General features: G+C 47.8%; 9 protein-coding genes and 1 long non-coding RNA gene across 15 annotated transcripts in view; 6 read left to right on the top strand and 4 right to left on the bottom strand.

Annotated features, from left to right (window-relative positions):
- Positions 1-59,946: 59,946 nt before the first annotated feature.
- On the bottom strand, positions 59,947-62,595 carry LOC120688379 (SNW/SKI-interacting protein A-like). Its single transcript, XM_039970682.1, has 2 exons — positions 60,562-62,595; positions 59,947-60,468 (listed from the first exon to the last, which is right to left on the bottom strand). Exon 1 carries the CDS (start codon positions 62,378-62,380, stop codon positions 60,563-60,565), a length of 1,818 nt encoding a protein of 605 aa, XP_039826616.1. The 5' UTR covers positions 62,381-62,595; the 3' UTR covers positions 59,947-60,468; position 60,562.
- A 3,312-nt stretch (positions 62,596-65,907) lies between these two features.
- Positions 65,908-68,374, bottom strand: LOC120692261 (acyl carrier protein 2, mitochondrial-like). Of its 2 annotated transcripts, none has more exons than XM_039975522.1 (2): positions 67,981-68,371; positions 65,908-66,430 (listed from the first exon to the last, which is right to left on the bottom strand). In XM_039975522.1, the coding sequence occupies exons 1-2, from the start codon at positions 68,200-68,202 to the stop codon at positions 66,254-66,256; spliced, it is 399 nt and encodes a 132-aa protein (XP_039831456.1). In that variant the 5' UTR covers positions 68,203-68,371; the 3' UTR covers positions 65,908-66,253. The 2 variants fall into 2 exon arrangements, with proteins under 2 accessions (XP_039831456.1, XP_039831457.1); XM_039975523.1 differs by having other exon boundaries at positions 66,364-66,542; positions 67,981-68,374.
- Positions 68,375-71,821: 3,447 nt separating this feature from the next.
- On the top strand, positions 71,822-73,406 carry LOC120693508. Of its 3 annotated transcripts, none has more exons than XM_039976965.1 (3): positions 71,822-72,382; positions 72,480-72,903; positions 72,987-73,406. In XM_039976965.1, exons 2-3 carry the CDS (start codon positions 72,688-72,690, stop codon positions 73,332-73,334), a joined length of 564 nt encoding a protein of 187 aa, XP_039832899.1. In that variant the 5' UTR covers positions 71,822-72,382; positions 72,480-72,687; the 3' UTR covers positions 73,335-73,406. The 3 variants fall into 3 exon arrangements, with proteins under 3 accessions (XP_039832899.1, XP_039832896.1, XP_039832898.1); XM_039976964.1 differs by having other exon boundaries at positions 71,848-72,005; positions 72,084-72,903; XM_039976962.1 differs by having other exon boundaries at positions 71,822-72,903.
- A 284-nt stretch (positions 73,407-73,690) lies between these two features.
- Positions 73,691-74,475, bottom strand: LOC120693338 (translation initiation factor IF-2-like). Its single transcript, XM_039976758.1, has 2 exons — positions 73,978-74,475; positions 73,691-73,896 (listed from the first exon to the last, which is right to left on the bottom strand). The coding sequence occupies exons 1-2, from the start codon at positions 74,461-74,463 to the stop codon at positions 73,699-73,701; spliced, it is 684 nt and encodes a 227-aa protein (XP_039832692.1). The 5' UTR covers positions 74,464-74,475; the 3' UTR covers positions 73,691-73,698.
- A 2-nt stretch (positions 74,476-74,477) lies between these two features.
- LOC120689246 lies at positions 74,478-76,490 on the bottom strand. Its single transcript, XM_039971558.1, has 3 exons — positions 75,066-76,490; positions 74,620-74,988; positions 74,478-74,522 (listed from the first exon to the last, which is right to left on the bottom strand). The coding sequence occupies exons 1-3, from the start codon at positions 76,488-76,490 to the stop codon at positions 74,478-74,480; spliced, it is 1,839 nt and encodes a 612-aa protein (XP_039827492.1).
- Positions 76,491-77,410: 920 nt separating this feature from the next.
- On the top strand, positions 77,411-80,027 carry LOC120693337. 2 transcript variants are annotated; one of them, XR_005682966.1, is made up of 4 exons: positions 77,411-77,506; positions 77,921-77,970; positions 78,816-79,399; positions 79,735-80,027. It is a non-coding gene; the product is annotated as an uncharacterized LOC120693337 (long non-coding RNA). The 2 variants fall into 2 exon arrangements; XR_005682965.1 differs by lacking the exons at positions 77,411-77,506; positions 77,921-77,970 and having other exon boundaries at positions 78,694-79,399.
- A 154-nt stretch (positions 80,028-80,181) lies between these two features.
- Positions 80,182-81,593, top strand: LOC120692027 (protein EARLY RESPONSIVE TO DEHYDRATION 15-like). Its single transcript, XM_039975237.1, has 3 exons — positions 80,182-80,345; positions 80,636-80,962; positions 81,051-81,593. Exons 2-3 carry the CDS (start codon positions 80,659-80,661, stop codon positions 81,203-81,205), a joined length of 459 nt encoding a protein of 152 aa, XP_039831171.1. The 5' UTR covers positions 80,182-80,345; positions 80,636-80,658; the 3' UTR covers positions 81,206-81,593.
- Positions 81,594-85,837: 4,244 nt separating this feature from the next.
- LOC120691557 (ribosomal RNA-processing protein 17-like) lies at positions 85,838-88,980 on the top strand. Its single transcript, XM_039974650.1, has 4 exons — positions 85,838-86,169; positions 86,249-86,354; positions 87,052-87,169; positions 88,391-88,980. The coding sequence occupies exons 1-4, from the start codon at positions 85,988-85,990 to the stop codon at positions 88,660-88,662; spliced, it is 678 nt and encodes a 225-aa protein (XP_039830584.1). The 5' UTR covers positions 85,838-85,987; the 3' UTR covers positions 88,663-88,980.
- Positions 88,981-89,855: 875 nt separating this feature from the next.
- LOC120691556 (protein ABERRANT POLLEN TRANSMISSION 1) lies at positions 89,856-109,033 on the top strand. 2 transcript variants are annotated; one of them, XM_039974648.1, is made up of 22 exons: positions 89,856-90,317; positions 90,458-90,575; positions 90,661-90,957; positions 91,704-91,966; positions 92,062-92,272; positions 92,900-93,073; positions 93,185-93,262; positions 94,077-94,322; positions 95,362-97,458; positions 97,723-99,511; positions 99,701-99,804; positions 100,420-100,776; positions 100,884-101,002; positions 102,792-103,050; positions 103,264-103,488; positions 103,651-103,790; positions 105,763-105,835; positions 106,093-106,194; positions 106,274-106,642; positions 107,385-107,552; positions 107,801-108,188; positions 108,493-109,033. In XM_039974648.1, the coding sequence occupies exons 1-22, from the start codon at positions 90,169-90,171 to the stop codon at positions 108,585-108,587; spliced, it is 7,821 nt and encodes a 2,606-aa protein (XP_039830582.1). In that variant the 5' UTR covers positions 89,856-90,168; the 3' UTR covers positions 108,588-109,033. The 2 variants fall into 2 exon arrangements, with proteins under 2 accessions (XP_039830582.1, XP_039830583.1); XM_039974649.1 differs by lacking the exons at positions 89,856-90,317; positions 90,458-90,575; positions 90,661-90,957; positions 91,704-91,966 and having other exon boundaries at positions 92,134-92,272; positions 92,905-93,073.
- A 28,604-nt stretch (positions 109,034-137,637) lies between these two features.
- LOC120691161 (U4/U6 small nuclear ribonucleoprotein PRP4-like protein) overlaps positions 137,638-141,031 on the top strand; it is a 3,481-nt gene continuing 87 nt past the window's right edge. Inside the window, exons 1-5 of the mRNA XM_039974161.1 lie at positions 137,638-138,467; positions 139,197-139,650; positions 139,797-139,994; positions 140,081-140,162; positions 140,806-141,031. The exon at positions 140,806-141,031 is cut by the window's right edge and continues 87 nt beyond it. Of these exons, the coding sequence (XP_039830095.1) occupies positions 137,722-138,467; positions 139,197-139,650; positions 139,797-139,994; positions 140,081-140,162; positions 140,806-140,900 (1,575 nt within the window). The 5' untranslated portion in view covers positions 137,638-137,721 and the 3' untranslated portion in view covers positions 140,901-141,031. The remainder of the gene's footprint in view (positions 138,468-139,196; positions 139,651-139,796; positions 139,995-140,080; positions 140,163-140,805) is intronic.

The following is a 141,031-nucleotide window of genomic DNA, read 5'->3' as shown; positions in this document are numbered from 1 at the left end:
GCACTATTAAGAGGGGTTAAGGTCAAGTAACTTGAGCATGGACATGGTCATTTGAAAATGGATGCACACTATGGTCACTCAGGTTTCTAGAAGTTCAAATAAGTGGTTTTCAACTTATATCTCAAGAATATTTGGATTTCATTCAAGACTCAAATCAGAAAAGACAAAATCAGAAAAAGTCTTTAACACTGGTTTAACCGACGCTTCCAATTTTCTATACGTCGGTTAAACGAAGTCAGCAGAGTCTGGACAAGTCAATACATCGGTTAAACCGATGTGTTTGAATTTAACATCGGTGCATTAGTCCAGAGTTGGTTTTTCCAGGGGATTTCAAGCTCTATACACCGGTTAAACTGACGCTATTTGAAATGGGACGTCGGTGCAATTGACCAGTGAGATGGTTTTTCCAAGGATTTCAGAAGTTGTACTCACCGGTTAAACCGACGATAGGTTTGAGTTAACGTCGGTGCAGTTGTCCAGAGACTTAGTTTTTCAGTTGATCAGTAGACAACTACACTCTCCGGTTAAACCGATGATACGTCGGTTAATCTGCCCAAGTTGTAACGGCTAGTTTTCAGAAGGGGCAGTTTACATTCATCGGTTAAACCGACGCTAGCTATTGGAGGATCGTCGGATTAACCGGCGCTACGCAGTTTTCTGGCAGCTTTTCTCCAACGGCTCTATTCGTGTGAGCTGCCTATATATACCCCTCCAATGGGTCATTTTGCTACTCTTGACACCAGGCAACATCCAAACACTCATACTATAGTCAAGAGCCACCTTGAGCTTCATCTTCCACATACTTGTTCATTCAATCAATCAAGAAGCAAGATTAAGGACTTGAGTAGAGAGAAGCTTGTGTGCATCCATTCTTGGTGATCGGTTCTTGCTCAAGTGAAGGCCTTAGCTTGTTACTCTTGGTGATTGGCATCACCTAGGCAATCTTGGTGATCGAGGTGTTTCTCGCGGAGCTTGCCAAGGATTGTGGGAGCCCAGAGAAGAAGATTGGGAGCGCCCTCGTCTCGGTGACTTGGGAGGTGACAAGACTCTTTGTGAGTGTCACAACGTGGATTAGGGGTGTGTGCCAACACATCGATACCACGGAAAAAATCTGGTCGTCTCTTGTCCACTCTCTTTATTCAAGCATTTTCTTTCATGCAATTTATTCATGTGCTTGACTTAGAGATCATAACTTAGCTCTACCTTGCTAGGCTTTACTTCTCGTTATATCTCTATTAGCTTGTGTAGGTAGTTTAGTTATCTGGTTGGTGAATTGATGCCTTACTAGCATTGCATAGGTTAAGGTTGCTTAATTGTGTTTTAGAAATTGAAAAAGGCCCAATTCACCCCCCCCCCCCTCTTGGTCCATCGATCCTTTCAAGCATAAGCAACGAACTCAACAATATGCCTGTGGACCTCAGATTTATGCCGAAGAGGAGAAGCCCAACAGTAATGTGTGAAATCATCAACCATCACAAGATAGTACTTAAAACCCGAGATGCTAAGCACAGGTGATGTCCAGACATTGCAATGAACGAGTTCAAAGGGAGCAGAGGTGCTAGAGGATGAACTAGTAAAAGGCAGGCGCGATGTTTGCCGAGCTGGCAAGCATGACAAAGACCATGTGCTGCATTATTACATGAAATAGCTGAAATTTTATTAAGTTCACTAATGGCGGCTGGAGCAGGATGACCAACACGTAAGTGCCACAACGAGGACGAAGCAGAGGTGACGTGACAGGTGGCTGCGGAGGATATGGCGTGGGCGGGTGGAATAGTGTAGAGATCCCCGCCACTATTGCAGCGAAGAATCACGGTCTTGGTCTTCAGATCCTTAATAGAGAAGCCAAAAGCGTCAAACTCAATGGAATAGTTATTATCGCGAGTAAGCTGACGAACAGATAACAAGTTACGAACAAGATGCGAAGCGATAAGAACATTATTGAGTTGAAAAGGATAATCAGCTATAGAAATACTGGAAGTGCCACGACAAGAAATTAGTATGGAATTTACATTGCCGACTGTGATGAAGGACGGTGAATGGGAAAGACAGGATATGAGTATACCATCGTTGGAGGACATATGAGATGTCTGAAAGCGATCAGACCATGCTCTAGCCTAAGAGGGGAAGTGGGTCAATTAGGCAACTTAAAACCTAGACCTTTGGCTCCAACTAAATTGCATAATATTAAACTAAAACATGCTATCTATATGTGCAACTAAGGTTGTTCTAGTGTGAAACCCATATCCCAAAAGAGTTTAGCAATCTATAGCCTTTCCTATCAAGAGACTACTCGATAAAAGTAAAGGTAAACAAGAATTGCTAGTATGAAATGCGGAAGCTTAAAGAGCGGGATAGGAGGAAGCAAACTTTTGATGCGGGTGTTTATCCCATGGTTCGGTTAGCCACAAAGGCACACCTACATCTACGTTGTTGAAGTACTCACTAAGAGTATTGCTTCTCGGTAATCAAGTCTCTTCCGCGGACTCAACCACGGTCACCTTGATCCCGATTTCCACTAAGGAGCTTCTTCACAAAGGATGGGGGTTTCCACGTCCCCCACACAAGGATGTCGTCGCTGCTCCACACCAAGTCGGAGGGTTGATGACGTGCCGGCGAGCCACCAAGCTCCAAGGTGCCGACGCACCGAAATCTTCTTTTGGTTCACTCAAGAACCAGAGCACAAAGCCTTGCTTGTTCACTCTCTAAGAGCTCACCTAGCACTAACACTCTCAAATGTGTACTCAGGACTAAAGATATGATCAATAAGCACTTGGATGGCTTGGAGATGTTCTTGGGTGTGTTTGAGGCTTGTAGTAACTCCAGCAGCCTTGAAATGCCCGGGGGATGGCATATATATATAGCCCACAAAGTCAATAGAGCCGTTAACAGCTGTTGGCCACTTTTCTGCGAGGGCACCGGATAGACCGGTGGTGGGGTACCTGTGTATCCGGTCACTCACAGCTCTGCGCTATCCGTTGGCCATCTGACAGCTGACGTGGCTGTCACCGGTTAGACCGGTCCCATGCACCGGTGCTTCACCAGTTCATGCGGTCATGAAGAAATCTTCAGCTTCTATCTTGAAATTAAACCGGTGCCTTGCCTGATGCACCACCGGTTCAACCGGTGCTGAAGAAACTTCTTCACGCCCACTTGACATGCTCTCTGAGTGATAGCATGGTGGTTGCACCGAGGCTCCCACTTAACATCACCGGTGCATCCGGTGATACTTGCTTTTCTCCACATGGCTTGGGCATTGCACGGCCCATTACACCAGTGGTATGGCACCGGTGTATCCGCTGCCAACCGGTTAGACCGGTGCAGTGTCACCGGTGCATCCGGTGCCACTGTTTCTGCAGAACTCGTCCAATTCAGCGTTTCTTTGAGTTTTTTCTTTGTGTTTTGCTTTGCTTGGCCTTTTTGCTTCATCCCTAAGATCTATTAATATTCACTTGACAAACTCCTTAGTCCCATTGATTGCGTTGGTATTCAATCACCAAAATCACAAAACAATGGCCTAATGGGGCCATGTTCCTTACAATGTTGCTCCAATGTCGAGGACCCAAGGGTTGTTGCCCTGTACTGCCATCTGGTTGAGGGCGGCGATGAGACCCACCTGGTCCCATGCGCCCATCATGGAGGGGCCTGGCGCAGGGTAGCCGGCGGGCGCTGGCGTAGGAGTCGACACCTGCGACGGCGCGAACGCGGTGTGGGCCTGAGGGACGGGTGCCATGGGAGGGCGCCACTACTGCTGTGGGCCCCAGGCCCACGAGTTGAAGCAGACCCATGGGTCGATGGGCTGGGTCCGCCGCGTGCTCCTCCTTGGGAACCCTGGGCCGTCTGCTGATGCTGCTGCTTGCGGCCGCCGCCGCCGCCGCCGCCATTGCCGCAGCCGCTTTTGCCCTTTCCCTTGCCTCTGCCGCCGCTGCGGGGCTGCAAAGCAGGCGAGGACGTCGAGCGGCAGGACGTAGAGGAGCAGGCTGCCGTCGTGGAGGCGGTAAGGGTGGTGTTGGAGGCGACCTTGTTGTCGTTGGCGAGGCGAAGTTCCTTCAGGCGCAGCATGTTCACTGCCTCGGTGAAGGTCGGCAGTGGTCTCGTGTTGGCACTGATGCCAGCGGTGTTGGCGAGGCGGGGGTTGATGCCGTTCAGCAGGTTGAGCACTAGCTGGCGATCCAGGATGGAATGGCCGACATCACGAAGAGCGTCGGCAGCCTGCTTCAGCTGCGAGGCGTAAGCCTCGATGGGAAGGTCACCCTGAGACAAGGAGGCGAACTCTTGGTTCAGGATGACGGCGCGCGGCTCCTGGTTCACCTGGAACAGATCACAGATGGCCGTGTAGAGGGCACGGGCGGTCTGATCTGGCGCCATGGCGAGGTCAAGAACCCCATCGGAGACGGAGCCGTACATACAGCTGCGCACACAAGCGTCCGGTTGATTCCATGTGGGATTAGTCGGACGGGATGCGATGGTGCCGTCGATGTGTCCTAGAAGGTCGAACTTGCCGCACATGGCGGTGAAAAGGCGTTCCGCTTGTTGTAGTTTGGCAGCCGGAGGTCGAGCTCGATGGGGACGTGGGTCTTGACGTTGACAGAGCGTATGGGTTGATGAAGATCGGGAAGACGGAGTCGGAGGAGCCGGGCGTCGTGACGATGCCGGAGCTAGGGCTGGACGCCGACGAGGTGGACGAATCCGTCGACATGGCGCCGGATCAGATTGATCGGCGCTGGGGGCGGGGCGGCCAGGGGAGTGGCGCGGCCTAGGGGCAGCACGGCCAGGGGACGGCGCGACCTAGGGCGGTGCAGCCAGGGAGGCGGTGCGACCGGGTGGGGTGGTGGACGTGCGGGCCGGGTGGCGGCACACGGGAATTAGGACAGCGGGGGGTTAGGAGTCAGGGAATTAGGGCCCGAACTCTTGATACCATGTAGAGAGATAGCGAGAGGGGGAAACACCACACACATTGTGGAGGTGACCTTTCATATATATATATATATATATATATATATATATATATATATATATATATATATATATATATATATATATATATATATATATATATATATATATATATATATATATATCTCGGCTTGTGTACAAGTAAGAATCAAGTAGACTTAGAGTACAAGGTAAGTTATCTATACATATCTCTAATACAAGCTTCCCGTGGACAGTCCAAGTCTTCAGTGGAATCTTTTCGGGTTTTCCTTTCGACAATCCAAGCGAAGAAGGAAGTCTGGAAGTCGACCACTTGTAAGGAGTTGCGCCCCCCTCATTTTTATTGAAATTTAACAAAAATTTCGTGTTTTCTCTTTGCTCATTATCCACTTGATCTTGACAGGTTGAATCCCAGAAGTTGGAGATGGACGCATGGTTAGATTTGGCGCCGATATACACAAAGCTCGAGAAATGGCATGACTCAAACATCTGTCTTGACAAAGCCATATCTTCCCAAGTGTTGGCACAACAGAGGTAACTACTATTTCTGAAAGTGTTGTTTTTGGAAGAATCAGTAGGAGCACTGCCTTGTCATATAAGAAGTAGCAGCATGCAAGTCTTACAACAATGTGATTACATAAATAACTATCATAGTGGTATGTTTCCATGAGTGACTTCACGTATAGCTTCGACTTATACTGAGGCAGATGAGAGAAATGTTAACTCTCCAACAAGATATTTTGATCACTTACAACGCCAACTCTCTCTGGAGTTATTCCGGAAATAGGCTTTACATTTAGAGTATCAATGGATCTAGTAATTCACAATTGTAGTTTTCCTGAACTGGATGTACTGTTGACTTGAGCAGAGCATAAGGGTATATATTATATTGGTCTATGTGCTATCTATTTGCACATAGTAATGTACATATGGCCAGTAGGCAACTGGAAAGTGACAATGTGTATAGATCACAACCTTTACTCTTGCTTTGAGAAATTAGGCATCCTATTTTCACATTCCTTACTCGAAAACAAAAAAACACGGCCGGGGGGGGGGGGGGGGGGGGGGGGGGGGGGGGGGGGGGGTATGACGGCCTCACCGTTTTTCATTAAGAGAAAGCCTTGTGACAACCGGCCGCAAAAAAAAACCCCGAACCCTGGCTTTTGCCAGGGGGGACTTCATTGTGTGGCACACCGGGTTCGAGCCCTGGTGGGTAGCGACCACGGCGGTGCGTGTAACAGCCCATGGGCTAGATGGGCCGGGCCAAATTCATGAGCTACTGCAGCAGTTACTGTAGCGCCACGGAATACTGTTCACCAGTGGTTTAGTTCCATACCGGAAGTGGAAGGGAGGCCAGACCAATTTAAATACCAGTTCTCGGGGAGTTGAATAACTCCGGCTACAGCCTTTTGCGTGAAACGAGGACGAAAGCGCAAGAGAGTTATTTAACAGGTGTGGTCTACTCAACGTGCAGAGTAAATATGACTGGGCAGAAAACCCGAAGCCCGAGTCTGAAAAACCCGAACCCTAATTCGGGTTCCAGCCCACGGTACCTGAAATTAGTTCGGGTAATTCGGGTATTGGGCCACGGTACCCGAAATACCCGAAAATAGCCCAGCCCAACTATATTTGTTCATTGTTGCAAGCTCACCAGGCCACCAGTCCACGCTTGTAGCTTGCAGCCCAGCCCACCAAGCCGGTAACCCTAGCGCCCCCACCGGAGGGCCCCCCCTCCCCCCAGCGCCCACCGCCCAGAGCCTGCAACTGCAGTCCCGTGGCGGCGCATCTAGATGGGACGCCAGAGCCAGCACCCACTGGCCACCGCAGCGCGCGTGTGGGACGGTCCGAATTTTTGGGTACCTGTATTGTCGGGTTCTTCTTTTTTTTAGCAAATTTCAGGTAGTAATTTTGAAAACCCGAAATTTTTAAAACCCGAATTACCCGACTCGAAATTTTCGGTTTACCCGAATGCCCGGGCCTAAAAGTAGATTTTAGTCGTTCTACCGGGCTGAGTTGTTAAAGTGCGCCTACCAACTGAGCTAACACCCAGTCCGCGTCCAGAGAAAAAAAGAAACCCATAAATTCTCAAAGTGTTGCAGGCAGAAAAACGCAATTGTGATGCTCTAGGAATTTTTTTTGAACGAAACTAGAAATTAAACCGCACAATTTGGATGTCCCGTGTAAACAAATCCCCGCAGATTACAGGTTATTTAAGATATTATGTATATTATAGCAGAAAACACGTACACGACGCGGTTGGGGTTGGAGTCGGTGGGCAGCGGGGTGGGGATCATGTAGAAGGCGACGGACACGTCGGGCCTGTCAATGTTGATCCTGTCCGCCGCGTTCTCAGCATCTCGAACCCCACCAGCGGCCACGTCGTCTTCAGCTCGTCGTAGTTATTCATCGATCCCGCCGGCGCCGCCCTGCCCATGATTATATGTCTTGCTTCTTCCTTCTCTAGCTGCTTAATTATGTGGACGTGCACAGTGGCTGCAAGAGCTAGTAGCTAGCTTAGCATGAATCCCTGACGATCGATCGATCTGATGATCATCCGTCCTATTTATACTGCAGGATCAGTGGCAACTAATTAACTAAGCTGCTAGCAGCTAGTGTACTCGACTCGTTCAAAGATGATCGAGATGCTGAGCATCATCGTACGTGTGACAAACGTGAGCAGCATGCATTGCTGCATCGCGTACACCGCCGGCGCTTGGTCGCATGCATGCATTCATAGCAGGACACGATGTTCTTGGCCTTGCTTGAAGACGACCACGCATGTTCTTTTTTTTTCGAAAGAAAATTTTATTTATTTTCAGCTAGGTGCCGAACGAAGACCACTTGCTTTGTTGTTAGTACTTAGTTATTAGTATAATATAATTAGGGAGGGAGAGTTCTGGGGATTGGACGCCGAGTGGCTACGTACTCACTAGCCGGCAGGCCGGCGTTGTGTTGGATGTAATTAACTAGACGTTGAACCATGCCAAACATTTACATTGGATTTATGGATCGATTATATATATATATATATATATATATATATATATATATATATATATATATATATATATATATATATATATATAGCTCCAGCAGGTGATAAAAAGTATGCTATCACTGGACCTAGTCAGCAATGCAAGGTACTAGCTAGTAGCTAGCAAACGAGAATCATATCAATGCATGATTGCTGCTTGTTGGTGGAGAGTGTCTCCGGAACGGACAAACACAACAACAGTAATGGGCAACACGGAAGTCAAGTAATAAAGTGTTCTTTCTTCATTCCCCCAGATCCCCTTCAATGAACATTACACATGGTATTTATAGGTGGCGTTACAACTTCAATGTACAATTACTCTATTGCACCCCTACAACGGTAATATTCCCGGAATATTCCTAGATACGAGCGTAATTTGCCCGTTACAACTTGAGTGCGCCACAGCTCAGCAGCGGGACCCACGCCGACCCCGGCATCTTCGCCGCATCTGACGAAGCTCCCGGACCCGCTGCTAAGTACTCTGCGGACTCGTGTCACCAAGTCTTCGCTCCTCTCCGTCTTCTTGCTCGTGGAATAGCGAAGACGGAACACCTCCGTGATAGCTCCTGGTGTCAGCTTTAGTCTTCCGGGTGCACCGTCTTCGCTTCCTGACCCGAAGACACGCGAAGATGTGTCACCTTCTACTGGTAGACCTTCGGCTCGCCCTTGACTCGATGTCTTCGCGTTCCTCCGGTGATCTGACCGAAGGTGGTGACCCCAACAGTAGCCCCTCGGAGCCTCGTCCCGATCTTGTTAGGGGCGTGGCTTCGACCTTGTGGACGCCGTCGGCGTCCCGAAGCGCCACCCTTCGGGCTGGGCGCCGCGTTGGTGGTCGTCGAAGCGCAGTCCGTGTTCACCTATATAGAAGTTGTGCCCCCGTCGAAGAAGCCAAATTTTTCGCTTTTGTAAACGTTAGTCCGCGTGCAAGATGGTAAATTCGAAATTTGGCGGGAGAAATTGAGTTGGCGCGAAGATATGAAAAGACCGTAAAACCCTCGAATCGTCGTGATACTAAACACGCCGCGCTGGGCATTAGCGTCTTTTCGTCTCGCGGGCGGTGAATTTTCGCGCTTGCCTTTTGCCTATAAGTAGTGGCCCTGTTATTCTTCATTTTACTTTTCACCGCCCCTGCTCCCCTGCCTCTTCACTTCTCGATTCGCGAAAGTCCTCAGAGGTCGAGAGTGGAGTTCTCAGAACACTCCGAGTCTTCGGAAATGGCGCCGAAAAGGAATCAACCGGGAGATCCGACAACCACAGTCCTCGGTCTGTCCAAGATGACTTCCTCCCTCCTCGATGACCTGGCACGTTGGGGCTTCGTCTCTGCTGACGATGTCCGTGCTCCACCGCCCGGTGAGATTTCTACACATCCCCGCGACGATGAGGTGGTGGTCTTCCGTGATTTGTTTACAGCAGGCCTTCGGATGCCCTTGGATCCTGTGGTTGTGGATATTTTTCATTTGTTCAGAGTGTACTTGCATCAGATGACACCAACTTCGGTGGTTCGGCTGAATCTGTATATGTGGCTGGCGAAGACCTGCTGCCTAACTCCGAGCGCTGAAGGCTTCGCTCGTGCCTTCCGAGTGCACTACCAGCCGAAAAAAATTTCAGTGGAATCAACCGGAGGTGCGGAGATATCAGCTGTTCCTCAGTACGGGTGTTATACCTTCGCATTTCAAAAAAATCTTCCCAGCCCGGTCCCGGCGAGCAAGAACAAATGGGCCAACGACTGGTCCTCGTACTGGTTCTACCATAAGGTTACTTTGGACTCTGTCACGGGGACCCATCCTCTCGCCGTCGACCATATCTCTAATCTTGGTGACGTTCCAAAGGCCTCCTCCAATGTCCGCACCGAAGATGAGGCTCTTCTCGCCCTTCTTCGGAAACTGTCGAAGACCTTTAGCACCCGCGACCTCGTCGAAGAGTTTGTCGCATGTGGCTGTTTTCCAGTCAAGGCCGGCTGGAGCGTCTCGTCCTGGTTAGCCGAAGACCGCTGGATCGAGGGTATTCCGGTACCTGACTTCGTGACCGTTTTCAACCTTCGGAGCGATCGTGAGTTTTCGAACCTAATCTTGTTAAGGAGGTGCGATGCTTCGTGTTTTTGCTTACATCTGTTGCTACCACGGTGATGCAGGGGTGGACCCTGCTGTCATCGAGACCCGGGCCGACGAGTTGATCGGGTCGGTGTCGAAAGACGAGTACAAAGCCCTCGCCGGCCATGTTGGTGGGGCCCGACGGAACCGGGTGTTCCACGCGTTGGGTGTCTCGGCTCCCCCTCGATCGGCAGAGTTGAAGCTTGCCGAAGGTCATGGCGGCCTGGAGAAGGCAAAGGCTCTTGAGAAAGCAAAGCGGAAAAAAACTTCTTCGTCCGCGAAGCCGAGGAAGAGAAGCCGTCTGCTCGATACCATTCTGCAGCAATCTCCTCTGCGGAGCAAGGGGGAATCCGAAGATGGCGGAAGCGCGGACAGCAATCGTCCTCCTCCGGAAGCGGCGCCTCTTGACATCCCTCAGGTGGCGGTGCCCCTGAGGGCAGTCCGTCCCGCCCTGGATCTCGAGTTCAGCACTGCCCAGGAGAGCGAAGATGAGGGGCACGTCGAGGAGGTCAACATTGTGGCCGACTCCCCCCGCCGCTTGTCCCCCCCTCACGCAGGCCCTACTACCGGCGATGGAGCCGAAGTGTCTTCTGGAAGAAAGGGTGAAGCCACATCCTCGTCCCGGAATACCGCATCCCCCTCCGAAGCGAAGCAGAGCGGCAGCGAAGCTTCATCGAGCTCGTCGGACGGCAGTAGTTTTTTCGTCCGCGATGCTGATCCCGAAGCTACTGCTGTGGAACTCGGTGCGAAGAACAACGCTGTGCTTCTTGGCGGGAAAATTGTGAAATCTCTTCGTTTTGAGAGCCGGGACCGCGAACGTGAGCTTCTAGCCGCGGCGGGCGACTCCTTCTGCTTTCCCCTCTTGGAGAAGGACTTGATGGGGAGCGGGGTAAACAACATCCTGGAAAGTGCCCAAGATTTATCGCTGAAGGCCTTCGTGGCTGCGCGGTGTGCTGCTCGGCAACTGGCGGCCGAAAACAGTTCAAAGACTGCGGTTGCCGACTTGGGGGCGAAGGTGGCGTCTCTTGAGAAAGAAAAAAAAAACAGAGCTGGAGACGCGCCTCACCAGATCCGCCGAGGAGAAAAACACCCTCACTACGGAACTCCTCGCGTCCGCTGAACAAGCGGTGAGAGCCGAGGACGCCGCCAAGGCTACGAAGTTGCTCGCGGAAGACGCCGCGAAGCGCCGAGATACAATGCAACAGCGGCTTCGCGCCTTCAAGGAGGCAATAAAGACTGGGTCGGAAAAGCTGCAGGAGAAACTGCCTGACCTCCTCGCCCGTTATGGGCTTGTGGCTCCGGATATGTTCCCGGAGGGCGCCGACTCCATTGGCCTGGGCTCCTTCTTCCAGTGGCTTCGAGCATGCGTCACCATGCTGGATGCTGGGGCACACTTTCATGAAGACATCAGCGCCATGGTCGTAGTCCGTACGCTCAGCGCCGCCGTGTACAGCCTCTTCCCTTCTGAAGCTGGACAGGCTTGCGTTGTGACGAAGGCTCAACTTCGTTCCCTTCGCGACCCCTCCTTCCGCTGGCCAGGCGAGGATACTGTCAACCCGGACGCGCTCCCTGCTTTGGCGAAGAACATCGCTGTCAGCTTCATGGAGCGTATTTTCAAAGGTGAAGGTTGTGTCCTTGTTCAGCGCGAGGTCGAGCGGATGAAGAGCCAGGTGACTTTCATTTATCTATTACTAAGTTGATTCCTTGACGGTGAACTTGCTAACTTCTGAACTCCAATCTTACAGCTACAGTCCAAAGCTGACGCTATTGCGGAGCCCATTCTCCAAGAGGCTGTGCTCGCGGAAGAGAGACCTGGCGGCGAGGGTGCGAACGGCGACAACGGGCGCGGCGGTGCTGATGCAGCCCCAGAGCTTGAAGACCCGACGAGGGCGTCCTCTTCCCGTCCTCCGATTGGCGAGGTGCGAGGGTCGCAGTAGGCTGTTGTATAGGGTGTCAGTTGTAATAGTTATTTTTGTACTCTAACACCTTCGGTGCCTGCGCAGGACCCTGCGTTGGCCCCTGCGCAGGCAGGCCGAAGACGTTGCTCCTCACCGACTGAATCGGGGGAACTTTTATGTTGCTGGTGCGTCTTGGACGAAGTTTCATATTCGTTATCCTACGATTTCATTCGAAGCATTCTAGGCGAATAGAGCGCGTGTGTATGATCGCCGGAACAAACAGGCGAAGCGTTTTTTTGCCGATTTCCAGCGGGATCCGGCGAAACACGCGAGGATCCTTGCTAACCGCAGGCTTCGTCGTGAAATAAAACGGATTCTTGATACCGATAGGCCTTATAGTTCTCCGGCAGGTCTGCGCGAGCCGAAGCCGGAGCCAGTGGACGACGAGCCCCTGGCGCCTCACGAATTTATGTATCGAAGCAAAGGCATCTTCGCCGAGAGCTCTAGTTGATGTGCGTTGCCCTCGGTTCCAGGGGGCGACTTTGAAAAGTTTCTTCGGCGAACGGCCGAAGAGATAATAGATGCGGCGGTCCGAGACGTGATATCCGAGGTGGACCGCCTAGTCTTCGAAGAAGAGCCCTCGGATGTGTGCGTGTGATTCATTTCTTCGTGCTTTCACACTAATTGTAATTTCGTTTTGTACCAATATGTACTTTGTAATTTACTTTGTCTCCTCGGGCGACGTGTATCTTCACTGTGTAACATGTAATTTTTCGTTTATTTCAACACTTCGGGTGGAGTGTATCTTCGCGGTGTAATGTGTACTTTGTAATTTATCATATTGTCAGGCATTTCAACCTTCGATTGTGCACACGTGTGTTTTGCGAAGCGCCACCGCCCCCCCCCCTTGCACGGGAGAGGTTACATGCTTTTTTGGCTGTTCATCTTCACTGGCGTCGTGCGTCTTGTTTTGCGAAGCGCCACCCCCCCTTCGCTCAACTGGCGGGGAAGATGAACTCTGACTTCTTATTGAATGTTGCATGCCTGCGGGGACTAATGCCGTCGCTTCGGTGATAGGGCTTTCCACCCGTCGCTCTGGCGGCGGGATTTTCGTTAGGGAACCTTCGGTTTTTTAGCCGGAGAGGTTCGCGCCTAGCTTCGGTTTCTGCGCGACAGGTTTTTCCACTCGTCGCTCCGGCAACGGGATTTTTGTTAGGGGACCTTCGGCTCTTTAGCCAGAGAGGTTCGCGCCTAGCCTTCGGCTTTCGCGTGACAGGACTTTCCACCCGTCGCTTTGGCGAGGGGATTTTTGTTAGGGGACCTTAGGCTCTTTAGCCGGAGAGGTTCGCGCCTAGCCTTCGGCTTTCGCGCGACAGGACTTTCCACCCGTCGCTTCGGCGACGGGATTTTTGTTAGGGGACCTTAGGCTCTTTAGCCGGAGAGGTTCACGCCTAGCCTTCGGCTTTCGCGCGACAGGACTTTCCACCCGTCGCTCCTGCGACGGGATTTTTTGTTTTCTGGGAAGTGGAGCTAAGGGGAGCGAAGACCTCGATTGGGTTTTGCTCCTCGTGCTCACTTCTTTCAAGCGTTAACGGCTTGTTTTCCGCGCCAATGACTCCCCTCTTCGCGTTGACGAAAAGGGATAGATGCTTTGGCGCCTTTGTAACGCGCTCGTTTGTTGGGGGCCTTGTTTATATTTCACAAGGGGTTACATAGGGTCCCGCCTCGTTAAAAACCTCACACCTCCGGCGCCCGAGTGGACAATCGAAAGCTTCCCCCATGAGGAAAAGAGTACGGGCCCTTTGGTACATTGTGCTAATTTACAGGAGAAAAAAGGAGAAAATTTTATTCTACGAGCCCCTTCGGTTATTTCCCTCAGGTGGCTTTTACACAACTTCCCTGCGCGACTTCCCTACACGTAGTATCTTTGTAGCATGTCCTTGTTCCATGAATATGGGTCTTCGGTGCCTTCTATCGTGCGGAGTCTGCAGGCCTCCGGTCTTGCCATCGATGCGACGATAAACGGGCCTTCCCACTTGCTGTACATCTTCCCTTTCTGCTTGGCCTTTGGTATTCTTCGAAGCACCAAGTCACCCTCTCTGATATTCCTGGGCTTCACCTTCTTGTTCCTCCATCTTCGCGTTTCGTCTTGGTATTTACCCAAGTTGATTGCTGCTTGTATCTTACCAGCTTCGATTGTGTCAACTGAGGGCTTGATGTCTTCTTCGATGTTTTCTGCCCCTTCGGATGTTCTCCAGGATTTGAGCTTTATTTCCTCAGGTGTTACGGCTTCTTCGCCGTATAGGAGCTTGAACGGTGTGAACTTTGTGGTCCTAGACTCTGTCATGTTATGAGACCACACGACCCTCGGCAGTTCGTCCACCCATTTTCCCTTTGGCAGCTCAGTGATGTTTTTCTTGATACCTGCGAAGATGATGCCGTTGGCCCTTTCCACCGCGCCGTTGGACTGCGGGTGGTAAACCAATGCGAAACATAAGTTTGTGCCAAGTTGTGTGGCGAATTGTCTGAAAGTTGCGCTGTCGAACTGTTTGCCATTGTCCACTGTGACCTCCTTCGGGACGCCGAAGCGACAGACGATGTTCTGCCGGAAGAATTTTTGCAGGGCTCCTGCTGTGATGTCCCTTAGTGCTTTGGCTTCGACCCATTTGGAGAAGTATTCCACCGCCACAGCGGTGTACTTGTAGTTTCCTGGAGCCGTGGGCAACGGTCCTACTATGTCAATTCCCCATCGCGCGAGGGGCCACACTGGGGGGTAGTAGCTGCACCTCGTCGGGTGGGAATTTGCTGTAGGGGGCATGCTTTTGACAATTCGGGCACGTGCGGACCACCTCGTGAGCATCTGCCACGGCCGATGGCCAATAGAAACCTTCACGGAAAGCTTTGCCGACCAGGGCCCTCGTCGCGATGTGCGAGGAACACATCCCTGCATGTATCTCTTCAAGCAGCTGTTTTCCCTCTTCGCGTGAGATGCACCTTAAGAGTGGTGCGCAGACTCCCCCTCGATATAACTCTTCACCTATGATTCTGTAGTTTCTCGCTCGAAGTGCCATTCTTTTTTCTTCCTTCTCGTCCTCCGGGACAAAGTGTCCGCGAAGATAGGCCATTATAGCGGCCCTCCAATCTTCGCTGGTTATGGCATTGATGAATTTAGCTGGTTCTTCGACACAGTTTACGGAGGCCTGCTTTAATGTTTCGAAAAAAACATCTGGCGGTAATGGATCAAACTGTGCTGCTGCTTTCGCCAGTTGATCAGCTTGCTTATTTTTTGTTCTGGAGAAACTACGGATGCTGAACCCCAGGAAGTGTTTCTCCATGCTTCGCACTGCTGCCAAGTATTTTGCCAGCTCTGGCTTGAGAGTCCTGTTGGATTTGTTTATTTGACCTGTGATCAACTCTGAATCGGACCTGATAGTCAGTCTTCGTGCGCCCAGTGCCCTTGCTTTGCGAAGACCCAGGAGAAGTCCTTCGTATTCTGCTACATTGTTTGTGCATCCGGTGAAGTCATGCCTGACTGCATACTTCAGTTGTGTACCCGAAGGTGCTGTGAGAACTGCCAAGGCCCCTGCTCCATCTCTCTGGTAAGCCCCATCACACTCCAGTTGCCATACTGCTTCTATCTTCGGCTGCTCTTGCAAAGGTGCGACTGGTGTCCAGTCTGCGATAAAGTCTGCCAAGACCTGTGACTTGATTGCTGATCTGGAGACGAAGTCAATGGTGTGCTCGGCTAGTTGCGTAGCCCATTTGCCTATCCTGCCGGAGGCTTCTCTGTTCTCAAACATGTCCTGAAGTGGGAAAGATGTTGGAACCTTGATTTTGTGGCTCTGGAAGTAGTAACGCAGCTTGCGTGATGCCATGACCACTGCATATGCCATCTTCTCCATTTATGAGTATAGCAACTTTGACCCGTTTAGGGCTTCGGAGACGAAGTATATGGGCGACTGGGTTAGTGCCCCTTCGACCGTACGCTCTTCAACAAGGGCGGCACTGACGGCTGCGCCTGATGTGGAGATGTATAACAACAACTCCGCCTTCTCTAAGGGCTGGACATGACAGCCAACTTCTCGATATACTGTTTGAGGTCTTCGAAGGCCTTCGCCTGTTCTTCGCCCCATTCGAAGTTGCCTGATCCTTTCAGTGCCTTGAAAAATGGTAGGCACTTCTCAGCTGATTTTGATATGAATCGATTTAGCGAAGCCAACCTGCCCGTCGACTTTTGTACCCCTTTTCTGGTGGTCGGTGGCTTCATCCGCCTGATTGCTTCTATCTTCTCCGGATTTGCCTCTATTCCCCTTTCCGTTATCATGCATCCCAATAATTTTCCTCTTCGGACTCCGAAGACGCACTTCTCCGGGTTCAGTTTCAAGCCATGGCGGCGAAGGTTCGCGAATGTTTCGCAAAGATCTTGGATGTGGTCTTCCCTCCTCTTGCTTCGGACAACGACATCATCGACATACGCGGAGATGTTCCTCCCCAGTTGATCTCCCAGTACCTTCTTGATCATTCTATTGAAAGTGCATCCTGCGTTGCGGAGGCCCTCCGGCATTCTTACGTAGCAATATGTCCCGAAGGGGGTAGTGAAGCTGGTCTTCTCTTCGTCCGCCTTGTTCATGAATATCTGGTGATAACCTGAGAAACAGTCCAACATGCTGAGCATCTCTGAACAAGCTGCTGCATCGACCAAGGTGTCAATTCGCGGCAGTGGGTATTCGTCCTTCAGGCACGCCTTGTTCAAGATTGTGAAGTCAATGCACATTCGCCACTTCCCGTTCTTCTTTGGTACCATTACAACATTTGCTAGCCATTCTGGGTACTGGACTTCGCGAATGACGCCCGCGTCCAGCAACTTTTGTACCTCGGCTTGAGCCGCTTTCTGCCTCTCTTCGGACATTGATCTTTGGCCCTGCTTCACGGGTTTCGCCTTCGGACTCACCCTGAGCTCGTGCTCGATGACTTCTCGACTGACCCCTCGCAGATCCGAAGAGGACCAAGCAAACACATCTTGATTGTTGCGGAGAAACTGTATAAGCCTGGCCTCTTCGGCCTCTTCAAGCCCTTTTCCGATGATCACCATTCGATCAGGCACATCCTCGCACAGGGGCACCTTCTTCGTATGTTCCTCTGCGGATATACCCCCTAACTTCTCAGGCTCTTCGCAGTTTTCACCATCATTGACCTCATTTGGTGCTTCAATGACATGGACGTTCTTGTTTGAGGTTGATGCGTTGTCCTCGCACCTTCTTGCTTCTTCTTGGTTTCCGAAGACTGTGATAATTCCTCCGGCCATGGGTAGCTTCATGCATAGGTACGACTGATGGATTACTGCTGCGAATTTGACCAAGGTGTTGCGACTGAAGATTGCGTTGTAGGGATAGTTGATGTCGACCACGTCGAAGGTGATTGCTTCAGTTCTCTGTCCTGCACCTTCGTCAAATGTTACGTTGAGCTCTATCTTTCCAAGAGCTTCGATTCTCTTGCCTCCGAACCCAATGAGTGGATACTGTGACTTCTTCAGCGCTGCTTCGGTGAACCCCATTTTGACGAAACACTGCCAGACGAGGATATCTGCAGAACTCCCGTTGTCCATCAAGATTCTCCCTACATCATTCCCCGCAAAGTGCACTGAATTTTGGCCAATGTTCGCCCTTATGACGAGGGGGTCATTATGTGGGTAGTGCTGCAGTCGAAGGTCTGCCTGCGTGAAAGTTATTGGGACATGCGACCACGTTGTCCGGAAGCATCGGCCTTCGCTGATGTGGGAGACTGTTCTGAAATATTCTTTCCGCTGCTTCTTTGTCTCATGGACTGGTTCGTTGGATCCTCCGGAGATGGCCTTGATGATGTTGACCCTGCTGCCCGAAGGTGTGTCGATTGCTCGCTCGGGGATCTGCCCCGGCTCTAGTTTTGGCGGTGGAGGTAAATTTTTTGTGTCGCAAGAAAGCGGTGTCGAGCTTCTGGACCATGATTGATTGTACTGTGGTGGTGGTGGTAGCATTGGAAATGATTGTTGCGGAGATGGTGCATATGGCAGTGGGTTATAATTGAACACCGGGTACGACACCGGCCAATTTGGTGTAGGAGCCCAAGTATTTGCCGTTGTCGAAGACTGAGGCGGTATCTGCGAGGTATGATTGACTGGTTTTGCTGGCTGGGAATTCTGCCGATCAAACTCCTCTTTCCTTTCAATTGCGAAAGGGCACTCGTTTGTCCAGTGGCCTTTGTCCTTGCCGTGGAAGAAACAGAACGGAATTTTCTCCCTTCAACCACCGCTGTCCCTTCGTCCTTTGCTTTGTCGGTCTTCGCGATGGTGACGATCATCGCGGTTGGATCTTTCTTCGTGTCGGTCCCTTTCGCCTTTACCCTTGTGACGGTGTCTGTCCTCTCGGGGTCCCTCTTCGGATACATTGTTCACTGTTCTTTTCTGCCTCGGCTCATCGGCGTGCCATGGTTTCGAATGGGACCTCTCGCTGCTTCGCGATTTCTTCTGCTCGTTCTTTTCCTCGAGCCTTCTCCTCTTCGCCCGGTCAGATATGCAATATTCTTGCATTATCTCGAATAGCTTCGTGACTGTCTTTGGCTTATGCCGGGATATGTATTCCCCGCATGGTCCCAGATTGATCCCCTTCACCACCGAATCGATGATGCTCTGGTCGGCAACATTGGGTGCTCTTGTGCGAAGCTTCATGACACTCTGGAGATATTGTTGCAAGGTCATGCTTCCTTGCCTTAGGTCGTGGAAGTCGCAAGATGTGACTTCGTCGGGCCTTACGGCGCGGAAGCTTGAACATAACTCAATGCGGAGCTGCTTCCAAGACAAAATGGTTCCCGGGGGGGATGTTTGCATACCAGCGCTGCGCCAAGCCCTTCAATGCGAGGACGAGCGCCTTTGCCTTGCATGCGTTGCCTCCTCCTGATGCTTCGATGGTGGCTTCGTACTTGAGGAGGAACTCTTCGGGGTCTGACTCCCCATCGAACTGAGGCAATATTGCTGGGTTAAGACGGTGAGGCCACTGTACTTCCTCCAGCTCTTCGGACAATGGCGATATCCTGTGATGGCTTCTTCGGTAACACTCTTCGCCGTCCGACCTAGAATGGTCAGAGATCTCTTCGACCGGCATGAACTCCTGGCGGGACCTTGGTGGTTCTTGCTGTCGCGGGTTGGCGACGACTGCCTCCCTCTGGGGTGGTCTTGGTGGAGCCTGCAATTGCTCCAGCTGCAGCCTCTGGGCACGGAGCTACTCCTGCATCGCCTTGCAGCGAAGCTCCTCCTCCTTCAGCTTGTTGTACTGCTCTTGACGCTCTGCTTCGGTGAGCATGGTCTGCTTCCCCTTCGCCCTTGTCATCACTTGTGGCTCCGACGGTCCGGATTCCAATGCCTGCTGCTGAACCCTTCGTGCCTCTTCGATGCGAGCGTCGATGCGACGCATCGCAGCGATGTCTTCGGCTGTGACGCCGATGTCCAGAAGGTTGATTTCAAGCTGGCCATCTGCGAGGGCTTCGACGGAGACGCCGTCGCTGCTAGCTCCGTTCGCCTGTGTTCCTGCTGCTTCGCCCGGCGAGGGCGTTGTCATCGTCGTTTCCTCCGAAGTGGCTCCGGTGGTCCCTCTCTTCTTCGTTGCCACCATGTGGTGTATCGAACCGACGGGTGGGCGCCAAACTGTTGGTGGAGAGTGTCTCCGGAACGGACGAACACAACAACAGTAATGGGCAACACGGAAGTCAAGTAATAAAGTGTTCTTTCTTCATTCCCCCAGATCCCCTTCAATGAACATTACACATGGTATTTATAGGTGGTGTTACAACTTCAATGTACAATTACTCTATTGCATCCCTACAACGGTAATATTCCCGGAATATTCCTAGATACGAGCGTAATTTGCCCGTTACAACTTGAGTGCGCCACAGCTCAGCAGCGGGACCCACGCCGACCCCGGCATCTTTGCCGCATCTGACGAAGCTCCCGGACCCGCTGCTAAGTACTCTGCGGGACTCGTGTCACCAAGTCTTCGCTCCTCTCCGTCTTCTTGCTCGTGGAACAGCGAAGACGGAACACCTCCGCGATAGCTCCTGGCGTCAGCTTTAGTCTTCCGGGTGCACCGTCTTCGCTTCCTGACCCGAAGACACGCGAAGATGTGTCACCTTCTGCTGGTAGACCTTCGGCTCGCCCTTGACTCGATGTCTTCGCGTTCCTCCGGCGATCTGACCGAAGGTGGTGACCCCAACACTGCTGGCCGGTGGTTAATTAAGACAGATCATGGCGGCACAACCAATAAACGATCAACAATAGTTGAGTTTTTCTTTTATAAATACTGGCAAAGTTTTTTTTATTTATAGAGTGTGTGTCATCGTTGAGAGAGAGAGGGGGGGCGCGTACAAGTACAACCAATAAACGATCAACGTCCAGCGCCAGCTAGGAATAGGATGCAGATGGATGGAAGGCGTCGCCTAAAATAAATATTACTACCTCCATTTTAAAATATAACAATTTTTTGACTTTTTAAAGTCAAACATTTTCATCTTTGATGAATAATATTTCAAAAAATAATTACTTTTAAATAGAAAAAAAATATATTTTACTATAGTTCGTTTCATTACGAATAAACTAATATTATTTTTATGTTGACAATCTTTATATTTTTTTTACCATCTATGGTCAAAGATGAAAAGAATTGACTTTGAAAAGTCAATAAGTTGTTATATTTTGGGACGGAGGGTACTAATCTATTTACAAAATAATTACTACTACTATTAATTAGGGATGCTTCCTAAATAGGAGTAATCAGGAAAACTTGGTTGATGGCTGCGATCCCTCTGGGAGGAATTCCGCTCTAGCTAGCAGCTAGCGGATCGGACGCCCCCCTCTCCGTCCAGCTGCTGCTGCGGAGCGCAGGCCCATCAAGTACGAGTCGGATGATATGGGCTGGTGTTGTTGTCCAGTGCAATGGCCGAATTTGCGCTGACGCAAGCAGCTTCTAAGCGGACGGCCTGCAGGCGACCTTATGGGCCGAAACTCGAGGCCCATTATTGATTAGTGATCGGCTCAGGGATTGGAAATGATGCTCTGATCGTATATTCATTTTCAATAGGCCAACGAGCATGATCAACAAATATGAACGTAGGAACGAACGGGAATTCAAATTAATTTGAAAAATATAAATATCAGATTTTAAATAAAATATAGCCTCAATCCATAAACATTTATAAATGTTCCAAAATATTCAAAAAAAAGTTCTATACCATTCCAGAATGTTGCAAACACTATCCAAAAAAATGTTGTAGTCTTCGAAAAGTTCAGAACCCGTTTCAAAATATTTGAAACATTTATAAAAGTTGTAAAATATTAAAAAGAGTTGTGAACCATTTCAGATTGTTTGAAACATATTTCAAAATGTTTCAAACATTTTAGAATGTCTCGAACTGTTCAAAAAAGTTCTAAATCCATTTCAAAATGTTTGAAACATTCATGCTTGAAATGATAATTAGAAAGCCCCCAAAGAAAAACTAATAATCTGAAGAAAAGAAATGGCGGCATCGTGCTTTAGACTCTGTCTGTTATTATACATAGAAGAGAGAGAAATTTGGAGACCTCTGACCTCCAATACTTACTTGGCCTGTCTGTTATGGATGGCGACACTGAAGTAGTCAGCTGCCATGCCAAGCGAAGAGCAAGTGAGAAGGCTTTGGGAAGTCAAGGATTGCGACACTACTCATCAGAGCACGTAGGACGAAGCATTACTCTAATATACTATACATAGTAGCTGAAGCCAATCATTGGTCAGTAATTCTGTCAAAATAAAGCTCATCTAGATAAACAACCATATCAGCGCACTAATCAAGGTTGCAGTCAAGATTTAGGAGGGATCCATGCATTTGGTACTATTGTTTAGCACGTCACTACGCACTAGAGAGAAAACATGCATCATCAGGGTTTTTTTTTTAAGATCACCGGGAGGGGAGAGAATCCCCCACCTGAATTTCATTCATTGGCCGTATAATGGCCCCATCAGATGGGTTAAAAAAGTTTAACATTTTGGTTTTGTGGTTACATTGCGATTCAAATATGGTACACCAGGACGCGCCATAAGGTTGACATTGGATTAAAGGGGCAGGATACTCGATCGGCACGGCGGAGGCAAAAGGCAGCCAGCTCGGTAGCTTGTGCCGTGCCGACCCCGATACCGGACCCCGATACCCCAGCGAGGAACAGGGGAAGCGCCACCAGCCCACCATTATCGTCGCCAACTCGCCATCACGAGAAGTACACGACGCAATCATCAACACCTCAGCTACCGCTGTGATCGAGCAAAAGGAGTTGGGTAATTTTGCTATTGGACACTGTTTAGTGTTGATCTTTCCTGATGGACACTATTTAAATTACTCTTTGCTCTTGGATTTTGATAGTCTGCTATAGCAACTATTACCAAAAAATATAAAAGTAGTTATTAGTAATGGAGAGAATGTATCTCGGATGTGAGATATGAGTAATCTGTTGAAAATGCTCTGATATCATTCGCTTAAAATATCTCGGTCCCATGAACATATTGACCCAACTCACTTTGAATAATTCGCATAATAACTAGAAAAATCTTGTTTTCCCTCTATATTTTAAATATATATTTCTGCCCCAATTAAGTTAGAAGAGAAGGAATGTGCAGTATTTTAATGTCAAACCAGTAACATTTAGGTAAGAGTAAATTTCATCGGCGGTTTTTAAATTTGTCTCAGGTTCTCATCCTGATCCCAATACTCTAAAAATGCATATAATAGTTCTTAAACCTGTCCCACACTCTCATTCTGTTCATTAAATTTGTCCCAAGTTCTCATCTTGGTCCTCATACTCTCAAAACACACATAATGGTCTATAAACTTGTCACACATTCTTATCCCAGTCCTTAAACTTATCCTACAGTCTCATCCATATCTATATGCTTCTAAAAGGCTCTATTAATTTAAAAAACTTTTTTATATTATTTCAAATTTGTTTGGATTCAAATCAAGTTCGATTCTCACTCAAAATGGATCCAAAATTTACGGATAAATTATCACAAATTGAATGTGAAATATCAAAATCTCTAAATAACCTATATGTGAATTGTTTTCTGTGATTTTCTTAGGATTTTTTAGAGCAAAGGATAGATGATTTCAATATCATTTTAATCTCTAAAATAAAACCAATTATTAAATAAATATATTAAAATAACAACTATATAAATCATCAAATATTAGTTGATTGCCTCATGAATTCTTTTATCAATTTTGAGTGAGATTAAAAATTGATTTGAAATTCTAAAATTTTGAAATAAAAGTTTTTTCTAAATATTTTGGAAGTACATGGGCTTGTTTGAGAGCGTGGGATAAGTTTACAGACCATTATATGCATTTTGAGAGTATGAAGACCGGGATGAGAACTCGAGATGAGTTTAAGGACTGGGATGAAAGCGTGGGATAAGTTTAAGGACAATTATATGCATTTTAAAAGTACCGAGACCGGGATGATTACTCAGGACAAGTTTAAGGACCGCTGGTAAATTTTTTTTAATTATTGTCCTCATCATATCAGATAAAATTGGGATACCAACACATGGAAACTTGAGGTGGAACCAATATGAACAATAGTGCAGCAGCAGAAATTGGGAATTTAAGAAAAGAGTGAAGCATTTTCCATTGAAATTAAGGAAAAAGCAAGTCCTGATGCACTGCAGTTCATGCACATAGCAACATCTTGATAGCCACTGATCAGAAACTGGGAAGTTATAAGGAAAGAGCAAAGATATTTTCCACTGAAATGATATTCTTGCTATATCTAGTAATTCCCTATCACAGCTCACAGCACACAGGATTATCATACACAGTTACAGCAGAATGAACGCATTTGAGGTTTGATTCCAATAATCGTGTTGAAAGTCAGAGTAAATGCAAAAATGGTTTCTGTACACGTCATGTGATACGATTAGAAAATTTTGTCTCTGGAGTCATGATCTTAAGATACATAAGCTCACACAATTCATGTGTCCTCTGTATATTTACTTCTAGAAACAGTGAAACCACTCATCTCTGTGCAAATTATTTATCCCTTAATTACCAGTAAATTATGAGAAATTAATTATTAAGAGTTTCAAGTGATTATGATGCAAATCATGATTTGAACTTTAGTAAGAAATCCTTCTCAAAATAAATGCCATCAGGTTTAAATGTTTTATACCTAATCTACAGCGTACTACTAACTCTTGAAAGTTACTATATACATGAACTGCAATACATCAAAACTCTCTGCAATCACAGAAAGCAATCCACACTTGTCCTCTATTCCATTCATTAACCAAATATTTGGTCTCTCAGTTTATTTGATTTTTTTGAACATAAATTTATTTGTACTATTGCAATGGAATAAGCAGCTCTGTGTCCTTAATTATAAAATGGAAGTCTAGAGGATCTTCAAGTAAATGGCATACAAAAAACAACTCAGACCAGCCTTATAAATCACCGACTCCCATTTCATTATGAACACAAGGAGCATACAACCACTGTTAGTAACTTCCTATTGCCTCTCTAACCTTCACTCCTATAATCTCATTCCCCTCACATGTAACACGCATTATTCCGACAGTAACAAGCTGGAACTCTTCAGTTGGGAAATCATTCCGACTTCCGAGGAGTTTTGATGATAGTAATGTTGGGGACACCACCTTCGGTCCGGTCGCCGAAGGTGCGCGAAGACAGGGCAGCAAGAACATTGAAGCCAACGGGAGTGAACACAGAAGATTCCCGCCTTCGCTTTTTCTTCGGGTCGGAAGACGAAGACTCGCGAGGACCGGTCGACGGGAGCGTCACGGCGAGGAGTAAATAACGGGCCACGTAGCCTTCGCTTGTCTTCGGGTCGGAAGCCAAAGACCCGCGACGACCGGACGATGCGAGCATCAGCGAGGAGTAAGCGACAGGCCGCGTAGTCTTCGTGGAGAAGGCCGAAGAGGATTGTCTGCAGTTGTAGACCCGTCTGAGCTGTAGCGCACTGAGATTGTATTAGGGAAATTACGTGTACGTCCAGGAATATTCCAGGAATATGGCCGTTGTAAAAGTGTAGAAGAGTAAATGTACGTGGGAGGTGTAATGCCACCTATAAATACCCCCTGTAATGTTCATTGATGGGACATTGAATAGAGAGAGAGAGAATATTTACTACTTGAATCGTGTGCTTGTCCCTTACTGTTGTAGTGTCCGTCCGTTCTGGAGACACTCTCCACCAACAGTTTGGCGCCCACCCGTCGGTTCGATACACCACATGGCGGCAACGAAGAAGAAGGGAACCAATGGAACCACTTCGGAGGACACGATGACGACGGCCACGGCAACACCTTCGCAGGGCGAAGCAGCGGCAACACAGGCGAACGGTACCAGCAGCGACGACGTCTCCATCGATGCCCTCGCAGACGGCCAGCTTGAAGTCAACCTTCTGGACATCGGCGTCTCAGCCGAAGACATTGCGGTGATGCGCCGCATCGACACCCGCATCGAAGAGGCACGAAGAGCTCAGCAGCAGGCCTTGGAAGCAGAGCCTTCGGAGAGACAAATGATAACAAGAGTGAAGGGGAAGGAGACCATGCTCACAGAAGCAGAGCGTCAAGAGCAGTACAACAAGCTGAGGGAGGAGGAGCTTCGCTGCAAGGCGCTGCAGGAGAAGTCCCGTGCACAGCGGCTGCAGCTCGAGAAATTGCAGGCACCACCACCACCTCCACCACCACCACAGAAGGAGATGATTGTGGTCAACCCACGGCAGCATGAACCACCAAGGCTCCGCCCAAAGTTTGTGCCGGTCGAAGAGATCTCTGACCATTCTGAGTCAGATGGCGAAGAGCACTACCGTAGAAGGCATCAAAGGATATCACCATTGTCCGAAGAGCTGGAGGAGGTGCAGTAGCCTCATCGCATCAACCCAGCAATATTGCCGCAGTTCGATGGGGAGTCAGATCCCGAAGAGTTCCTCCTCAAATACGAAGCCACATAGAAGCATCAGGAGGAGGTACCGAGTGTAAAGCGAAGGCGCTCGTCCTCGCATTGAAGGGCTTGGCGTAGCGGTGGTACGCAAACATTCCACCAGGAACCATTTTGTCTTAGAAGCAACTTCGCTTCGAGTTATGTGCAAGTTTCCGCGCCGTGAGGCCCGATGAAGTCACATCCTATGATTTTCACAATCTCAGGCAAGGAAGCATGACATTGCAAGAATATCTTCAGAGTGTCATGAAGCTTCGCGCAAGAGCACTAAATTTCTCCGACCAAAGCATCATCAATTCGGTGGTAAAGGGGATCAACCTAGGACCATGCGGAGAATACATATCCCGGCGCAAGCCGAAGACAGTAACGAAGCTGTTCGAGATAATGCAAGAATATTGCATATCCGACCGTGCGAAGAGAAGAAGACTCAAGGAGAAGAGCGAGCAGAAGAAGTCACGAAGCAGCGAGAGGTCCCACTCAAAACCGTGGCACGCAGATGAGCCGAAGCACAAAAGAACGGTGAACAATGTCTCCGAAGAAGAACCCCGAGAGCCCAGACACCATCACCGGACGAAAGGCGAGAGGGACCGCCATGAGGAAAGGCCCAACCGCGATGATCGTCACCATCGCGAGGAACGACACAACAAAAGCCGAAGAGACAGCGGCGGTCGAAGGGAGAAAATTCCGTTCTATTTTTTACATGGCAAAGACAAAGGCCATTGGACAAATGAATGCCCCTTCGCCATTGAAAGAAAAGAAGAGTTTGATCGGCAGAATTCCCAGCCAGCCAGTCAATCATACCTCGCAATTGCCACCACAGTCTTCGGCGACGGCAACCACTTGGGCTCCTACGCCAAATTGGCCGGTGTCATACCCGGTCTTCAACTACAATCCGCTACCATATGCGCCACCTTCGCAACAATCAGTACCGATGCTACCACCTCCGCAGTATAGTCAAACATGGTCGAGGAGCTCCATGCCACAGTCTTACGACCCGACAAGTTTACCCCCACCTCCGAAGCTCGAGCCGGGGCAGATACCAGAGCGAGCAAGCGACGCGCCCTCCGGCAGTTGGGTTAACATCATCAACGCCATCTCCGGAGGACAAACGAACTAGTGTTGGAGACGAAGAGGCAAAGCAAAGAATACTTCAGAACTGTCTCTCATGTGAGTGAAGGCAGATGCTTCCGAACAACTTGGTCGCATGTCCCAATATCTTTCACGCAGGCAGACCTTCGGCTGCAACACTACCCACATAATGACCCCCTCATCATAAGGGCAAACATCGGCAAGAATTCAGTGCACTTTGCAGGAAATGATGTAGGGAGAATCTTGGTTGACAATAGGAGCTCTACAGATATCCTCGTGTGGCAGTGCTTCGTCAAAATGGGTTTCACAGAAACAGCGTTGAAGAAGTCGCACTATCCGCTCATTGGCTTCGGAGGCAAGAGAATCGAAGCTCTGGGAAAGATAGAGCTCAATGTCATGTTCAGCGAAGGTGCAGCACAGAGAACCGAAGCGATAACCTTCGTTGTGGTCGACATAAACTACACCTACAACGCCATCTTCGGCCGCAACACCTTGGTCAAATTCGCAGTAGTAATCCATCAGTCGTATCTATGCATGAAGCTGCCTACGACCGGAGGAATTGTCACAGTCTTCGGCAACCAGGAAGAAGCAAGAAGATGCGTAGACAATGCATCAACCGCAAACAAGAATGTCCATGTCATTGAAACACCAGATGAGGACAATGAGGCTGCAAACAACGAAGAGCCAGAGAAATCAGGGGGAGTATTCCCGACGGAGCACACGAAGAAGGTTCCATTGTGCGAAGATGTGCCCGACCGAATGGTGATCATCGGAAAAGGGCTTGAAGAGTCCGAGGAGGCCAGACTTATACAGTTTCTCCGCAACAATAAAGATGTGTTTGCTTGGCCCTCCTCGGATCTACGAGGGGTCAGTCGAGAGGTCATCAAGCATGAGCTCAGGGTGAACCCGAAGGCGAAACCAGTAAAGCAGGACCAAAGGACAATGTCCAAAGAAAGGCAGAAGGCGGCTCAGGCCGAAGTACAAAAATTGCTGGATGCGGGCGTTATCCGTGAAGTCCAGTACCCGGAGTGGCTAGCAAATGTTGTCATGGTACCGAAGAAGAACGGGAAGTGGCGAATGTGCATTGACTTCACAATCTTAAACAAGGCGTGCCCGAAGGACGAATACCCACTACCACGAATTGACACCCTGGTCGATGCAGCAGCTTGCTCGGAGATGCTCAGTATGTTGGATTGTTTCTCAGGTTACCACCAGATATTCATGAACAAGGCAGACGAAGAGAAAACCAGTTTTACCACCCCCTTCGGGACATATTGCTACGTGAGAATGCCAGAGGGCCTCCGCAATGCCGGATGCACTTTTAACAGAATGATCAAGAAAGTACTAGGAGATCAACTGGGAAGGAACATCTCCGCATATGTCGACGACGTTATTGTCCAAAGCAAGAAAAAGGTGGATCATATCCAGGAACTTCGCGAAACATTCGCGAACCTTCGCCGTCATGCTCTGAAGCTGAACTCGGAGAAATGCGTCTTCGGGGTCCGAAGAGGCAAATTATTGGGATGCATGATCACCGAAAGAGGAATTGAGGAAAATCCGGAGAAGATAGAAGCAATCAGGCGGATGAAGCCGCCAACTACAAGAAAGGGGGTGCAAAAGTTAACAGGCAGGTTGGCTTCGCTTAACCGATTCATATCAAAGTCTGCGGAGAAGTGCCTTCCATTTTTAAGGCGCTGAAAGGCTCAGTCAACATGGAATGGGGCGAAGAGCAAGCGAAAGCTTTTGAAGACCTAAAGCAATATATTGAAAAATTGGCAGTCATGTCCAGTCCGTCAGAGAAAGCGGAGTTGCTATTGTACATCTCCACATCAGGCGCAGCCGTAAGTGCTGCTCTCGTCGAAGAGCGCACGATCGAAGGCACATTGACACAGGTGCCTATATACTTCTTTTCCGAAGCCCTAAACGGGTCAAAATTGTTGTATTCAGAAATGGAGAAGATGGCATATGCGGTGGTCATAGCGGCACGGAAGCTTCGCTACTACTTCCAGAGCCACAAGATCAAGGTCCCAACCTCCTTTCCACATCGGGACATGTTTGAAAACCGAGAAGCCTCTGGCAGAATAGGAAAATGGGCTATGCAGTTAGCCGAACACACCATTGACTTTGTCTCCAGGTCAGCAATCAAGTCGCAGGTCTTGCAGATTTCATCGCCGACTGGACCCCAACCACACCTTCGCAAGAACAGCCGAAGATAGAAACAATATGGCAGCTCGAGTGTGATGGGGCTTACCAGAGAGATGGAGCAGGAGCTTCAGCAGTATTGATAGCACCTTCGGGTCCACAGCTAAAGTACGCAATCAGACTTGACTTCAAGGGATGCACCAACAACGTCGCAGAGTACGAGGGCCTTCTCTTGGGTCTTCGCAAAGCAAGAGCGCTGGGCGCGCGAAGATTGTCAATCAGGTCAGATTCAGAGTTGATCTCAGGCCAAATCAACAAGTCCAATAGAGCTCTCAAGCCGGAGTTGGCGAAGTACTTGGCAGCAGTGCGAAGCATGGAGAAATACTTCCTCGGGTTTAGTATCTGCAGTTTCTCTAGAACGAAGAACAAGCAGGTCGATCAGCTGGCAAAGGCAGCAGCACAGTTCGATCCTTTACCGCCAGATGTATTCTTCGAAACTTTAAAACAGGCCTCCGTCAATTGTGCCGAAGAACCCGCCAAATTCATCAACGCCATAACCAGCGAAGACTGGAGGGCTGCAATCATGGCATACCTTCGCGGACACTTTGTCCCGGAGGACGAAAAGGAAGAAAAAAGAATGGCACTTCGAGCCAGGAACTACAGAATCATAGGCGAAGAGTTATACCGAGGTGGAGTCCGCGCACCGCTCGTAAAGTGCATTTCACGCAAAGAGGGAAAACAGCTGCTTGAAGAGATACATGCAGGGATATGTTCTTCGCACATAGCAACGAGGGCCCTAGTAGGCAAAGCTTTCCGTGAAGGATTTTATTGGCCCTCAGCTATGGCGGACGCTCACGATGTGGTTCGCACATGCCCAAACTACCAAAAGCATGCCCCATACAGCAAATTCCCACCCGACGAGGTGCAGCTACTGCCTCCGGTATGGCCCCTCGCACGATGGAGCATTAATATTGTTGGACCACTGCCTACAACTCTGGGAAACTACAAGTACGCCACTGTGGCGGTAGAGTACTTCTCCAAATGGGTCGAGGCCAAAGCACTCAGGGACATCACAGTTGGAGCCCTACAGAAATTCTTTTGGCAGAACATTGTCTGCCGCTTCGGGGTCCCGAAGGAGGTTACAGTGGACAACGGCAAGCAGTTTGACTGCGCAACTTTCAGGGAGTTCACCACTCAACTTGGCACCAACTTATGCTTTGCGTCGGTCTACCACCCGCAGTCCAACGGCGCGGTTGAAAGGGCCAACAACATCACCTTCGCAGGCATCAAGAAAAATATCACCGAGCTGCCGAAGGGGAAATGGGCGGATGAGCTGCCGAGGGTCATATGGTCTCATAACACAACCGAGTCCAGGACCACGAAGTTCACCCTCTTCAAGCTACTGTATGGCGAAGAAGCCGTAACACCCGAGGAAATCAAACTTAAATCCTGGAGAACAGCCGAAGGGGCAGAAAACGTCGAAGAAGACATCAAGCCCTCAATCGACACAATCGAAGCTGGCAAGATTCAAGCAGCAATCAACTTGGGAAAATATCAAGAAGAAACACGAAGGTGGAAGAATAAAAAAGTGAAGCTCAGAGACATCAAAGAGGGGGACTTGGTGCTTCGAAGAACACCGAAGGCCAAGCAAAAAGGCAAGATGCACAGCAAGTGGGAAGGCCCATTTATCGTCACATCTATGGCAAGGCCGGAGGCCTGCAGGATCCGCACGCTAGAAGGCACTGAAGACCCTTATTCGTGGAACAAGGATATGCTACAGAAGTACTACGTGTAGAAAATGTGTAAAAGCCACCGGAGGGAAATAACCAAAGGGGCTTGTAGAGCAAATTTTTTTTCTTTTTTCCATTTTTCTTTTTTTCATTTGGGTAAATCTGCACAATGTACCGAAGGTTCCGTACTCTTTTCCTCACGGGGGAAGCTATTGCGTGTCCACCCGGGCGCCGAAGGTGTGAGGTTTTTAACGAGGAGGAACCCTATGTAACCCCTTGTGAAATATAAACAAGGCCCCCACAAAAAGAGTCTCGAAGGGAATGGCACATTGCAAAGGCGCCGAAGCTTCTATCCCTCTTTGTCAAAGCGAAGAGGAGAGTCATCGGCGCGAAGTGCAAGCCATAACGCTTGAGAGAAGTAAGCACGAGGCGCAATCCCGCTTAGGGGCTTCGCTCCTCTCAACTTCACTTCCACAGAAATCAACAAAAATCCCATCGCATGAAAGCGAAGGGTGGAAAGTCCTATCGCGTGAAAGCCGAAGGCAAGGCGTGACCTCTCCGGCTAAAGAGCCGAAGGTCCCCTAACAAAGTCCTTACGTGCGAAAGCCTAAGGCGGAAAGTCCTGTCGCGTAAAAGCCGAAGGCTAGGAGCGGACCTCTCCAGCTAAAGAGCTGAAGGTCCCCTAACAAAGTCCTTACGTGCGAAAGCCTAAGGCGGAAAGTCCTGTCGCGCGAAAGCCGAAGGCTAGGCACGAACCTCTCTGGCTAAAGAGCCGAAGGTCTCCTAACAAAGTCCTTACGTGCGAAAGCCAAAGGCAGAAAGTCCTGTCGCGCGACAGCCGAAGGCATGGCGCGACCTCCCCGGCAAAAGAGCCGAAGAACCCTGTGAAAGTCCTTATGAGCAAAGCCGAAGGCAAGGCATGCATAATTAAAACAAAAGGCCGAAGGGGCTAAAACCCGCTTCACAGTCATCATCTGTAACACCCGGTTTATAAAAGGACATAAACCGAGCAATCATATACGTGCCAGGATCAAGTCACACGTATATACAACAGAATGAACAGTATATCACAGCACATATCACGTAAAAAGACATAATAAAACGAGTACGAATGTTATTTATTATAATAATGATAAAATGTCTGATACAGAGTATGCGGAAGCGTAAAAACATATACGAGAAGCTCTCGGAAGCAGGGCGCCACAGGGACGTCGACTGGGAGACGAACGCCTAGAAGTCCTCATAGTCCTGGTAGCGCTGAGCGAACTCCCTCGCGTCGGCAGGAACTGAGCAGCAGTAGAGTATCCCCAAGAGGAAAAAGAGTAGAGTAGGCAAGAGTGAGTACACAACTTGTACTCAACAAGTATAACACAAACTATGAGGCTCTAAGGTTGGCTGACTCAACTGCATTAGCTTTTAAGTCTTGGCAAAATTTTATTAAAGCTATTTACTACAAGTTGATGAATTACCATAAACCCAGTTACATAGTAATTAATCAAAACTAATCATGTTACTACTGAGAACCAAACCGAACCAAGCCAAGGTAACCCCGAGAGGCACCCCCCTCGTCGGAAGGGGATAACCCCACTAATCAAAAGGAGGATCTGGGCCGCTCATGACCGTGAGCACGGCTAGTATACCAGTTTTACACTCTGCAGAGGTTGCACATCTGTACCCACAAGTCGTGAGCTACGCTAGTTGTTCATCACACTTCCTTAGGTGAGATGACTAGCAAACTCACTACGAGGCCGTTACAAAGGACACGTTGGTAAGGCGTAACCGCTAAGGATTCAGGCGACGCAACGATGGTACCCACCTCGAGGGGTACACAGATCAAGCCTCGTAGCCTGGGCACCATTGAAGCTCGACTCCCCTCTTGCCCCGTCGGTAAGTTACTCCCGAACCAAAATGACCTAATTAGTAAGCCAAGACCGTCCCATTCCAGTCTTGTGGTAGCGCTGTTGTCCTAGGTTGTCGCTCTATGAACCGGTCCTTATGGAGAGTAGCCAACCAGGCAGTAAGCACCGTATTGGCCCCCTAAACCATGTTTCTAACAAAACCAATTTTAACGAGATGTGAGCCCCTCAAACAGGCCACTCTCAGAATTAAGTTGTATATACCATTAATCAAATTAATTAAAAAGGACCAAGTGTGTTATAGCGCGGCACCTAGCACAACTAACCAAAATGCAACCCAAGGAATATATATAAAGGATATAAAGTGGCTAGGAAATCCTTATAGGCATACAATATTAAAATGCAGTATGAAAATGTATTTAAAGTGATAGGTGGTGTTCATGTTATACTTGCCTTCCTCGTACAGCTCCAACTGCTGCTCAAACTGGTCGGAAGATGGCTGCTCCGGGTACTGGTACTGGGGCTCCTCTGGTAGCTCAACATCTACTCACGATCGCAATGCCAAAACAAGTCCAGCACATACACATACATGCAAATAAAGGCAAACACTAAGAAACAGTACAACAATACATAAAAACAGCAAACAAAACTAAGCTAGAACTAATCTACGTGTCACAACGATCACGTGGACATAAAGAACACCTAAAACGGAGCTAGAACGCGAAAACTAGAGCAAAAACAAGGTCCAGGGGCTTTTCTGTAAGAAAAACTAAATTTCTGGGGGTTTTCTGCAAAAACCGAGGGCCTAAACATAATTAAACTATAGATCCAGGGTCTAACTCACAAAACACCAAGGCTGGACGGCGGGCACTATTTTTGGAAAGACCAGGGGCCTAAACATTAAAAACAGGACCTAGCTGTGAATACTTTTGAATAAAGCTGGACCGCGGGTTGATATCAAGTAAACTAGGGGGTTCTTTAGCAAAAAGACTATTGCGAAGGGGTATCTTCTAATCTGGGCCGTCGGATCGCGATCTGGCGGATCAGATCGGATCGGCCCACGTTCTAATCTGGGCCGCTGTCTCAGGATCGGGCGGCCATGGGCGAAGGGGCGTGCGGGCGGCGGCGCGGCTCGCCGGAGTAGAGCTCCGCGGCGGCGAGCTCACCGGTGTAGATGGTTCGGGTGCTACAGGGGTCTATTCGGTGTGCGGTTTGGCCATGGAGTATCGCCGTGGCGTGCGTAATGCACTCGAGGCCACAGGGAGGCGGATCGGGGCTCGGACGGGGCTCGCCACGGCAAGGGGGCGGACCTGCGCGGCGGCGCCCGCCGGCGTGCGAGGTCTGGGCAAAAGAGTGCGCCATGGGCGAGGCTAACTAGTGCAAAAAGGACAGGAAGACGTTGCTGGTGCTCACTGAGGTTCTGAAGCTAGCAGGAAGGTTGTGCAGCGGCGTCGGGTCGTTGACCGGCGGCAGCGCTCGACGGAGCTCGGGGTCCGGGCGTTGCAGGGCGTCTCCCGGCTCCTGGACTCCACGGATCAGTTCGTAAAGGTCCTGCGAGGGAGCCACGGGGGTCAGCAGGCACGGAGCAGAACCAGAGGCGTGGAATTGCGGCGGCGGACCGGCTCACCTCCGGCGGCGTCCGGCGCAAATCCGATGGCTTCACGGGCCGGGGTCGCGGGTGCAGGCCTGGGGAAGCTTGCTGGTGCCGAGGCAGAGGTACGGCGGGGTTTGGCCGGGGCTAGGATGCGGCGTGGCCATGGCGGTGCACGGCACTCTGCGCGGCGGAGCTGTGCGGGCGTGGCGGCTAGGGTTCACGTGGCGGAGTTAGCGATGCGAGGGCGCAGAGAGGGTGCGGTTGCGTTTAAAGGATGGAGCCGAGGATCTCGGGGAGGCGTGCCGTGCAAACGCGGGGATTGCGGCGGCAAGCTCGGGCGTGGATGGCGCAAGGAATCCGGATCGCGCGTAACAACTCTGCACGATCTCGGGGCTGGTGTTGGCGCTTCAAGGAGGGCGAAAGCGCCGGCGAATCTGGACGGTGGGCCTGCAGTAGCGGGGTGGTCCACGGCGCAGAGAGGAAGGAAGCTCGGGCGCGGCTGGAGGTTGAATAAAGGCAAGGCTGGTGTGTGGGGCCGGTTCATCAGCATCGGAGAGGAAAAGGAAGGCTCGGAGCGGCGCTGTCTGTGGAGGAAAGACGCTGACAGCTGGGCCGCGGGCACTGAGCGACACTGGCGTGCGGGCCCGGTGCTGTCAGCGAGATGCAGGGGCGCGCTAGCGGGCTAAGCGGAGAGTGGGAGCGGTCGTGTGCGCGGGCCGAAGTGGGAGGAGGAGGGGCGCACGCAGTGAAGCGGGCCGAGCGGTGAGTTGGGCCGAAGGCTGCGCGAGCGGGCTGCGAGCGCGCGGACTGGGCCGCGGGAAAGCTGGGCTGCGGGTTTGTGCTGAGGTTTTGTGTTTTTTTTTCCTATTTTCTTTCTCCTTTTCTATTCTAATTCAAACCACTCAAACTAAATCTACTCGAATTCAAATTTGAATTTGAATTCAAAAGCCTAGCACTCAAACAAAAAGAGCAATGCACCGGCATGAATGCAACAACAAATTTGTCCTAAAATAAATTTTAATTACTTGTGGAACAAAAATTAGATTAAATGCAATACTAAGCACAATAAACCTTAGAAATTTAAATAAAGCTAATTAAATTTATTATTAAAGCTGAAAATTAAATTAGGGTGTTACATCATCCCAGCCAGTCGAGCGAAGGGGGGGTGGCGGTTCCCAAAACAGATACACGCACGACGCCGGTGACGATGAACGAACCAAAAGATGTTTGTAACCTCGCCCGCGCAAATGGGGGGTGGCGCTTCGCAGCATACATTTGCGCACAGTCGAAGGATAAACGCCAAAAAATTACATAATTTATTACACACAAAGTATAGGTTTATTACACCGTGAAGATACACTTTGCGCGAAGGCATGAAGAAATAAATTACATAGTTACATACGAGGCCTCTTCCTCGAAGACTAGGCGGTCCACCTCAGATATGATCTCCCGGACCGCCACATCTATTATTTCTTCGGCTGTCCATTGAAAAAACGCTTTGAAGTCGTCCCTTGAAACCGAGGGCAACACAAATTAACTAGAGCTCTCGTCGAAGATGCCTTTGCGTTGGTACATAAATTCATGAGGCGACAGGGGCTCTTCGTCTACCGGCTCCGGCTTCGGCTCACGGAGACCGGCGGGAGCACTATACGGCCTATCAGTATCGAGAATCCATTTTATTTCACGACGAAGCGCGCGGTCAGCAAGGATCTTCGCATGTTTCGCTGGATCACGCTGAAACTCGGCAAAAAAACGCTTCGTATCGGTGTTCCGGAGCTCGTAAACGCGCACCCTATCCGCCCAAACTTCGTCAAACAAAACGGAAGGGTAACGAGCATGAAACTTTGCCCAAGACGCACCAGAGACATAAAAATTCCTTCGTTGCAGAATGCGAGGAAGCACGCCTTCGGTCACCTGCGCAGGGGCCAACGCAGGGTCCTGCGCAGACACCGAAGGTGTTAGTCTCCTAAAATGATAATTACAATACAAAAGTAGACAATCACACGACCACTGCCCTCACACCTTGCCGACTGCAGGGTGGGAGGAGCCCCCATGGTTCGGTCTTCGGGCGCTAGGGCTCCACATCCGACATTTCCTCCCTCGCAGCCCGCTCCTTCGCCGTCATCCTCGCCGGAGGGCGGCGTAGCGGCTCCGCCAGCGCAGTCGCCACCACCTTCAACAGTAGCAGGTGGCGCTTCAGCAAGGATGGGCTCCGCAACAGCTTCGGCTTTGGCTTGGAGCTAAAAAGCACGAAATATCAAAGATGTTAAGATACATTTCAGGGCGAAGAAAAGGAGCATCAAAAAGAAGACAAGAAAACCACCTGAGCCTTCATCCGTTCAACCTCGCGCCGAACGATCGCACGGCCTTCGCCCTTGAAGAAATGGTCCATAAAATTTTTAGCAATGTTCTTCGCCAGAGTGGGCAGCGCCTCCGGGTGAACAACATCTTCTCCGGGCCAGGGAAAACCCTCGTCGCGGAGGCAACGAAGCTGGGCCTTCGTCACAGTGCTGGTGCCGGCAGCTTCGGAAGGGAACAAGCTGTACACCGCAGCACTGAGTGTGCGAACGGCGACAACAACGCTTATATCCTCGTTGAAATGAGCCCCTGCGTCCAGCATAGCAATACATGCGCGGAGCCACTTGAAGAAGTCGTCCACCCCGACAGTGTCCTCCGAAGAGACGTCAGGACCATCAAGCCCGTATTTCTTCAGGAAATCTGGAAGCTCTTTCTAAAGCTTGGTCGCCCCAGCCCTCACCGACTCCTTGAACGAGTGAAAATGTTTGTGTATAAGAGCCCGCCATTTTTCGGCGTCTTCGGCAAGCAACTTAGTAGCCTTCGCCGAATCCTCCGCCTTCACCGCTCGATCAGCTGTCGCCAGCAGCTCCATGGTGAGGGTCGCCTTTTCTTCGCAAGATTTGTCGATGCGTCATTGTAGGGCCTCTTTTTCTTTCTCCAGAGCGGCCACCTTCGCCTCCAGATCTGCGACGGCAGCCTTTGAGCTCTCTTCGGTCGCCAACTGCCGAGCGGCACAGCACGCAGCCACGAAGGCCTTTAGTGACAAATCCTGCGCACTCTCCAGCATGTTTGTCAGCCCACTCGCCATCAATTCTTTTTCCATTAGTGGGAAACAAAATGAGCCACCCGCCTCTGACAGCAGTTCACGCTCACGGTCCCGGCTCTCAAAACGAAGGGACTTGACGATGTTGCCGCCAAGACGCACAGCCGTGGGCTTCGCTCCAAGCTCCACGGCAACAGCTTCGGGGTCAGCGTTGCGGATGAAGAAGCTACTGCTGTCCGATGTGCTGCTCGATTCTTTGCCACCACTCCCCTTCGTCCCAGAGCTGGACGTCGTGTTCTGCTTCTCGGCATCTTTGCCGGAGGCCGAGGCTTCGCGCGGTACAGGCGAGCGACGGGGGGAGTCGACGACAATGTTCACCTCCTCGTCGCCTACTTTGTCATCGTTCTCCACAGCGGTGCTGAACTCAAGGTCCAGGCTTGGGGGACCGCCTTCAGGGGTGTCGCCTCCTTAGGAGCAGCGAAGGGTGGCTCCTCGACAGTGGGGCGGTTGCTGCTTTCGCTTCCGCCGTCTTCAGAGTCCCCTTTGCTTTGCAGGGGAGACTGGTGCAAGATGGCATCAATGAGCCAGCCCCGTTTCTTCGGCGCTGCGGACGAAGACGCTCATTTCCGTATTGCTTTTTCCAGAGCCTTCGCTTTTTCCGAGCCATGTGCAGGGGCGGCGCCCTGGCCCTCAGCGAGTTTCACCTCAGCCAGTCGTTGAGGGGCGGAGAGGCCCAAAGCGTGGAGCACCCGGTTCTGTCGAACTCCACTGAGGTGTCTCACCAAAGCTTTGTACTCGTCCTTCGAGACCGGTCTGACTATTTTGTCGGCCCGGCTCTCAATCACAACAGGGTCAACTCCTGCAAGGTCGAAGAAGCATAAGATATAAGCAACAAAGAGGGGAGGTAGGTTCTGCAGAGAAGGAAGCGAGGAACGAAAACTCACGATCGGCCCGAAGGTTGAAGGAGGACGCAAAATCAGGTAGGGGAATACCCTCTATCCATTGATCTTCGGTTAACCAACTGGAGATCGTCCAGCCATCCCTGACTGGGAAGCAGCTGCATGCGACGAACTACTCGATGAGATCCCAGATGCCGAAGGTTTTCGACAGCTTCCTGAGCAGTGCAAACAGCGCCTCATCTTCGGCTCGGGCGTGGGAAGCTACTTTCGGCACATCGCCAAGAGCGGCGATGTGGTCGATGACGAGGGGATGGGTCTTCGTCTCTAGATCCAATGCCACTTTGTGATAGAACCAGTGGGACGACCAGTCATTGGCCCACTTGTTCTTGCTTGCAGTGACTGGACTTGGCAGGTTCTTGTGGAAGGCGACGGTATAGCAGCCATACTGAGGAATGGCCGATATCTCCGCGCCTCCCATCGTCTATACGGAAATCTTCTTCGGTTGGTAGTGTACCCTGAAGGCACGAGCGAAGCCTTAGGCGCTTGGAGAAAGGCGGCAGGTCTTCGCCAGCCACATGTACAGGTTGAGCCGCACGATCGAAGTGGGAGTCATTTGATGCAAAAAATACCTTGAACAGCCGAAAGATGTCAACCACCACGGGGTCGAGTGGCATCCGAAGGCCGGCAGTGAATAGATCACAGAAGACAACCACTTCGTCAGTGCGGGGATGAGCGACAGTTTTGCCCGTCGGAGGTGAACGAACGTCGTTCGTGGAGACGAAGCCATGACGAGCCAGGTCGTCGAGCAGGGATGGCGTTATCTTCGACAGGCCGAGTACAGTGGTCGTAGGCCCTTTTTACTGATCCTTCTTCGGAGCCATATCTGAAGATGCGGCTTGTTCTGAGGTCACCACTCTTGAAGTGTTGCGCGAAAGGTGCAAGAGGAGGAGGCCCTGAGCCCCTGGACGCTAAGAGGCGTAGCATCGGCTTAGGCCGACCGCCCTCGAACGGCGTGCTGCAAGGCAACCAAGGAAGCGGGGCCAAGGCCCTGAGAGCGGGACAGCGCGACGAAAGCGCCGGCTGCCAAGCAGCAGGCGCCATCGTTGCCCTGGCCCCCTCAGCGCGCGGACACGTCATGTCCCCGGAACAAAAAAAACAAAAAGGTGCGCGCCTCGAAGTACTCTCCCCGCAGGCGCACTACCCCGACCGACGAGTTGTCACATCAGCCAGGCCGGCGCTCAGGCGCGCCTGGTGGGGGCACAGCATTGACCGATCACGTCAAGGGGGAAATTGCCGAATTACCCTTTGGCCGAATCCCTTGACTCGACCAAAGTCTCGGGGGCTACTGTCGGGTACCACGATTAGGGACACTCTAATCGGGGTACTAAGATCACTCTGAAAAATGCAAACATGTGTTAAGGCAACCGGGCCCACGAAGGCCCATGGCCTCCTTCCAATCTGGAAGAAAGGAAAGAACTCAAAGAAGCCCAGCATGCGGCCCATTCGCACCCCTCTCGGGCCCGCGGGACGATCTCCGCCTCGCTCGAGGGCTCCCATCGGGACCCTCGACTGTGCCCCGCATCTCCGCCTCGCTCGAGGGTAGCGAATCTACCCTCGAGCGGGCAAATAATCTCCGCCTCGCTCGAGGGCAGCGAACCTCCCTCGAGCAGGTAACTCATCTCCGCCTCGCTCGAGGCCACCCCTCGGCGTAAGGGACAAACGGCCCTGCCGCTCAACCGCCCGTCGTACGGAGGCATTGAATGCCAACCACTCCTCCATAGTGCTCAGGGCAGACGGCGTCAGGCCGTCATTCCCCACAGCGGCTGTGACCGGAGTCCCATCCGCCAACTCCGGTCACTGCTTCGCCATCCCGGACGCTATGGCAGCACTGTGGGACCTACGACGCGAGACGTCTCGCGCTCGGCACAGCTCCCGTTACTATTCTGCCAACTCCGGCCGTCCGCACTCCACCTCATCACACGTATGGCCCCGGACCCGCCTCCTGCTTGGGAAGGGGATCCGACGATGCCACGTGCCCCTCCAGGAGGGAAGCTCAGCACACACAGCTGGGGTCCCGGACCTGCCCCCTCGAGGGGTCCGGGACCTCCACGCAACCCTCGGACCTCCTTAGTGTGCACACCGGCACTCTATTAAGGGGGGTCCGGGACCGCCGCGTGCCCCGCCATCGCTGGTGCACGCAGGACCCTGGCCTGTAGGGCCCACGGAATGCCACATCCGGAGGACTGAACATTATACAGTGACGACCACGCCGCCTGCTGGAGTTGGCAGGATGACGGCGCGATCTCCGCGAGGTCAAGGACGATGGCCAGGACGACCACCACACCCGATGCCATACCCCGCAGTGTACTTCCCACAGTACTCAATTATTGTATCCCCGCAACTCGGGAAGAAACGACAACCACCACGATCACCTGTACGTACTCGTCCCTCCTTGTGTCTATAAAAGGAGGAGGCGGGCATCCCTTAAGGGGTTCGGTCGGCTCTCTAGGCACACACCGCTCAGAGCACACGCACTCGCTTCTAGCCTCAACATCGCTATTCGCCACGCTTAACCCCTCTTCTAGCAGAGACTTGGGAGCCTCCCTCCCTCTCTCGCCGCGCTTCTACCCCCTACTACAAGCACTCAGGGTGCAAGATAATACAGTGCCCTCGCACACCCCCTTTGCTGGACGTACGGCCCCGCGGCTGGAACCAGGATAAACCCGTGCATTACTATGTTGCCTCTTGCATCAACATCTGGGACGAGGAAACACGCAGCATTTACTAGTTGGGATCAGGACCCCCGGGTCACGGCACCGACAGTTGGCGCGCCAGGTAGGGGCTCGTTGCGTGACATTTTCTCTCTTGTTCCCATTTGATCTCCAGGGATGGCGGGCAGGTCCAACCCATACCCCATGGGCGTCTCGGATCCGCTCCCAGCGGGGTACGTGATCTGGTTCGGGAGTCTGGAATTCAGAGCAATCGGCAACGGTTACCTCATGGAGCTCCTCTCGCCCAGACGCAACCCTGTCACTCTGACTTCACCAGCCCAGCGCTATAGGCGGTCGGGCAACCGTTCGCGACAAGCACACGCGGAGTGGCGCCGTGCGGCACGCCAGAGCTCCCCCACATGGGTTGAGGCTGGCATGTCGCAACTTAGCATCACGGCCAACGGGGCCATCGCTTCGTCATCACGTGCCTCGTCGTCATCTGCGCCGACACCATCATCTGCTGCAGCACCAGTGCCTCCCAGGGGGGGCTCGACCTCGCCGTCGCCCTTCCCCTTCGGGATGCGCAACGCTGCCACCTACGCCTCTTCAATCAGTACCAACTTCACCGAGTATGAGGATCTGCCGGGTCATCATCTTCTGTCGGTCCGCAACCTCATCGCGTCGTCTCCTGACGAATCCTACCCCGAAACGGCAAGCTCAATCGCCGATGACATCAACTTCTTCATGAACAACTTCACGGCTGAGGAGGCCGGGGACTACTCCGGGGTCCGCGGCCCCGACGCATTCCGCTCGTTCCAGCTCGCGACGGCCTATTGCCTCACCTGCTCTGAGGACTCTAGCAAGGGGGATTATGATCCCGCCCGGGAGTGTCTCATGGCCGACCTTGCGGACAAGCAAAACGATAACGCCCCGGGCGACGATGGGGATGGCTGGGTGGACGCACAGGCGAACCAACCGGTGGTGCCGCCTGCGGCCCCTTCTTCTTCGTCAAGCTCGGTGGCGCGGCAAGCACAGCTGGCACAGCTCAAAGAGCTTAAGGCCAAGCTCGACGAGCAGTGTCGGCAGACCCAGGAGCTGCGCACCGCGCTCGAGCAGCAGTGCACCGCACGTGGGGCACATGCCCAAGCGGTGGCGCGCGTTGCCCGGGAGCGCATCCTGGCCGACGACAACGTCGACAAACCTCCGGAACTGAAGACGGCCGGCGAAAAACTCGTCGCTGCGCCTACCTACTCCAAGCCATGCCCGAGCCATCGACGCCTTCGGGTCGCAACTTGCGCCGCGAGGCATAGGTGCTCATCGAGCAAGCTGCCTTGCAGCAAGCTGAGAGTTTTGCGTCTCGAATGCGCTCGAAAGCACCGGAGCAGCCCGGTGGGACTGCACGCCAGGACCACGAGGCTTCTGTGCACGCTCCGCCGGCAGAGAAGGGCAAGGCAGCCGTAGCGCTCGGTGTGAAGGCACCCTCGGTGCACGACCGCATCGGAAGGCCTCCCGCGAGGGAGCGACTCCACGACACACGCGGGCACGCCGAAGACGGCGACGCCCGCTACGTCGGCGGCGGCAGGAAGTACACCCCTCGACGGGGTGGACGCTTCGACCCCGATCACGATAGGGGTGAGTCACCGGAGCCTCCGGGCACCCGGGTGTTCAGCCGGGAGATTCGAACTGCTTCTTTTCCCCCGCGCTTTAGACAACCCACCACCCTCGTCAAGTACTCGGGCGAGACCAATCCTGCAGTCTGGCTCAACGATTACCGCCTAGTGTGCCAGCTAGACGGTGCGACGGAAGACGCGGTCATCATCCGCAACCTTCCTCTTCACCTTGCTGATGCCACACGAACGTGGCTCGAGCACTTGCCCGCGGACCAGATCCACAACTGGGCCGACTCAGTCAAGATCTTCGTGGGCAACTTCCAGGGCACATACGTGCGCCCTGGGAACTCCTAGGACCTCAAACGGTGTCGCCAGAAGCCCAACGAGTCCCTGCGCGACTACGTGCGGCGCTTCTCCAAGCAATGCACCTTCCTCGAGGGTACGACGTGCAGGAATCTGGTGCACGAGCTTGCGCGAAGCCGTCCCGCCAACACCAATGAGTTATTCAATGCCGCCACCAACTATGCCGCCGGTGTAGCGAAAATGGCCTCTCATGCCATATTTCAATATAATGTTTTGGCGATTGATGACACACGCAACACTTGAACTAATGTGTTTGCTTAGATGATATACTCAGGCTTTTAGGTTCAAGTGATGACAAAGAGAAGAGAGGCGAAGCTAGGCCCGAAGGGCCGCCCCTACGGGGGTTCCGCCGTAGCAAATTACACACGTCGGTGCATTGACTTGAGCACGTCTGGGAGTTTTAGTATCACCGGTTAAACCGACGTAAGGCAAAATGTACTCATCGGTGCAATGACAGAGATGGCCTGCGGGCTAGGGTTTGGCACCGGATGAACCGACGATAGGAAGTTTGAATACGTCGGTGCAATGGCAGAAGCAGTCCAAGAAAAATGCATACATCGGATGAACCGATGATGCACCGGTTAATAGCGTCGGTGCAGTTGTCCAGAGAGTTTGTTTTTCAAGGATCAGAGGACAGTTGCACTCACCGGTTAAACCGACGCTAATATTACATACACCGGTCGATTGCGTCGGTTGATTGCCCGTACACGTAACGGCTAGTTTTCAGTGGGCAGTTTAGTATCACCGGTTAAACCGACGATGGCGATTTGGGGAGCATCGGATTAACCGGCGTTAAGCGTTTTTCTGGCAGCTTTTCTCCAACGGCTATATTTGCTTGTGCTGCCTATATATACCCCCAAGGCCGGGTCATTTGAGAGTGCTGGAGTTCAAAGAAGTATACTAGAGCTAAAGATCATCTCCAACCACCATAGAGCTTCATTGTACATCATATAGGCTTAAGCACACTTGTGAGAGTGCTTAGTGCTTGTTTAGGCTTAGTTCTTGAGAGAACTAGCTTGAGAGAAAGTCTTGCTGCGGCAAGCAACTTGTGTACTCGTCGTGTGACCCTCCGACTTGGTGTGGAGTGGCAACGACACTTTGTGCGGGGAAGGAGGCCCCTACTTGGTGTTAAAGCTCCAAGATAGTGAAGACGGTGCCGTGGTGACGCTTCGAGATAGACGGTGGCGGTGACCTCGTCTTTGTGACTTGGCGTCACTTAGCCTTTGCTTGTCGGGAGCCTTGGAGGCGTGGCAAGACGGTGATCAAGCGAAGAGACTCGGCATCCCACTTGTTCTTTGTGAGCAAGTGGCCGTGGACGTAGGGAGGGACTTTGGTGTCCTAACCGAACCACGTTAAATCGTGTGTCTTGGTGTCTTCACGGGAGTTTGCATATCCTCTCCCATACCGCTTTACTTACCGCATTACGTTTCCGCATTTACTCTTTCTTGCTTACCTTTACTTTCCTAGTTAGTTTGATTAGGATTGGCTAGGTTGCAAGTCTTTTGGGGTAAGTAGAGGGTAGCATAGATAAACCTTAGTCATAACTAGCATGTGTAGGACGTGTTAGGTTTATCTTATGCAATTAGATTGAGCCCTAGGATAGAAAAGCGATTAGCGACCCTATTCACCCCCTCCCCCTCTAGGGTCGGACACCCCGGTGATCCTTACAGCCGGCAAGGAGGCTGTTGGTGCCATCTTCGACGATAAGCCGAACAAGCTCAAGGACGATGCGCCCGCGGAAGGCAGCAACGTCAAGCCCAATGCCCCCGCCAAGAAACAGAAGCAGGGGAGGAAGGGAAAGAAGCCGGTCCCACCGAACCAGCGCGGATCGGGGAAGGCAGAGGACTCCGAGGAGGCCTTTGCTACCGCCCCGGACTGCAAAGGACCTCGAGGCCCCCCTCGAGGCGGTGGCGGCCTGTTTGACGACATGCTTATGAAGCCGTGTCCTTACCACAAGGGCTCGGTCAATCACACCCTCGAGCAGTGTGAAATGCTCAAGAAATACCACAACCGCATCGCGCATCGTGACGAGGACAGGAAAAAGGATGCTGGCGACAAAGGTGGAGACGATGAGTTCCCCCAGTAGAGAACGCCTTCTTCATCTTTGGAGGACCAACGATGAACATGACCTCTCGGCAGCGCAAGCGTGAGCGCCGGGAAGTTTTCTCCGTCACCAAGGCCACGCCATCCTACCTCGACTGGTCGGAGGATACCATCTCCTTTGGCCGCAAGGACCACCCCGACTACGTCCCGCACCCCGGTTGGTATCCGTTGTTGTCGACCCCATCATCGGCAACACCCGCTTCTCCAAGGTGCTCATGGACGGAGGCAGCAGCCTAAACATCATGTACGCCCACATCTTGGAGCTCATGGGGATCGGATTGAACAAGCTTCGCCCCAGCAAGTCACCATTTCATGGCGTTGCGCCGGGGAAGCGCGTCCAACCCCTCGGCCAGATCGATCTGCCTGTCTGCTTCGGCACGGTAGCCAAATTCCGCAAGGAAGTACTCACCTTTGAGGTGGTGGGGTTTCGGGGATCCTATCATGCCATTCTTGGTCGTCCCTGCTACGCCAAGTTCATGGCCATCCCCAACTACACCTACCTCAAGCTGAAGATGCCGGGTCCGAAGGGCGTCATCACCGTCGGCACTTCATTCGAGCATGCCTACGAGTGCGACGTCGAGTGCGTTGAGCACGCGGAGGCTCAGGCGGAGGACGAGGCCCTCGCAGCCACCCTCGACAAAATGGCAAGCGAGGCCTTGGACTCCACACACCGACACGCGGGAAGCTTTGAGCCCGTCCAGGGTATCAAGAAGGTGCCCCTCGACCCAAATCGCTCCTACGACAAGGTGTTGCAGATCAGCGCCACCCTCGACGGCAAATAGGAAGTGGTGCTCGTCGACTTTCTCTGTGCCAACGCAGACATCTTTGCGTGGAGCCCCTCGGACATGCCTGGCATACCGAGGGAGGTCGCCGAGCACTCCCTTGATATCCGACCCAACTCCAAGCCGGTGAAGCAGCGCCTGCGACGCTTCGACGAACTCAAGCGCCGGGCGATTGGCGAGGAGCTGCAGAAACTTCTGGCGGCCGGGTTCATCAAGGAGGTATTCCATCCCGAGTGGCTAGCTAATCCTGTATTAGTGAAGAAAAAGAGTGGAAACTGGAGGATGTGTGTAGATTACACTAGTTTAAATAAGACATGTCCAAAGGTTCCCTTTCCTTTGCCACGAATTGATCAGATTGTAGATTCTACTGCGGGGTGTGAACTTTTATCCTTTCTTGATGCTTACTACGGTTACCATCAAATCAAGATGAAAGAGTCCGACCAGCTCGCGACTTCTTTTATCACACCTTTCGGCATGTACTGCTACGTCACGATGCCCTTTGGCCTCAGAAACGCTGGAGCTACGTATCAGCGGTGTATGCCCCACGTTTTCGGGGACCATCTCAGACGCAACGTAGAGGCATATGTCGACGATATCGTTGTAAAATCCAGGAAGGCGGATGACCTGGTTGCCGATCTCAGGATCGCATTCGATTGCCTACGGGCCAAAGGGGTAAAGCTCAACCCCGAGAAGTGCGTGTTCGGGGTGCCTCGAGGCATGCTCTTGGGCTTCATTGTCTCCCAGCGGGGCATCGAACCCAACCCTGACAAAGTCTCGGCCATTACTTGGATGGGACAGATTAGAGACCTAAAGGGGGTACAGAGGGTCATGGGATGCCTAGCGTCCCTCAGCCGGTTCATCTCATGTCTCGGAGAGAAAGGCCTACCCCTGTATCGACTCTTGAGGAAAACCGAGCGCTTCACGTGGACCCCCGAAGCCCAAGAAGCCCTCGACAGGCTGAAGGCATCGCTCACTCACGCTCCCATTCTCGCACCACCCACGGACGGCGAGCCCCTCTTTCTGTACGTAGCTGCGACGACCCAAGTGGTCAGCGCGGTGATCGTGGTCGAAAGACAAGTGTTGTCTGAAACTAAGACACGCTATTCACAGATTCAGAAGCTGCTCTACGCAGTGGTTTTGGCTCGGCGCAAGCTGCGCCACTACTTCGAGGCCCATCCCATCACCGTGCTCTCGTCTTTCCCTTTGGGAGAGATAGTCCGCAACCGGAAAGCCGAGGGTAGAATTGCCAAATGGTCTGTGGAGCTGATGGGAGAAACTCTCACCTACGCCCCCCGCAAAGCGATCAAGTCCCAAATCTTGGCTGACTTCGTGGCTGAGTGGACGGACACTCAGCTACCCCCACCGCAAATCCAGGCCGAATGCTGGACTATGTACTTCGACGGGTCGGTGATGAAAACTGGCGCCGGTGCCGGCCTCCTCTTCATCTCACCTCTTGGAGAACACATGTGGTATGTGATACGCTTGCACTTCCCTGCGTCTAACAATATGGTGGAGTACGAAGCCCTCCTCAGTGGCCTCCGCATCGCCATCGAGCTCGTCATCAAACGCCTCCACGTGCACGGTGACTCTCAACTCGTCATCGACCAAGTAATGATGGAGTCTAGCTGCCACGACCCGAAGATGGAGGCATACTGCAATGCAGTATGCCGCCTCGAAGACAAGTTCGATGGCCTAGAACTCAATCATGTCCCGCGCAAGTACAACGAGGATGCCGACGAACTAGCCAAGATTGCGTCGGGGCGGACCACCGTCCCCCCAGAACATCTTCACTCACGACATCACCAAGTCCTCCGTCGAATTCAAGGATCCGGCGGAGCCAGGCCCCTCGACCACCGGGCCCTCCGACGGGAACCCCTCGGTGGACGAGGCCGAGCCCATGGACATTGACTTCGGGACCACCTCCGCGGACGAGGCCGAAGCAATGGAAGTCGACGAGGCCCCCACTTCGCAAGATTGGCACGTCCAGTACCTTGACTGGATGAATCGAGGGGTCCTACCCTCGAAGCGCGCTCAGGCACGGCGCCTCGCTAGGTGGGCCAAGTCCTTCGTTCTAATCGACAGCGAGCTGTACAAGCGCAGTCCCTCGGGAGTCCTGCAGCGATGCATCCCCATCCCCGAGGGCAAGGAGCTGATCCGCGACATCCACGCTGGCGTCTGCGGCCACCATGCTGCGCCACGTACCCTCATGGGTAACGCGTTTCGGCAATGTTTTTACTGGCCCACCGCGGTCACCGACGCCACCGACGTCGCGCGGACCTGTGAGGGTTGCCAATTTTACGCTCGAAAAACGCACCTCCCCGCGCACGTTCTGCAGACCATCCCCATTACATGGCCTTTCGCTGTGTGGGGACTGGACCTCGTCGGTCCACTGCAGAAGGTGCCCGGGGGCGTCACCCACTTGCTGGTGGCGGTCGAAAAATTCTCCAAGTGGATCGAGGCTCAACCCATCGGCAAGATCAAATCCGAGCAAGCGGTTCTATTCTTCACCGACATCATCTTCAGGTTCGGGGTCCCGAACTCGATCATCACCGGTAACGGCACCCAGTTCACAGGCAAGAAGTTCTTGATGTTCTGCGACAGTTTCCACATATGTGTGGACTGGTCGGCTGTGGCACACCCACAAATGAACGGGCAAGTGGAGCGTGCGAATGGCATGATCCTCCAGGGACTGAAGCAAAGAATCTTCAACAAGTTGAACAGATTTGGCCGGAGGTGGCTCACGGAGCTACCCTCGGTCATTTGGAGCCTGAGGACGACCCCAAGCAGAGCCACGGGCTTTACCCCGTTCTTCCTCGTCTATGGCGCCGAGGCCATACTCCCCATGGACTTGGAGTACGGGTCACCAAGGCTCAAGGCATACCAAGAGCAGCAAAACCAGCGAGCCCGCGAGGACTCGCTGGATCAAGTGGACGAGGCTCGAGACGTAGCGCTCCTACACTCTGCGCGCTACCAGCAGTCTTTACGAAGGTATCAGGCGCAGAGAGTCCGGCGCCGAGACCTCGACAAAGGGGACTTGGTGCTGAGGCTTCGACAGGACAACAGGGGCCGCCACAAGCTCTCACCGCCATGGGAAGGACCGTACATAATCGCCGAGGTGCTCAAACCCGGCATGTACAAGCTGGCGAACGAAAAAGGCGAAGTCCTCACCAACGCTTGGAACATACAACAGCTACATCGCTTCTATCCTTAGAATTCCGAGCTATTTGTACATTGTCTGTACTCACATTCTCGATTTCCCGAAATAATAAAGAAGTATGCTTTACTTGTTTATTTTTGGGAACCTTCCGGACCCTCGAAGGCTCGGATGCGCACAACCACTGAGGTATGCCTGGCTTTACCCTCGGCCAAGCCAAGCCTCCCTCGGGGGCTACTACGGGGGGAACCCCCGAACGTCCCCAAAAAATTGCCAATGTTTTTTCGAAATATTTCCATCTCGCCCCTAAGCTTCGCGTATACTTGGAAAAAACGGATGCGAGGTGTAAGCAACTACGGTACGGGGCCGGTCGAGTCGTGGGGCCGTCTACGCCTCTGGGATACGGCACCCCCATCACCACCCCACACCTATGTTGCTTATGAACGCGAAATTTCTCGCAGAAGTTTATCTAAGTCGCATACGAGAACACGGAAATAAAGTAAAGAAAACAAAGGCTCAAACGCACAAGGCCTCGATGGGCCACACAGTCGATTTAACGAAAACGAATTTCTTATATTCATAGGCACAATTAAAAAGTGTGATTACAATAACCGCTAATCTATTACATGGGCTTCGAGGCCCAGATTTCCTACAGGCTACAATCCCCCCTTACGGGTCTTCATCGACGTCGAATTCGGCTATGGGAGGGATGTCAGCTTCGAGCTTCCCGGCGAGGATTGTGGCGAACTCCTCCGCGGCTGCGTCGGCGTCGTCCATAATGGCCGATGCGGCATCTGCATCAGCGTCATCGGGAACGACGTACCCCGACGACACCCTCTGGAGATCCATGAGGTAGTGCGTCGAGGCCACGGCGAGGACCCGCAGGCCACCGAGGCAGAAGGTGCTCTTGGCGTGTTCGGCAATCCGACCGCTTAGCGCTCGCAGGCGGCTAATCACCGAACTACCCGAGACGGCACCCTCCCCCTCGAGCCCTTGGCACACACTCACGGCGGTCTGCTCCAGCTCAGCGAATTCCATCTGCGTCGCCGTGAGTGCGGTGTGGACTGCTTCCTTCGCCGCGGACTCATCCGCCACCTTCTACCTCAGCTCTGAGCAAAGGGAATCAACGTAAGTTGCGAAAAGAAGTAAACCAACAAAAACTCGAAGGTACTTACCCATGATGCTCTTCTGCGCCTCCTCCCTCTGGAATCGGACTGCCTCTTCGAGCGAGGACAAGGAGTCTTCCTTCTCCTTAAGGGCGGCCCCCACGCTCTAGATGGCCACCTCCTTCTCCTCGAGGGCTTTGCCCTTTTCCTGGAGGGTCACGGAGAGCATGACAGCGGTCACCTCCTTGTGGAGAAGCTCGGTTTCCTACTGCTCGAGCGCTGTTCTAAGGGGTCGCAGCTCGGCGCTCTGCGCCTCGGCTTCCCGAGCCTTCTCCTCGAGCGCCGTCCGAAGGCGTTGCAGCTCGGTAGTCTGCGCCTCGGCCTCCCGAGCCTTCTGCTCTGCTGCGGCCCTCTGGACATCACGCTCGCCGGTAACCCGAGCCAAACCCTCCTCTAGCGCCTGCTGACGGGCTCCCAGATCCGCAATTTTAGTGTTGGCTTCAATGTTCTTGAGCACTAGCTCGGCGTTGTGCTGCCCGAGCCAGCTCATTTGGGAGTACAGCCGGGTCATCTCGGCGCTCTTTTCGCGCGAGATTTCCCACAGCCGCTGCAAGTGGAAGGGCGTGGGTAAAAGCACGTTAAAGTCAAATCAAATCCGAGCGATTTTCAGGGGAAAGCATTTACCTTGCTGACCTGGTAATCCGTCTTCTGATGGAGCTGGAAGGCACGGCCGTGGGCTTGCAGGAAGACCATGCCGATGTCGAACTGCACATTCCAGGCCTCCTCCTCCTCTTGCTCCTTGAGGAGAAACTCCGAGGGGAGCCCGGACGGGATGATCGCCCCATGATGACGCCCCTCGGATGTCCCCGCGTTGAGTACATCCGCGCTAGCCGACACGAACTCGGCGATGTGTGCAGCGACGCTTGCCGCAGCAGCAAGGTCGATGTCCATCGAATCCCCATATTCCTCGCTGCTGTCCGGCAGCTGCACCACCGGTACCATGTTCCCCTGTGTCATTTGCGCTGGCACCGCCACAACGATACCCTCGTCTAGGGCCTCGGTGTGCTTCGAGACGGGGGCTCCTTCCAACCCTGGCGCCCTTAGCGCCGTCTCCTCCTCTGCAATGCCCTCGACCTCAGCCCTCAAGGGCTCGAGCACGAGGGTCTCCACCTCCGCATAACTGGCGGGGCGCTCCTGCGCACACCCACCAGTTTCTTCCCCTATAACCGGCCGGGCGGCGCTAGCCGCGTCGCCCTGACCGGCCTCAACTTCGATGTCCGGCCAGGTGGCACCGTCCGCGCCGCCCCGGCCGGTCTCCCCCACGTTGTCATCCTGAGCGGTTGCTTCAGCACCGCTTTGGCCGATGTCGCCTCCGTCCTCCTGTGCTCGAGCTTGCTGGACCGCCTGGGCCCCTCAAGCCATCGCCTCCAGCAGCTTCGCAACCTCCGCCACGAGGTCCACGGCAAGCACGGGTTGCGGCGCCGTGTGCGGCGAACTGCGTGCCCCGGTCTTGAGGGCCTTGATTGGGGCAAGCGGGACCGCATCCCTGGCAACGGCCCCGGGGCTGGAAATCGGGGAACAAAAGTTGAGGACAACAGGATCGAGAAATCGATCAAACAGACAACAGAAACAAAATCCAAGTCCACTTACCCGGATCGAGCGCTCATGCTCCGCTTGCCCGTACCGCTTCTTCGGGCCCGCGGCACCGCGCCGCCCCTCGAAGACTGCCCCAAGGGCATCGCCCTCGGGTCGGCTTGGAGCCTCGGGGCTATCAGCACGGGCAACTTCGCGCCCGCCGCAGACTCATCGCCGCAGATCAGCACCTAGGACGCGGGAGTCTCCTCACCCGCCTCCGGAGGGGACGACTCCCACTCCGCCCCCTCGAGGGACGGATCCGCCGACAACTCCGCCGCGGTCCTTGTTTCTTCCGGTGCTGCCGGCGCCCCCTCGTTGGCATCCCACTGATAGGTCAGCGGGGAACTCGCACCCGCCGCCGCCCCGTCGTCACCCAGAAGGTGGCCCTCGGCATCCGAGGTGTCCTCCAGCTCGTCGGTGAGTACTCCGAGCTAGGCTTGTTGCGCTGGGGGCGACACCCCCCAGTCCCACTTCGGTGGTCGCTCCCGGAGTACCCTGTTGGTGAACGCCGGGAGCATACCGCTGTAGTTCCGAAGATAGAACCACCCTCGACTCCACCCGGCGTTGTTTGTCGTCATCTTGCTGGGGATGTACAATTTCTTCCGGTACGGGCGAACGTGGAGCGTTAGGCCACCGGCGCACGCGAACCGCTTCGGTTGGCCTCGCGCGTTCTCGACGAAGAGCTCGCCGCGGAACAGGTGGATCCATAGATCCCAATGGGCTTCGATTCCGAGGTACCCCTCGCAGACGGCGATGAAAACCGCCGCCTGCGAGATGGAGTTGGGGCTGAAGTTATGCAGCTCCGCTCCGTAGTACTCGCACAACGCCCGCATGAACCTGCAGACAGGGACACCGAAGCCCCTCTCATGAAGACGCACGAAGCTCACAACGTAGCCCTGGGGGGGCTTCGGCTCGGTCTCCTCTAGCCGCGGGGAAATCCACGCCGGCACCCCCGAGTCGGGGTTCAGCGACAACAGCCGGTCGGCGACCAACTGCTCCAGAACCGCTACAGTGGCGGAGGATTTCCCCCATGGCAATGGCTCCTGGACGTCCGACATCTCTTCGAGACGCGGGGGGATGTGGGAATGAAGGCTCCAAGATGGTTAAGGTGCGCTCTCACTCTCCTTCCTCTTCCTCCTTTCGCTCTTGGCTGTGCGCTCAGGATGCAGGGGAGGCGGAGAAGGCAAAGCGAGACGAAGGCAAATGGCCAGGTGAGCCCAAAACAACCCCTTCCTCTTTGTTTTTATTCACCGCGACGGGCGGGTCCGCAGCCACAGCCCGAATCTACCGCATTGAATGTGGTAGATTTTGCTATCGCTGACGGCTGGGGCCCCATGACCGCAGAGTCTCCCACGCGCGCACGCAGCAATAACTGCGGCACGGTAACCGGCGGGCGCGGCGCGACTGTTGCACTGTCCCATCCGTTGCCGCCGCCCACACCGCTTCGTCTGCCCGAGGCTGCGGCCTGAAAAGGCGCGCCCGCACCGCACCGCACGAATCGGGCCACGTCGCCCCCAACCAGCGGAAGACCCGTGCGCGTGACCCGCGACTCCGCGCCATTCTCGAATCATGACGGAATATTCCTCCCGAGGGCTCTTTACCCTCAAAGGAATCGCATTCCGAGGCCTTACTGATCAGGGGTTCGAAGCCTGGCCCATCGGGGGTTCGACAGGCGCCCCAAATCGCTAGTACAAGCTACCCTCGAACGCGGAGTTCGAGACATCCTACGCAGTGTTCAAGGCCAGTCGAGGGTGCCTAGTAGGGGGATCCCATCGAGGGAGAGCATCGAGCCCTCGAACCCTATCGAACGGGTCCGAGCCCCGCCTAGCGAACCTTCGCAAGCGCTTTATGTGACGTGTCCATGGACCACGAGCCGACCCTTATCGAACGGGGCACGGATGTCCGCTTGAACTACCCGCTAATAGCTCACCAAAGCAGCCATAGCTCGCGGCCCGGGCATGGGTAGCATGGTGCGCTTCACCCCTCCTCCCTGCGAAAGGGCGACGAGGGTCGTAACTAAAGACGAGGGTTCCCCTGAACGCCTTCACATGGGCCTAGGCTCGGGGGCTCCTCGCACACCACGATTCAGACCGTGCCCTCGAGTAAGTCGACGACCGTCGATTGTGAAGCTCCGCGTGTCTAACCAAGTCCCCCACTATTAACGCGCGCCCGCTTGATGGTTAAGCTGAACGCCGGGTCGCAGTACCAGCGCCAAGAATGCCGAGGGCGGCTGAAAGAGTGCCGATGCCGGCTGAAAAAGACGCTGGACGGCCACCCCAGTGAAGCAACCCAGCGGGGCGACGTTTATAGCCCTTGGACGAGTACAAACACTCCTCCAAGGCCTCGGGGGCTACACCCGCGGGTGCGCTGACGCGCCCCCACGAAGGAAACTTCACACATGTTCGAGGGCTGTAACCCTCTGTACATCCCTATACCCTCGGTCATCCTTCCCGTAAAAGAGAAAGGGACTTTATTGCTCAATGCAAATAAAGATTACAAAGGGTTACCGGCGCAGAGCTGTCGAAAGGTACAAACACATTGCCACCTATGTGGCTATTTTCCCTGTCTTGGGGAGGAGCGAGCAATGAAGAAAAGCTCCGAGCCCCTGGCTGACGTGACGGCCAGGCTGCTAGGGATGCGAGGAACAGCCCCCAGGCCGCACGGGTCCAGCGGGATGCTCTCCTCGCAAGCTTTCTTCTAGCATCTCCTCCACCGAAGACTATGCGGGGGGTCGAGCTGGCGGACAGCACCCTCCACACCATCTTCCCGAGAGCAACCTTGTCGCCGGGGGGGTGATACGAAGAACAGTCACCAGACCTGGCACCATCGCCATGGTCAGGCGCCTCCATCCCCCTTCAGGCTAGGGGACATCGCAGGAGCAGGACCCCACGGGCCCAATGCTCTTCTGCTGATCCCACTGAAGCTGAGGGATGGCGCACACGCCCTCTCCGGCTTTCCCCCGCCGCTCGCAAGCATTCTTCTAGCACCAAAGCCTAAAAAAGCCAGGCCACCCCATCTGGGGGCCGGTCACGAAAGGCAAATGAAAACATTACAAGACTTAGGCGATGCTGGAAGAAAGCAGGGAAGTTGGAGAGGAAAGGGAACCCCACGACCCCTATTTATAGCCGCGCCGGGTGCCAAGCTTCAAGCCTGTCGAAGGACAAGGGCTTGGACCGCCCGTGACGGCGCGGCACTCCATGAGCAAAGGATGCCCTCGGTTACCGCGCCGAGACACGGCCGAACGAAATAAAGCGAAGCTGAGCCCCTGGACGCTAAGCGGCGCAGCATCGGCTCAGGCCAACCGCCCTCGAACGGCGCATCGCAAGGCAACCAGGGAAAGCAGGGCCAAGACCCTGAGCGCGGGACAGCGTGACGAAAGCGCCGGCTGCCAAGCAACAGGCGCCATCGTCGCCCTGGCCCCCTCAGCACGTGGACACGTCTTGTCCCCGCAACAAACAAACAAAAAGGCGCACGCCTCGAAGTACTCTCCCCGCAGGCGCACTACCCCAACCGACGAGTTGTCACATCCGCCAGGCCGGCGCTCAGGCGCGCCTGGCGGGGGCACGGCATTGACCGATCACGTCAAGGGGGAAATTGCCGAATTACCCTTTGGCCGAATCCCTTGACTCGACCAAAGCCTCGGGGGCTACTGTCGGGTACCATGATTAGGGACACTCTAATCGGGGTACTAAGATCACTCTGAAAAATGCAAACACGTGTTAAGGCAACCGGGCCCACGAAGGCCCACGGCCTCCTTCCAATCTGGAAGAAAGGAAAGAACTTAAAGAAGCCCAGCATGCGGCCCATTCGCACCCCTCTCGGGCCCGCGGGACGATCTTCGCCTCACTCGAGGGCTCCCATCGGGACCCTCGACTGCGCCCCGCATCTCCGCCTCGCTCGAGGGTAGCGAATCTACCCTCGAGCGGGCAAATCATCTCTGCCTCGCTCGAGGGCAGCGAACCTCCCTCGAGCAGGTAACTCATCTCCGCCTCGCTCGAGGCCACCCCTCGGCGTAAGGGACAAACGGCCCTACTGCTCAACCGCCCGTCGTACGGAGGCATTGAATGCCAACTACTCCTCCACAGTGCTCAGGGCAGACGGCGTCAGGCCGCCATTCCCCATAGCGGCTGTGACCGGAGTCCCATCCGCCAACTCCGGTCACTGCTCCGCCGTCCCGGACACTGTGGCAGCACTGTGGGACCTACGACGCGGGACGAGACGCGCTCGGCACTGCTCGCGTTACTATTCTGCCAACTCCGGCCGTCCGGACTCCACCTCATCACACGTATGGCCCCGGACCCGCCTCCTGCTTGGGAAGGGGGTCCGACGACGCCACGTGCCCCTCCAGGAGGAACGCTCAGCACACGCAGCTGGGGTCCCGGACCTGCCCCCTCGAGGGGTCCGAGACCTCCACGCAACCCTCGGACCTCCTTAGTGCGCGCACTGGAACTCTATTAAGGGGGGTCCAAGACCGCCGCGTGCCCCGCCATCGCTGGTGCACGCAGGACCCTGGCCTGCAGGGCCCACGGAACGCCACATCCGGAGGACTGAACATTCTACAGTGACGACCACGCCGCCTGCTGGAGTTGGCAGGATGCCGGTGCGATCTCCGCGAGGTCAAGGACGATGGCCAGGACGACCACCACGCCCGACGCCATACCCCGCAGTGTACTTCCCACAGTACTCAATTATTGTATCCCCGCAACACGGGAAGAAACGACAACCTCCGCGATCCCCTGTACGTACCCGTCCCTCCTTGTGTCTATAAAAGGAGGAGGCGGGCATCCCTAAGGGGGTCGGTCGGCTCTCTAGGCACACACCGCTCAGAGCACACGCACTCGCTTCTAGCCTCAACATCGCTATTCGCCACGCTCAACCCCTCTTCTAGCAGAGACTTGGGAGCCTCCATCCCTCTCTCGCCGCGCTTGTACCCCCTACTACAAGCACTCAGGGTGCAAGATAATACAGTGCCCTCGCACACCTCCTTTGTTGGACGTACGGCCCCGCGGCCGGAACCAGGATAAACCCGTGCGTTACTGTGTTGCCTCTTGCATCAACATCTGGGATGAGGAAACACGCAGCATTTACTAGTTGGGATCCGGACCCCCAAGTCAGGGCACTGACAGGGGGCGACCGAGAGAAGCCCAGCACCGGTGGTGCCGCGAGGTGGAAAGACAACCGCGCCCCGCGCTGCACATCTGAGATTAAGAGACCGGGGGGGTAACTCTATCCTTTCAAAGTCTTCGAACCACCACAAGAATTCCCGCCCAATTTTAAAAACTGACAGTTTTGGCGCGAACTAACGGTTTAACCTTGAAATTTTTCCTTCCTCGACGACAGTACAGTTTTTGCAGGCTGACATGGACTGTGCCTCGCCAACTACTATCGCGGCGCCCAGCCCGAAGGGTGGCGCTTCGGGACGCCGACCGCGTCCACGGGGTCGAAGCCGTGGCCCTCTCGAGGTTCGGACCGAGGCTCCGAGGGGCTACTGTTGGGGACACCACCTTCGGTCCGGTCGCCGAAGGTGCGCGAAGACAGGGCAGCAAGAACATTGAAGCCAATGGGAGTGAACACAGAAGATTCCCGCCTTCGCTTGTCTTCGGGTCGGAAGACGAAGACTCGCGAGGACCGGTCGACGGGAGCGTCACGGCGAGGAGTAAATAACGGGCCACGTAGCCTTCGCTTGTCTTCGGGTCGGAAGCCGAAGACCCGCGAGGACCGGACGATGCGAGCATCAGCGAGGAGTAAGCGACAGGCCGCGTAGTCTTCGTGGAGAAGGCCGAAGAGGATTATCTGCAGTTGTGGGCCCGTCTGAGTTGTAGCGCACTGAGCTTGTATTAGGGAAATTACGTGTACGTTCAGGAATATTCCAGGAATATGGCCGTTGTAAGAGTGTAGAAAGTAAATGTACGTGGGAGGTGTAACGCCACCTATAAATACCCCTGTAATGTTCATTGATGTAACATTGAATAGAGAGAGAATATTTACTACTTGAATCGTGTGCTTATCCCTTGCTGTTGTAGTGTCCGTCCGTTCCGGAGACACTCTCCACCAACAAGTAATTTTCACAAACTCCATCAGGAGTACATAGAAACGGATTCAAGAGCAAATGGTTGTAATGTGGGAAATGGTGATGGAAAGGAAGACAGAATAGACTTGGCACTCCTACTGCATGGTCCACGCACCCATCCAATCTGCGCTTTCTCATTATCATATATCACCATCTGATCCTGCATTGTGATGTCTACAAAACAAAAGTTCAACAGAAGGTATTACATAAAGTTGCATCAGAGTTTCAAAAGGTGTGTTCAGTTGGTGAAAATTTTTGGATTCGGCTACTGTACATTTTCGTTTGTATTTGATAATTAGTGTCCAATTATGGATTAATTAGTCTTAAAAGATTCATCTCATCATTTACAGCTAAACTGTGTAATTGGTTATTTTCTTTAACTATATTTAATGCTCCATGCATGTGTCCAAAAATTTGATGTGACGGTGAATCTTGAAAAATTTTAGGAACTAAACATGGCCAAAACTGGGAACTGTATGAAATTTGAAGCCCACTTCCTTTACAGTTCATGGCCAAAATTTGAAGCCCACTTCCTTTACAGTTCATGAAATTAAATTAACTCTAGGCTCTCACATGCCTTTTCTCTGCAGCGCGATCTCTTCCTTGATCAGTCTGGCCACTTAGATTGGTTGCTCTGATTTCCCCTAAAAAATCCTGTGTTTCTTTCTTTCCAGATATTCCACGCTGTGTACATCATAAGGGCAGCTTTCACTCTTCTTTATTTTTTGGCAATGCCTTTAAGGAGTTGCACCACCAATTCTGCACACTATCTCCTAACTGTGGCACTGCAATCAGATCCCCTGATCATATCCTTACGTGTTCCCAAACCTCCAGGGTGAACGGAAAGTGAAGGCAAAGATGTTCAGCGGTTTCCGGCAACTGGTCACAGAGTACGCAGATCTTTGACCACGTTCCTCCTGGATGGATTCTTTAGCCCACGTGCATCCAGTTTAGCAAAAGGCATTGTTGGTTCCCCTTTATTCAAACTAAAACAACTCTGAAAGTCTAACAACTTGCAAACTAAACTGACAGCTTCATCTTACTACTAGCAGATGCAATGGTTATCACATCTGTACAGACACCACAACACAAGTCGATGTGGAAAATGATACAAGACATACACATGATGGGGCACACAAGTGGGCACATGCACACAGACACGGCCACAGCCGCCAAGCCTCTGCATTGATAGCAATAGTGCTGAGACTATCAGCGCCTCCTTCTGCCTTAACTCAAGGACAACTTGGGGTCTGAACTATGCATGAGCCTCTGAGTCCATTATCTTGTTCGTTCCCAGGAAACCACAACTCTTCATGATCAATGCTGTAGCATGTTGTCCATCGAGAGATCATTATGCAGCCTGTTTGCCAGCAGTTCGCTCTTCCTTTTGATTCTTGCTTCTTTGTTTGGGACTGGGTATTCGCTTTCTTGATTGCTTTGTTTCAACTTATGCATGCAGTTGAGAGAAGTGATCTTCCCATCTTTGCAGAGACAAGTTAATGGCCGAGGGAAGTGCAAATTACTTAAGACAGTGATGTGAGAGAAGTGAATTACTGAAGCGCAAATTCAAGCTCACTGTCTTCAGTAATGTGAGAGAACCGCAAATTCAAGCTTATCTCTGCAAAGGTGGGAAGCATATGATTTTGTCATTTTGCTGATGTAAATTAATTCACTTCTGTTCGTTTACAATTTTACCCTCTGTTATGTTCACGGAATTGAAACAGATGAATTGAATTGTACCTCTAATCCAAATTCAGGGACAAGCCATTTGTAATTTTATTGTTTTGTTGTCACATGAATTGAAACATGGAAAACAAATCTGTGACGAAATCCAATTCATTCTGGGATATGCTTTGCTAAGATCAGATCGCATGGAATGGAATCAGGCACACTGCCACGAATGAAGACTAGCATCATCCCTTGTATCCAGGCTAGCTTGAAATCACGGGAGTCAGTTGCACAATGGTCGAGCCAACTGTCGATCATCGATAGAAAAGTAAACGTACGACCAGTACTAGCTAACAGTCAATAGGCATACATATCGAGCATCTCAGCCCCCAACAGCACAATCCATCTCTCAAACATGATTAAGACATTCAGTAATTCACCACACAGAACCTAGCATTGACAGAAATCACCAAACTAAACCTCAGGTAATAAGTCGAATAGATGTCACCAGAACTTGCGATCCAAATAACCACAAACGAATGACTTGTTTTCAGACATGAACTACCATATCGCCAAAATAAAGCCACCCTAGTTCTCAGACAGAAAGGTAACAGTACATATATCCTTCAAATATATTAAGTGGCAAAATAGTGATCAAAACTATCCTACTCAGCTGCAGCAGCCTCCTGGCCAACCACAGCCTCTTGTTTGGGAGAGAGTCGGCATGTTTGTACCTAGGGGGGTTACAGCCCCTTTTGTATCTGTAACATCGGGGGGATAAAACCCCCATCCCTTTTCTTCTTCTTAAGCAATGATGCGCAGTTCTCCTGCGCGTTCGAGAAAAGCAGCCTCCTCCAACCACGGCCTCATCACCCTCAGATCTCTCAAGCGCTTCACCACCAACATCCTCCTTTGTGTAATCCCCATGGACCTAAGAAGCAAAATTGAGTGTTAGAATGACAGGCCAACAATGGTCTGAAATAAAGCATCGAAAACCAGCAAAGATATCTTGAAGAGAAAATACCTCAACGCCCCCTTTCAAAATTAATGCAGGACCTCCCAGATCCTCCATCATAATCGTCCCTCATTGAGGACCCACCACTTGCCTTCATGGTGCCTCCGCCTCCGATCTTCTCCACAGCTTTCTTTCCCTTCTTCACCTCAGTCAAGAACTGATCCAGACCGAAGGGATCGTTCTCCTCCTGCTTATCAAACTCCACAGGCCTGTCTCGCTTGCCAGTCCTCTCGGAAGCACCGGTAAAAGCCTTGTCAGGCTTGAACCTCTCAGTCTTCATAACCTTCTCCAACTGTTCATCCGCATCACCATACACATCAGAATCACCATCCTTCTTAGGTCTGTACAATGTAGACATCGTAGACTGCGCTGTGAAGAGCCCCTTGGAGTAGATGTTGTACTGATCATCCGTGGCAAACCCGGAGTCCATACCCTTGTCCTGGTTGAACAGCCTCTGGTCATACATGACCTCACCACCTTTGGCACCACCAGTGCTTGCCATACCCAGAGCAATCTTCTCACTGATGTCACGATCTCTGTCTCTCGTGATCTTACTCTTCTTGCCCATTGCAGCATCCTTGGCTTCCAGCCTCCTCTCTCTCTCCCTCTCACGTCTGCGCTCCTCACGGATTCTATCACGCTCAATCCTCGCTTCCCTCTCTTCTCTACTCTCCCTGTGCTGCTCACGCGGTTCACGTGGTTGCTCCATATCCATATCTTCATCGATAGCATCAACTGCTCCCCTGCCACCACCAGCAGGCACAGCTGATGGCGCAGATGGGACACCAGTCCTCTCCATGCGAGCCTTCTGGGCAAGAGCCCTCAGCTCTTGCTCCTTTCTCTCCTTCTCCTTCAGCATCAGTTCCCTCTGGACCTTGGAGCGCATCTGTACTGCCTCCCTCGCCTTCTGTTCTGCCACATACAATGCTTCAGAAAGCTTTGCAAAGTTGTCATTAATTTGCACCTCCTGTAGCCCTCTTCCATCAGCCGCCAGCCTCTTATCAAGTGGAATTGTGTAACCCTTTGGATTTTTCCAGTTAGAAATGCACGGTGGGATCTTCCAATCCTGCTGATCCTTCACTGTAACTGGCCGCGGTGGCGAGTGCATCACCGGCACAGGTGGCGACCCAGACGCCCGGGGCACACGCTTGTGCTTGAACTTTGGCGGCTCAAGAGGATCCACCGCCATCTCCGACATCCGAATGATCCTCTCCTTGGCACCTGAATTGAAGGCCGCTGATTGCTGTGACGGCTTATACTTAATAAACTTGGACTCAGAATCATGTGTCGGCACATTCTTGGGCTGAGCAGCTGAGAGGCGGACGTTGACAACCTTCTCCAAGGCAGCCTTGGTCCGCTCTGTGGTCTCCTCGATCTGCTTCTGCTCCTCGTCGTCGTCCGGCGCCTGCGAATCGGACGTGGCGATCTTCGGCACGAGGTCGCTGTGCTTGGAGTAGACGATCTTGCCGGCGTTCTCGCCCTGCTTGACGACGGCGTCGAAGGCGACGCTCCCATGCGCGTCGACGGTTAGCGCGAGGATCTTGGACCCGCCCTTGTCGTCGCGGCGGCCCATGCCGAGCGGATACTGCGCGACATGGATCTCCGGGAAGGCGCCGCCATCCCCAAAGTCCTCCGGTCGGCGCGGCACGAACCCCGCCCGCTTCCCGTACGGAGGGATGGTCCTGGCGGCGCCCGCGGGCCTCGCCGCGGCCGACGCCTGCGCCGACTCCCCGCCGTACCGCTCCTGGAACCAGGGGTCGCTGCTGTGGTCGTAGAAGGTGGACGCCGACGTCTTGGGCGCCGGGAGGAGATCCTTTAGGGTCGCCATGGCGGCGGGCACGCGCGCGCGGCGCGGTAGATCTAACGCTAGCTAGGGTTCCGGCGAGTCGGCTGGTGGGGATCGGGGGGAATCGAGGAGGAGGACGAGCTACTGAGCTAGGGTTTGATTCCAATTTTGGGGAAAGTGAGTGCCCGGAGCCCCGGACGGGATTCAAGAACGGAACTAATGATGACGGAGCAAATGAGATAACGTTGAAGAGCTCTATCACAAATCCTTTTGAGTCAATTTGGATCAATTTAGGGCTAATGGCTAGAACCTTTTATTAGTGGTCTAATAATATTAACTACCTATAACTAGGGATGCAAGTTTGATAATTTTTAAAATTATTTGATCGATTCAAAAAGTTAATAAAATGAACTAGAATGATTTGTCATCGTAGTTAATTACTTGCATCCCTAGCTATAACCATCAGATCAGGGTGTTTGGACTTTGGATCCACCAGCTAGTTGGTTTTTTAGCTGGAGTGGTAATTGTCTATTTTTACCTTTAAGTGTATTTCAGTCTGTTGTCAACTCATAATAAGTAGGGATTAGCTGGGTAGGACCGTAGGAGCAGCTAGCTAGATTGTCAGTATCTGGCGCGGCTAGCCAGATGGGTATTAGCTAGTCCATTTAGATTAGTTATGACTAAAATTAGCTACTCGCTACGTCCTGAAAATGTAAGTTTTTGGGGATTCAAAATTTGTACCCAAATGTAAAATATTCTAAAGTACTTTGATTATAAAGACATGCTAATCTTCTTGATTTTGATGCTAGTTTTATAAAAAAAATAATTGGGTGGTGGGCGCCGGGGTAAAAAGGCATGCTAATCTCATTGGTTTTTGGTGCGGGCACTGAAAACTAAACAATTAATTAACTGAACAATATACTAATGAGGGATGCATGTGTCTTTTCTCTACTTTCATAATCTGCCTCCAAAATCCTAGAATGTCCTACATTTGAGGATGGAGGAAGTAGCTAGTATTAACTGAGTAGATCCAAATAGGCCTGTGTATATAACTTCAAAGGAATACAAGGTAATATAGCATTTTCGCATTAGTTGATGTTTAAAAAATTATTTTCATGCATGTTTGTGCGAGGAGTCTCGTGTATGTTTTAGTTAGGTCCTCTGTGCTATTGCATGGTGGGAATAATTTGCTTACCCATGAAAGTCTCATGACCATTTTACCTTTACAACTAACTCGTAACTTCTTATAGAGCCGATTTAGCGCCGGCTGAATAAACACCATTTTTCAAAACTCCGTAGACGGACAATTTTGGGGCATGAGAATCGGAAATTCATGAAAAAAAACAATACCAGTAAATGATAGTTAAATTGCTCACCATGCTGTCTCTCTCTCTCTTTCCCCCACTAGTTAAACTATTACGTATTCTAATATAATACTGATATAGGGACACCGACATGCTCTTATGGTTAAACTTTGACTAGCAGCCTCAACAAAAAAAACTGAATAATCTAAAACGTAAATACATGTTATAGAAAAAATCCATTCACGATTAATGCAATAGCACTGATCTTGCATTAATGTCAGTTTTCCTAATCCTTTTTATGGCAAAAAAAAATTGACCAGAAGGAATCCAAAGTGACACGTATGTACAACCGGGGATGTATATATTGGCCCATGGAAAATGAGCTCATTCAAGCCTTTGGTGGCTACATATGCACTTTATAGATGTGACTAAAACACCTATCACATCACTCAAATTCCTTTGAAATTTGATAAAGAACTGTCGATTTTATTACTAGTGCTCTGTTTCTCTCCAGCAGTCTGATTTTGAAGTGCTCTAAAAGCAAGTTTTGTACTACAAATTTCAAAACATTTATTTCTGATTTCCTTTAAAAAACAAATGAAAACAAAACCACCCAACAAAAAACAGTAAATCACATCTTGTTGCTTTTGTCGCTCCACTTACAATTTTGGGGAATAATTGTTTTTTAAATCGCCCTAAAAACAAGAATTAGATTACAGGAGGAATACAAACATGTTTTGCCCATTTATAGGAACTCAACAAACCAAATGAAAAAAGGGAAAATAAAGCCAGTATTTCGCTGCCACGCGCTAAGCACAATCACATGCATATTTCGCAAATGCCAGGCCGTCTGATGTAGTGTCCTGGGAGAGGAAAAGGATTTAAGGCAACAAACATATGATCAATATTTCTTTTGGAGAACATACAACACACTTTTTTATTGACAGCATAAAGGGGGCAAAACACACACGAAATTAAACAAAACCTTATAAAGGTACCAGAAAAAAGAATCTAATACGCTGTAATTCTAATATAGCCACTTTTACAGCTTCTATGCCGCATGGTTACAGAACCACGTTTGGTTTAGAATGCATATAAAACATGTCGTCATTGCAACACACAAGAAAAAAATGTAATGCACAAAATTAATAAGCAACACGCCGAAAGAAAGGCGCACAGCTAGAGACATGCCTACATTACCTGGTCGTGACTCCTCTATAAAACCATCGCTTTACGCCCTCCATTTCCAAAGCTCAAAGCTTCTCTCTTCTTTCTCCCACGAGCAAGCTCCAAACGCTACTTATTCCAAGCTCTTACCTGCAAGAGCGACCGATCTGTCTCGACCATTTGCCGGCGCCGCAGATCGATCGGTTTGCAATGGCTGACTACTGCCACAGGAGCATGCCGGAGCTCGACGACGTCCACCGGCTGCTGCCACCGGAAATCCTCGAGGACATTGGCATCATCGTCGACCCCGCCGAGCAGCAGCTCCTTGACGTCGTCGAGGACATTGCGGCGCGACTCGCCGTCGTCCTCAGTGGCAACAACCCAAATATAGCATCCAGCCGCCGCCCACAGGGCGCCAATGCTGCACGTGGGTTGGGTGGAACAGGCCTCACCGGCCGCGGCAATAACGTGCGAAGAAGGGCGGTGCCAGCGCCGCCATTGAACTCGCCGGCGCCAACCGTGCCTCGCTGGCATGGCATTGCGGGCGTGAGGAACGACATGGTTTTCGCACCGGCCATGCCGCTCGGCGCTGGAGCTCAGCCAACGCCGGTGCGCCGCCAGGCCGGCACCGGCGTTTTCTTGCCGCGGACTGAGGGTAGTAGTTCTTGCCGCACGGCCAAGGCGGCGCTGCGGCCACCGGGAAACAGTCAGGACTCACCTCGTTGCTTTCACCGCCGTGGACAGCAGCAGGCGCCCACGGTGGCAGTGAAGACAATGCAACCACAACCAGTGGCTGGCCAAATAGTAATGGAGCAGAACTACCTTGGTGTTCATGCCCGCCCGGTCTTCTCTCGCGCCGCCACAGGAACGAGCTTGTTATTAAGACACGAATCATACAGTAACCATGGCAGCTTTCAAGCACTACATGCGTGCATGGCACCTTGATTTGTACCAAGTAAACTGTAAACACTAAACACGTACAGGCAGCCCTAACATGATTGCTTGTTGAGTTGTAAAGCAGTGAAGAAAGCTTAGGCTGCTAGAGACAATGCTCAGTATGCTGGACTGAATCTGATGGTTGTAATTCTTTCTGGTGTAAATGCAGCTTCAAAAGGGATAGCATATTCGCATATATGCTGTCACTAATACATATATCAGATGCCGCGCAAACTGAGAGCTACATGAGCTCTACTGTTCAGAAGTACTTCATAGGAATCCCCATATACAAGCAAACGAAACTATATCTTCGGTGAGAAGGGAAAGCCCCATCCATGTTCTAAATTATAATCTTATTTAGTGCAGTATAACCCACAGTAGCAGAAAGCGTTCCCGAAAGGACTGTGGCAAACAGTAAAAATGGTGAAACAGTCACAACAGTGCTCATCATCAAGCCAAACTCTTCTTCATAAAAACCTTAAAAGACTACAGAAGACAATTTGCCTGATCATTTCGCTTGCGGGTGTGAGGCAATGAACTCAACAGCAACTTTGACGGAGTCAATTTTGTCAGCTTCATTGTCAGGTATCTCGAATCCGAATTCCTCTTCCAGGGCCGTGACAACCTCCACTGTATCCAAGCTGTCTAGGCCAAGATCATTCTTGAAATGGGCATCTGGTGTTACCAACAAGTCATTTGGAAGAAATTGACTCAGGATTTGGTATCAGCCATTTAAGCTTGCACATGAAAATAGGTAATTAAACTCTCATGTTCTGACAGCATTCACTTAATAGAGCCTGCGAATGAGTGCAACAAAATAAACGGGCATAAGATGCTCACTCAAGGTGAGAACTTGCTAGTTAGCAGCTAAACACCTGAACCTGAACAATTCCTTTTGTTCCGTGCATATGTTTTATTGCTCCATCACACATTACTACATACAATAGCAAGCAGCAAACTAGATTGCTGACAGAACAAGTTTAGAGCTATTATGAATGGTTTTCAGTTCTCACTCAATCTTGCCACCCCTGTGGTTATCATGCATAGAGAACTGGCAGATAAACATAGAGCACCCATTTCTGAAGTATAGTGTTTGTCTAAAAATGCATGTTTCAAATTCCAAAATACAAATAAATTTCTGAAAACAGATAAAATCTCAGGAATAAAACATGAAATGTGTGTTCCAAATTCCAAGATACAAATGAATTGCTGAAAATACAGAGAAGATCTCAGAAAGATTAGTTTAGCTCCTACTTACTAACCTCCATAACATCAGCTGATAGGAATTAAGGAACACAAAAGAAAAAGGAATGCAAAACATTACTGTAAGGCCTGAAGACCTTACGGCAACAGTGGAGGCATAAAGACCAAGTAAGCGATCGATGTGTTGGCAATGTAAGAGTAGTTACGCGTGTGTGTGGTGTGGTATGAGTGGGGCCCATGAGGCAGCATCTGTGTGCCGGCGCTTATATGCCGAGCTTGTGTAACGAACGAGTAGAATTCATCTTATCAGAATATTTCAACTGAAAAGGAGACGTCCTCCTTGGGTCCTCTATCCATCTCTCGATTGCATCTGTGAGCTCACATTTCGGTAGATCGCTGACGGCAACGGGTGTAACAATTACGTATAGCTTGCTTGACAGGATTTCACTGTACTATCCACAGAAAAGACATGTAGAAGACACAGAAGATAAATGCATATGCAAGATAGAAAACCCAAAAATGGAAAGAACAGGAAAGCAATAGAATCATGACAAAATTGTGTGAGATAGGAAACATTTCTGTACAAATGAAAATAATTATCTTAAGTATCATTAATATATTTAGTTATTCACTTCTCCGGCATTATAATTTCACATAAAACACAGAATCCAGAGGTTAGCGAGTTTAATTTCACCTACTATCTGTGCGAATCAACAGAAACAACTTGAAGTTCTGAACACATGAACACAACTAACAACACAACTTGCAGTTATTTTGACGCCCAATTGAAACCATGAACGATTAATACAACTTCTCCACATAGAAATGCCTATCATTATTGCACACTGCGCATAGATCTAACCACTCAGCTGAGGCTGCATTCCCCCTGCATGGCTGCATCCCCTAGGCGGAGAAACTCTAATTCCTCGTCCAAATAAAATGATTCTAAACAGAAGGGCACGATCAGGGTCTTGATTGTCTGTCACTAACCACCTCTCGTTCCAGTTAGGGAGAGGGTAGCACTGTGTATACCTTGGAGGGGTCGTCAATCTTCTGGAAGTTCCTGACGACCTTGATGATGCGGTCCGTGACTTCGCTTTTGTCCAGGAACGACCCCTTTGCCTCTTCTGAGGACATCCATCGCCGCCCCGACAGGGCCTCCTGCAGCGCGGCCGCCGGCCTGAGGGACGCCGCTGACGACGGGGCCGCCGCCAAGCGGAGGTGTCTCAGAATCAGACTCCTCGCCGCCGCCATTCGGGGGGTATGCGCGTGCTTTAGCCTCGGAAGGGGATCGGAAGCGGCGACGCGACGCGGCTGCGCTGTACTTGCGGTGGCGGCGGCGAGAGGAGGTGTGGTTGCTGCGGCTGCGGAGCGAAGGTGGGGTGGTGGTCCGGGTGGAAGACGAGTGAGGCCGTACGTGTGGATGGGCCTGTTTTATAATTGTACTAAAGCAGTATGTCATATAATATGTTCATTGCTCATTGCGTAGATATATTATTTAGAGTCCAATAAAATTAGATTTTCTATTTTATAATTTTTTTATTTACTATGATTTTTCAAAGATTTTCAATCAAAATAAACATAAAAGAAATGGAGAAAAAATGCTGTCACATCAGCCACAAACCGCTCAAGGAGGTTATGTGAACGGTTTCATAAATCTGAGGAGCCTAGACGGGTGGTTTCATTGTCCAGGGAGGAAAAGCATATTCGGCCTAAATAAGGATGAAAACAGACAAACAGAATTCCATCCTGTCCCGCTCGTATCTCTATATTTTTCCCACCCGTTTCCGTATTTACAGACAAATACAGAAATGGGACGGGAAGCGGGAAGGGGTGTACCCCGCGCCATATTTGCGGGATCCTGTTTTTAACCAGGATGATCCCGTATTAATCTCGTATTTATAAAATCCGAAAAAGATTTATTAGGCACACCATATATCCTCTCGTTCCACAACATCAATCGGTACACTTCACGTTTAAACATACAAAACACGAAGTCTTAATCATATTTTTTTTGAAAATATAGCTTGCATAAAATATGAAAACAAAAACAATTGAAGGGTTTTCCTGTCCGTTTTCATCCCTAGGTCCAAAGTTGAGGGAGATAAAAAGAACTTTTTCCTTTTCACTGTGTCCCTCTTCTTTTCTTGACGGGATTTATCGGCAAATATTAGGAATAACACGTGCGACTGACAGTCAAACCATCATATAGAATAAATTATCTTTTTGTTGCTTGAACAATTTTCTTCTATTATTGGAACAATTGTTTCAGCATTAAGAATTATTCCGCGTTCAAAAAAATATTTCAAAAAAGAAAACTTTGATGTTCTCCATGAACTTATATTGGACCAACCTAGTTTTTAAATTTCGGCCCATGTAACGAGAACCCACCTCGTGATCCCTAATCAACACGGGGTAACACACGTTACCCCTAATGCCCCCCGATTTGGCTTCACATAATAATTTCATTTAAAACCTACGTATGAAAATTATATTTGAAAACATTTCATTTGGACTTAAAAAAGAAAATGAAATTTATACTACCAGGGGATTTGTGCTGGTGCCAATGCCATTATCAACTTACATGTTTTTTTTTCCCGGAAACATACACGTTCATGCTTCTACGTGATATTATCAATTGATCACACCCGTCATCTCGTTATCCAGGAACACATGGTTTTTGTTGTTGCACCAGTGTGCATGCCGCATACAGCCAAACCTCAAGCGACATGCCTCGCTGTCTGCGAGGCTTTGTGTGCGTTGGTACGGTGTGCACGAGCAACACATGGTTTACTACCTCCATCAACTTCCAAATGATTCCTTCATTAAAAAAGAAATAGTACAATTCTATTTAATCAAGGGTCCTCGCCTCCTTCTCCGGGGAAAAAAGAGAGAGAGGACCATTGCCTCCTTTGGTCTCGCTAGAAAGGCCGACAACGTCGTGGGAGAGGCATGCAGCGACACAATTGATTAGAGATGTAAAATTTGATTATTCATTTCCTACTACTTTTTTCGTTTAAAAATAGACGTGCAATTGGGCCGGTTGGTCTGAGTGAGACCCCCATTTTCACTCAATTGATGGGTTGTTTTCCTACCACCAAAACCATGATCAATTGCAAGCACCGGTGGGCCCGGCACGGCAGAGCGATCACGGCCATAATTGAGAGAGGATAACGGCAGCTTTATCATCCACCGGGGGGCAGGTGGCCGACAAGGTGGGCCACCGTCCCGACGCCAATCATGGAGGGCGATCCATCCATCCATTGATTGGACGGCGAGTTGCGTTGCGTACTTGCGTCGTCTCGGCATCGCCGGCTCGCCGGGCCCGGCCTCCATCGCTCCATGTGCGAGCCGCTTGCTTTGCGTTCATCCCGGCACTTGATCAATTCCTCATCCATTTCTTTACTCGCTCGCTCGATCTCTTGTAAGGTCCGAAGTTAACTGGCACGTGTGTGCATCGATGATTCCGAACCCAAATTCAAAAGGATTTAACTGAAGAACAGGCTGTAAAAAGTAAACAGTTTTCTGATCAGGGACAAATCTCAAGTAAAAAATCACGCGCGGGGGGGGGCGCCGCGAGAGAGTCGCGGCGAACAGGTACTACTGTTCTTTCTTCTCTCTCCTTCGTTCTTCCCGTCGCCTCCGCCGTCGACCGCCTCATCCGGCTCCGGCGGCCTCCGCCGCCTCCCTCCCTAACCGAGTCCGCCACCGCGCCGCCGTCGCGCCATCCTGTCGCCCCCGCCCCCGGCCCCCGCCCACCGATTGTCCGGCTCCGGCCGGCCGGCGGCGCTCCCGCGCCCTCCGCCGAATAACCCGTCTCCACCGCCACCCCCGGACCCTCCTCTATGGTCGGCGGACATGGAGCCGCCTCCACCCCCCAGCAACCCAAACTCTATGACCGCCTCCTCCCGCCACCACCCGGCGGCCGCTCCGCCCACCTCCCACCCTCCCTGATTGCCCCGTCCCCCTCCCTCGAACCCTAGCTCACGGCGGTGGCCGGAGGTTGAAGAGGACGACCCGTGGGCTGCTATGTTGGCAGTGCACGAGCGCCCAATCAGCTTGATTAAAACCCACTCCCCTTTATCCTCACCGCCGCATCCTACGGTAAAAATTACACACATGTCCCGCGAGCTCCGGCTGTTTTGAAAAAACATCCTCTGGTTTCGTAGAAATCACAGTCCAATCTAGCACACCCAAAACGAACAGTAACCATGTTTATATGTTTTACAAATAAACCCTCGTACTCAAATTTATTTTAACACAAAGAAGCGAAAAAACAAAAATGCTACCATTTTCACAAAAACCACCCCGAGGAAATTTTGCAAACAACCCATCCCACCACCCAACCGGCCACCTCCCAACCGCAACCCTAAACCGGCTCCTCAGTCCTCCTCGCCGCCCGCCGCCACCTCCCCTCCCTCTCTGCCTCCACGCCGCCGCCTGCCCTCCCATTCTCCCTCTCCTCCTACCTCGACGCTCCTCCCCGCCGGCTGGGGCCCTCGCTGGAGCGGCCGGCGCCCAGTGCCGCGGCGCCCTTGCTGGGACGGCCCGCCCAGCCTTGCGTCCCCCCTCTCGACGTGGCCGGTGCCACGGCTTGCGCGGCCGGCCCCAAGCACCGTGGTCCCCTGCCTGACGCAGCCAGCCCCCAGCCTCGCAGGCCCCTGGCTGCCGCGACCGGCGCACAGGCTCAACGACGGTGCCGATCCGGCGACACTGCTGTGGCACGGACGACGAATACCTGGATCCGGCGGACCCTCCATGGCTCGACCCGCCCCGCGGCTTGCTGCTCACCTGGGTCGGGCAGCCTCTCGGTGGCTTGGGCTTCCTCCGACGCACTCTTGGCGACGCTGTGCCGCTACGACTGGGGCGCCTGCACCGCTGTCGCGCGAGCGTGGCGGAGGGGGGGTGCCGGCACCGTGGAGGACGGTCTACGCCAAGTCGCCAAGCTAGGCACCCTGTCCGCGCACTGTGTCCTCGTGAGGGGAGTGTCGCCTCGATTCCGCACGCGCACTCGCTCAACCTCGATGAAATTACTGACAAATAGCTCACAGATTGCAGTATGCGCCATCAGTTTGCTTGCTTTGAAATTTCACTGATTATTGGAACTGACCCCGTCTGATATATGCTTTTTCTAGGAAGAAACTTACGAGTTTCGAGTATGTGGAGTCTAATGGAAAAGATGTTGGTCTCAACGTTCGAAAGAATCCTTAAACAGTTCTAGCCATTGTGGATTATAGGGAGATGGTCTCACCGTGTGAAAGAAGGCTGAAACAGTTCTAACCATTGTGGATGATAGGGAGAAACTTCAACCAAGTCATTGAGAAGGCTGCTGCTAATAAGGCATTCACGTCTGACTTACTGATGCGGGAGAAGTCTAAATACCCCCCCAAACTATCAGCGTTGGACTACATAACCCCCCCTACTACTAAACCAGGTAACGTGGACCCTAAACTTTGCAATCCCGTTTACTTCACCCCCTATAGTGGTTTTGTCCGGTGGTTTTGACACGCTGGAACGATGAGGTGGACTAGGCTGCTGAGATGGCGCCTCTGACTTGCGGGACCGGTATGTAAGTGAGGGATAGGCCATGGCGGCTCTGTTACTGCAGAGAATGGCGGGAAGGGCACTGCAGTTTCCCTCCAAAACTGATGGCTGGGACGCTGCAGCATTAATCCCTTTCACCAAACGTTAAGAGGAGCAGCTAGGGTGGGAGGACAGGGAAGGGGAGCAGTGACGGCCATGGCAACTTTGAGTTCGCGCTCGTCTCGAGCATCAGCATCGAGGGCGCAAGGAGGTGAAGCGGCGGAGCAGGTGAGGTCGCCGGTGCCGTACCGAGTGGGGCCTTTGGCGTATTCGCCTGCAGTGTTGTGCCAGTGCCGCCGGAAGACCCCGTGCTGGACCGCATGGAGCAATGAAAATCCTGGCCGAAGATACTACAGGTGTCCTGCGGGAATGGTAAGAAAGTTTGGTTTTCTCTTTTGTTTTTGCTAGATTGGTTCCCTGATATGTCAATTGCTACTGGCGATGTGATTGTGCAGGCGCCAGGGGACTGCGGGTTCTTTCAGTGGGTTGATCGTGAGGCGACACCATATGAGCGGACATTGCTATGTGATCTGCGTGATGCTGTTTGGAGCTTGAGAAGGGAAAATGCAGAGGCCAACCGGGTCATTGAGATGATGCAGAGTGATAATGCAGAGTTAAGGCACTTGAAGGCGAAACTGCAGAAGGAGAAAGAAGAGTTGATGCAAAAGCTGGGACAAACTGAAGCTACAATGGTTGAGATGGTCGACAAGATTAAGGAAGGGAATAGATGCTGGCTGTCTAGGTGCCTGGTTGTGTTCGTTGTAGTAGCCATCTTGTTTGGATTAATGTTGGTAAAAGTGTGACATTGTAGTAGCCATCTAGGTGCATGTTAAGTTTGTTCTTGGTACTGGAATGAAAAATGTTCAGCAAAAATGTTGGCCTCATCCTTTTTTTTCTGTGACTCCATTTGTCTTGTCATTGTGAATGAAAATTGTTTACAGAAAAAAATATGACAAATTCTAAAAAACATGACAGATCTGAGAAGGTTGATAGATGTAGATTCATAACCATATGTCTGTAACATTGAACGTTCACATTCAGACTTGTGACCAAAGTAGGTGCACAGTTACATCAAAAGACGCCTCATAACCATATGAGTTGTGAGCTTAGACTTCACAGTTACATCAAAAGACTATTCTTGCACATTCACTAGTGACAGTTGCACATTCAGTAGTTATCACCAAACAACAGGTACTGAAGGCCTCCACTCCTACGCGGGATGCTTTTCATGGCTTGATGAACCGGTGCTGCCGGGGATTGATGAACTGGTGCTGCTCTCGGGGCTTGATGAACTGGTGCTGCTCTCGGCGCTTGATGAGCCGGTGCTGCTCTCGGTGCAGGCCTTGGCTGTCCCTGAGGTTGTACCTACAAACAAAAATGTGTTGGAATTGAACAGACAAAAGAAAAGATGTGGCCAGAAGTAGATGTACACCGAAATCGACTTACACTTGGGCCAGGAGTAGATGTTGCAGCCTCATTTTGCTTTCTCTGCCTCTTAGCATCTCTTTTGATGTGTGCATTTTTCCTCTTGCCTGCTTGCTTGTTGTAAGGGCATTTTCTAATGTTGTGAGTTGTTTTCTTGCAAAGGCTGCATGCCATCTTGACTCCAACCTTGCTTATCTTTGTTCCAGCAGGCTTCTCACCTACCTCCCTTGTTCTCTTGGTCTTCTTTCTTCCAGGCATCTTTACATAAGCAGGAGGATATGGCCTTGGCATTTTAGAAACTGGCCAACTCTCCTGGCCTTCTACAGGTTGCAAACAGAACTGGTAGGTTTTCAAGTACTCTGTGATTGAGTAACATGGATTTATAAAGTCGTCCAAATTTTTTGAGGACTTGTAGATAGCACTGATTGCATGGCAACATGGAAGTCCTGAAAGTTGCCAATACCTGCAACTACATGTTCTCTGAGCTAAATTGACTGTAAACTTCATCTTGTCCTTCTCCTTCACCTCAAATCCATCTTGTCCATTCCAGAGTACATAGCATTTGCCTGATCTCTCAATGTTCAGCTTCAGCTTCTTAAAAATATTTGGGCATATTGTGCCTTGCCATTTCTCTGCCTTACTCCTATTCTCTTGAATCCTAACCATGACCTTGCATCTTATAATCTCATTCATAGAAATTACTGGTAAAAATCTTGAATCCATGATACAATTGTTAAAACTCTCACACATGTTATTATCAACTGAATCACAGTTTGATCCTAACTTAAAGAATGCTCTGCTCCAGTGCTCTGGTGAGGTTCTCAACATGTCCTTTGCACCATCTGGAGTTTCTTGAGCTAGCTTTGCTCTGTTGTAATTGAATATCACTTGAGAAGATGACTTTGCACATCTCCAGAATTTCCTTTGCAACTTCTGTCCTCCATACTTCTTCCTCCAGTTTGCATAGATGTGCCTTGCACACATCCTATGTTCAGCATTTGGAACAAGTTCTGATACAGCTTTCAATAGACCCTGCAATGTCAAGAACAAGTGTTCAGCACAAGTGTTAAGAAAAAGTGCTAATCAAAGTGTTAAGAATAAGCTGTAACCTTTTGCTGATCAGAAATGAGCACCCATCCTTCACCTCCATTGTTGATGTTAAGGTCTTTTTGCAGCAAACCAATAAACCAATACCAGGAGTCATGAGTCTCCAACTCAACATATGCCCATGCTATAGGGTACATCTGGTTGTTGGCATCTTTTCCAATAGCACATAGCAATTCACCATTGGTTGCCCCCTTGAAAAAACAACCATCTAGCCCAATAACTCTTCTGCAACCAGTGGAGAACCCCTTTTTACAAGCATCAAAGCACACATAGAATCTCTGAAATACTTGCTTCTGTATTATGTCAGGATTCAACATCACTACCACAGTGCTACTAGGGTTGCTTCTTAGTAACTCCATTTGATAATCATAAACCCTTGAGTATTCTCCTTTGGTAGAGTCCAAAGCTTCCTGCAGCACCAAAGCCTTTGCTCTCTTGCACTTGGACAGAGATACATCACAGAGAAAGTCATTTAGAACTGCTTGCCTAATCAAGTCCACCTTCCACGTGGGGTTGTCTCTTATCTGATCTTTGTATTTGTCTGCAATCCTTCTTGATGTCACCAGCTTGTTATCCCTCCTAGGTGGACAGCAATGTTCATCCACAAATGTGACTACTTTGAACCATTCTGACCTACTAGTTTTAGATCCATAAATCAACCATTTGCATCCTTTCCAAGAACAGATAGCTCTAACCTTATTCTTTTCATCTTTTGGAAACAAAAGATGCCTATGTGTTGTCAACCCATACCTAACAAGTGCTTTCTTGAACTGTCTACTAGACCTGAAAGCCATTCCAAGAGCAAACATAGGCACATGAGCTTTACTGTCATACCTATTTTCAGTGCTCCTCCACCTGATAGTTTCTCCATCACTACCCTCCTCATATGAGTACTCATCACTTGAGTTGAAATATGGACTGCCATCATCTTCTAAATTGTCTACTTCAGCCTCTAATCCACCTCCTGTCTTCTTGCATTTGATGTCCTTCTTGATTTGCTTAGCAAACTGTCTCAGTTGTTGTGTTTCATCATCATCTCCAGAGCTGTCCAGATCTTTAGGCACCCAGTCAACATCTGAACTCTCACTACTATCACCTTCTAGTTTGCTTGCATGTTCCTTTCCTTTCTCTGCAGGACACTTGGATGGAGACTTGTAGAATTGTCTGAATGAAAACAAGTCTTTATCTCTCTGCTTCTCTGGGGTTGTCTCAACATTAGTAGGCATAGATGAAGGAACATCAACATATATTTCCTCTTGTTCATCATCAGCTTCAGAAAACTCCAATTCCCAGTCACTGTCCTTTGCATACTGAACTGCAGGAACCTCAACATAGATATCTACTACTCCACCATCACCAATGTGCTTAGGAATCTCACAACATGCATTGTCATCATGTAGCAATCTCAAACCCTCACCCAATCCCATTCCTGGATACAACCAGTGCAACTGCACTCTACCATCCGTTGCCATATGATCAGCAAGATGACCTTCGATCTCGGGCAAAGACAACTTATCCACATCAATGACAGACATTCCAGTACTCCCACCAAAATATTGTAGGTGTCCTCCCACTGTCAGAAATTCCCCTCCATAGTGAAATCTCACCATCAGAGACTCGATTGGATCCATGCTGCCAAAAAAGTTAAAGATTTTACAAGATTAAAGGTTTATGGTTGTAATTCATTGCGCAAAAACACAAATTAAATCGTTCTTGGCCACTACGATCACATTGTATATCTAATCCCCATTCTTTCTTGCTTCTGTTCTTTTCTAACCCTAGGATTGACAGAATATGATGCGCAGCGGGTGAAATCAAGGGAAAGCGAATAACTTTTCAAACTAATTTCAACACTCATCGATGGTGAAATCCATGACAGAAAAAACCCCAACAAAACCCCACCTCGAAAACCCATGCCCTACTTCGAGTGCCCCAAAACAAACAAAACAGAGTGCGGAGTTGGAGTAGTGGACACTGACCTCGACTCCTGCAACACGACGATCAACCGAATCTCGTCCAGATCATCGCCTCGCCGGGGGAAGGGTTGGAGCCAGCGACGGAGCGGGCGGAAGATGGAAGACGGAGGGGCCGAGGGAGTTCCAGTGCCTTTTAACAGAGCCACCATGGCCTATCCCTCACTTACATACCGGTCCCGCAAGTCAGAGGCGCCATCTCAGCAGCCTAGTCCACCTCATCGTTCCAGCGTGTCAAAACCACCAGACAAAACCACTATAGGGGGTGAAGTAAACGGGATTGCAAAGTTTAGGGTCCACGTTACCTGGTTTAGTAGTAGGGGGGGTTATGTAGTCCAACACTGATAGTTTGGGGGGGTATTTAGACTTCTCCCTACTGATGCAGCACTATTCTTTTAGCAGATTAGCAGAATTCTCATCTTGACATGGATGGACCTCATTGTAGGTACTTCGGTTTGTCATCGGCTGAGGTAAAGTATAAGTCAAAACACAGATTACACAGCATCATTTGGTAGTGCCAGCTGCGTCCATGTGCCTGCCCTGTTTTGTGAGAACTAGCTTGACTCTGATCAAAGGGAAAAAAATACTGATAAAGTAGGATGGCAATGCAATCTGAATAAGAAAGAAATGGAATGAGATATGAATATAATGTTTAGTAAGTTAATTGCATCAAAGGTAATAAAAGGACACTCGATAATAGGGTGTGGTGTATAGTGTACACTCGATAAGCTAGCATATAAAAGGACATTCTTAGCACAGGAGAGTTATCGCTGTCAACTAAGGCAAGAGTTCTCTTACATTTTCGCCTATGATTTTTGGAGTTTCAATTTTTACCTATGGTTGTTTGGAGTTCCATTGCACTAATGCAACAACTTTCTAAACAGATATTACTGCCGTCCTAGGAAAGAAAGTACAATCCTACAGTGGATTAGAGGTAGTATTCCTCAACCTCTGCACTAGCATAATCTGATAATCATCAAAAGTCTCAGCATGCTTTTTAAGTTGAGTAGTTGACAATGCCGTACTTCTTTTTTTAGGTTTGGGCTGGGCTGCGCAGCAACAACAAGGCTGCTATTCTCTAGAATCGGTAGGACTACCATGAAACTATCACCACACAATGGTCAAACATCGAGTGTATACAGAGGGGGGAGGAGTGGAGTGGTCTGTGATGCTTGGGACCAGTATCTTGGGATGGAGCATACTGACACACTCTACATGCTGTATACAGTGAAACGGGTATGAAGTTTTCTTGTGAAATGATGATCTCAAATTCTCCACTGTTGATTTCTTCACCATAGTTGAGAATTCACTGTTATACTAAGAGAGATGTATTTGCAGACTTTTTTTTGTAAGAGTGCAATTCATTAATTCGAAAATGTTTACAATCAAGATGTACAAACTCATGAAAACATGCAGTAGATTGATATCTCCAAACCGCCGAATGCATACAATCTTATGAAGTATGTTGTGTTCTAGAGATAGATTCAGTTTCAGTTTCATTTTCAATTTATGTTCATGGCCATATTCAGAGCTTTGTCAATTTTTAGGAATTTTGACATTTACAAAGCTGTAAAGGATCCAAAGGCCTATGCAATGAAATTTCATATACTTTGGCCAAATAGTTTGGTAGTTATAGCTACTTTGGTTTATGGCACCCTGGAACTTCCATACTCTTATGTGTGCATTTATATACCGTTTTGCCCTACATATAGTTAGAAATAAAAATAAGGTGTCCCAATTTAGAAATAAAAATAAGGTGTCCCAATTTCCACTGTGCAGAGGTTTCAGCAGTAAGCAAAGCCGTGTTGCCGAGATCACAGCCTCAAAGATAAGGTGCTGGAGTTGTTGTTTCTCTTGCTATCCTCTAGATTTGTGTGCCTAGAACTAGAAGATAGGAGTAAGATCAATGAATGAACTTGATCAGTCCAATTCACCAGGTCTATTTGATCATCTTTTGGTAAATGAAGACCAAACAGGTAATTGATGCAGATCATTGCTACCTTGCCTAACCTTTTTTACATTGCTAATATAATTATTATTATTGTGTGAGCTCAACTTCCATTATCTATATCTGATATATTATGAGCTATAGAAAAGCAAAATCTTGCCTGTACTTCCACCATCTGGAACCATGCATATCTCATGTTCAAATACTGCAAATTAGTTGTTTAGTAGTAGTTAAAAAAGTTAATGTCTTTTTTATTCCGGGCTCCTAAGGGGATTTGATTTAATTTAAAGAGATCTTTGGATCTTATCATTTTTCTAGATGCATGTGGGATAGGCTCATGATTTGTACTGATGCAGTGATGACGCCGATTTCTGTAGAAAGTTGGCAAAGGGGGAATCAGTCATGGTGTTGCCTGGTACGTGGTCAGAATATATTGTGTAGACTATAGAGCTGCATATTTATGTTACTCATTGAGAATGTTATTAAAAAATGATAGTCAGTACTTGATTTATCAGTAGCCAACTACTTTTAGTGATTATATGGCCTAATCAGGCCTAAGTAAACAGGCTGGCTCTATAGCACTGCTCGCAAAATGTATGTGTAGAATAATTTCTTAGATTGAGGCTCCAAGATGACATATTTTCATGTGTCCCCATGTAGTAATATAATATTCTCAATTTTAACTAAAGAAGGCAAGGGCACCGTCCTTCACTTTGTGGGTACTACAAAACGTTTCTTGTTAATTTACAGGGACTGCCTTAGGCGTTCAAAATTGGCTGCACATAACCTTTGCTTCGGATCCAGCAAAGCTGAAGCAAGGAAAGGTTGAGATGCTGGACATAACCCTGATGCATAGGAAAGCCTGGTGCTCTTGGATGTGTTGTAATATTCATTATTCAACAGACATCTGATGGCTAGGCCTATGATAGCTTCGTGATCGGATATGTTGTAGTATTTATGATTCAAATGTCGGATAGATATCTATATTGCCATGCATATAGTTTAACTAATACTTTTTATTGTCTTATAATTACTGATACCTGTTCAAAACGGTAGGGCGCATCGCCCGCCGCCGAATGTTCTAGTAATAAGAAATTCGCAGCCGGTAGCACCCGAGTGACGTGCGTCACCGACGCGCACGGAAGCTGCCTTGAGGCGACACGCTTCCCTCGCGGCCCAGAAGCAGCAGCGAGGAAGGCTCGCTCTCGGTCGCTGCCTGCGCGTGCCGTCCTATAAACTGGCTCCTCACCTCAGAAGCGCTCTCCTCCTCACTCGCTACCCAGTCAGCCCACTCCCTCGCTCAAGCGCTCCCCCTTCCCGTCCGTTGCCGAGCACAGATCCATCCATCCAGGAACCGAAAGGTGAGCGCCGTGGACGAACCATCCCTTCGATCTGTAGCCTTGCGTCGTGTTCGTTCGCGCCTAGATCACCATCTGTTCTGCTGCGCTCCCTCTGTCGTTCGAGATCCGCGGTTTTCCTTTTCCCCGGAGGCTGGGGTCCTCCGATCCGGAAGTCTCGCGGGTTTCGTTTTCCTCCTTTGCGGTTTGGAGACTGCCTGCGATTTCGATCCGCTTGCTCTTGGTTTCTACCAGGAGGTTTCCGGCGAGCGCTCGCTGTGATCTGATTTTGGATCTGGTTTGTTCCGCTGTAGCTGAGGTCAGGGGAGGAGGAGGCATGAGCGCCGTGGCGGTCTCCTCGTCGTCGCTGAACCCGGACGCGCCGCTCTTCATCCCGGCGGCGCTGCTGCAGGTGGAGGACTTCTCGCCGCAGTGGTGGGACCTCGTCACCACCACCGCCTGGTTCCGCGACCACTGGTCCCGGGAGCACACCCAGCTCGACGAGATGGCCGAGGAGCTCGACGCGGCCGCCCTCCTGCCCGACGACGACGAGGACCTCTTCTACGACGACCAGCCCGAGCACGCCCCCGCCGCCGTCGAGGCCCCGCAGCACGCTGCGCCCGCCGACAGCCTCAGGACCGGTACGGATCTCTCTCGGCGGTTGCAGTTTGCCTTCGGTTCGGGACATGAACTCATCTTCAAACCCGCGTGTGTACCTTCTCTCTGCAGATGCGGTGCTCAAGGCGCTGAACCTGACCTCCCCGAAGGGCGGCGACGCGCCGCGCGGGTTCCGGGAGAAGCCCAGGCACGCCGAGAAGCCGACCAAGTACGCCGGCAGCCCCAAGGGCAGCAGCGCCCCGCGTATGATCCACCAGCCCCGCTAGACTCGTCATCCTGACGGGGAAATCGAGCAAGGCAAGGCTGCTGTGCCCTCTTGCAGCGTTTGCTCCTGCTCCTGGCTGCTGCCGTTGTGGTCTGGTCTGTCGAGTCTAGTACCGGAAGAAGTAGAAGTGTCCTTTTGTATAGCAAGCAAGTAAAAAATGACCAAAAAAGAGAACAAAATGCAGCTGCTGTTTACTGCTGCTCTCTCTAAGTTGTGTTCAGTTGATCAGTCAGTCTCCAGTGTGTCTAGAGAACCCCCAAAGAAATGGAAGAGGGTGAAGTTGTTTGATGTGCAATGGCAGGCAGTCTAATGTTAGCCCTTTCGCTGCTCTCTTGACTGTTTCTTGTTGCTCCTGTTATCAATATTGAGTGTGTTGGATGATGATTTCACCCACTTGAACTTATCCAGGAGTAACTGATAAGGGAGAATGAGGGAGCCTTTGACCAGAAAAAATGGTTTTCAGGCACGAAATGCACACTCTCTTCAGTCACTGTGACTGTCATCGTCTTTGTTTCAAAGTTTCTTGGGCTTAGTTTAGATCCCTGGGAAAGATGGGAGAAAAAATCATATCGGACACTGTAGCACTTTTCGCTTGTTTGTGGTAAATATTGTTCTATCATGACCTAACTGGGCTCAAAAGATTCATCTCGCAACGTACATCAAAATTATGCAATTAGTTTTTTTTTATTTACTTATATTTAGTACTACATGCATGAGTTATTTGCTATATTTAATGTTCCGATGTGATGAAAAATTTGGATTTTGTGGGGAGTTTTTGGATCTAAACACACCCTTGGAAGCAACTGCTTTGAGAATTAGGCTGCTGCTGCATCAAGTCAGATGTACAGTAAAATTTACTTGCTGGCTGCTGAGCTGAGCCTGACGCCGTGTTTAGTTCCAAAAATCAAAATTCCAAAAAAAATTTCCGGCAAATCTAGGCGAAATAAAAAACGCATTGCGACTGCTGCCTGTAAATCGCGAGACGAATCTAACGAACCTAATTAGGATGTAATTAGACGCTAAATTGCTACAATAAACAACATCTAATGACGGATTAATTGGGCTCATTAGATTCGTCTCGCGATTTACAGACGAGTTCGGTAATTATTTTTGTGATTAGTCTATGTTTAGTACTTCAAATCTAGAAAAATGTCCTTTCAAAAATTTTACGAGAGGAGTCTTTTACTGATTTTCATGGTAGTCAATGCTCACGAAGCAAGATCGTGTAAACTAAAGCAGTGTTTAGCTCTCAATTTTTTTTCACAGTAGGTGTCAAATCAAATTTTCAAACATATGTGGAGCATTAAATGTAGTAGAAAAAAATAACTAATTACACAATTTAACTAATTTATACGAGATGAATCTAATGATGTTAATTAATTCATAATTAGACATTAATTATCAAGTAACAACAAAATGTGTTACAGTACTCAAATTCATAACTTTTTCACCAATTAAACACCCCTAGGAGCAGTAGCAATGTATTCTTATCATCGCGGCAGCCATTCTAGACGGTGACATTGTTGCGTGCCAGTGGCCAGTGGGCCAAGTCAGTGGAGAAAAAAAAAGGTTTATCGTTGCTGGTCTTTCCTGACGTCCGCATAAGTTCAGCGTTCAACACTCTGATAAACTTCCAAGGCTGTGTTTAGATACACAAAAAACCCCCACAAAAACATCACTTTCCATCACATCTCCATCACATCTCCATCACATCGAAACATTAAATGTAGCAAATGACTCATACATGGAGTACTAAATGTAGGCAAATAAAAAAACTAATTGCATAGTTTTGATGTACGTTGCGAGACGAATCTTTTGAGCCTAGTTAGGTCATAGTAGGATAATATCTACCACAAACAAACGAAAAGTGCTACAGTGCACTGCAGTGTTTTTTCCCTGGCGCTACAGTGAATTTCAAGGGAACTAAACACACCCCAAACAAACAAGGGCTCAGGTACACGTCAAATAACACCTGCCTTGCAGTTTCGTTCATCCGGGAACATTTTTGCTACCAGGGATGCGAGTCACGAAAAGGACATGGCAGATGAATGGAATATTGCTCCCATTATATGATCCTACGAAATAATTATAGCTGCTGGGTGATGCTTGCAAGGCATGAAATGAAATAGGGAACCACGATATGCCTGCAGGCTTGCTGATGTTTTGCCTTGAAGAAAACGGGACACAGGCATGCCTGAATGATGAAAGCTTCCAATCTGAAATTTGTTGTAGGAGTTTCTGCACGCCAACAATTTTGCATCGGAAAGTTACAGATCATTGAACAGAAAAGAAGATGATATGGTTTTGTCTGACACCAGACATCTTCACAGTTCGTTGTCATAGTAATTTTCCATTTTTTTTTGCGATGAGTTTTACCTTAGATTTCGAATGGTAATCGCAGTGAACTCATCTGCATATCCGTGTGCACCCTCTGGAGTCCCCAATCAGAAGTTGAAAAGATGAGACTGAAATCGACAAAGAAAAGTTGGAACTATTCTAGACTGATATCAATAAACATAAGGTGAGACTATGTTAGAATGGCACCAATAAACTAAGGGGCAATTGCGTTTCTACCCTTACTTTCAACCCCAATTGTGATTTTACCCTCATTTTTGTTGACTTTGCATATTTACCCCTACTGTTCCAAAATGAAGCTGTCGTTTACCCCTATTTGTAACACTGTGAGCTGCATCCCAAATCAAATAATTAGAAAAATAAACTAAACCCTAGAAAAAGACAAATATACCCCCTTATCGTTATCTCTTCTCCCCAGCAGATCTAGCCACAACTCTCCCCAATTCTCTCGTTCTCTCCTCTCTAGCAGCGTGGGCACTGGCGGCCAGGAAGCAGGTCCCCGGCGCGGGCAGGGAGGGGGGCTCGGTTTGGCGAGGCTGTGCCGCGGGCCAAGGGGAGGGTCCAGGAGGGTGCGGTCAGGAGGGGGCTCGGCTCGGCGGCCAGGAGGCGGCGCCGCAGGTCTGGGAGGAGGGGTCGCGTGGCTCGGCTACCAAGGGAGGGCGCGGATCCGGCGGCTAGGTGGGGGGCGCCGCGCCAGGGAGGGGCCGCGCGCCCGGCGCCCGATATTTGCGAAACCCTAGCTCAATCCCGCGCTTGCAATTCCCGTCGGCCCCAAGCGGCGGCAGCGGCGGTGGCGCCTGGCTGGGGTGTCGCGCGTGGCTGGGGTGTCGCGCGTGGCAGCCGGGCGGCGCGTGTGCGAGGGCCAGACCCGCGGGCCAGGCTAGGGCGGCGCACGGGGCAGGTGCGGGCGGCGGTTGTGGGCGCACGGTGATTGGCAGCGTGCGAGTTAGATTCTGCTCCTGGAGATCAAATTGTAGTGGTGGAGTGATTCAATCATCCTAGAGCTTTATTTGCTGAACCAGAACTTGGTTTGGCAGTGCGGAACCTCGATTTGGCAGTAGCGGATCTCGATTTAGGGGAAGGCCAGAAAGGGGCAGGAAGTCAGGCGCACAATCACTGTGTTCGGCAGGCTGGAGCTGGAATGGTGTGAGAGAAAAATACTGTTGGACTGGCTGGAGCTGGAGCTGGTGGCTGGAGTGGTGTGAGAGGAAAATACTGTTGAGCTGGAGCTGGAGCTAGCTGCCGAACGGAGTGAATCTCGGGGAGCACGATTTGCTGCCGGCGAGCTTGCTCCAGCAGCCGCGCACGTGGAGCTCGGGTCGACTGCTCGGCCAGGGGATGCTCATCCTGACTGGGATAGAAGCTAGCTGATGTTCCTAGAGGAAGAGGCGCCGGAGGATTAAAGGCACGATGGCCATGGGAGCATAGAAGAGAAATACGGAGAGAAAGGAGAAAAACAAAGCTAGAAATTGGGAGCTGGTACAAGCTAATTGCAGCCTAAGCAACTTGACCAACACCGGCAGTGAGAAGCGGCACTACGAGTCTCCCAGCTACAGGCTCTCAACTTCGACGAGGGCCACTGCAACGCGCCGCCCCTGTTCTCCACCATTGCTCGAGGCCTTGAGCTTTTCAAATTGGAAAGAGCGGGGACGAGGAAGAGATGCATGTTGTTTCAACTTAATTTTGTGTATTATAATGTTGTTCAAATTCTAGCAAATTCTTATCCATATTATTATTGAAATGCTTCTGAAATGTAATGGCAAATAATGGTATATTCACAAAGTTCCAAAAAAGTAGGGGTATATTCGCAAGGGCAAAATTGTCTTCTTTGACACCGTTAAGTACTGTTCACGGAGTAGGGGTAGAATGAGTCTTCATTTCTAAACAGTAAGGGTAAAAATGCAAAGTGAAAGAAAGTGAGGGTAAAATCATAATTGAAGTTTAAAACAGGGGCAATAACGCAATTGCCCCATAAACTAAACATGACAATTATGAAAAATTATAGTTGAACATTTTGTTTCATTTCCTAATAAAGTTGCTTCATGAATATTAGATTTGCTTCAAATCTGACTCAGGTAGGTAGATTTTCAAATCCTTTCCAAATATCCGTCCTAGTGCATTTTTTTGAAAGGCCGTCCTAGTGCATTTTGGTACTGGGAAGCCAGGTTGCCTCATTTGTGTATATTTTCCATTATTTTTATTTTTTTATCTGTCGCAATGGCACATGTGGAATAAAAGAGTTCCAAGAGGGTATACAAGCAAATTCATCAGTAGACAAACGATCACGCGGCCTGCACGTGACCTCCCTAACCTCGCTGCCCAGCCTGCCCTCGCCTTCTCTTCCGCAAGGCGGCGGCGGCGGCGGCTTCTTCTCTCCCCGTGTGTTTGAGAGGGAGGGAGGAGGGAGAGAGCGAGGGAGCCAATAGCCATGGCGTGGGAGGAGGAGGCCGTGGAGGAGGAGGAATATGGTGAGGAGATGGCGGCTTCGGAGTCGGAGGCGGAGGACGTTGTGGTGGGGCAGATGCCGACGGTGATGGTACCGAAGCACATCAATAAGCGTTCCCTCAAGAACAAGGCGCTCTCCGTCACCCTCGACAAGAAAGCCCTCAAGTGTGTCTTTCTACTCCGACAACTCACCATCCCCTATCCGAGCACCTGCAAGATTATTTGACGCATCTTCGGTTGGCAGGGATTTCGTGACTGGGTTCCACAAGAGGAAGAAGAAGAGAAGAAAGGAAGCACAGAAGGTTTTGCAGGAGAAGGAGAGGAAGAAGAGAATCGAGGAGCGCAAGAGGGTGAGTAATTCGAACAAACAAAAATATTTTTTCCTTTTCTGCAAGGTTCATGGTTCTAGTATTCGTTTTTGAAAGATAATATTGGTTCGTTCGTCGAAAAAAAGAGATAATATTGGTTCTTGCTTGGTGAAAGGCAATGCTCCCAGCAAACCATGACTCATCATGGAATTTCTCCTGCAATCACTTAAAATGTCAACAGATTTCAGGATTCTTCTAAGTGAAGATTTGTTTCATTTAGACGTGTGTGATAGATTTATCACATTATTCAGCATGAGCCCAACATCAGTAGAAATTTTAAGAAAAAATAATTGTCAGACTGAAAGCCAAAAGGGTTTGTACATCTATTGTTTCACATTGAAGTTTATGAGACAGTTACATGAAACCCACAACACTGGCAAATAGTAATTGGTACAATTTAAAAGAAAATGTAATTGATAGACTTCACAACTGAGGTAGTTACCATGTAGACAGCTGACATTTGCCATGATGTTTGTGGTCTATGGAAGGTGCAGAAGTGCAACATGTAATGCACCCCTTATAGCTGAATTATGTGTCTGTTGGAGTACCCAAGTTTTTGGCCAAGGCCAAATAAGATTTCGGGACGACTTTGAAAGTGTTTAATGTTATTTTCAGTCAGCCTATGTTGTGTTTACTGGTTTTTGCTTATTGATTTGCTGACCTATATCTTTTATTTCAGAGAAAACAAGAGAAAGAGATTGCTCTATATGGTAGAGTACTGTCATCGGATGATGCTGGATTAGAAAATGAGGATATTGGCGATGATGGTGAGGAGATAAATGATGAATCTTTGTCTGGTGAGTACATGAACTAAAGTTATAACAGTTCCTACTATGTTATACAGTATTCTGATGTTATTTCTAGGAAAAATTGGTTCCATGACACCACAATATCCTGGTTTTAGAAATATACCACTAAACTTGCTTGTTACACTTTATTACCATCAAAAGTTCGCACACAATCTGTGACATGCGCCAACTTGGATCACAGCCATGTCGACAGCATACCACAACACATGCATCTGGGTGGTGATTCGTGTTCTCAGGCATCAGGTTGGCCATGATTCCTAAGAGGGGCGGTGCGACCGTCCAGGATGAAGAGCAGTGACGGCGATGATGAACTGGGAGCAGGTTGTGGACTGGAGCAGCCGAGGAGGTTCTGGACTGGAAGAGACAGGTGTTGGACTGGATAAGGAAGGCAGTGGAACAGAATTCGAGCTTCAGATTTCATCTTTGATTTCCAGCTAGAAATTGAGACAGCTCCTGATCTCGATCCCCAACTAGAAATTTTGAGTGGATTAGCGCAATTTGGCAGCGTGCAGGTTCGGTTTGACCACAAAGCAGCTGGATTTGTGTGGGGCAGAGCTCAATTCCATGGTGTGGAGGTTTTATTTGAGGACCTGGCAGCTTGTTTTTGTGAGTCAGCCTTTTATGAAGGGAGAGGATTTTGAGGCAGCGATGTTTGCAATCTTGCCTGATTTGAACCAGGCCCAAGAGGATCGACTGAATCTAGGCTCAATGCAGTTGTGTTGGGAGGCGTGCTTCAGGCGGAAGGCAGCTTGGGGCGTGGTGTGGAATGAGGTCGAACCACAGAAGTAAACACTTCTCCTCACTAATTAGTTGGTAGCGAATATCAACTGTTTCAACTGGAAGAAAGATGGGCGGTCATATGGACGGATGGAAAGCGTGACAGAGCGGTAATTTTTAGGGTTGTAAATTGGTGACCCTTAGGTGCCACCTCCAACTCTCTTTAGTTCAAATATTTGTACTACTTCCTCAAAGTGATATATCATTTTAGAAAAGTAGTACAAATATTTGAATTAAAGAGGGTTGGAGGTGCACCTAAGGGTCACCAATTTGCACCGCTAGTGATTTTCTTAACGCTGTGAACTTTCCGTGGTATTAAAGTGCACCAGATCAGTTCAGTGGTATATTTCTAAAACTAGGATGTTTCGGTGTCATGGAACCAAATTTTCCTGTCTTGAAAATTGAGCTCATAATAATTCCTTTTACTTCTAGAAATCAAAACTTATGAAGATGATGCGACCAGAATCACTGTGACCACTAGCGAAATTACTCCTGAAGACGATGACATTGGACCGAGAATTATTGGCCCTGTGTCGACGAGCTACACCAGCAAGAATCCTAGCTCGGTGGCCAAGAAGAACTCCAGCTTAGGCGTGAAGAAGAAGCCACAGAAGAGAATGTTCAAGAATAAGAGCAAGGTGAAAAAGAGCGACAAGAAACGGGGCACGGTAAAGGGTAAAAGGAAAGGCAAAGGACGGAAATAGTGTCTTCAGTCTTTAGAGGAGAAATCGTATGGCTGATTGGGCTGCGCATAACCTCATAAACTTGGATCTGCACTTGTTTGTTAGGTCATCCATATGCTAAATTGCGAGTTGTGCAGCTAAGGGGTTGGCCGGTTGGGTTGTGCTGCTGAGGGCTTGAGTTGTGCTGCATTTCGGCTGTCAATCTCAGGGTACATGAAAGATTTATTTTGATCCTAGTTGAGATAATTTTCGTGATAGTTTTTAGTCCTTGGGGACAATCTTTCGCGACACGGACACATGGTTATATGAGCCAAATGCTGATTTGCTCCTAAACAGTAACACCTGCTATATGCTGCAAGCATGGGCGCCAATGTTTTGAGTGATTATCAAGATGAACTAATACTAGTGTGTAGAATGAGGTGTGCCAATGGCATCAGAACCGGTGTTTTTGTTTTGGGCAGATTATCTCAAAATTAAGTAGTGTGTTAAATGAGGTGGCCGGCTACAAGAATCGCAAAGTGGGTAGATTATCACAAGCAATGGCACTTGTACTTGCCTGAACTGAAAGTCCGAAATAATTCTAAGATTTAATGGTACTTTCAGTGGTAGAACTGAAAGTCCGAAATAATTCTAATATTTAACGGTATCGTACTTTCCGTGGTAGTTGATGTGATTTTGGTAGCATGTGATGTTTCCATCAACAGTGAGGTGTTGGTAATTTTATCAATTTTGAGGATTTGCTTATTTAGTCCTCGAAAATACTCGTAGAGGTAGGATTTGTGTGTGTGCATTCACCAGTGTATATGCATTATGAATATTAAGTTGTACTCCCTCCGTCCCGAAATAAATGTAATTTTAGGACTGAACATGCAAACCAATGCTAGGTGTAAATTATCAAATTGTCCCTTGTCTTTTGTAAGAAAAATCTAGACTTTGGTTTGTCTTTTGTACAAGAAGTTTCCGAAGATTCTTGTCTTTTGTGGTTGTTTGGTTAAAGTTGTATTTTTTGTGGGACAAATTTTGAACCATAAATTGTATTTATTTTGGGACGGAGGAAATAAGTATTATGTATGATTAAAAAATAGGTCAGGACGTGGCAAAGCCGCGGGCGCGCTGGTGACGTACCGGTGGCGGGTGGCCCGTGCGGCCGGGCCGGCAAATGTTTTTTTTATGGAATTTTGACTCGGACGTGCGTAACTGCCGCGCCACTCCGCTCCCTTCCTCCTCTTCCCCTCTCCCCTCCTCTCCGGAAATGGCGCGCCACCTCTTCTCCACTCGCCCCCCCATCCATCCTCTCCTCTCCATTACACTCCACTCAGCGATTCCGCACCATCTTCGCTCCGCCCCGCCCCGCCCCGCCCCTCCCCCCCAACCCCCGACACATCGGTTCCCGCACGTTGTGCCGCGATTCCCCCTCGCCGTCGCTGCGACATCGCGATCTGTAAGGAAGGAAGGGAGGGAGGGTTTGGTGCGGCGATGACGGAGCGCCGGTGATCGAGCGCAGAGCCCAAAGGAGGAGAAGCGACGATGATGGTTGGTTTGGTGCAGCTTCTGGTGGGGTTCGTCGTCGCCTGGGAGGCCGTCGAGCTCGTCCTCCGCCACGGCCTCCTCCTATCCGTCTTCAAGTTCGCCGCCCTCGGCGCCCTCGCCGCCGCCGCAGGATGCGTCGCCGTCATGTACGTGCGCCCACTCTCTTCCTCCCCGTCCCATGTAGCCCTCACCGAACGAATTCGTTAGCTGCTCTACGCTGCTGTACGTTCGCGGAGTGGGATGGGCGCGATCGGCTAAGGATTTGTTTGTTGCAACCCAATCGCAGCTTCCTCGCCAGGGCAGTGGCCTGGGTGCTCCAACGCGCCGCCAAGCTATCCATCGGGTGCCGCTCCTACGGCCTCAATTATCTGCGGGACATCACCATTTCATCCTCAGGGCTACGGGTCCGTCTACCTGCTTTCGTCCCTCTCCCTCCATGCTAATGCTGATCCTGACATATGATCGAATCGCGTTTGCGTCGCATTTCAGGGCGCTGTTGAGTCTATTTGTATTGGTGAAATCAGACTTGTCCTGCAGAAACCGCTCACCCAGCTGGGATTTACCATACTAACTCATGGACCAATCCTGCAACTGCAAATCTCTGATTTGGACGTTATGCTCAGGCAACCTGTGAAATCCGCAAACAAGAAGAAACCTAGCCCTCGCAAACCGTCCTCAACCTCATCCACAAAAGCAAAAGGAAAATCCAAAGCACAAGCGAAATGGAGGTTAATAACAAGCATGGCCAGTCTATTATCATTATCCATAGTGGAATTGAGGCTTAAGGTACTGCTTTCTATCTGATATCTAAACTCTAAACTCTATCAACCATGGTTGCATATGCTCATGATTCTAGTTGATTATCTTGCGTTCTGTATTCTGGCTGTTTTAGTTATAAGTTAAGTCAGTAAAACGAGCTATGTAGTTGCAAGTGTTGCTAGATAGCTCATGTTGTAAACAATTCATATTTCCTTTTTGATTAAAAAGTTCAAAGCTCTCCTGCATATTCTCGAAAAAAAAAGAATGATAATATATTATTACGGACACTGGCATGTTTGTGCGTGACATATTCCTCTCCCGGTCATTATGTAAACAAATTTTCTCTGTTGTCTGGAAGCGAACAAGTTAAAATAGTCAGTCATACAATTTGTTTCTAAAGTCATCAAAGGTTTAGTTGGCTGACATAATTTTTGTGCCCAGTTTTGTGCAAACAGGAGATGTGTGCTATGGTTCTGGTTCAGTCTTGGTACATTCTATATGATATATTCATATCCAAATAGTTAAATAATAACCTGCACCTATTTTTAATGTGTCATTAGGAGCTTAGTGATGTGGGTTAAACAACCTTTGGATTTATTCGAAGTCTATATGCATCAATTTACATGGATTTTGTTATCCTCTCTATTGCTTTTGTTTGAAATCTATGCCATTTTTTTTTAGAACACAAGGGTTACGTATGAGTCACAGTGGCTTTAATGCACCTCTGTCTTGTTTTTTTTTCTGCGTTGATAATTGGTCTTTAATAATTACAGTCTCCAAAAGCTGCTCTTGGCATCAAGGACCTTAAGATCGATATATCGAAAACTGGAGGATTGGATCCAGTCCTCAATGTTCAAATTAATATTATACCTTTATTTGTACAAGCATTGGAGTCAGACAGCATTGACAACAACACGTCAGTGTTCAGCAAATTGGATTGGTGTGTTAGTGGACAATATTGTTCAGCCATGGACACTTCTGACTGTAGCTCATTCCTGTTTGAGGACATATCATTCTCATGTGACCTTCATCAAAGGTAATATGTTAATTGAATGCTTTGCAAACATCTCCAGATTAGTAAACAATGAAAAAAATTGAACAATAAGAACTATTCTTGACAATGCTGTTTAGGGATAGAGGAATTAAGGTCAAGAATTTGGACTTGATTCTTGGCCCAATTGTTGTGAATTTGGAAGAGAAATTATTGACCAAGAAGAAACAGTCTGCAGCTACTGTTGCTGACCAAAAGGGCGAACCTTCTGTGGATAATAAATCAGCTGCCAGATCTGAAGGGGGCAAACTTGCATCACTAAATAAGAAGATAAGTCTGTTTCCTGAAAAGGTTGTATGAACTCCCTAGAGTACACCTGATGTTTCTCTTTTTGCTGTCGACCAGCCTTTTGCCTATCTGCACGCATAATTCATATTCTTTTAGCTTGTTTATGTTTGTTTATATCTTCTCCTCGTTCATTTACCCCATGAAGTATATGGTAATATGATTTTGTTATCTATGTTAATTTAGAAGGAGGCTGCATTGCAGTGATATTGCGTGGCCAAAGTAAAACTATTCCTGATGTACGCACAATCAGTGCAGTATGTGTATTTTTTTATATGTAGAACTACCGAGTAATCTTTTTTTCTAATAGCGCTGATATTTCACAGTAGAAACTGCAAGTTAAAATTGTTGAGTGTGCTAATATTTTAGGACCATAAACAAGGCAAAAAGAAAAAATAGATGTGACATCGGATATCATGAATATCATACATAATCAACTCTAAACTCTTTTGTTCCCTGCAGATCTAACCTAGGTATTAGGGAATTTAACTTTCCCTGGGGCACAATTTAAAACTTTGTTGGATTACAGCATCTGTCATGGTCTAGATTTGCCATTTTAAATTGTTACTGTGAACTTTTAACATAAGTTGACTGTTGGATTACTATTCACTAAAATGTAGTTTTATTTGGAAGGTTAGCTTCAACATGTCCAAACTGGATCTGAAGTTTTTGCCCAAAGATCATGGCCTCTCAATCAACAATGAAATTGGTAGCATATCTTTGAGATGTACAAGGTTACAACCACAAGATGGCTTCGGAGAGAGCACAACACATCTCCGGTTGGAAACTGCCGTAACGGAGATTCATGTATGTTTCTATTTTTCTCTAGGAAATATAATCTTTTTTATCACTTCAACATGATTGATTTCTTTAGGATTGAATCTGAAGTTTTTTAAAATTTTTGTTTCTGTTTTCCAGCTTCTAATGGATGGCGCGACCTCAGTATTAGAGGTTGCAAAAATTTCAACAGTAGTTTCAGCTAACATTCCCACTCAGGTCAGTTTGATCTAAATCTTTATTAAATCAACTTTCTACTATTTTGATTTGGTGATTTCGCTTGGAGAATTTTGTGGGCCTCCTTACCTCCTTTTATTATCTGTAACTTGCTGTACTTTTTGGAGAATACTCCCCTTACATATAGATAATACTTCCTTCAATACACAATTTCGGTTTAACTTGATCCATGTGGTAAAAAAGTTATATCTAAAAACTGCTTATCCAACAAGTGGATCTTCCGAAACCATAAGATGTAGCAATGCCCGCTTTTTGTTGTTTGTTTTGCAGTGTTGGATAGTGATCTCCAAGCTAGAGTAACGGAGTGTATCTGGGTACAGAAAATTGACTATGAATAGCTGGCTGAATTCTGTGTAATTCTATTTAGGACTTTGTTTTCCATGTATTTGAGTTTGTACGTTGTTTGCCCTGCAACTGGGACATCAGCAAGAAGCACATATAATATCTGGCCAGTTAAATGACATTATAATATTTGGCCAGTTAAATGATATTACACCACGTCTCTGCCTGGATTTCCAGCCTGTTTTGCCAGTATTATTCATTGCAAATAGTTTTATGAACTAATGCTTCAATTTATGGGCTGAATCTATGTGATAAACAGATAAAGAGTTATCCCGCTTTTATGTGAGAGCATCCTTCTGTTTTTCTTACTCTATGCTTCCCATTTATGGTTCTTTATCTATAATGCCCTGTATGGTCTCCTTTTTCTTTATATTGAAGCGTACTATGCAAGTCTTCTACGGTTTATAATTTCTCTGAGAGTTAATTGAATTTGCTGATGCATTTTTTCCCTCAGCCAGCATTGCCAGTTCAAGCTGAAGTAGATGTCAAGATTAGTGGGTTCCAATGTAATCTCATTATGAGCAGAATTAAGCCACTGATTAGAATTAACTCAGATAAAAAGAAGCCCCCTGTTGCCCATGAGAGTCCTCAACAAGAGAAGGCACCTAAAGAAAAATTAGCATTGGCTTGGGCATGTACACTGTCGGCTCCTGACTTGACTATTGTGCTTCACAGTCTTGATGATGTACCTCTTTACCATGTAAGTATTAAGTACCTTATGGATGCTGTGCCGTATTGTTCTGTAATTCTGTTCTAGTTGGATGTTTAGTTGCATGCACTGTGTTACTCATACATTGGATTTTAGTAGTGGCATCTTCTATCTATAACTCATCTTCATAGTGCCGAAATATTCATATTTAGCATCCACGGGCTAAACACTACAGAGATATTGATTACACTGGTTTGAAGGGAAAAATGGCACTCATGGAGAGAGTGCTTTTGTAGGTGAGAAAGGGAACTCAACTGTGGAAGAGATAGAAACTTGTTAATGGTTCATGTTTACTTAGTTATGGTTTGTACAATAGGCCTCCTTGTATAGGGTTCCCACAATCTAACAATAGCCTTCCTAACAAACACATTAGGTTCCACCCTATGCAACACGCAATGCAACATAACTTGATAACTAAGTTGCTGTAGCTGCTAGGATGCAGGCCCAAGCAGCAGTGGCTACTCCCTGCTGGTGACCCCCCTGATGGGCTGGAATTGCTGTTCATGACAATAGTACAACAGTCATGAGAATATGACCATGTTCTGTTGACGTGACCACCTCATCTAGTTTCAATAATACTTAGACTCACACACAACAGTGAATGTTTCAAAGTGCCTTTTGAATTGCTCTTTGTTTACAATGATTTGAGCCCTGAATACATGAATGGGGGCATGCAAATGTCATGATACTAGATTTACAATTTATTTTCTTTGGTAGATGATGATTTATTAAACCAGAAATTGCTGGTGCCAATAATGGGTACCTTTTCAAGTCTTTCACCCTGTCACGACGGCTCACCAGGCTCTCCTTATTAGGATTTTTGTTTATGCTTGGTAGTGCAGGAAGATTAGTACCAAGGGGTTTGTAGTTATCATGTTTAAATACAGTAGGGATATTTCCTTACAAAAGCAAAAAGTACCATGTTTAAATGTTTTTAGAATTTTTGGTGTGTCCAAATTATAATGGCATCAAGAATTATTACATTGTTTATTTTATGCTAATCTCACTCTGTAAATACTGGATAATGCAGTGTATTCAATCAATTAATGTTTCTGCAAGTAAGTTGGTAGACCAAGGAACTCGATTGCATGTCAAGCTTGGTGAACTGAAATTGCTTTTTGCTTGCAAACGCCTACAGTCGATGAATGAAAGCATCTCAGGCTCCTTACTGCACATTAGCCGTTCAACTCTTGATCTGGAGCAAAAGGACCCAGGCAAAGATAATGGTGAAGACCATGCTAAATCCTCTATCTCTGTTAATATATCTGGAATCAGAATGTACTTCTGTTTTTACTATCTCGAGTCACTTTGTGCCAATGCAATGTCCTACAAAGTGTTTCTGAAAAGTATTTTGCCTCCTAAGAAACGATCTGTCCAGGAGAATGCTCCTCAAAAGTCTAGCAAGAAAACTAAAGGAGCACAGCTTATCAAAATCAATGTTGCACAGTGCTTTGTTATGTATGATGGTGATATGAGGCTGGAAGATATGACTATAGCCGATCCAAAGCGTGTAAACTTTGGATCTCAGGGTGGTCGTGTTGTAATCATCAATGAAGATAATGGTTCCCCAAGGATGGCCTATGTAAATTCTACTAGCCTTCCGGATCATAAGAATGTTCACTTCTCCACTTCTCTAGAGATTTCTCAGGTCTGTGTGTCTTTGAATAAGGCAAAGCACTCCATGCAGGTTGAACTTGAGAAGTTCAGAGTGACACATAAAGAGGATCAGCTTGACAATAAACCTGTAGAGGAGACCAAGCTGTTGGATGTGCGTAAAGCAAAGTTTGTCCAGCGTTCTGGTGGGCAAAATGATGCTGCAGCCTGCTCTCTCATCAATGTGACTGACATTGCAATCAGGTGGGAGCCTGATCCCTATCTGGAACTGCTTGAAGTGGCCACACGACTTAAAGCAGTTCTGTATAGGATGAAACTCCAGAATTCTGTTGCTGAGGTGAAAGATGATACATTAAGCATGGATATCCCAGCAAAAAAGGAAGACATTGGCCAGCAAGAAAAGGCACAAAAGAAACGAGAATCAGTTATTGCCGTCGATTTGGAATCGTTGAAAATTTCAGGTGAATTTGCTGATGGGGTTGAAGCAATGGTTCAAGTAGGATCCATATTTTCTGAGAATGCAAAGATAGGTGTTTTGATCGAGGCACTAGCGGTCAGTTTTTGTGATGCATGGATATTCAAAAGCAGTCGCATGCAGTTGTCTCGTATCCCGATTTCTGTTTCTGATAGCCATCCTGATAAGAAGTTACAATCTGCAGCTGTATGTGATTGGGTTATTCAATGCCGTGATGCTAATATTTGCTTGCCATTTAGGTTGCAACTAAGAGCTATAGATGATGCTGTAGAAGACACATTGCGGGCCTTCAAACTTATTTCTGCAGCAAAAACATCTGTTTTATTTCCCGAGAAGAAATCTAGCGCCACCAGCAGCAGTAGCAGCAAAAAGAAATCAAAATCAGTGGCTTTTCGGTATGTGCGGATCATCGTGCGTGATCTGATAGCAGAAATTGAGGAAGAGCCCATACAAGGATGGCTTGATGAGCATATCAGTTTAATGAAGAATGTATTTTCTGAGTCCGCAGTCAGGTTGAATCTACTTGATGAGCTTGCTTTAGGCCAAAATAAGGATTCCCCCAAGGCAAAACTGGATACCTCTGCTTCTGAAAAAAACAATGATTGCCCTGAAGCCGATGCTGATGTGCCTGGCATACACTCCATTGAAAAACTCAGAGAAGAGATATACAGACAGGCATTCCAGTCATATTACCAAGCATGTCAGAAATTGCCAATCTCAGAAGGATCAGGTGCATGTTCAAGTGGCTTCCAGTCAGGATTCAAGATGAGCACCCGTAGAGCATCAGTTATGTCCGTACATGCAAAAGATATTGATGTGAGCCTATCAAAGATTGATGGGGGCGATGAAGGAATGATTAGTTTTATTAAATCTGTAGATCCAGTTTGTGCCAAAAATGATATCCCATTTTCCCGTTTGTATGGCAGCAATTTTACTTTGAAAACTAGATCTTTATCTGCTTATTTGAGAGACTATGCATTTCCACTCTTTGCTGGAACCTCTGGTAAATGTGATGGCCGCCTTGTGCTGGGTCAGCAGGTTAGTGTTCTTTGCTGTTCACTTAATTCAATGTGAAACATGTTTAGAATCGTTAGCTGTTTTCAGTTAGAAAATACCATTAGAATGGTTAACTAACCTTTTACCCTACCAGCATATAACTGTATACTATTGTAGTTTCTCCCTTCTGTTTGAGAACATCATTAGTATTTCCTACAAATTGATATTATCTACAGCCACTTGTGGGATTATTTATGGTAATCAAGCATCATTCTAAGTTGCACTGATTTTCCCCCCTTGTGGCAGGCAACCACTTTTCAGCCCCAAGTTCGACAGGATGTCTATGTTGGCAAATGGTGGAGAGTAAATCTGCTCCGCTCTGCAACTGGTTATACCCCACCAATGAAAACATATGCTGACATACCATTGCATTTTAAAAAAGGGGAAGTGTCATTTGGAGTTGGCTACGAGCCAGTTTTCGCTGATATAAGCTATGCTTTTACTGTTGCACTCCGGAGGGCAAATTTAGCTAAGAGGTGGTTCTTTGAGCGTCCTGAACCCCCAAGAAGAGAGCGCAGCTTACCCTGGTGGGATGATATGAGAAACTATATTCATGGCAGATTTAACTTGAGTTTTACTGAGACAGAATGGCATCTCCCTGCTTCAACAAACCCTTATGAAAAGCATGATCAAATGCTAATCACATCTGGCTATATGGAAATATGTTATGTGGATGGTTATGTCAGTCTGTCTTCGAAGTCTCTAAAGGTGTACATAACTAGCTTAGAGAGTCTAGCCAAGAAGACTAGTTTAGAAATCCCACATCATCCAGCTATACCTTTCCTTGAAACCCCTACCTTTTTCATGGATATTTCAATACAGTGGGGATGTGATTCAGGTAACCCTATGGATCATTTTATATTTGCTCTTCCTGCTGAGGGAAAACCACGGGATAAAGTTTTTGATCCATTCCGCTCAACTTCTCTGTCACTGAAGTGGAGTTTTTCACTTAAGCCTTCAACAACAGAAACCATAGAACATCAGCGAAAGAGTGATGTGCATACAAATGATTCTCCGACCGTGAATGTAGGGGCTCATGATTTGGTCTGGCTAGCAAGGTGGTGGAACTTACTTTTTCTTCCTCCCCACAAATTAAGATTGTTTTCCAGGTTTCCACGTTTTGGAGTTCCTAGATTTGTACGGTCTGGAAACCTCCCACTTGATAGAGTTATGACTGAACAGTGCATTCGTTTTGATTCCATTTTGTTGAAGATTAACAACATGCCTCTACAGCCAGATGATCCTGCTAAGGGTTTGACACTACACTTCACAAAGTTTAGGATTGAAATAGCTTTCAGCCGTGGGAAGCAGATATTTACCTTTGATTGCAAGCGTGAACCTCTTGATCTTGTCTACCAGGGCATAGATCTGCACTTGGTGAAAGTATTTCTTAACAGAATTCCTGAACCATCAACTTCAAAGGATTCTAAGGCAGAAAATAAGAGTACAAAAGATAGAGATAGTCCTGGTTGTGAAAAGGGCAAAATGAAAACTAGTTCTACTGAGAAAAGCAGGGATGATGGATTTTTTCTGCATTCTGATTATTTCACAATACGAAAACAAACTCCCAAGGCTGATGCTGCTAGATTATCAGCATGGCAGGAAGATGGCAGGAAAAAATCTGAAATGCCATTAATCAAGTCTGAGTTTGATGGGGGTGATGAAAGTGATCATGAGCAATCAGGCAGTGACGACGAGGGATTCAATGTTGTGGTGGCTGATAGTTGCCAGAGAGTTTTTGTCCATGGACTAAAAATTTTATGGAATTTAGAAAACAGAGCTGCTATCCTCTCCTGGGTTGGTGGTTTAACTCAAGCAGTTCAGCCTCCGAAACCATCTCCGTCTCGCCAATACACCCAAAGAAAGATTCTTGAGAAGAAACAGTTAATTAAAGAAGCTGAGATGCCGAAGGATGGTGCTCTTAACTCTGTGTCCTCAGCATCACAGCCTTCAGAACCTCAACAGATCAAAAGTTCAGAGTCACCACCTTCCAATGGGTCCAGCAAGTCAGATCTGACACCAAGTGGTGAAACTGGTATGTTGAATAGCATAATCCATGTTTCATAGTTGTTGACATTAATGCCATCAGCCAGGATTAAAACGATATTTATTTATGATCAATAGACACATTCTTGTTGTACTATTTAGTTTTCAGCAGTGCGTTAAACACTAACAAAATAGCAAGTACATTCAACATTTTCACTTTTTCTATTATCTGATATAGCACTTAAGCCTTCGAATAATAGCGATGCTGAAGAGGAAGGTACAAGGCATTTCATGGTTAATGTTGTGCAACCTCAGTTCAATTTGCATTCAGAAGAAGCAAATGTGAGTAAATTGCCACTGCACTTCTTTGCTAAATTCTATTATGAAATGGCATTTGGCAGCTTAACAAATGTTAGATTGTCTATTCAATGTACAAACTTCCGTTTGTTTGTTTTACTATATTCATGATTTTTTTACTAAATTCATTATCCTCTCAGTTCTCACATTACGCCACCAAAACTCCTCTGGGGGGCCAGAAACCAACTAGCTGGTTTGCTAAAGCAAATCCTGGTTTCAAAATGGCTGTCAGATTGTTTTCACCAGATGCATAACTGGATTCATATTTGTATTCAAAATTTAAAATTAAGTAGATTTTATACCCTGCAGTATTACACAAAGTACTATGATATAACCAAATATTATTCTTTGAATGAACTTTAGACTCCACAATTCTTGGATGACTCATAGTGGATTATAGATTTATAGAGATATCAAGATGGCAAGTGGAGCACTATGTGAAAGCTGATAAATTTAGCTTCAAGCTCACTTTGTTCATTTATCTGATGGCAACATGATGTTGAAATTCATGATATAATTTCTTCCATGTTCATTTATTTACATTGAAGTCTTAGGAGTGCTGCTGCAACTACTTACTAGATATCTGCTCAATTACATCAGGGTAGGTTTCTGCTAGCTGCCGGTAGTGGGCGGGTCTTGGTTCGCTCATTTCATTCAATTGTGCAAGTTGGTCAAGAAATGTTTGAGAAAGCAATTGGTTCCAGCAATGTTGCGACCAGTGGGTCTGGGCCAGAAATGACCTGGTCACGTGTGGAGCTCTCTATCATGTTGGAGCATGTTCAGGCTCATGTTGCGCCCACCGATGTTGATCCAGGTGCTGGTATTCAGTGGCTGCCAAAAATACACCGCAGGTCATCTGAAGTTAAACGAACTGGTGCTTTACTTGAAAGGGTATTTATGCCGTGCCAAATGTATCTCCGCTTTACACGGCACAAGGGAGGAACCCCTGAACTGAAGGTCTATTCTCTTGTCATGATTTCATTTTTTATACACTGTTTGCTGAGCATATTTTTCAACAATTAGTGGTGGTAGCTAGGTTATCCATCAACTATTTTTACGTGCAGGTTAAGCCACTGAAAGAGCTAGCATTTAACTCACCAGATATAACTGCTGGTATGACATCACGTCAGTTTCAAGTTATGATGGATGTATTGACTAATCTTCTCTTTGCAAGAACTCCAAGGTACATCATCTATCTTGTAGCTACTACCTCCAGTCATCAATACGTGACGTCCTGGACAGGATTGGAGAAATTAAGGAAGGGTGACGTTTACATGTTTGTTACAGTTAACTGCTTCGCCAACACCTCTCCCTGAGAAATAGTACACGCATGCCAGCAAACTATGTCACTGAGTCATTGCAGGCTCTAGTTTAATTAGGGGCAAAAAGTTAAAAAATACTTTATTTCACCCAAAGGACATGTTTCCTTGGACTTTTCTGAACTGCCCCGAGCAACATTGATTATTTATCGGAGGCAGTAATATATTAGCATTTCAGCAATATAATCCAGAGCCCAGTTTATGGATCCTGCTTGCAGTTCAAAAAGAATAATAAACTGTTCTTTCTCCTTTTCCAAAATGTTCACATTGCCAATGTTTTCCTAGTTGTAACATAAATTAATGGAGTTATTCTGGCATTTTATGCAATAAATCAACTACTTTTAACAATGTGGCTTTGGGGGATAAGACAGAACAAGTTAACCTGTATTGAGTAGAATAACTAATCTATTATCAAATATGGAAACAAAAATAGATGGAAGGCAGATAGCACAAAAATTATATATTACAGTATGGTTTATGTCAGTTAAGGAAATACCGTTAAAGTTGCTCGCGACTTTCAAGGAAACAACAATTCTGCTATACATGTCCACCAGTGTGAACTAGCTAGGGCTTAGAAGTTTCTTGATGAAGTGTTTGATGCTTCTGACAGGGTCAGTGTTTGAAGTGCATGGATAAACATAAATTATCTGAACACTTATATTCACTTGCTGAAATAGCTAACAAATGCTGCAGGAAATAGTATTACATTAGAATATGTTGTCCATGCCTATTTTGATGGGTTCAAATCTTATCCATGCACTGCAGTGTTGTCTTGTATGGTTTTATGCACGTGCATTCCTGTGACATGGGCACATGTTGTTCCACATGTTGTGCAGGCTAAATCTAATGCTGAAGAATGTGTTGCAATTTGCACAAATTTAGGTCTCGTGTGTAGGTCATGCTTGAGCCATAGGCACAAAATCTGCTCTCTACAGTACTGGTAGCTTCTAGCTGCTTGCAGCAATCACAACTTGGACAAAACTTTGACTACAAATAAAAAGTTTATGAACTATTGTATGTCAGACTATTATAATTGATCATATTCTTGACTATTATAGGAATCAAACTCTACCATGTTGCTTACATCATACCCAACGCATATACATTACTCTATATGTAGAAGCAGTTAGATTATACAGGAAAAAACGATTTAGTAGACCAGTTTTCTGTTCTGACGCATATAGATTCTTTTGCGTATCAAATTAGGAAACTTCAGGTCGTTCATGTACCACTATTAGTACCCAAAATTAAGTACTTTGAATTAGACATGGCATTTTCAGGGCTGAGTTATTACTCCCACTGAATTATACTACTGAAATTAATATATTCACCGTTTTTAGTATATTTCATGATTTGCCACTTCATTACTAAGCAATACCACAAGACAAGTTTTGTTTATTTCTTAAAAATCATTTTTGTTTATTTTGACCTGTTTATTTCTTAAAAAACATTTTATTTTATGTTGACCAGACACAACATAATCAAGGCACAAGACATTATAATTGATCTTATTTCTTTCGGGTTTCATCTCTAGCCTACCCCAACTTGCTTGGGAAAAAAGGCTATGTTGTTGTTGTTGTTGTTGTTGTTGACCAGACACATTTGTATCTTATTTATATTTGCTTCTCATAATCAAACTAATCGATTACTCAGAAAAACGAAGAGTAATCTAAGCTATCCCCTGGACAATGATGATGACGACATTGAAGAAGCATCTGATGCAGTTGTACCTGATGGGGTTGAGGAGGTAGAATTAGCAAAGATTGGTGTTGAACTAAAAGAAAGAGCACGAAAGCTACTGCTTGATGATATCCGAGCCTTGTCTACTGGTGTTGAATCATCTCATGATCAGAGTCCGTCACCAAAGGCTGATGATGCTACTTGGATTGTTACTGGTTCAAGGCTAATGCTGGTATGTTCAAGTACCATGCTTATATCCATTTGTGGTTCACTTTAAGTATATAAAATTCACTTTGTTTGTACGAACTGTATTCTTAAGTAAACTTCATTTAGTAGTTCATACCTAAAGTAGTACTTGCTTTAGTTCAAATTATCATAAAGCTATGGATTTTTCCTTGTTATGTCATTTATATCTAACCATCATGGCTAACATAACCTTTGCCAGGTCAAACAACTGAAGAAAGGGCTCGTGAATGTCCGGATTGGTAGGAAAGAGGCATATTCTACACTAAGAATTGCTATGCAGAAAGCTGCACAGTTGAGGTTGGCAGAAAAGGAAAAGAATAAAAGCCCTTCATGCGCCATGAGAGTTTCAACGAGGATAAACAAGATTGTTTGGAGCATGTTAGCAGATGGAAAATCTTTTGCTGAAGCTGAAATAAATGATATGGTAAACTTGATTTCTTTCCAGCCAAATGTAGTCTGTCATTTCTGATAGTACTAGGAGTAATATGTTCACAATGTGTTTGACAATGATGATCATTAGTTCCTGTAGAAAACTAACTCTCCATGAAAGTTTAAATCTTGCACTGATTTTCCAATTGATATATAGATTTTTGATTTCGACCGGGACTACAAAGATATTGGCATCGCGCAGTTGACAACCAAGCTGTTTGTCCTTAGAAATGGACTTGCTAATGCAAAATCAGATACTGTTCTGGCACCATGGAACCCACCTTCTGAATGGGGCAAGTAAGCATATAACATCTTGTATGGTGTACATGACTATTTGGATGCTCATAGGAAGTTCTGTGCAGTCTTTTCTATTTCCTTTTTGAATGATAATATTTTTAAGGATGTTCGACATATAAGTAACATGACATTTACAATGATGATGTTCTGTGACAATTCTAAAGAGTGTGTATAATCTATTATAGTTTCGGCAATGTTCTTTTTAGGGAAATTTGTCCACAGCATACTGTGAAAGCATGATTTTGTGTAGAGCACACCGCCAAACTCGAATTTGTTCCCAGCACACCGTAAAAGCGCCATTTGATCTACCACACACTGCATCTAATAAAATATTCATTTTCAATTGAGAGGTCAGATAAAAAGACTGTTTTGCCCTTTGCTGGGGCCTACCTGTCATCTTCTTCCTCGCCTCTCTTCTTCTCTCTTTCCCCCCGACTCCTCACTGCTGCGCCCATCGCAGCCTCCCGCGGCCGCCCCACCTCGCACCCTATGGTGGCAATCCGCGCCTCGCCGTGGCCACTCGACGCCGGTCCACGCCACCTCTGGCCCGCGCCGCCGTGGACCCTCGACGCCAATCCACGCCTTGCCGCCGGTCCGCACCGCTGCTGGGCCGCGCCTCGCTGCCGGTCCGCACCGCCTCGGCCCCTCGACGCCGGTCCGTGCCTCACCATCCCCTCGCCGCCGGTCCGCGCCGCCGCGGCCCCTCGACACCGGTTCGCGCCTCGCCATCCCCTCACCGCCGGTCCGCGCCTCGCCAGACCCTCGCCGCCGGTCCGCATCGTCTCCGCCGAGGCCCCGCGCCGCCGCCGACTCGCACCCGGTGGGGCACTTCGACCGCAAGGAACACGGCTGCGCTGCCTCGCTCTGCGCCATGGCCGCGCTGCTCGCCGTCGCCATCTGGCTCGTGCTCGCCACCACCAGCGTCGCCGCACACATGGAGGTCGCCAGGGCCGCGCACGGACGGGTGGCGCGGTTGCCGGCTCCACGCGACGGCCGGCGCGGTCGTGAGCTCCTCTACGGGCGGCGCGGTCGCAGTCTCCTCCACGCCTGTGGTCGTCGCCGGCCCCCACCGTCACGCTTGTCTCTTCTTCTCTCTTCCCCTTTGCCCTGGCCGGTGATGGCAGAGCTGCCATGCAGGAGCGCTCGGCTGCGGGGCGCTCGGCGGGAGGCCGTGTGGGAGGCCGAGGAGCAGGGCGGAGTGGCGCCCTGCGCCGGGGCCAGAGCCAGGTCACGCGCTCGCCAGGGCAGGGCCGTGCAGCCGCCGGATAGGGGCGCCAGCACTGGGGCTGGGGCCGCGCGCCCGCTCCTGCGACGGATGTGTGCCCGCGCCGGCTGGGAGGAGAAGGCCGCGGCGAGTGCAGGCCGGAGGTGGGCAGGCTGTTGAACCTGACATTGAAGCAGAGCTCGAGCGCGCGGCACTGGAGCTAGAGATCGATGTAGCCGCAGCACTGGTTGGCCTGCGCCCCATCAGCAGCGTGAACGCGATGTGCAGTAGCTTGAGCACTGCGGCGCGGCTTGTGGCGACTGGCGGCTGTGATGGCAACGAAGGGTAAATTTGTCTTTTTTGCTATTTTCTTGTCATTTTATTTGATGTAGTGTGTTAGAAACCAAATGATGCTTTTGCGGTGTGCAGGGAACAAACTTGACTTTGCCGGTGTGCTCTACACAAAACCATACTTTGACAGTGTGCCGTAGACAAATTTCCCTTCTTTTTATGGATATAACTGTATATGTTTCACTTTTTTCTCTCGAACCCAAGAGAGATGCTTTTCACTTCTTAATAGTGTTAATGGGTTGTATTTGCTTATGCAGTTCTTAGATTACATTGGCACCTTTTTGTGATTTGAACTATCAACACCAAACATTTTTCTTTCTATTTGTGTTTACTACTTTATATATTCATTGGATCTGTGTTTTAGTTTACTAATCGTCTGCTCTGGTAATCATGCTTCCTGACTCAATTAAAATGCAGGAATGCAATGCTTCGTGTTAATGCCCGGCAGGGCGCTCCAACTGGTGGAAATTCAGTTATCGAGAGTTTTCTAGTAAGTTCAGTTGGATTTTTTTTCATTGAAATTCTAATATTTTACTTTAGAATCATATTCTCCTGTGATTGCAAGTTTTTTAACCACTGTTTTCAAGTATTAAAGAATTATAGTTTTTTTTGGAAGCATTAAAGAAATATAGTTGTTATATACAAATAAGCATTAGTATGATGTAACTGTGTACTGACTCCTTTTTTTGCATACACTTTTATGGATGTCAATAATAGTGCCTCCTTTTTTAAAAATTATAACTGCAGGTAGACATCTATCCACTTAAAATTTATTTGACTGAAGCAATGTACAGAATGATGTGGGGATATTTTTTCCCTGGAGATGAACAGCAACCACAAAAGCGACAGGTTAGATCATTTCATGTTCTTTGATGTTCTCAATATTGTGCTTTCCTCTTTGGTCCTTATCTTTCTTTTCATTGTACAGGAGCTTTTCAAGGTCTCCACTACAGCAGGAACAAGACGAAAGAAAAGCACTTCTAATGTGGAGACAAACAGTCCCAATAACCAGTCATCAAAAGAATCTACATTTACACAGAAGCCTGAACTTCGAAGGACATCTTCATTTGACAGAACATGGGAGGAAACAGTTGCTGAGTCTGTAGCTAATGAACTTGTTTCACAGATGCAGGGTCAATCAAATGCCCAATCTGAATCTCAAGATGCTGTTAAGGATTCCAAGTTATTACGTCCTGTTCGTTCTACTCGTGAGGATAAGAAAATTGTGGAGCCTAATGAGGTGAAGCAAACAAGACCTCAAAAACTGATGGACTTCCGCAACATAAAGATAAGCCAGGTTGGAATCAACTTCTTGGCATCAACTACAAGTATCACGTTTTATTTGTATAAAACGTGGTACTTGTAGTACATACCATGATAAAACAATAGTCATTTTTCTCAAATGTTCCTTTTACAACAACAACAACAACAACATAGACTTTTTTCCCAAGCAAGTTGGGGTAGGCTAGAGATGAAACCCGAAAGAAATAAGTTCAAGGTTCAGGCACATTGATAGCTAGTCTCCAAACGCTCCTATCCAAAGCTATCTCTTTAGAGATATTCCAATCCTTAAGGTCTCTTTTAACCAACTCATCCCACGTCAGTTTAGGTCTACCTCTACCCCTCTTTACATTATCGACCCGCTCAAGAACCCCATTACGCACCGGCGCCTCAGGAGACCTTCGTTGGACATGTCCAAACCATCTCAGCCGATGCTGAGTAAGTTTCTCCTCAATTGGTGCCACCCCGATCCTATCCCGAATAACTTCGTTCCGGACTCTATCTCTCCTTGTGTGCCCGCAAAACCACCGCAACATCCGCATCTCTGCTACACTCAGTTGCTGCACATGTCGCCTTTTTGTAGGCCAACATTCAGCACCGTATAACATCGCCGGACGAATTGCTGTCCTATAGAATTTGCCTTTTAGCTTTTGTGGCACCCTCTTGTCACAAAAGATGCCAGAAGCTCAAATGTTCCTTTTAATGGAATATATTCTCTACTTTGCCCAATGATGACAGTTTAACTCTTGGTATGCTAGGTTGAATTGCTTCTCACATATGAAGGATTGCCGTTTGCTGTAAGTGATGTAAGGCTACTTATGGATACCTTTCATCGTGAAGATTTTACTGGAACATGGCCAAGATTGTTTTCACGAGTAAAGAAACATATTGTATGGGGAGTATTGAAGTCTGTTACTGGCATGCAGGCAAGTAAATTTGATTTGATTACAACCTTTGAAGTCGAAAACACACTTTGAATTCCAAATGATTCAGCTGTCAAAATAGAACATAATGTTAAACTTCAATGCCATAATGTTGTTGTTATTTAGATAACTTTTAAGAAGGAGCTCCTACATGGAAATTATTATTATTATTATTATTATTATTATTATTATTATTATTATTTACATTTTCAGCTAATTTGACTTAGAGGTCACTCATTCCTCTTTTACAGGGCAAAAAGTTCAAAGCTAAATCTACTAGCCAAAAAGAGCCGTCTGCTGCTTTAATCAGTGCCAGTGATTTTAATTTAAGTGACAGTGATGGTGATGATGCTGGCAATTCTGATCAACTTCCAGCATTTCTAAAAAAGCCTAGTGATGGAGCTGGTGATGGATTTGCAACCTCAGTTAAGGGCTTGTTCAATTCACAAAAGAAGAAAGCGAAGGCTTTTGTCCTAAAGACGATGAAAGGAGAGGCCGAGCATGATTTCCATGGTGAACGGAGTGAGAATGAAATTGAGTTCTCTCCATTTGCTCGGCAGTTGACTATAACCAAGACGAAGAAGCTTATACGGCGGCACACAAAGAAGTTGAACAAGTCTAAGGTTCACAAAAATTCAGGTGAGCTATTATATGCAATGCACCAAAAAAGAATATTTCATTGGTTATTTCATTATGGAACATGTCTAGATATCTGAGCATCTTGCTTGCAAACTCATAATCTCTGCATTTGTTAGTATACGATGTTAACAAAATTTCACATCCGCGCTACATGGAACCACTACAATGGATAGATTCTTAACACATAACCAAACAAACTGGAGTATCACTGCTGCAATCATCATTAACTGATTTTTGTAAACCGGAATGAATCTGTTTTCAGTGGAGGAACTCCCAGTTCTGACTTGCCTGTTGATTTCTTCAGCTACTGAGCAAGAAGTGCTGCCACCGCGTGCTCCTGCTGGATACAACACAGACTCCTCCGACTCATCATCGGCGGAGACAAGCCCAAAAGATTAGCCAGTGTCTTCAGCAAAAGGTTGTCTCCGATGGTGCTTGGAAGTCCCGAGTTGAAACGCCTCCAGCTTACTGAGCGGTGAAGTGACCTGCAATTTACTTGGTTACAGCTTCCGGTTTTGATCTTGTAGATCCTCAGTGCAATCTTCGTGATGGTTTTGTAGTCATCCGAATAGATGTAGATAGTGTTTCAACATTTTTTCCCCATGACCCCATCAGATGGGGGCTTTGAAATAAGCGGGATCCAATCCACATGAACCAAATTTCTACACCATGTACAAGCGTTATGCAATCCACCTCAAACACTAGTACCATACATACATTTGTACCAGTTAGGATCTTGTAGTGCATGATACGGTCTTGGTGCCGTGAACTCGTGATTGTTTATAAGCTTTCAGATAGTCTATATTTTTTATACAGATATAGAATACATCTCTTAGATGTCAGAACTTCGAACCGTCCAAATCTGAAACAATCTGAAAGCTTTTTGGTTTAATCCATCGCTCGATTCACCGTCTGCCCGCGGCATCTACTGCAAGCTGCACCTCCGAGGGGGCGGAGTTTTGGAGTAGAGTGCCACGCATGCAACTGATCGTTCCACGAAACGGTGCCCTATGATCTTTGTGCTTCGAAGAGACAAGAGAGTTAGAGAGAATGAGGACTCTATCATAGCTGCAGACCTGCAGGGTTTTTTTTTTCTTTTGGCCTTCATGACGGCGTGCCGGTGACGGACTGAATTGAAAAACGTGTCTCATCAAAGACAACAGAGCTGTCATTTTTCCCGAGGATTGTGCATCGGAATATCAAGGCATTAATAATTGGAGTTGTGGATTCTGAACATTCAGATGCAAGCGCACAGCCCCTTGCATTTTCTGATTGGATGCTTGACAGGCAGCGGATTGTTACCGGCAACATTGCTGCTGTTGTTGCCATTGATCGAGAACCTGCAGCAAATTAAGATCTTTTGAGAGTTCTTCGCCTCAAGGGCGCAGCAACCAGCAGCACCCAGGCATGGACATCCACCGCGGCAATCAGCACCGGCGAGGCCCTCCGAGTCCAAGCAGCGCGCGGAGCTGGCACCAGGACGCTGGTCCATGTCAATTGGCGTGGGTAGGGCGGCAGGTGGCGGACGCGGCGGCCGGCTGTTCATCGGCGTCCCAGGTGGCCCTGGCCGCGGGAACGGACACGAAGGGCATCGTACGGCAGGGAAGATGTCGGTCGCCGCCGCGCGAAGGGCGGAGGCGGCGCCCGCGGCTGCGAGTATGAAACTTCGGAGGAGCGTGTTGTGACGTCGTGGGCGCCGGCGATGCCAAGCACGGCGGCGCGGCGAGCACGACAGCGCGCGTTAGGAGGACCGGGAGGTTGGGAATTTACCGTGCCCCGGACGTATTTCATTTGCCGTCCCGGGCTACTAGTTGAACCGTTGGATCGCGAGATCGGGAGGCTACCGGCAACTTTTAAGCACCGCGACAGCATTAATGGGTCCTCCACGGCGTTATTGCTTATGCACTGTGGAGGGTCCATTAACGCTGCATAAGCATTACTTTGAAGTTGCATAAGCATGTGCTCCAGACGGTATTTCATTTGCCGTCCCGGCCTAGACTATTTGAACCGTTAGATCGCGGGATCGGGAGGCTACCGGCAACTTTTGAGCACTGCGGCAGTGTTAATGGGCCCTCCACAGCGTTGATGCTTATGCAACTTCAGACCCTCCAGAGGGTTGTCCTAGAGTAAAACTAGAAAAGGGGAGAGAGTATATGGGCACCACTCAGCATCAGACCCTCCAGAGCGGTCCTAGAGTGAAGCTAGAAAATGGGAGAGAGTATATGGGCACCACCCAGCACATTGTAGGTAGTGATGCTAGCGCTTAAAAAATCATGAGCGGAGAACATTCATGCACCGATACCCATTCATTAGAAATTTATATTTTAGATTGTGCAGAGAGAGAAGAAAAGATGGAGGCTCTACAGTGCAGAGCAAATGTTTGTGCATGATGTCATCATGTGGGCCCGCAAGCGATGCCTGCACGATGTGGCATTTCAAGAGCGATGTCCAGTTCTGCTCTATGGGACCCAAATCCTTTTAGGCACCACTCCACACTATGGAGGGCCTCAGTTCACCTTCAAATTGATCTCCCCTTTGAGGAGATGAAGTACATTACGTGGAAGTCTGACTCTTCAGATGAAGAGGGATTTAAAGTTGTGTCGACCAAGAAACACAGAAAAAAACAGAGAAAAATCAGTTCCAGTAAGTGTAATAGAAATGTATGCTCCCAACCTGTTGATGGGATAGCTACATCTGATGGAGATATAGCCAAGACTCGCTCTGGTTATAATCTCAGGGGAAGAGTGGGGCCAAAAAATATATATATATGATAGGCCTCCTTTGGAATTGTAGAGGTGTGTCCAAAAAGGGCATGAGTTCGGTGATGAAGGACTTACTGAGTGAGTATCAAGTTGACTTTGCTGGGTTCCAAGAAACCATTAAAAAGAAATATGATGATAAGTTCTTTAGGAGTATCGATCCATGCAATTGTTTTGCTTGGCATTGGTTGCCTGCTACTGGTCATTCAGGAGGCGTTCTTTGTGGTGTGAGATTAGAAAGATTTGATGTAATATCTTTTGTTTGTGGTCAATTCTCTCTTGTTGCCAATGTTTTGGATAAAAAAGAGAATAAAGAGTTGATGCTGGCAACGGTGTATGGGCCAGCTCAAGATGACAAGAAAGAACAGTTTTTAACTGAACTAGCTCAGATTTGCAATAATAAGAAATGTCCTATGCTCATTGGTGGTGATTTTAATATTTTGAGATTCAGCTCTGAAAAGAATAAGACTTTCCATAGCAATAAACACTCTAATCTTTTCAATTTTATCATTAACTCTTTTGAGCTAAGAGATCTTGCAATAAATGGGGGTAGATTTACTTGGAGTAACAATCAGGAGGATCCTATTCTGGAAAAACTTGACAGAGTTTTGATGAGTGAGGAGTGGGAGACTAATTTTCCCTTAACTACTTTAAGGAAGATTCCAAGATTTATGTCAGATCACAACCCTTTGCTGTTGTGTTCCGGACAAGAATCTGAAAAGAAAAAACATCCTTTCTGTTTTGAAACAGCTTGGTTGAAACATGAGGATTTCTTACCTAAAGTGGCTGAAATTTGAGGGGAAGGTGTGAGAGCTAAAGATGCTGCGGAAATGTGGAATATTAAATTAAAAAGGGTCAAAAAATTCCTTAAAGGTTGGGGTATGAGCTTGAAAGGACACTCTAAAAAATACAAGAATATTTTGCAAGAGGAGTTACTGAGACTTGAAACAGAGGAAGAGAATGGGCTTCTCCCATCTCACTTAATGGAAAGAAAAACCTTCATTCAAACTGAGTTACTGAGACTGCTGGCCGAGGAAGAATTATATTGGCACAAGAGATCCAATTCAAAATGGTTGCTGGAGGGGGATAATAATACAGGTTTTTTCCATAGAATTGCGAATGGAAAAAAGAGGAAAAATCAAATTTTTAGTCTGGAGGGAGAGAATGGTATTATTAAGGAACAAGATCAGCTGCTTGAGCATGCTACACAGTACTACAAATCCCTTTTTGGTTCCGCCTGTGATTCAGGAGTGGAACTGGATCCTGATTGTTGGGGAGCTCATGAAAAGATTTCTGATGCTGATAATAACAAGTTAAATGCTCCCTTTACTGAAAATGAGGTGAAAAGAGCTATATTTGATATGGAAAAAAATACAGCGCCTGGCCCCGATCATATGCCTATCGAATTCTATCAGCATTGTTGGGAGATTATCAAGGGGGAGATCATGGCTATGTTTACTGAGTTCTATGACGGAAAATTGGACTTACAAAGAATCAACTATGGTACTATTACCTTATTACCGAAAACAAAAGAAGCCAACAAGATACAACAGTATAGGCCTATTTTCCTTCTCAATGTGTTGTACAAAATATTCACAAAAGTTTTGATGTGGAGACTGGAACCAATTATGAGGAAGATTATAAACAAATCCCAAAATGCTTTTATCAAGGGGAGAAACATTATGGATGGAATCATGAGCCTCCATGAGATTCTGCATGATACCAAGATAAGAGGAGAGAATGGGCTGGTTCTTAAGTTAGACTTTGAGAAAGCATATGACAAAATATATTGGAATTTCTTAAAAAAGTGTTTTGAACAAAGAGGCTTTGGTAAGAAGTGGTGTGACTGGATTTGAGTTGTTATGACCAGTGGAACATTAAATGTCAAGGTGAATGACTCTCTTGGACACTACTTCATGTGTGGAAAAGGTGTGAGGCAGGGAGACCCGCTTTCTCCCTTGCTTTTTAATATGGCGGCTGATGTACTTGCAAAAATGATAAATCAGGCCCAAGGGAATAATCTCATAACTGGTTTGGCAACTGATTACGTTGAGCATGGAGTGGCGGTGTTACAGTATGCTGATGACACGATTCTATGTCTTAAGGACGAAGTGGAAGTAGCTAGGAATACCAAACTGCTGCTTTATCTTTTTGAGGAAATGTCAGGCCTCAAAATTAATTTTGATAAAAGTGAAGTGGTTATGGTGATAGAAGATGACCAAAAAAACTTGCTATATGCTGAAATGTTCAACTGTGTGACTGGAAAATGGCCGTTAAAGTACCTAGGAGTACCGGTTTCAGGGGCAAGATTGCATGTAGGGGACTGGAGGAACCTGGATGAGAAAATGATGAAAAGATTAGACGGATGGAAAGGGAATACCCTGTCCATAGGGGGGAGAGCCACTTTGATTAACTTTTGTCTCAGCAGCATTCCTATCTATTGTATGTCGATGTATCTCATCCCAAAAACTGTGATCAAGAGCATGGATAAGACAAGGAAGAGATTCTTTTGGCAAGGCGGTGGAACAAAAAAGAAATACTATTTGGTGAAGTGGAGTAAGATTTGTATACCTAAGAAAAAGGGGGGTCTGGGAATAAAAGATCTGCGGAAGTTAAACATTAGCCTTTTGATTAAATGGTGGTGGAAATTAGAGAATGTGGAGGGGCTTTGGCAAGATATTGTGAAGAAAAAATATATGAAAAATCTCTGTTTGCAACATTTGAAAAAGAAGCCCGGTAACTCCCCGGTTTGGAATGATCTCCTTAAAGTGAAAGATTTATATCTTCAAGGAAGGATCATGGTAGTGGGAGATGGGCAGGGCACAGATTTCTGGCAAGACGCTTGGTGTGGTGCCATACCTCTGAAGGAGAAATTCCCTGAGTTATTTACAATATGCAATAATAATTCCGTTACAGTCGAGGGAATAGCACAAAATGGGTGGAGGTTGACCTTTAGAAGATGGCTGGATGTGACAATGCAAGAACAGTATAGGCAGCTGAGAGACATGATCTCTTCTTTAGCTTTGTCTCAAGAAAAAGACACCCCTAAGTGGTGTTGGGATGGTAGGGGGATTTACATAGTAAAATCAATGTATTCACATTTATGTGACTCGATTCCAAAAAATCAGCATGCAAATCTTTGGAAAGCAAAGTTACCTCTAAAAATTAAGATTTTTATGTGGCTGATAGAGAATGATGCAATCCTAACTAGGGATAATCTGGCCCAACGAGGGTGGCAGGGGGATAAGAGATGCAACTTTTGTCTTGAGAATGAATCGATTAATCATCTTTTCTTTGATTGTGCTATGGCGAGATACGTGTGTGTTATGGCAAGTGGAGCCGGTCCAGGGCCCACGCGGTACTGTACCGCGTGAACAGTACCGCGTGAACAATACTGGGAATAAGGATTAGATGGGTTTGTTAGGAAAGAGATAAGTTAGATTGATTCGGTTAGGATATTGCTTAGGGGTCAAGTCAGTCATCTCTATAAAAGAGACTATCATGTATCAATTAGAGGAAGCAAGAAGAACCCTAAAAGTAGTCAGAGCCTCCAAGGGAGGGCGACGAACAGGTTCTTCGTGCTATCCCTACATCTACCATATCTCGGCGAAGATCTCGGCGACGATGGAAGATGCAGTCGCAGGCCGCGCTGATGTTGGTTCGGCGGCCGGTGCAAACTTGCAGCTGATGGTGGCAACAAATCCTGCCCACGAAGGAACGCCAATGTTCCTCTCCACCCAGCAGTACCACTGATATGCGCTGCCCTTCAATTTGAAAGAAGCAATCCATACCTTCTCATCTTCTACTGTCTCCCATGCATCGAAGCACAGGTTGCAACGGTGCAACCACTGCAAGGGATCAGAACTCCCATCAAAGGCAGGGATGCGGAGTTTGTGGGCGATCGTGGGGGCTGCCATGGACGAACTGCTGTAGATGCAATCCGGACGTGGTGTTGGATTGGGTTTAGGGGTGGGAGTTGGGTGGGATTTATGGTGGTGTCGCAAGATCGAAGGCTCTGATACCAAATGATATGGTAGATGTAGGGATAGCACGAAGAACCTGTTCGTCACCCTCCCTTGGAGGCTCTGACTACTTTTAGGGTTCTTCTTGCTTCCTCTAATTGATACATGATAGTCTCTTTTATAGAGATGACTGACTTGACCCCTAAGCAATATCCTAACCGAATCAATCTAACTTATCTCTTTCCTAACAAACCCATCTAATCCTTATTCCCAGCACTGTTCATGCGGTACTGTTCACGCGGTACAGTACCGCGTGGGCCCTGGACCGGCTCCACTTGCCATAACAGTGTGGAGTTTGGTTGCTTATGTGGTGGGCGCAGATTGCAGGCCCTGCTCTCTTGACCAATTTTGGGTCTGGACGAAACAGTTTCTCCCACGAGGAGGGAAATTTTGGTATGAAGGGCTAGCAGCAATTTGCTGGGCGCTGTGGAGAATGAGAAATAAAATTCATTTTGAACAAAAAAATTGTGAGATCTCCTACAGAGATCATCTGCTTAGCTTCTTCCTTTATCTCTTATTGGGCAGAATTGCAGCTGGAGGAAGACAAGAAGAAGCTGGATGCTGGCGCCGAGGCACTCAGGGAGACAGCGCTATCTTTCCACCCGCGAGAGGCGCAAGCGGAAGATGCTGGGGTAGTTCTGATGCATTGATGGATCGGCTGGCATCTATCTTTAGCTTCCTAGTGGTGGTATCTTAGTTTTTGCTAAGTAGTCTTGCTTGAGTTGGTGTTTTTAGACGTTGGCCTCTGTTGCCGTGCTGATGTTGTTTTCTAAACTGGGAGTAGTTGGTGTTTGGTTGCTTCGCTGTTGGACCTTTTATGTCTTTTTTTTCAGTAGAACTGCTGCTACCTTCGTGGGAAAGACTGTGTAATTTCGTTGCTTTAAGTAATGAAATTCGGGCAAGGCCCATGTTGGAAAAAAAGTTCACCTTCAAATTGAATAATATAAGCATCATTATTTGAATAAATCAATTATATATCCCAATGATCCTCTTCATATCATCCTGAGCTTGATCTGTATTCAAAAGTACTCCACCCCTTCATGTACTCACATACTCCAAACCTAAGAAGAAGTGCCAGAAATCCAACCGAGCAAAACACATGGATGGGTAGATAATGCAATTATGTTCATGCAAAATTTGGCGTTGAACAAAATTTTGTATAAGAACAAACAGAAGACAAAATCAACATATGAATCGAGACCCTTCAAGCTGGCTTCCCTAGCTTCTAGGTTGTGCTAGACAGATAGCGCCACAACTAGCACCGTGGATCACTGAGTAGCTCCACCCTGCCACAAATTCATGAAGTGATGGGAACGAGCGCTAGCTTTGTTGGTGGAGCGGCTGGCTACAGCGCCCACCGCCCCGCGTTCGAGCGCGGGCTCGGGCGAGGTTTTCCCACCGGGAATAGTAGTTCCCTAAATAATTTCAGGTATCTGTCTCTCGCGCGTGGAGCCACGAAGGGAATACGACGCGCCCGTCGCCTACGGAATCGGAGGATTCTGGTGATCTCAAGAAGGACGCGGTGTTAAATCTGTGTGTAGTTGTAGGGCTATTTGTACACGTGTGGTGTGCGTGTGTAAAATGGGCGGGCGTGTGTATGAACAGATACTATAGCTGGGTAACCCAGATGGAGGCACTCAAAAAAAAATTCATCAAGTGATGATGAAGCACAAAGTGAACCATCTATGGTATGTAAACTGATTGAATACTGACTAATATTACTAATATCGTATTTGTTTTTGTATTTTTTATTCGAATACACGGGATCGGATACGAATAGTGTTAGTTTTTGCCAGATAAAATTATAATGAATATTGATATTATAAAAATGTAACTTTTAATATTTGGATACAGATCGGTTACATATATTGAATATTCGAAGTCGGATTCATACGGAGATAAAAATCCTTCCAAACCGGATCAAATTCGAATACGGTCGGGAAATATCCGTACATTCCCAGCCTATGGTGCGTATATACAACTTAATAGGAATCATAAGTATGGTGTTAGGCCTGCACCAATATTATTTTTATTTCTGTTTCAGTGAATGTAGTTAGTGCGTGTACCTTCCGCATATTGGTGATTAATTAGCCACTGATCGATTGATGCAAAGACAAGAGAAGATCATGGCATGGCGGCACAACCCAACCACTATACCTGAGCAGCTAATAATTGGCTCGATCGCATCGCACGCCGGCACGGTGCCCGCACCAGAAGGGTGATCAGACGAAGACGTGCCAACCAACACACTGCACCACCACTACTCCAGTTTGGATCGAGAGCACGCAGCACCAGCAGGGCCGCCAATCCTAAGTGGAGGGGACACGAGCATGGCCTTTCACTTGAAGCCGCGCGCGAGTGAGACGCGCCACCGGCCGTGCCGCGCGCAGCCGACCCGACCCGTCGAACCTAGCTATTTAAGTACATGCACGCGCCTGCATCGTCGTCGACGCCCCGGCACCGGTAGCAATTGTTCCCGGGGATACTTGGCGAAGGCGCCGCCGACGAGCGCGGCGGCGGCCGTGGCTGTGAAAACCGTCCAATTTAATATTATTTTAGGCAAACCGTCAGTCATTATCTTTCAGATGAGAGTTAACACGAGATTGTCAGGGAGCGTGCCATGTGTTACCCCACATCTAGAGACACGAATAACCGACACGTCATTCGCCTAAAATAATATTAAATCCGGTAGTCCCGGTATGTGCTCTAACATACGTCCAGAATCAGCATATACACATATCGTTTACAATCGAATACATCGCCAATAAACCACAAAGAGCAGTTTTACTTTACCAGAGTTCGAAACTTAACATTACAAGTTCAACATAGGAAGGTTTCAAACTATTCACCATTACAAGTCTTGGGCTCACGGAAGCCATATTATTTAGAAACTTAAAAATTATTTTATTTACATGCTCTCACAGAATTCGATTATGATAAAATCTACTACGATGATGATGTCTTGCTCAAGGACACCATCCCAGCCTCAACGACCTACTCCTCCCCCGTACCTAGAATGGCGGGGTAGAAGTGGCCGAACACTACTTCCGGTTCACCTGCAACTAGGGTTAGAAGTACCCTGAGTATAAAGGTACTCGCAAGACTTACGCGATTAAATAAACAAGAATCATGCAAAGACACAAGTAAAATCTTTAAGGTTAAGTAATTATTACATAAGCATGAGCTCTCTAAACTAACACCTAGCAAAATTAATTAATGTTGCCCGAACCCCCATTAAATTTTAGTAGAACATAGTAAGAATAACATAGTTATTCCCGAGTTACTGAAACCCACTCCAACATGACCGTAACTCTACGAGGAATTCATGGGATAAAGAGCGTGCTCATAACCGAGAGCACGGCAATTCGAATTGATTCAAACCTTGCAAGGGTGTACTACTTTACCCACACGACGCAAGGACCATGCGACTCACCCAACCGGCCAAAGTTGGATAAGGGGGTACCCGCGTCAACTGTTCCAACAAGGCTCGATCTTTGAAATTTTCACACCTAGTTTACGCGTAGAGACTTAGTTCCACCGGGGACATCTCTAAACTTTCCTACACATAGTTCTACCCGGGGACACACTAAGCCTCTCTGCATAGCCCTTATCCACGTATCTAGAACTGCACATCAATGATCAAGTCAAAGAAGATAATTGGCTTATCCGTACCATTATATTGGATATGTGGTAGCACGGAAAGGAGCTCAAAACCGACGTCATCCACGGACGGTCCTCAATCGGTCCAAGCGGACTATGCCCATGAGACTCAATTCTCTAGGCCCTACCATTCCGCTCGAACCTCGATACTGCAAAACTCTTACCACCAAGCCGAACCAGTGCAACAAGGATAACCGGTAAATGTGATCCTCCAAATTATTCCTGTCTAGCGAGCAATATAAAAATTCTAAGCAGGGCTAAGCATCTAGTCAGGTTAAGTGATTAACTGACTAACTAGTGCCAAGAACAAGGATAACAAATCAAGGAAGGATAATGCACGCAGATAGGTACAAGAATGCAATACATACGTAATATATATAACCCAACTTTACCCGGTGAGATAACTAATTAAATCAGGTTAAATAGGAGCAAGGACTCATGCTTAGCTGCTTGCCTTGATTAGCTTCAGCCTCGACCACGAACTGGACTTCGGGTTCAGGCTCAACGGACTCGGTGGGCTCCACGGGTTCGATCTCCGACGGTTCGGTCACTATAATGCATGAATGAGATGCATGCATTAGTGCGATGCTATGCTTATGCACAAAATAAAATGCATGAGATGATATGCGCGAAAAGGTATGCATGCAAAACATTTTGGATATGCAATCCCTGACAAAACCGCAGGTTCTGGCTTCAAAACCGGATGTTCCGGTTTTCAGAACATGCCAGGCCAAAACCGGAAGTTCCGGTTTCTAAAACCGGAGGTTCCGGTTTCAGCCGGACTTTGCCAAAGCATGCGCGGCGCGGCGTGGACGTGGCCACGGCGCGCGTGGCGCGTCGCGCGCGCGCGCACACGTCGCGCGCGGCGACGGCGGCGGCGGCGCAAGGCAGCGTTGAGCAGCAGCGGACCGAGGCGAGCGGCGGCGGCCCTGTGCGGTGAGGGAGGAGGTCGGGTTAGGGGTGGAATCGAAGGAGTGGAGGGAGGGGAAGCTGCCCCCGCGATGAATCGGCGAGGGGCTCCCCGAGGGTGGCAAACCGCGGCGGCGACAGAGCTCGGGCCGGCGTCAATGGTGGAGGGGGGGGAAGACGGGAGCTAGGGTTTGAGGGTAAGGGGCCGGTCTGGCCTTAAGGCAAGGAGATAAGTGAGGAGGCGGCACGGCAGCCGAGGATGGCCGGCGCGTGTCGCGAGGATGGCCGGCGCGCCGCGATTCGTGCTCTGCTCACGAAGCAGAGTAATTCCGGAAGTTCCGGTTTTTGAATCCGGAGGTTCCGGTTTTTTGAATTTTTCACCCCGGGATGTTACAATCTACCCCCCTTAAAGAAATCTCGTCCCGAGATTTAGATAGACAGAGATGAAATGATAAAACTCCAAGCTTAGACGAGATAAAGATCTTGGAGATGATGTACTAAGGCATGGGTGTGGTAGAGATAGAACTTACTCATTAGAGAAGAATTCAGGGTATTCTTGACGTATCTGATCTTCTCGCTCCCACGTGGCTTCATCTTCGGAATGATTGATCCATTGAACCTTTATAAACTTCACTATGTTACGCTTCACCTTTCTTTCATCTCGATCAAGAATGGCATTTGGGTGTTCTTCGTAGGTAAGACCTGGTTGAATGTCAAGTGACTCAAGGTCGATGGCGTCAGTTGGAACACGATGACCCTGCTTCAATTGAGAGATATGGAAGACATTGTGTACTGCGGAGAATGATTGAGGAAGTTCCAGTTGATAGGCAACTGCTCCCACTTTCTTGATGATCCGAAAAGGTCCCACATAGCGTGGCGCTAGCTTTCCTCTTACTTGAAAAAGGCGAGTGCCCTTAAATGGAGAAACTTTGAGATAGACATAATCGCCAATCTTAAGATGGAGTTCTCGGCGGCGACGATCAGCATAAATCTTTTGACGAGATTGAGCAATACAAAGATTCTCACGGATAATCCTGACTTGTTCTTCGGCATCTTTCACCAAGTCTAGACCAAAGAAAGGTCTTTCTCCAGATTCAGACCAATTAATAGGAGTCCTACACCGTCTTCCATAGAGGACTTCAAAAGGAGACATTTTGATACTTACTTGATAACAATTGTTGTAAGAAAACTCTGTGAATAGCAAACAAGTAACCCATTTCATCTCATATATAAGAGCACAAGCTCGTAGCATGTCTTCTAAGATTTGATTGACCCTCTCAGCTTGACCGTCGGTTTGAGGATGATAGGCAGTACTGTAGGTGAGATCAGTTCCCATAGCTTCATGAAGACTTCTCCAGAAGTGAGCGACGAATTGAGGACCGCGATCAGAGACAATTTTCTTAGGAACACCATGAAGACAAACGATGCGGGTAAGGTACAACTCCGCATATTGCTTGACGAGATAAGTGGTCTTGACCGGAAGAAAATGAGCTGATTTTGTCAAACGATCCACAATTACCCATATAGAATCATATTCTTGGGAAGACCTGGGTAACCCAGTGATGAAATCCATTCCAATTTCTTCCCACTTCCATGATGGAATAGGGAAAGGCTGAAGGGTACCGGCAGATTTGAGATGTTCGGCCTTAACCCTTTGGCAAACATCGCACTCAGAGACGTACCGAGCAATTTCTCGCTTCATGCGAGTCCACCAAAATTTTTGCTTGAGATATTGATACATTTTAGTACTGCCCGGATGAATGGAGAATTGAGAACTATGGGCTTCATCCAGGATAATTCGCCTGAGGTTATGATCCTTAGGCACCACAATACGCTTCCCAAAGAATAGAACTCCTTCATTATCCGTAGAGAAGCATCGAGCTTTTCCCTCCTTCATTAATTCCCGAATTCGAGCCATACCCTTATTCTTCTTTTGGGCCTCCTTGATTTGATCATAAAGGTCAGATTTGACTGTGAGAGTAGCAAGATAGCCTTGTTTGACTATGGAAATTCCAAGTTTCCGGAGATCGTCACAAAGAGTATGCACATGAGGAGCTATGGTCAACCAGTTGCATTGAGCCTTCCGGCTTAGTGCATCGGCGACGACATTCGCCTTACCGGGATGATAGTGCACTTCAATGTCATAATTCTTGATTAATTCAAGCCATCAACGTTGCCTCATGTTAAGATCAGATCGAGTGAAAATATACTTGAGACTCTTGTGATCGGTGTAGATATTGCAATGATTGCCAAGCAGATAGTGACGCCATATCTTTAGAGCATGGACAACGGCCGCAAACTCTAAATCATGTGTAGGATAATTTTCTTCATGTCGCTTGAGTTGACGAGAAGCAAAGGCCACTACTCGGCCTTCTTGCATAAGAACACAGCCAAGGCCAATGCGAGAAGCATCGCAATAAACATCGAAGCTCTTGGGAATATTTGGCTGAGCAAGAACAGGAGCGGTAGTGAGAGGATCCTTAAGAGTTTGGAAAGCTTCTTCACAAGCTTGAGTCCACTCAAACTTAACTTCATTTTTCAATAACTCAGTCATTGGCTTCGCAATTTTCGAAAAGTTCTCAATGAACCGGCGGTAATATTGAAAGCATCTAGGCCCCTATTTCGAGTTTTGGTAATTAATGACAACGGTTTGTGGATTAACGATTTCATTTGAGATAATGAGTATAGGTTGATCCATGGATGAAAGAGATTTGGGTGTGAACGTATGGAGTTTTGGAGATGATGAGCAAAGCTAGGGCTCAAGGCAAAGGTATAAAATAGGGCCTTTCTATTTTACCGGTCACAAGGCTTTTAGTGGATGAAAAGTGATCGGATTTGTTAAATAGATAGCCGTACTATCAAGAGGGGTTGTGTACTCATGCTTGACGGGTCTTTAGTGCCATTTTGCTCAAAATGTCTAGTTGCATGCATGAGGGCTAACGGCGTTTTGAAAAGATTTGAAATAGACTAAGTTTGAGAGCTGACTGAGTAACGGCGGACAGTCCGCGCCTGAGGGGCGGACAGTCTGCGCCCGTTCCAGAGAGCTTGCAGAGGCTCTGGTGGGCTGGCGGACAGTCCGGCCCAGTTGGGCGGACGGTCCGCTACTGTATTTCAAACTCATGGGGCGCGGACGGTCCGCCGGCTAATCTCAGATTTGTACCAGAGAGATTGTTTCTCTGGTTTGGGCTCAAAAGTTAAACTGCGGACGGTCCGCTCCTGAGGCGCGGACGGTCCGCAGGCTAATCTCAAAATTGTTCCAGAGACGATGTTAGTCTCTGGTGGGTTGGAACTCTTAACTGCGGACGGTCCGCCCCTGGGGCGCGGACGGTCCGCCAGGGCTTAACGGCTAGTTCTGACATGCATTAAATGCACTCTGACTCACTGGTTTTTAACGGCGGACAGTCCGGTTTTTGAACCGCGGACGGTCCGCGACTTTGCAGAAAAGAGTGTAACGGCTAGTTTTTGAAGGGGTGTCTATATATACCCAATGCCCGGCCATTTGGTGTTTCTCTTGGCCATTTGGATAGCATTCTTGACACATTAGAGCTAAGACATCCCTCTCTCACACACACTTGCTTAGAGATTGCATTTTTGAGAGTGTGAGAGCTTCCTAGTGCATTGCATCAAGAGTTTGAGCTTTGTGGCATTAGGGAAACTTCAAGCAAGCGTCATCAACTTGTTACTCTTGGGAGTTGCCGCTCCCTAGACGGCTTGGAGAAGTGGATTTCGTGGAGCACCTCCAAGGAGATTGTTGAGGAGCCCCGATTTCGGTTGTGAGAGGTTTTGTGCTCATCTCACCGGAGTGGTGAAGAGCAACTCTAGTGGAATCGAGGTGTGGAGCGGTTCCTTGTTTCAAGCCGGCTCAAGATCAAGAGGTTCTTGATAGAGGAGCGGTTGATTCTTGGAATCCACCTCAACGTGGATTAGGGGTGACCGGCAAGTCATCGACACCACGGGATATATTCTTGTGTCAAGCTTGGTTACTTCTCTTGCTCACTTTTATTCTTGTCTTTACTTTGAGCAATTTACTTTACTAGAGCTTGATTTGTGTCTTGTCACCCTAGGTTGCAAACCCATCTAGAGATAGTAATAGCATAACATAGGGCTTTCCTTTGTTACTAATTAAATTTCTCTAGTGTTATTGGTTTTAGTTTTTAAACCGCCTATTCACCCCCCCTCTAGTCGGTGTTCTTGATCCTACAAGTGGTACCAGAGCTAAGTACTCCATTAATTGCAGATTTAACCATCTTGGAGTAGAACAATGACTAGTGATCATGGAATTCATGTTGGGAAGCCACCGTTCTTTGATGGGAACAATTATGATTATTGGAAGACTAGGATGTCGGCTCATCTCAAAGCCATGAGTAGAAAGCTTTGGAGAGTAGTAAATGATGGATATGTCATTTTGGACCCAAAGAGTTTGACTCCCTTAGATGAGGAAAATGAGACACTAAATGATCAAGGGGTTAATCTGCTCTTTAGTGCTCTTGATGTAAATGAATTTAATAGAGTCAAGAGCCTCACAAATGCAAATGACATATGGAAGAAGCTCATGGAAATTTATGAGGATACATCAACTGTGAAAGAAGCAAAGTTATATTTGCTTAAAGGGAATTTTAGTGAATTTACCATGAAGAAGGATGAGAGTATAGCCGAGATGTTCAACCTGCTAAATGACATTGTGAATGACCTCAAGGGACTTGGATTTGAGGTACCGGATGGGAATTTCAACCACAAGTTTCTTAGATGTCTTCCGGAAAGATATGACACAATTGTGACCTTGCTTGTAAGGTCAAATGTGAAGACCGCAACTCCTACACAAATATTGGGAGAAATCCTCACCCATGACATGTTCAAGAAATCTCAAGATGAAGCTCATGGGGGAGAAATTGGTATGAAAAAGAAAAGTGTGGCATTCAAAGCTCAAGATAGCAAAAATGAAGAAGAAAGTGGATGCCAAGAAGAAGAATCGGATGAGGAGATGGCTCTCTTTGTCAAGAGATTCAATAGAATGATGAGCAAGAAAAACTTTGGCAAGAGAGGTCAATCATCAAGAAAAAATCCTTTTGTGGATAAGACTTGCTTCAATTATGGTGAAGTTGGTCATATCATTGTAAATTGTCCAAACAAGAAAAAGGACAAGAAAAATGATGAAAAGAAGAAAAAGAAGTTCATCAAGAAGAAGAAGAATGGCCAAGCTTATTTTGTTGAATGGGATTCCGATGCAAGCTCCGATGATGATGATGATGATGACAAGCCATCCAAGGGAGTTGCCGGGATCGCCATCAAGGAGGCTCCATCACTCTTCTCTACACCACATTGTCTTATGGCAAAGGGTGGTGCAAAGATACAACAAGATGGTGAACTTGATGAACTTTCATATGATGATCTTATTGAAATGCTTAATGATGCCGATGAATTCATGACATAGGAAAATGCTAAGTTGAGGGACTTGAAGTTGAAGTTTACTTCTCTTCAAGATTCCTATGAGGAGCTAAAGACTTCTCATGAGAATCTCAAAGAAACTCATGAGAAGCTTGAGGAAGCTCACAATACCTTGCTTAGTCATGGAAGAAAAGCAACTTTGAGCATTGGTGTTAGTTGTGATTTAATTGATGATAAATCTTGTGGCTCTAGCTCTACTAGTTCTTTGTGCACCAAAATTGATAACTCACCTTGCAATAAATCTCTCATTATGGAAAATGATTTGTTAAAGAAAGATGTTACTTGCTTGACTAATGATTTGAGAAAATGCTATGATAGTAGAGCAAAGTTTAATCATTGGTGGGCAAGCCAAAAGTTCATCTGGAACAAGCAAGGGTTTGGATATATTCCTAAGAAAGGGAAGAAGGCTTTTGTGCAAACCAAAACTACCTTTGTGAAGAGTAGTGGCAAGCCATATTGTGAAAAATGCAAGAAGGTTGACCATGTTGAGAAGAATTGCACCAACAAGAAAGTCATATCCTTTGATTCAAGTTACATGCTTATGAGAAATTCAAATGGCAATGTTAGTGCAAAATTTGTTGGGATACCTATAAATGGTGCTAAAAAGAATGCCATTTGGGTGCCAAAAGTCTTGGTCACTAATGTGGTCACTAACGTTCAAGGACCTAAGAAAGTTTGGGTACCTAAAAGAGTTACTTCCTCTTTGTAGGTGAATTATAAGTCCGGAGGAAGACATTGGGTGCTTGATAGTGGATGCACTCAACACATGACCGGAGATCAAATGATGTTTTTCTCTCTAGATGAGAATGTGGGTGGCTATAGTGACATCATCTTTGGTGACAATAGCCGGGGCAAAGTCAAAGGAGTTGGTACAATTCCTATCTCAAGCAATCATTCTCTTTCAAATGTATTGTTGGTTGACCCTCTCAAGTTTAATCTCTTAGCGGTCACTCAACTTTGTGATTTTGGATATAAGTGTAGTTTCACTAAAGATGATGTTGTAGTGACTAGCTTGGATGGAAAAGATCACATCTTTACGGGATTTAGACATGAGGATGTTTATCTTTGGGTTGGTTATGGCATAGAAGGCTTGGTCATGTTGGTATGAAGCAACTCAACCGACTTTTGAAGCATGATTTAGTAGTTGGCTTGAAGAATGTGAAGTTTGACAAAGATAAGCTTTGTAGTGCATGTCAAGCCGGAAAGCAAGTTGCAAATACTCATCCCACTAAGAGTGTCATGTCAACCGAGAGACCTTTGGAATTATTGCATATGGATTTGTTTGGTCCTACAACATATAGAAGTATTGGTGGAAATTGCTATTGTCTTGTGGTAGTGGATGATTACTCAAGATATACATGGGTTTTCTTTCTTCATGACAAGGCCGATACATATGACACTTTCATGAAATTCTTTATAAGGGCCGAAAATGAATTTGAGCTCAAGGTGAAGAAAGTGAGGAGTGACAATGGAAGTGAGTTTAGAAACACAAGAGTTGAGGAATGGTGTGATGTGAAAGGAATCAAGCATGAATTCTCAACCAAGTACACTCCGGAACAAAATGGTCTTGTTGAGAGGAAAAATAGAACCTTGATTGATATGGCAAGATCAATGCTCACCGAGTACAATGTTTTGGATAGTTTTTGGGCCAAAACAATCAACACGGCTTGTCATGCCTCAAATAGATTGTATTGGCATAGATTTCATAACAAGACCCCATATGAGTTGCTTATTGGAAGGAAGCCAAATATATCATATTTTAGAGTGTTTGGTTGCAAATGCTATATTCTCAAGAAGGGAACTCGGTTATCAAAGTTTTAAAGCAAATGTGATGAGGGTTTTCTTCTTGGATATTCATCTAATAGCAAGGCTTATCGGGTCTACAACAAAACTCATGGCATTGTTGAAGAAGCATATGATGTTGAGTTTGATGAAACAAATGGTTCTCATAATGAACAAGAAAATCTTGATGATGTGAGAAGTGATGGTTTGAGAAATACAATGAAAAATATGTCAATTGGTGATGTTAGACCATGAGAAGAAGATGAAGATGAAGATGGTCCTTCTATCTCTATTAGAGTTAATCCTTCAACTTCTTTCTTAAATGATCAAGCACAACAAATTGTACAAGATTCAAGTAATGATGATTCTCAAGTACAAGATCAAGTTGGTTCATCTAGTGCACCTTCTTCATCAACTCAAGAACCCATTGTTCCTCAAAGAATTCATCATGTTCTTGCAAAGGATCATCCGGTGGATCAAATCATGGGTGATATTAGTAAGGGTGTCCAAACTCGATCTCGCATTGCTTCATTTTGTGAACATTATTCTTTTGTATCTTTTCTTGAACCTAACCGTGTAGATGAAGCATTGAGAGATCCGGATTGGGTAAATGCTATGCATGAAGAATTAAACAATTTCACCCGGAATCAAGTTTGGGATTTAGTTGAGAGGCCCAAGAATTATAATGTTATTGGCACTAAATGGGTCTTTAGAAACAAGCAAAATGAAGATGGAATGGTTGTGAGAAACAAGGCAAGATTAGTAGCTCAAGGCTTCACTCAAGTCGAATGTTTGGATTTCGGTGAAACTTTTGCTCCCGTTGCTAGATTAGAAGCTATTAGAATTTTATTAGCTTATGCTTGCTCTCACAACATTAAACTTTTTCAAATGGATGTGAAAAGTGCTTTCTTGAATGGCAAGATTAGTGAACTTGTTTTTGTTGAGCAACCTCCCGGTTTTGAAGATCCCAAGAAGCCAAATCATGTATACAAGCTCTCTAAAGCTCTTTATGGTCTTAAGCAAGCTCCACGAGCTTGGTATGAAAGATTGAGGGATTTTCTTATCTCTAAGGGCTTCAAAATTGGTAAGGTTGACACTACTTTGTTCACTAAAGATATTGGTAAAGATTTGTTTGTTTGTCAAATTTATGTTGATGATATTATCTTTGGTTCAACTAACCCAAGTTTTTGTGAGGAATTTGGTGAAATGATGTGTAGAGAATTTGTGATGTCCATGATTGGTGAATTAAGTTTCTTTCTTGGACTTCAAATCAAGCAACTCAAGGAAGGCACCTTTGTGTGTCAATCAAAATATGTGAAGGATATATTGAAGAAATTTGGTATGGAAGATGCAAAACCAATCAAGACTCATATGGCCACCAATGGGCATCTCGACCTAGATGAGGGAGGTAACCCGGTTGACCAAAAACTTTACCGTTCTATGATTGGTAGTTTGCTTTATTTGACCGCATCTAGGCCCGACATCATGTTTAGTGTTTGCATGTCTGCACGATTTCAAGCCGCACCTAGAGAATGTCATTTGACCGCCGTCAAAAGGATCTTGAGATACTTGAAATATTCTCCTAATATTGGTTTATGGTATCCTAATGGTGCTCATTTTGATTTGGTTGGATTCTCGGACTCGGATTATGCGGGGTGCAAGGTTGATAGGAAAAGCACCTCCGGTGGTTGTCAATTTCTTGGAAGATCTCTTGTATCTTGGTCATCAAAGAAGCAAAATTCCGTGGCTCTTTCAACCGCCGAAGCGGAATATATCTCGGCCGGAAGTTGTTGTGCACAATTATTATGGATGAAGCAAACTCTTCTTGACTATGGTGTGAAATTTGATGAAATTCTCTTGTTGTGTGATAATGAAAGTGCCGTGAAGATTGCCTCTAATCCGGTCCAACATTCAAGAACCAAACATATTGATATCCGCCAACATTTTCTTAGAGATCATGTGAACAAGGGTGACATCAAAATTGATGGTATTGGCACGGATGATCAATTAGCCGATATATTTACCAAGCCTTTGGATGAATCTCGGTTTTGCAAATTGAGAAATGAGTTAAATATCATTGACTTCTCAAATGTGGCTTGAAAACTAACACATGTGGCATATGGTTCTTTCATGCTCTTCTTGTTTCATTTTTATGAATTTTTGAGGTATTTTTGAGCCATTTATGAGTTTTCATGATTCTACTCGATTTATTTTTGAATTCTTGTTGAAACTTGCTCATATAAGTCGTTTGAAGGTTTTCATGCAAGATTTGAGATTTTTAGATTTTTATATTTTTATATGAGCAATGATCCCAAATTGGAGTTGGAATTGAGAAAATTGGCAGAATTCAGACTTGTCAGATTTTTGGTAGCGCGGACAGTCCGCTGGTTATGGGCGGACAGTCCGCCGTTCTTGAGAATTGTCCACCAGAGGCTCTGCAGAAAAGTTGTCAACCGCAGAAATTCATTGCGGACAGTCCGCCAAAGGACCGCGGACAGTCCGCCTATGCTGGGCAGATTTTACCAGAGGCAGTTTCAGTCAGTTGGCAGTGTAAAAAATTCAAAGGCGGACGGTCCGCCAGATTATCGCGGACAGTCCGCGAATGGACAGAAATGTGGGGTCGGCCAGATTTTACTTATATTGGATGTCCCTCTCACACCCCTCCACCAAACCGCACACAAACATCCAAAAGCTCTCACTCTTTCTCTCTCAAGCACGTGGGGGAGACCACAAGGTCAAGGCTTTTTGGAGTGGTTCCCGGACGGTCCGAGCACATCCCCGGACTCCTCTCAAGATTGTGCATCATGTCCTCTCGGTATTTCGATGAATCCCTAACTCTTGTTCTTGGTTTTCTTTATTGGAAAGAGTTAGGGTTAGATGCTCCGATCTATTTTTGGACCATGGATTCTTGAAAATACTTGGGGGATCTTATTCCTAGTGATGAGGAGATGCTATAGTTTAATTTTGGTTGGTGGATTTGAATCGAAACTCAAAATGTGGGTGAATCAAAGATGAGGGCGATTTTGTGTTCCTGCGAAGAACAGATGGGTCGCGGACAGTCCGCCTGCTGGACGCGGACGGTCCGCGGTGGTAGTTCATGAACCGCGGACGGTCCGCGTTCATAAGAGCGGACGGTCCGCTAGTATCAGATTTTTCAGATCAGTGCTGAATTGAGTTATATCATTAAGGATTGATTCAATGACTTTAGTGATTGTTCTTATGGTTAAATCTTGATCTCAGGCCACCCCGGAAGATCATCAAGGCCACTGCTATAAAAATTAAGAAGGCAATGACTTCTAAGAGGCAAAGAGACAGTGATGACTCGGACGATGTGGACTATGCTCCAAATGTTAGTGAGATGGCTGCTGCATCTTCAGTGGGAGATATTGGTGATGAGTCCTCAGAGGAAGATACCGAGGGGGTTGACAATGATGTTACCGATTTGATGGGGCTGGATCTACCTAGTCGACAGTGGACTGCAGAAAGCTATGCAAATGCAAGAGCAATGGATCAGTTCAGCTTGCCTCGTGACACCAACATTCTCTTCTTCAAAACCGAGGTACAAAAAGATGTTTACTTTGGTCATCTAATTAAGAAAAATGTATTCAAACATCAGACCATTGACCTAGGCTATATGAGACAACATCAAGTCATGTCTGATCTAGTGGATAGATTTCAGCAAATGGGGATAGCTAATTTTCTGCAGCATAGGTGTGATTGGAATGAAACTGTAATACGCCAGTTCTATGCCACTCTCGAGATAAACATGGTTGAGAAAACATTTAGGTGGACAACTGGCAAAAGAACCTATGGTGCTACATTTGCACAGTTTGCTGAGGCAAATCAATTAGATTATAATTTCATCACTAGTGAGCAAAGTGTGAATGTTGTGTTAGAAAACTCACTAGATGAGAATGACTACACCATATTCTATGAGCCTGCACATCTTGGAATTGCTAGAACTTTTGGGGGTACTCAGGGTCTGAGGCATCATCCTCCAGTGATCAATAAAATTGTCAGAGTCACATTCATGCCTAAGAGTGGCAACAAGGACAAGGTTAGAGGGCACTATTGGAATGTGATATCTCATATCATGAATGGAAATAGAATAAATGTCATTGCTCTTGTCATGGATCAGCTCGCAGATTTGAGGCTAAACATGAAAATGAACTTATATTTTGCTCCATATATTATGTCAATCATCAAGGTTAAGACTAGTTTCAGAGGGATATGTGAAAGCAAGCACACACCTTTCAGGCCATTCAAGAATGACAATGCTTTTCTCTTGAGGCCTTTGACTCCCTTCCCTGGAGATGATATGGATGCTGAAGCACAGGGGCAAGATGATAGTGATGATGATGCTCACATGGAAGCAGCTGCAGCTCAGCATGCCATGCCACCACCGCATCCTCCAGCACAGCAGCAGTGGGCTCCTCCAGCTGGCTACTTTGATCCATACTTTGCATCCATGCAGGAGAGCATGTCCTCTCAGATTGCGGGGTTGGCTAGTCAGATGCAGACTCAGATGAACCTCAACTTTCAGAACATGCAGCAGCAGATGTTCCAGCCTATGATGGCTCAGATGCAGGAGTTTCATGAGAGTCTACACTCAGATATAGCAGCTCTTGACTCACGTTTTGAGGATTTGCCCTCTTCTGAGCAGTTTGAGCAGCTTGAGCAGAGACAGGAGCAGCTAGAGCAGCGCTTTGATGCCTTCAGCACAGCCTTCACTGGATTCTCTGATCACTTCTACTCGGTATTTCCGGCTCCAGTGCCGCCTCCAGAGTTCTACCCGCACCAGCCGTTTTACCCACCGCCACCTCCTCCACCAGCCGTTTGACTTTCTTGGCAATTGATGCCAAAGGGGGAGAAGGAGCTTTGGAGTGGCTTGGATCTAGGGGGAGCTCATGGACTTCTTATGGAGATCATTCGTTTTTGGCTTCCGCTTGCCACTCATGTTTATTTGTATCTTGCATGAACTCTATTTGAGACTTGTGTTTGGATTTGAACCTTGGTTTGTAATGTGTGATGAACTATGTTAGTTTGTGCTACTCTTATCTATTTATGTTCATCTTGTGGTTGTGAGGTTGTGCTAACCATGTTAAAGTTCATATCATATATATCTTGTATCTTGTATGCCTCGATTTCCACTTGTAGGGAAAACTCCGTTAAAAGTTTCAAATATATATGTACTTGGAATTCATGAAAATTTATATGCACATATCAAGGGGGAGTTCTCTCTACTCATCGAACTTGGTGAATTTATTCATACCATATTCTGAAATTTTCAAGAAAATGAGTAAGTTCTTCCAAAGTTCAATTCCAAGTCCACCTTATGCCTAGTGTATAAAGTTGACTTGAAAGCATCTAGGCCCCTATTTCGAGTTTTGGTAATTAATGACAACGGTTTGTGGATTAACGATTTTATTTGAGATAATGAGTATAGGTTGATCTATGGATGAAAGAGATTTGGGTGTGAACGTATGGAGTTTTGGAGATGATGAGCAAAGCTAGGGCTCAAGGCAAAGAGATAAAATAGGGCCTTTGTATTTTACCAGACACAAGGCGTTTAGTGGATGAAAAGTGACCGGATTTGTTGGATAGATAGCCGTACTATCAAGAGGGGTTGTGTACTCATGCTTGACGGGTCTTTAGTGCCATTTTGCTCAAAATGTCTAGTTGCATGCATGAGGGCTAACGGCGTTTTGAAAAGATTTGAAATAGACTAAATTTGAGAGCTGACTGAGTAACGGCGGACAGTCCGCGCCTGAGGGGCGGACAGTCTGCGCCCGTTCCAGAGAGCTTGCAGAGGCTCTGGTGGGCTGGCGGACAGTCCGGCCCAGTTGGGCGGACGGTCCGCTACTATATTTCAAACTTGTACCAGAAAGGGTGTCTGTCAGTGTGGGCTTCAAAGTTGAACGACGGACAGTCCGCCCATGGGGCGCGGACGGTCCGCCGGCTAATCTCGGGTTTGTACCAGAGAGGTTGTTTCTCTGGTTTGGGCTCAAAAGTTAAACTGCGGACGGTCCGCTCCTGAGGCGCGGACGGTCCGCAGGCTAATCTCAAAATTGTTCCAGAGACGATGTTAGTCTCTGGTGGGTTGGAACTCTTAACTGCGGACGGTCCGCCCCTGGGGCGCGGACGGTCTGCCAGGGCTTAACGGCTAGTTCTGACACGCATTAAATGCACTCTGACTCACTGGTTTTTAACGGCGGACAGTCCGGTTTTTGAACCGCGGACGGTCCGCGACTTCGCAGAAAAGAGTGTAACGGCTAGTTTTTGAAGGGGTGTCTATATATACCCAATGCCCGGCCATTGGGTGTTTCTCTTGGCCATTTGGATAGCATTCTTGACACATTAGAGCTAAGGCATCCCTCTCTCACACACACTTGCTTAGAGATTGCATTTTTGAGAGTGTGAGAGCTTCCTAGTGCATTGCATCAAGAGTTTGAGCTTTGTGGCATTAGGGAAACTTCAAGCAAGCGTCATCAACTTGTTACTCTTGGGAGTTGCCGCTCCCTAGACGGCTTGGAGAAGTGGATTTCGTGGAGCACCTCCAAGGAGATTGTTGAGGAGCCCCGATTTCGGTTGTGAGAGGTTTTGTGCTCACCTCACCGGAGTGGTGAAGAGCAACTCTAGTGGAATCGAGGTGTGGAGCGGTTCCTTGTTTCAAGCCGGCTCAAGATCAAGAGGTTCTTGATAGAGGAGCGGTTGATTCTTGGAATCCACCTCAACGTGGATTAGGGGTGACCGGCAAGTCATCGACACCACGGGATATATTCTTGTGTCAAGCTTGGTTACTTCTCTTGCTTACTTTTATTCTTGTCTTTACTTTGAGCAATTTACTTTACTAGAGCTTTATTTGTGTCTTGTCACCCTAGGTTGCAAACCCATATAGAGATAGTAATAGCATAACATAGGGCTTTCCTTTGTTACTAATTAAATTTCTCTAGTGTTATTGGTTTTAGTTTTTAAACCGCCTATTCACCCCCATCTAGTCAGTGTTCTTGATCCTACAAATATCCCGCAAGTCCAAGAAAACTCCGAATCTCAGAGATATTTTGAGGTTGCTTCCAATCGAAGACATCTTGCACCTTGCCAGGATCCACAGCAATACCATCCTTGGAGAGGACATGACCAAGAAAAGATACTTCTTCAAGCCAAAACTCACATTTGCTGTGCATAAAGACGATGCTATCTAAGCTTTTGGAGGACAATATGAATATGACGAGCGTGATCTTCCTGGGTCTTGGAATAAATGAGAATATCATCAATAAAGATGATCACAAAGACATCAAGTTCCTTCATGAAGATGCTATTCATCAGATACATGAAATAAGCCGGAGCATTAGTGAGGCTGAAAGACATGACCGTGAATTCATAGAGGCCATATCTAGTAGAAAAAGCCATTCTTGGAATATCCTCCATTCGAATCTTGATTTGATGATAACCCAGCCTTAAATCAATCTTAGAAAAATAACGAACTCCCAAGAGTTGATCAAATAAGATATCAATCCGAGAAAGAGGATATTTGTTCTTGATGGTGACCTCATTCAACGGACGATAATCAACACACATCCGCAAACTACCATCTTTCTTTTTCACAAAGAGAGACGGGCATCCCCAAGGAGAGGAGCTCAGACGAATAAAACCCTTGTCCAATAAAGTCTTGAATTGTTTCTTCAATTCCTTCAACTCATTGGGAGGCATTCGGTAAGACTGTTTAGAGATAGGAGCAGTCCCGGGCATGAGCTCTATGACGAACTCCACCTCACGATCAGGAGGCATACCCGGTAATTCTTCCGGAAAGCTATCTGGATATTCACACACCACAGGAATATCTTCCAATGTTGTAGCTTTAGTACTCGGCAAAGCATATAAATCAGATTCCGTCTTGGCAAGAGAGAGTAGAACTCTATCCCCGGAGGGATGCAAAAGATTGATAGTGCGGGGCCCACATTTGATAATTCCATCATACTTACCCAACCAATTCATTTCAAGAATCACATCTAACCCCAGCCTGTCTAGAATGAGAAAATTGGCTCGAAAAGTAACTCCCTCAATGAGATTTGGAACCTCATTAACAAAATGTCTGGCAATGATTTCCCCACCCGGTGATTCTATATGGTATGGCACTTGTAGGTTTTGCATCTCAAGCTTACTATGCAGCATAAATTTCTTATTGATGAATGAAAAAGTTGCTCCAGAATAAAAAAGAACCATCGCAGGGTGAGAATTGATTAGGAGCGTACCCATGAGAACTTCGGCATTCTCCGGAATTTCTTCGGCGGTGGTGTAGTTGAGGCGGCCACGTTTAGGAGCTTGTTGTGGCTTGGCTTCTTAGCGTTGTGTTTGAGGTAGAGGGTTATTGGGCCTGGATGCATTGAAGGCACCACCACGCCTCGGAGAGGGGCAATCCCTGGAGAAATGGCCTGTGCCACCACAATGGTAGCATGGCCCCTTTGCGGCAGCACCTGGGTTGCTCCAATAGACATTGACTGGCCTAGGAGCTTGTCCTTGAGGAGATTGAGGATTACACACAATCCACATAGGACGGAGAGGTTGAGCTCCCAGCGAGGGGAAGCTGCCCCCGCGATGAATCGGCGAGGGGCTCACCGAGGGTGGCAAACCGCGGCGGCGACAGAGCTCGGGCCGGCGTCAATGGTGGAGGGGGGGGGGGGGAAGACGGGAGCTAGGGTTTGAGGGAAAGGGGCCGGTCGGGCCTTAAGGCGAGGAGAGAAGTGAGGAGGCGGCACGGCAGCCGAGGATGGCCGGCGCGTGTCGCGAGGATGGCCGGCGGCGCTGGCGACGTGCGGCGCGCCGCGATTCGTGCTCTGCCCACGAAGCAGAGTAAAACCGAAAGTTTCGGTTTTTGAATCTGAAGGTTCCGGTTTTTTGAATTTTTCACCCCGGGATGTTATAGTGGCCGTGATGAGCGTGTCCGTCGTGTGGCTGGCAGTGGCAGCGCCGCCGGTGAGCGGCGGCGCCACGGGCAACCCCGACATGGGGTCGTTGCCGCTGCTGGTGGCGGCTCGTGGCAGCGGCAGGGTGGAGGATCAGGAGCCGGCCGAGATACTCGGATGCGCATCGGAGGGTGGTGCTGGCGCTGCAGGGAGGCAAGCAGTCACCGGCCAGCAAGGCGCTCGACGCCACCAGGCATTGGTGCGATCGCAGTTGCCCGGGCAAACCTGGTGAACCATACGTGCCGGACCCCCGCGGCTGTAAAAAGATTTATCAGTGCCCGTCGGGCACTTAATTCCCTGTCCAATTAGGTCGTGGCTATAGCCGAATACTAACTTTCCTCGAGAAAGGAAGCTATCTCCCTCTGTTATGAAATATAAGACATTTCAATATTTTTGAAAAGTTAAAGTTTTTTAAAGTTAACTAAATTTTTAGAGAGAATCATAAAAATTTATGGCACCAAACAGTTATATTATAAAAATATATTTAATGAAGAATCTAATGGTACATATTTGATATCATAAATGTTATTATGTTATTATATAAATTTAGTCAAACTTGAAAAATTTTGAGTCTCCAAAAATATTGGAATGCCTTATATTTTATGACGGAGGGAGTAACCTCAAAGATATAATCTACACAACAATTGGTAATGATATTTTAAATCGGAGTATTGTATTTTTTTTAAAGCACCCAAAAGCACTGGGGAGTCATGTAAGATTTTGGGCGTCCACGCTGACCAGATTCAACAAAGACGAGACTACCCAAGTAGTCTCGGAACGCGCCATACTAAAACACACACCTTCATACACACACATGCACACCCACACACACAGACCTCAATACCCGGTGCGACACCAGCATTGCGATCACGGGGGATCGAACGGATCACGGGGGATCGAACGCTGACGGACAGCCTCGCAACCGCGAGCGCTACCACAAAGCCACTGGCTCGTTCCCTCGGAGCATTGTATTCATTGTATCGATTACTCATCACTGGCGGTCAAATCGGGGATACTTACTGATGCCACAGACTTATTGAATGCATTATTTAAGCATTATTAAATAATCCTGAAATTTATAAGAACAAGTATTACGATGGACTATAAAAACATGGCTAATAATAAAGCCAACTGTTTGGCTATAAGCCAAGTAATAAGGGCCAAGCTATATAATAATTAAGCTCTTACTTGTCTTCAAATATTATTTTTATTATTATATAGTTTCATTCTCTTTCCTATTGTCCTCATATAGATTTTTATTGGACCCACTATTACCTATGCATCCGTATCCAACTTGGTGCCTAATTAGGAGCCAAGCTCTCTTCTCTCTTCTCCATTCTCTCTTCCACATCATCAAAATTGCTGACTAGCTTGGCTATGAGCCTATTATTATAGATGCTCTAAGCAGACTGAATGCTGAGGTAGAAGAGAGAAGAGAAGAGAAAAAATGGACTGTTAGCTTACAGCCACTTTCGACACAGGAATCAAGAAATTTTATGGATAGACAAGTGAACTATGTATTAATAGTAAAGAGCTAAACTGCTAAGTGGGCTGAGAAATGAGCTGTAAAAATTTTTACACAACAGCAGACTAATCATTAGCCTTGCTCTAAAACTCATTTGCAAAGGATTCTCAAGAGAAAATTTCCCACATCCAATTTTACTAAAAACGAAAAGAGTCCTACAACTTACCAAATGTGTTGCTGCGATCCTCAAGCTCACAAATTGCAAAATAAAATTCTAAATTTGGTACTTGTAGCATATGAGTCCTGAATTTCACAACTTGAGTTAACTTTGCGAATTGCGAGTATGAGAACGAATCCATGGGGAAAAAAACGTGCGAAGGTTTGATTCAAAAAGGGTAAATGGAGGAGCCGGAACGTTTGCATCCGTCATCCACCACCGGGTTCCGACTTCCGTCCCCATCGCCGCCCCGCATTGCTTCCCACCTCAAAACCCTAACCCTAAACCCCTCCTCGCGCGAGCTCTCTCCCATGGAGAACCCCAGGCCGCAGCCCCCGGCACCCACCCCTCCCATGGCTCCGCTCCCCGTCCCGGCCCACCCGCCCATCGCCCCCATCCCCGTCCCTCCGCCCCGCGCGCCCATCCCCGCCGCCGCCTCCGTGGCCTCCACCTCTGCCTCCGCCGCTTGGGGTGGGAGCGGCGACGAGGTCGAGTATGAGGTCTCCGACGACCACCGCGCCGCCCGGGAACGCCACGAGCGCGCGGTGCAGGAGCTTCTCCAGCGGCGCCGCGCGTACGCCATGGCCGTGCCCACCAACGACTCCGCCGTGCGGGCCCGCCTCCGCCGCCTCGGCGAGCCCATCACGCTCTTCGGCGAGCGCGAGATGGAGCGCCGCGACCGCCTGCGCGCCCTCATGGTGCGGCTCGAGGCCGATGGCCAGGTCGACCGCCTCCTCCGCGCACAGGAGGACGACCAGGCCGCGCGCGTCGGCGAGGAGGAAGAGGAGGAGCAGATCCAGTACCCCTTCTTCACCGAGGGCACGCAGGACCTGCTTAAGGCGCGCGTCGACATCGCACAGTACTCGCTGCCCCGCGCCAAAGCCAGGATCGAGAGGGCCAAGCGCCGCCACGAGGATCCCGATGAGGATCCAGAGGCAGAGGCCGACCTTGTCGTGAAGCAGGCTGGGGAGTTTGTGCTTGATTGTAGCGAGATTGGAGATGATCGCCCGCTCACTGGATGCTCCTTCTCTCGGGATGCATCACTGCTTGCCACAAGGTACTTCCTCTTAATCACATGATTTGCATGTGGTTTCGTTCTTGTATTTCTCACATAGTCTGAGGCTCTGAGCTCTTAGGGAGGGATGTACAAAACTGTTGGGTATCGATCTTATTTGATCTAGTGGTTAAAATGACGGGTCTATCAATATTCTTTACATGGATTGCACTTGTGCAGTTCTGCTTGAACACACTTTCATAACTATTTCATGGCGAACCAACTGATCAGATAAGTTCAGACATACCATTAGAAAACATTGCCATCAAGTGGTTTGGAATTTATCAAGTCAGCTGTATTTTGATGATTGAGATCACTGGGCTGTTAAGGATCCAGTTTCAGGTGGGCTGGAAGCCTGGAACAGGGCTGGATCCAATTTGCAGTATCCCGTCCTATCCAGCCCACCCTTGTTGAGACACAAAGCTGAAATTATAACTAGGCATTATGCGGTCTGAATATAGCAGCGAGGGTGTCGTGAGTGATATTTACTTGAGTTTCTAATTGCAATCACTTAGTAGTTCACATGCACAATAAATGAGTTTATTGAGTGAGTTAAACAGCTCACCTGTTTTGGTGTTTTTTCATTACTGATGTCATGCGATTGGTTTTTTATTGAGCCTCACTTTGGCCATCATCTCTTTACCTTTGTTCTGAACCTTAATACGGAAGATTATGTTCTTGTATTCTTGCTTCTTTTCAGGAATAACCTTTTGCTTATCCGCATTCCTGTAGTTCCTGGAGTGGATTAATCAAAGTATGGAGCATGCCACAAATAACTAAAGTTGCAACCCTGAAAGGTCATACAGAACGTGCAACAGATGTTGCCTTTTCTCCAGCTGATGACTGCCTAGCAACAGCTTCAGCTGATAAAACTGCAAAACTATGGAAACCAGATGGATCCCTTCTAATGTCCTTTGATGGTCACCTTGATCGTCTTGCTCGCCTTTCTTTTCACCCATCTGGAAAGTACCTTGGTACTGCTAGCTTTGACAAGACTTGGAGACTATGGGACATCAATACCGGAAAGGAACTGCTGCTTCAAGAGGGGCACAGCAGAAGTGTTTATGGAGTTGGCTTTCACCCAGATGGTTCTTTGGTGGCATCTTGCGGTCTTGATGCGTATGCCCGAGTGTGGGATCTGAGATCGGGAAGGCTGTTCTTCACCCTTCAGGGGCACGTGAAACCTGTAAGTTAATGTTTTTAGCATGGAATTTTAGAAGTACCTTTCCAGTATTTCCTATGAGATTGTACATATTTTGTTGTGCAGTTGTACTTGTAATCTTTAATGGAATATTTCTCTTGTTATATGAATTAATATATTTTCTATTTCAGGTCCTAGGAGTCAGCTTCTCTCCTAATGGTTATCTGGTAGCAACCGGAAGTGAAGACAATTTCTGTCGAATATGGGATTTGAGGAAAAAGCAAATGTTATATTCTATACCAGCTCATAAAAGTCTAATTTCACATGTGAAATTTGAACCCCAAGAAGGATATTATTTAGCAACCTCTTCGTATGACACTAAAGCAGCTGTAAGTTTCACATTTCACTTATTTAACTTTATTGCTTACTTCCTTGACTAACCAATTGATCTCATATATATATTCCATATTTTCAGCTCTGGTCAGCTCGGGATTACAAACCAATCAAAAGTTTGGTGGGCCACGAGTCGAAGGTGACGAGTTTGGATATTAGTGGAGGTAAGATATTAGCTTTTCTTTTTCTCTATCCTTGTTGTGCAAATAGTACTTGTTCAGAATCCCTTCCGAAGAGTGACCAATTCAATCTAGTTTTACTGAAAATGAAGTTGGGTTATTCAATTCTGTGGAGGAAAAAATACCAAGCGCAGTGCAGCCGCAGGTCCATTTGTTTTTTTCCTTTGATTAGCATTCGAGTTTCCTAACTGGCAGTGGTAATTTTTGCGGTTATGCTATTGTATAGTATTTATAACTAGGATAGTTTCTCTTTTGTGATTAGTGGAGGTGTGAGAAGCATCATCACAATTAAAGCTTTATTAGAATTGTACATTTGGGATGATTAATTAATCTTAATTATTCATTACATCTTTATTATGCCCTGCTTTGTTCTTTTGACCTCTCTTCTTCTGTATTTCTTTCGGGTAAATATGCCCGTTCTGCTGGACTTTTGTATTCAAGAAATGTGCACCGTTCGCTCTGTATGTGAGGTGAATAGGTGATATATGTGATGGCATTTGTAGATTAATGATCTGCCTGTTGGGTTGTCTCCGTTTTTTTCCCCTCGTGTGTGATATTCTTGTGAAATTCCTACACAAGTGCCAATATGTTCAACTTCTAATTGATCGTGTATGTGTGGTAAATGCAGATGGACAGCAGATTGTGACTGTGGCGCATGATCGTACAATAAAGATTTGGTCATGCAGAAGCAGCACTCAGGATAATGCGATGGAATTGGATTGAAAGACTTCATTGTGCTTGTACTGTTCTATTTGTCAGCTAGATATAGATGTTCTCCCTGACCTGCCACACAAATCAATTGTTCTTGCATAGCACAGAGCTATTTTGTAGCATTCACAAACCCTTAGCTTGAG

This window comes from Panicum virgatum, chromosome 9N (genome assembly GCF_016808335.1).
Source record: "Panicum virgatum strain AP13 chromosome 9N, P.virgatum_v5, whole genome shotgun sequence".
NCBI classification, from domain to species: domain Eukaryota; kingdom Viridiplantae; phylum Streptophyta; class Magnoliopsida; order Poales; family Poaceae; genus Panicum; species Panicum virgatum.
This window is presented reverse-complemented; position numbering and strand designations above follow the sequence as displayed.

Bases quoted from the DNA above. Each gene is read 5' to 3' on its own strand.
- LOC120692261 (XM_039975522.1), bottom strand. From the start codon at position 68,202: ATGGCGGCGGCGAGGAGTCTGATTCTGAGACACCTCCGCTTGGCGGCG. The intron at 66,431-67,980 runs GTATACACAGTG...AATGACTTGTTG, and splicing joins AGATTGACGACCCCTCCAAG to GTAACACCAGATGCCCATTT.
- LOC120693338 (XM_039976758.1), bottom strand. From the start codon at position 74,463: ATGAAGTTTACAGTCAATTTAGCTCAGAGAACATGTAGTTGCAGGTAT. The intron at 73,897-73,977 runs GTAAGTCGATTT...TTTTGTTTGTAG, and splicing joins CATCTACTCCTGGCCCAAGT to GTACAACCTCAGGGACAGCC.
- LOC120693508 (XM_039976965.1), top strand. From the start codon at position 72,688: ATGGCAACTTTGAGTTCGCGCTCGTCTCGAGCATCAGCATCGAGGGCG. The intron at 72,904-72,986 runs GTAAGAAAGTTT...GTGATTGTGCAG, and splicing joins ACAGGTGTCCTGCGGGAATG to GCGCCAGGGGACTGCGGGTT.
- LOC120691556 (XM_039974648.1), top strand. From the start codon at position 90,169: ATGATGGTTGGTTTGGTGCAGCTTCTGGTGGGGTTCGTCGTCGCCTGG. The intron at 103,791-105,762 runs GTAAGCATATAA...ATTAAAATGCAG, and splicing joins CCACCTTCTGAATGGGGCAA to GAATGCAATGCTTCGTGTTA. The intron at 106,643-107,384 runs GTTGGAATCAAC...TTGGTATGCTAG, and splicing joins GCAACATAAAGATAAGCCAG to GTTGAATTGCTTCTCACATA.
- LOC120688379 (XM_039970682.1), bottom strand. From the start codon at position 62,380: ATGGCGACCCTAAAGGATCTCCTCCCGGCGCCCAAGACGTCGGCGTCC.
- LOC120691557 (XM_039974650.1), top strand. From the start codon at position 85,988: ATGGCGTGGGAGGAGGAGGCCGTGGAGGAGGAGGAATATGGTGAGGAG. The intron at 86,355-87,051 runs GTGAGTAATTCG...CTTTTATTTCAG, and splicing joins GAATCGAGGAGCGCAAGAGG to AGAAAACAAGAGAAAGAGAT. The intron at 87,170-88,390 runs GTGAGTACATGA...TTTTACTTCTAG, and splicing joins AAATGATGAATCTTTGTCTG to AAATCAAAACTTATGAAGAT.
- LOC120689246 (XM_039971558.1), bottom strand. From the start codon at position 76,490: ATGGGATTGGGTGAGGGTTTGAGATTGCTACATGATGACAATGCATGT. The intron at 74,989-75,065 runs GTTACAGCTTAT...TTGACATTGCAG, and splicing joins TCATTTCTGATCAGCAAAAG to GGTCTATTGAAAGCTGTATC. The intron at 74,523-74,619 runs GTTAGGATTCAA...TTGAGAGATCAG, and splicing joins TTATAAGATGCAAGGTCATG to GCAAATGCTATGTACTCTGG.
- LOC120692027 (XM_039975237.1), top strand. From the start codon at position 80,659: ATGAGCGCCGTGGCGGTCTCCTCGTCGTCGCTGAACCCGGACGCGCCG. The intron at 80,963-81,050 runs GTACGGATCTCT...TTCTCTCTGCAG, and splicing joins CGCCGACAGCCTCAGGACCG to ATGCGGTGCTCAAGGCGCTG.